The 144,179-nt window shown below is 33.0% G+C and overlaps 1 pseudogene; it reads left to right on the top strand.

Annotated features, from left to right (window-relative positions):
* The first annotated feature begins 70,172 nt into the window (after window positions 1-70,172).
* On the top strand, window positions 70,173-120,785 carry LOC147069605 (uncharacterized; annotated as a pseudogene).
* The last annotated feature ends 23,394 nt before the right edge of the window (window positions 120,786-144,179 follow it).

Raw genomic sequence — 144,179 nt, 5'->3', positions numbered from 1 at the left:
TTTCTAAATTTCGTTATTATTTTGGTAATCGGCTTTTGCATTTCAGTTACTATCCGGTATATCTCCAAATTTTTGTTATAACGTACGCCGACGCTTAAGCCGCGAGGCCATTGTGGGTACACCACGCAATGGTTACATATGAAAATGATAGTACTAATTATTAGTCACCATTTTTTTGTTATAATGTAGAAATAACGCGGGCCTCTGCTGTTAAGGACATGGTTGATGCTACAACCCACGGGCGCCTTAGTGTTTTGTCGGGTTGGCCATTTCTATGGTAAAAGCAAAAACCCTTGTTGTATAGTTAAGTCGGAATATAAGACAATGTCATTGCATAAAGAACAGAGTTTGAATTGTGTAATAAGGTGTTGATTATCAAGTAATAAAATTCACAACAGCAGGTTTTTATCAAAACCGATTATATTTTGACAATTAATAAAAGTTTTGAAATTTTAAAATACGTTTCTATTACTAAATAGATCAAAACAATATAAGTATCGACGCTTTGTGATATACAATAAATTTTATTAGTGTACCGGTTCAGTTAAATAACTAGTTAGTTACTAAATTAGTTAATATTGTATTGGTTTTATTAACCAAGATACAAACTATTCATTTGTGCGGTGTTAGTGACCTAGCAGAAAAAGTGTGTCGCCTTCACCGAATGAAAATACACATATATGTTTTTTTCTTATATTGCATGGCAAAAAGATATTACACCTGACCATAACACCGTTTAATTCTTGACTCATTGTGGTTTTACTAGCAGACTCTACGAGCTTTGTCTTATCATCCATCCAATATGTCAACGTGAGGGAGAAATACAGGAAGCTAACCATATCCTCTGGAAATGCAATAAAATGTGTAGAGAAAGGTCCGTATTAAATCCCTATCGGACCGTTTGAACTGTTTGCCATTAAATCATTTTTGTTGCGATTAGTGAATTTGCTGCATCATACTGCAAACAAAAGAATCTTCACTCAGATTGTTTAGCAGTTTTATATTAACCCTTGTTTCATATTTTATTACTCAATTTTGTTCGCTTTTTGCAAAACTATTCTAACTTACAATTGAAATTTTTGAGGAAAGTGTTTTTTTAAACAACTTACTGAAATTATTTATTATCTTTATGAATAAATGTATGCATCATATTTTAGTAAGATTATTGATGAAAAAAATGGTGCATACACTTGTCTATATAAATAATAAATAATAACCGAAGTAGGCTGTTTCTAAAAACTCTCTGGAAAACATTTCAAATGTGAGTTGTGAGTGACGATGTATACGCCTATTGATTGTATTATTAGTGAGTTTTTTACAAACACTTCAACTATTCATAATTTGTTAACTTATTATGTGGGTGATAGAGTTTTTATCTACTTTATTGTATTAATTTATTATATAAGTTTGAATTTTGAATTGTATTCATTGTCAGTGTGTATTTACCTTTTGGTGAGTATACACAGTGTCGGAAGATGCCGTCGCAAAAACGACTCAAATGGAATAGTACAAAACTTAAATCAATTTGTATCTATTATCTTGTAATATCACACCCGGTAGGGTAAGCCAGTTCTCATTAATTTTGTGTTTCCTGGTATATAAAAGACTTATAATTTTTATTACCACGGATATTAATTATATAAAGTCATTAAGAAGTCCAAAACGTCGAGAAAGCGAGGAGAAGAAATCGCATACGGCCATAACTTAAAAAGCTAAGAGTACAACGAATACCTTTGAAAGTCCCGAGCGATAACTATCACATTCTTAGTATAGCATGCTTTCCCGGTGGAAATATTACTGAAACGTGAAGAAACTTCCCTTAAAGTGAATGTGAGTCGTTTAAATTATTTAACTCTGCAGGGGTGCCATAAATACGTATGTCGCATCTACGGCACCTATGCAAGAGTTCCATAATATATAATCAAGTGCCGTCCGCAGTATGCATGACTTGCATCTAATGAAATTCACGCGTCCTGTTTATGTAATTTATTAATTCAAGTGTTGCAGTATTGCACTGGTATTATGAAATATTGCTACACCTATATGTATATAATAGATAGCTGAGTTATTAATTATTATTCATAGGAATAAAATAGCATAAAGAGAATTAACTACTTATGTAATGTATACAAAATTCTGTAACTGTGCTTTTCAATGTCACAATTACAAAATAAAGAATCTATAATAAAGTAAAATAAGCAAACATGAGCATGAGACATGCAACCGGGTCGTGAAGTTACCTGATCTTTTCCAAGCCAAACTCCGCTGCTCCTTTAGAAATCTCGCAACTGATAACTGGAATTTGATGATAAAGAAAGGGATTTGCACGGCTGAAGACTCGTGGAATCCAGAATTAAGAATAACATAATACATTTCTGGGTGCCACACGATCTTACGACCGTCAAAGATAATAAATATTAAACAGTGTGGAATATGGGAACAAATAAAATAAAAGAGCGATTTATACTTGACAAAAACTATATTATCGCAAAGACAAGAATTTAAAATACATTAAATGGATATTAGGCAGCTCAATACTGAAATTTGAAAAACTTTAAATACAAACGGCTAAGTTTGAAAAGAAATAAAGCAAGAATGGTGGATCAATTAATAGTTTTAAAATACCCAATTGGAACGATTAGAGACTCTTGACATGATGGTTTCATCGTGTTCCGTTAGGTGATGTCCATATTTACTATTGGGTAGACCTCAGGCTTCTTCTGTCACATCACGCGACCTGACGTTGTCGCCGAAAATTCCAACAGCGATAATATCTGTTTATTCGACGAACGCTCTTCCAACTTGACTATCGATAATAATTAGAGTTGCCAGCGGGTTAAAGTTGGTTATGTTTAAAAATGAACATAACATTTATTAGGAACGGAATATTGAGATATTTTAATGTTATTGACTGTCAATTATAATAAATCTGCTCTATAGTATAATAAAATAGGTTAAAATATGAAAATATTGACTTTTAATTAGTAATCATGGCATGGCTTAAAAAACAGACGTTTGCGACGGATACTAGGTGTACGGTGGATAATATTAGGAGTGTAGTTATTCCACTTCGGCGGTGGATAGGTGTTGCTGATGAAAGGCGGTAGTGGTTGTTTGTGATGATGGCAAGAGTTTATTTTCTGTTTCAATAATTACATGGGTACACTGTACAATCGATACAATATAACAAATATAATGACAACTCGGTGCGACGTGTTTTTAACGGGAACTTATAATCGAGTGACATGTTCACTTAATTATGACCCACTATGGAATATTATGTTGAAATGATTATGCAATAAATTACGGATCCGCTAACTATATATACTGCAGGGGTTCTGGTGGTGGGTGAATACCTACACATGAGGTCTATATTCTATATAGTTAATCTTTCCATCTACTACTGTGAAAGTTTTTCATGAGGAAGATTGTTTTATTTAACTGTAAAAAATGTGACGTGTTTTTGTATATTTACTCAATGACAGCTTATCGCACTGATTGACATTTTTCAAAAGGGCTTTCCAAATCTATCATTACATTGGGTCATCATCATTTACCTAAAGTCACCACTGATCATATAGAATTGATAATGTTTGTAATATATATCGACCGTGTTTAAGAAAAAGGGCGTAACCCTCACAGAACAAATTTTACAGGAGGGACAAGGGAGGGTTTTTTTTAATGATTTTGGTTTAATATTTAAAAAAAAAAATAAGCACAGACGTTGGGTGCGTGATGATTGATGATTTGGTGTAATATATTTTCGATCTAATAATAATTAATGAAGTTATTACAGAAAAATCATTAAAATTGAGGGTAAATGCTTTTTTCCTTAAATTAAATTTTAAAGCTCAATTAAAACCGGAATTTAGATATTAATTCGGCATTTGCGGTTTACTTTCTTTTTATAGAACGTGTATTTTGTTGTATACATTGTTAATATCTAATAAAAGCACTTTTCAAAAAATCGAGGGTTACGCCCTTTTTCCTAAACACAGTCGATATTTATTTAATTAATGTGTAAGTCATTTTATTTTTTAAAATAGTACCTAGGTCTCTGAAATGTTTTCTATTATTTTCTTAATATAATAATTATTTAAGTGGCTTAAGCGTCGGCTTATAACCTCGTGTGTTCCAGGTTCGAATCCTGGATCTGGAAAATACGGGTATTATTTTTCAATGTGTGTTTGGAGTCTGGACTTAATAGGTCGAGGAAGTGGCTAATATCTAATTTCTTGTAAAAACAAAAACTTGTTAATACCAACCTCCACACCGAGGCCAATTATGATCTTATTAGAATCGGACATGATACAAGAATAATTGTTAGAAAAGATATAGGTATTTTTATTATTTAATAAAACGTAAAGAAATATTTAATTGACTGTTAAAATAACATGCATGACATTTGATCCAACATGACTTTAATATTTTTTTATTTTATTATTAATATTTCCAAATATTTTAATCATTTAAATTTTATTATTCTCAGTTATAATAATGAGTCGTCACATGCGGGAGACAGTATGTTTAATTCTCAGATATTCCTTTGTTATACTTACATAATTTAAAGTTAACACCGTGCGGTGAGCTTTTCTGAATAAACTACCGGTACATTTAATCGGTAAAGCTCACCACCAGAACTTTAGTGTATGTGGGTTAAAGTTTTAATTGATAGAAAGATTTTATTTTTGTAATTATTTTAAATATGGTATTTTCTTGCGTAAATTTAACGATTAAAAAGTATAGATTTATTTTTCAAAATAGTATGATTAAGAATATGGTTCATAAGTTAAAAAAGTGTACTCACTAGGCTGATATATTATTATCACAGAACAGATAATAAATAGAATACCGATAGGCTATATTCAATACGCCGCATCTTGATGCAGGGCTTTGAATGTGTGAGTGTCCTACGAAAATGAAGCACGCATTATGCACGTGCAATAGTGTGTGTAATACACCAACATTAAATGAGCGGAAATGCATAAACCGAGAGCAGTTTTTAGTATTCGACGTAAAACATATACGTGTGTAAGGTTAACCCGGATTTTTCCTTACTCAAATCGGTTACCTGCTTCGCCTTACCCGTTATGTATTTCAGTTCCCATTATTTCTGAGTTCCCTGATTATTATATTATATATATTACATAGGTTAAAATATATATCTGAAAACAAAGATTTTTAAAAGCCTTTATATTTTTTGAGTACCTAATTGGCTACGTAAATATTTCATATTAATGGAAGGGGTCACCTAGCTCCCACCATTCTTCTTGGGCCCAATGGGGTACGCTGAGTTGATATCAACCAAGGCCAACTTTGAGGCATTTGAAAAAATTGCTGCGTCTTATGGAGGACGGAATAATTCCGACCCCTCCTTAGATTCATTACTTTCAACTCCTGACTCCTCTGTTTCGGTAGAGGTTCAGTACACGAGTACAGATGATACTTCATGTCACCAAAGATAAATGACGGCAGAGCAAGTCAAGATTCTTTTTTATTTTCTAAACTCTTTCTTTAAGTACCAAGGTGCATGGTTACTAAATTAGTCCCGTGCAGCTTCGTTTAGGGACAAGGAAGTGTTGCATTAAAATGTTTTCATTCTGGCACGTTTATAGAGTTATGAAAGGCGATTGTGCACAAATCGTGACTGCATATATACATGACGTGGGACTATTTGCGTCCCTGTGGCGTTTAGTGCTCTTTAAGTACCACTGTATGACGGCATTTGTGCAGTGGTTGTCCACTCGCCGAGCAACATGTATAGCCCATTGCCATTCATCTGCTTAGCAACCTCTATCACATCACGCAATCTTGTCTCCTTCCTTATCCATTGATTTCTTTTGTCATCATTTCCATGCATTACTCGTATTTTTTGTATTTCCCTTACATTTACAATCCATATTTCACACGCGTACGTGAGCGTTTGTACTACACATTGGTTGAACTCTTTAAATATAAGACACAATAAAAGGTATTTTTTGGAGATACTACTCGGATGCCCAAATGCTTTATTTTCTAGTTTCGTTCTAAGAGCAATCTCGTTAGACATACAATGACGAATATTTCATCATATTTTTTAAAAATCTTAACCTACGTAATAATATTTAGTAATACTTTGCCTCACCCAATACACCCACGATAGCCGCGCGGCTTAAGCATCTGCCTATAGCATCGTGGGTTCCAGGTTCGAATCCTGGGTCTAGCAAGTACACGTCATATTGTTTTTCAATTTGTGTACAAGTCAGAGTATAGACCTAATAGGTTGTGCAAATGGCTGACATCTATTTCTCGTAAAAAACAAAATCTGTTAATACAAACCTCCACTCTGTGGAGGCCCATATGATCTTATTAGGATCGGATATGGTAAAAAAAAATACTTTGCCTCTGAGCAGAAATGAGTTAAAGCTTATATTAATGACAAGATCTGGCCAGACTAGGATACTAAAATCGATGTTCTCATGGGAATAAGGGATTAACAACTCTGCAATGGGTTAGATTAACAATTTAAAGATGCTAGTAAGATATCCAGATTTTTAACATGTTAAACTAAAGATGTGATTTCCAGATGTCTTTGAGAACGCCAAGGACCTGACAGATGGCGTTAGAATTGAAAAGGATGGTTGAATTCAGTAAAATCGTAAAGTTCTTAGTATTTGACAAAGGACTTTAATAACAGATACTCACTCACAGAATAGATGAGGCGATATGACAACGGGTAAATTATATTATAAAGAAGATTGATGCAAATGTTGATAATTTGGTATAACAATGCATATAGGAAATTGAGTTTGATTATAAGAACAGTATCGAACCGCCGAGCCTCTGTTTCGTTTGCTTATCGAAGATTTCAAAATGCCTGTCGCGTAAATACTCTATAGGACGATTTGCATAAATTAATAATTATTTGCGAAGTAATCCGGGCTCGGTTTCGCTAGCGCCGTTATCGAGCGTTGATTATTTTAACGGCGCCGTTACAACGGGGGACTTAACGACGCGACGCCACTCTAACGGGAACGCCACCGTTGGCCGACGCCCGATGTTAACTTGGCCCGTGTGCATTGCCCGTCTGAGAACATTCTTATAACGTAGTTGCACCTAAAATATGATGCAATGAAAGTCAAAAATGTTACTCTGTATCAATTTTTATTATGCACTCGCTGTAGAATAGAAACCGTATGCTATGCTTCTGTTTAGTGTGTTAGGTGTTCCAATTAAGCGTTGAATCAAATTGACATATCTTTACTTCAGCACTAGTTTGTGGTATTAGTATTGAGTTAATCTACTTTTTAGATTAAAAAATATCTAAGACTAGAATAATATAATTATATGAAATATTTACAGAGTAGAATTCCGTCTAGAAGACAATTAGTAAACTGACGATATTGTTTTATGACAATTGCTACTGAAAAAGGACAAAACTGTCCAGTATTTTCTTACAACAAATAAGAATTCAGTGTAAGATCACAATAGGTATTTTTTATGCATTATACACGTTATAACGGAAATTCCGGAACGGTTTAGTGTAGTTGAATAGATTATTAAAAAACAAATTATTACTATATGCCTTGGCAGTATTGAATTTGTAAGTGACCAGGAGTAAAGTAAGCCAATAAGTAAAATTCTAATGGATTCAAGCTCTGTACTACTTTATTTAAGTCGTTTTTTGCGACCCGGGTTTCGCCTTTCGGTATCTTCAGGCGCCGTGTACACTCACCAAAGGTAAACACACACTGACAACGAACACTCTTTACTCTAGCTTATATAATAAATCAATACAATAAAGTAGGTAAAAACTCCATTACCTACCTATCATGTCAAAGGTCACAAAAATACAATCAACAAATTAGTATTAATACAATAAGTAAAGAATTATAAGTAGTTTTTAGGATTCATGAGTGTGGATTTGTAAGTAACTACAAGCTATAGTGACTAATAGTGACTGAAGCTATAATATCCACTTTAATGCTGTTTTGTTGTTTTCTTTTATCTCAGTATAGCCTAGAAAAATACAATTCAAAACACATAAGTGTGTATCTTCCTATAACGTAATCTGCAATGTAAAATAACATGTACCTAATTTCTATCTAATGCATAGAAGATCACGGTTTTTGCAGTTCAATACGTATAGTACCTACTGCCTTTTTAAAAGAATGCTCTTAATATTGATTGCCGGTAAATTCAAAATATATATCTATATATAAGTATATAAAGGTACATACGTGATTTTATAAAAGATGTGGGTGTTTATATGATTCTTTCACTATTTTAATTACACCCCTCGTAGCTTGCTGTAGTGTTAATGGTTTTATTAAAAATCTTTAAATTCAACCCTAAAATCTAACGCTTACCACTCTAATACTTTACTAACTAAAAGCGAATTTAGAAAATAATTGAATAGTTATAATATTGAAATAATCTGAGCTGTTAAGGAACGATTTTGTAAGGTTCTCGGCAATTAAAGGGTTGATAATAGCGTGATTTTCTCAATAATATTCCGTTTCGATATTCCTTAAGGGTCTGCCAACCAGCAGTAGATCAACTGCTATCTTAACCCTTGGGAGGGATTGTTTTGTCATCCCCCATCGCTACTACTTCTTCTTGCCTAATCTTCGATTTAAGAAGGTAGGGGTAGTTTCTTGCTAATCTTTGTGGCAGGAGTGACAATCGTATTACGGAGAAACCAATCGGAGGCTCATATTGTTATTATAAAGTTGTTGTGTGAGCATCAACTTACGAATTAGATGACGTATGTCGATGGCATAATAACAATAAATGAGAGAGTGTAGCAATCATTAGTAGCATATAGTAAATGTACTAATACATTTCATGAAGAATAATAGCTAAAACATGGTACGTAAGTCATCGATTGTAATTGTTATGTTTTAGTGGTTGGTGTTTTCGGTTAATTGTTTTTTTAATTTTGGGTTATTGGTGTTTTCAAATTATGCATGTTGAATTCATTAGTATATTATAGCCAAAACATCCGCCACCAAAGCCATGGGATGTAGGTTCAAATCTCGCGTCTAGGGAATTCAAATGTTGGATGTTTATTTAAACAATACAAAATGTCATTTATGGTAACGTAATCCCAGCCAAATTCCTAAACTACCCACGCCAAGTTCAGGCATAGTATAAATAAATCCAGTTATCTCAAAATCGTTAACGCGGTTAGACGTGCATTGAGAAGAGAAGTTAGCCCAGTGCCACGAAACGTATCTACTGTAAGTCCAAAACAAAATTACAACAGACTACGGAGTGACTCAAAATAATTAATAACGCGCGAGAGTGGTAGTGCAAATGAGTGACGACTAAGACCACAGAACCAGCTTCAGCATTACAAAAGGTCAGCGCTTGGCATCCTTGATAACCCTCTCCCCCTAGTACTGAATCACTCCGTGCGGTTTAACAATTGAGCCACATGCATCCTATCTAGGGATTCTAATCCCGGGCTATTTTCGATACCTATGAATTCCGGGATTGATAAATATAATCCCGAAACTTTCGGGATTGATTTTTTATCAATTTTTATGGAAAATGAAATAAAAACGAAAATATAACAGAAAAAATACTTTTAATAACAAATAACTTCAATAGAAATAAACTGAATTTGAATGAAGTTCGATTTATACCCATGTGTAAGTTGCCGATTCATTTTATTTTTTCACATAAATTAATAAAAAATGAAAAAGATTGGAAAAAACAATGCTTCGCACTATTAACAAAGTTATTCCACCAGATCTCATACGTTTTACGGCAGTTTCATATTTGGCTGACTAATAAGATTTATGAAGCGGAAAGCATTTACTATTTTAAATCTCGCTAACCCATTCATTAAGTCTTTACTATCAAAAACAACAATCTCATATTAAATTCACATTATTATTTATATCAAAGTATTATTTACTCCATTAAACTTATGTATTTCCAAGATTGAACGTACACAATATTAACAATTCAAGTCTTAAATAGTGTAAATTAAACTAGATTTATTTTTGACCGATTTTATCAATGTTATTTGTAAATATATTTTTTTTATATTAACAATGGAAAAAAATGCCAATCCCGTGACCAGTCCCGGGGCCTCGGGATTGTCAAATTGTAATCCCGAAATCCCGGGATCAGAATTTTGGCTCGGGACTGGATTACCTAATCCTATCTAATTGAGATGAAATTAACTAGTAGTTTTTATATCTTGAACCGCGCATTAATTTTTGGAAATCAGCTTTAGTGTTTTATATCTTGACATCAATTACCTTCAGTAATTGGTGTCAGAATCTTTCCAAATTTTAGTTATAACATACTTTTACGTTTTAATAATTATTACTACATACTCAATGAAAGAATATTACATTCTCAAATCTTGTAAATTATTTGTAGAATAAAAAAATGGTTATTGAAGACTAATTCAGTTAATAAAGAATTAAAAACGTGTCTCAACCAGTGGTGTATTAGGAATAATAATCTCACCAATAAATAATATTAATAATGCATAGTCTGTTTTAATATTACTTACAAAATTACCCTACAGCTGGTACCTATTTGAATAGATGAATATTCAACCAAAACAGTATTAATTTTGTCTACCTTATCTCTAAAACCAATCAGCCGCGAACTAATTTAAATTTTAACAGATTAATCATCTTTGGTACTCGATTCTAAGACCGTAAATCCTTTGTAAGTGGATTCTAGTCGTTGAGCCACAAGGATCGCATAAGCTTTTAATTATGTGAATTTAAATTTCGTCGCAAATGAAAATCCTTTAGTGAGGTAGACACAGGTGTAGGTAATATAAAGAAATACCTGGACAAGGGTATCGTGTATAAGATTATGTTGAGTTACCTATGTTTTATTATTATACCTGATTTGGAACACCTCATACATATTCCTACATAATATTAGAAAAAAAAAATGTAGCATACCTATATCATTTTATATTAAATTTCCATCAAAATTAGCTATTGAAATTTGAGTGCTTAAAATCAAACAACGTTATCTACAAAAAAGTGTTTTTTTAGATGACGTTGTTTTACATTCTCGGCTACATGATAGTCAAACAACTTTATGTCAATCTTTTCTAGTTTATTCTTAAATCGTCAGTAAAGTTTAACATTAACTACCTACATAAAGTTACCGTTATTTTCATATATTTTTTAAAACCATACACATTGAACTATAAAATATGAACATTAGGTTATAAATAAACATCTCCTTTGTTGAGTTACAAGAAACTAAAAAAAAAGGTTTTTTGGCACTTCTATAAAGTTGCACTTTTGTAGATAGTGTTGTTTGACATTAAGACCTCTATTATCTATTTTGCATATTATTATAATGAACGCATGGCAAATTATAAATTGTTTAATTGTTTAAAAAGTTGATGGCAGTACATCGAGTGAAATAAGTAGACAGTATCTTTAAAAAACTTAACCTTGACTCACCCTGACGTAAACGAAATATATCAAAATCAAAAGTGATTTCACTTTACGTAGTCATTGGTCTCCCAATTGGTATTGCCAATAGCAGTTTAGTTCTGCAGATTTGGAGAACAAACAATTGATGCTCCCGATTTCTAAGATATCAAGGAAACACTCGTCAATAATACAAAGAATGTCAAAGTTCTCATTTACACCGCATAATTATGTGGCTAAATATAGATCTCTTCTAAACTTTAAACTACAGTATGTAAGTATATATAAAGAGAAAGCCAGTTGGATAAAGCAACGGATAATATCCATATAGCCCAAAGTAAAGTAGTCTCAAAAAATTCTTCTGAAAATTCTCCATCATAAGGCCGTACTTCAACTGATGCAGGGGCAGACAATAAACCCACTCTCATGTCTGCTTCTAACTAAGGAATTATAAAATAACTTTTATTATACTAATATTCTAAAAGACGCGGGAAGTACGCAAGACGAAGCCCATTATTATTTGTTGCGCCTTGTTGCAGATAGATGGCTACCAAACGTCAGTTTACTGTCGAACGTAATGCCAAGATCTCTTAGAGATGATAATCGTGAGGCTTTCAAAAATAAAATATTGTATTTATCAATGCAGTCCAGTTTTTATATCAAGTTGGAGTTGACGAAAATTTCCAAAAAGAGTTTCAGGTCATCAGCGAGCGCCAAAAACATAGAATTTTAAATTAAATATTACGAATGTCTAAGCGGATAAAACTGACTTTAATCTAGGTATATTGAAATACTATAATATGGAGTGAGTATTAATAAGTAATATATTGTGTTTTATTTTCTATTTAAAAATAATAATATTAATAGTGTTTCCTCGAAGAATTTATGATTAGCACAGAGCATTGAAAAATAACTTTGCATTATAGCCCAGATGACTTTTTCCTACTTAAAATTTATGAGAAAATGATTATAATGCAGCTTTAATACAAAATTTATCGCTTTCGCAAAATTGCAATACCGCCTGCGTTCTAAATTTAAAAATATTGCCGCCACATTTAATCTATCTCGAGACGACATTGTCACGTATGACCCGAGCGGCCATCTTGAATGGTGTTGCAAGCCCGAGAAAGATTTATCCCTTAATTAAATTTATAAAAGGGATTCAGAATATCCAATATTTCTCTCTTGATATACGACAGTATTAACTCAATTTGTCAAAAAATACTTTAATTAAAACAAAACAAATATATAGCAGTTACTTCACATTGAATTAATTGCTATATTCGTATTTATTTTATTTTATTAACCAAGAAAACATTTATTAAGTCGAATTACATTCTGAAACAGCATATTGCTATTTTTTCAGTTTATACAGTCTAAAATTTGGTGTTTTTGGTAATAGTTATTTCGCTTGTCACATTAGTAAGACACCCGCAATTAATAGACGCGTTGTAAAATGTACGCTTTTATAAAGTCGCGGGTTCTAGTCCTGCATCTAATATCTTTATATTGTGTTGCTATTATACGTATATGTTAGACCCAGTATAAAGATATAATAGATTGAGTTAATGGCTAACATAATAAATTTCTCGTAAACAAAACTGCTAAGAAATCTCTTCGGGAGGCGGTTAATATCCAAATCGGATTGTAAATAATATATTGAATTTTAAAATTGTAATACTACATAAGTAATGTATACGATAGGGATCCACAGTGTCATGTTCGTTTCATAAGTCTTGTATGTTGTATTTTGTGTTTTTAATCCACAGCAAGGCATAGATTAAACGCCTGACTACTAACAATTATTTCTCGTAAAAAAGTCTATCGGTGTGACATCCACATTGTTAAAGCTCATATTATTATCCCCCCTTAAGATAAAACTCTATTAAGTACTTTATTTATTTAAAAAAGACACATTGAGCACATAACAAATTGTTAGTTCAAGATGTTCACAACATGACATTTAGAATAAAAAGTACAGGTAAATCAACTTAGTAAAGAAAAAAAAAACAAAGCAAAAAATAATTTTATAGGAAAGAAATAAAATAAAAAACAACAATAAGTCAAAAAAAAAATACCAATTAAACAATAAACATAATTTTTTTCTGTAGTATTGGTAAAAGTGTGAAAAACGAAATAGTTATCGCCAAACAAGACAAATAATAAAATTTATGAAATTGAATATACTTAATCTAAACACTGCACACTAGTTTGAATTATTATAATTAATTTCCAAGTGTAAAAAATATACCTACTGAATTATTGTCGTCGAGCTTTTAAACCTTCCGGTGTGACAACTTGTCAAGATATTTTTTACGTTTTCAATTCATTTATATTATACCGTTTAGTTTTGAAAAACGTTCAGTGTTCTATCTACCACGAAACTTAAAATAAATCCAATTAAAGGATGTAAATAGTTGATTTAAAACGGTTATTTTTTGCAATAGGAGCAATTACAAAACGATGATGATGATATATTTACTAACTGTTATTTAGATAACTAAAATTATTCACATACTTTCAGTAAAAATATACAGGCTACCTATATAATTTTACCTGTAGAGCAGTTTTTTGTTTCTCGTGTAATTTTTAAAAAAATATGACATCATAATTTTTAGTAGTAGAAATTAGTGTGGACTGTAATTTAAGATTTTCTAAAGTAGTTAATTCCATATGTACATGATTATATGTGTAGATATTTGAAAAATATGAATAAGTACTTTAATTCATAATATGATTGAATAGTGTGTAATTGAAAACCACTTCAATTTAACATTCAACGCATTTCACGTATCGCCATATTACTGTGCGTCTTACGTAGGCGAAGTCGGCGAAGCGTTGAGCGGTGCGCAAAATTCAAACGTATAACGGAGTGGTTGAGCTTTTTAAGTGGACTGTAATTATTTTAAGGGAAGATGAAGAGGTCAGATCTAGGGGTGGGGGCGATGGAACAGAATGCCAGACATTGACCGTTGTGTTGATGTTTGATGGCTCCGTGGTCTCGTTTCAACTGTCACTCGCGCAGTATTGTTGTTTTTAGTCACTCGGTTCGTACACTCACGCACTTTGTGAGACAGTTTTATGGATTATATGTGAGGGTGTATGAATGATGATGATTGATTCTGAATGAGTCTGTATCTATTGATTCAATCACTTAAGCGACGGAAAGCTATTAGAAGCCCGCTCACGCCCGCTATCGAGATGCAACTGGATGTCTCTTTGCAACACGGTCTCTCATGACGCATAATTGCTTATTGATTGTCTGGTGACAATAACACTGAGGATTAAGAGGTGGGTGAGGAGATAAGGAGTAGAATGGGGATATAAATGGCCCATCCACCGAGTATGAAAATGTTCGTAGACAAAGTCTTTTTTTGGTTATACGTTTGAGATGCACGCGCTGCTCAACGCGCCGCCAAACGCGCTTACCTAAGACGAGCCGTTAAAACAGACATTTGAAAATAAAATGTAGCTTAAATACTTGTGTAAAGATTTTTTGATGTCAATTTTACATCAACTTACATAGGCTATGTACACAAAGTAGTAGACATGGGGTTGCCAATCGAAAAAAAATAATGAGGGTAAAGTAATACATGAAATCGCTCGATTCAAAAATAGAACTGCTTTCAGAATTCTTAATATGGAATGCGTTTAAATGTCCTTTTATTTAAAATCAAGCTTCTTTTGAGAATCATAACTACATCAAAAGAGGCTATTAGGCCTCTGATGATGACTGTGATTAATAATATAATACTAAAATTAATATTGCATAAAATAGTTCAATAATTAAACGATTTTTCCAGGTTCCCTGAATATTTTTTGTCAGGCATTGTGGTTATATGAAATTAATATCCATTAACCCTCCTTCTGTGCAAAGTATCAAATTCTCTTATGCAAACACTTCGCTCTAAATTGAGGAGCTCGCAATGAAAGAAGCGGGAGGTGGCGGGTTAAAACCATTTAATTTCTTTCACCCTTTGTGTGTACAGATTGCTCTACTGAGTGGTGTGACCATAGCTCAGTAAGAGCTTGAAGAGTATTAAAAACGTTTCAACGAAAAACTTAGTTTATATAGTTTTGCAAACAACTAATATTATATTTGTAAATTTATTGGTATTTACAAACAATTAAGGCGCTACATCATTATATAATATACAGTTTTTCCCGTATGATTGATTATAAATTTGAGTGGACTGTATGGATTAGGTTGTAACTAGGGTATCCAATCCCGAGCCAAAATTCTGATTCCGAGATTTCGGGATTACAATTTGGCAATCCCGAGATTGGCATTTTTTTCCATTGTTAATATAAAATTTTTATATTTACAAATAACATTGATAAAATCGGTCAAAAATAAATCTAGTATAATTTATACTATTTAAGACATTTATTGTTAATATTGTATATGTTCAATCTTGGAAATACATAAGTTAAATGGAGTAAATAATATTGTAATATAAATAATAATGTGAATTTAATATGAGATTGCTGTTTCTGATAGTAAAGACTAAATGAATGGGTTAGCGAGATTTACAATAGTAAAGCAAATTATGGTGTACTTATGGGATTTCCGCTTCATAAATCTAATTAGTCAGCCAAATATGAAACTGCCGTAAAATGTATGAGATCATGGTGGAATTACTTTGTTAATAGTGGGAAGCATTGTTTTTTCCAATCTTTCTCATTTTTATTAATTTATGTGAAAAAATAAAATGAATCGGCAACTTACACATGGGTATAAATCGAACTTTATTAAAACTCTTTATTTCTAATGTAGTTATTTGTTATTAAATGTATTTTTTCTGTTATATTTCGTTTTTATTTTATTTTCCATAAAAATTGATAAAAAAAATCAATCCCGAAAGTTTCGTGATTACGCTTATCAATCCCGGGATTCATGGGTATCGAAAATAGCTCAGGATCCCGGGATTGGAATCCCTAGTTGTAACGACGGGCTCGTGAAAGTACGGGAACTAACCTGCCGCGTTGTTCTATAAAAATGGTTGTATTCACGATTAATGATATTGTATTCTATCCATGTAAGAATTCATGTACAAGATGTTTATTGAACATATATAATTTTGAAAAGCACTTTCTGAGAGAGTAGATTATAACCAATAGAAAAAATCTTTTTTTTTGAAAAAAGTAAGTTACTTTGACGGGTAATCGAACCCTGTATCTCCCGGGTTTATGCCCTATCCATCGCATTTAACCAATATGCTACGGCGTGACATACTAATTGCGACAAATTTTAACTGTTGGTCAATTTTAATACCTACTCATCAGCGTTCTTCCAAATCAAGCTACTTTGGCAGTCGATTTTGATGTTTATCGCACATATTTTCCATGGCATCTGTAAGACGTGTTACCATTCCATTCGTATACGTCTTACAGTCAAACAGTAAATAGAAATTGTATTAATTACATTTTCAATATGTTTAAATGTTACTTACAATAATTATTAAATACAATTTGTTTCGTGACGGTTTCGCCTAGAATTGAATAGTTTAGGTTAGTTTTCATTCGCTTTGAAAATTTAAATAAATTTGTAATGTCAAATGTCAAAAAGGTTAAAAAAAAAGCTGTGTGCGTGGCTAACATTGAGTAATTCCTTCAAGATGGATTCGTTTATGCGCTTAACTGTTCATTGAATTTGTAGTATCTTTTTCCAGCACCACGTTTAAAAATTGTTCATTCATTTTTTTATGTGCATACAGTCTCTATTTTTTAAATACAGTATAGATATAATACGGCAAAATTATAACATGAGAATCGCTTTTATTTTAAAAAATAGCATTCTAAAATCTACATAAATTTTAATTATTTTACGTTGAGAGAATAATCAAGTGTTGGATGATTGTTTTAATGAGAATATATTGTCAATAATGTTGTAAGTAATATTACATATTATTATTCAGTACAGGTGCGTTTGACGGATTTGAACTTCAAAGAAAACAAGATTACGCGAAATATTATTGAATACTTTGATTATTTACCAACTTTTTATATTTAGTTTTATATTTTTATATTTACCAGCTTATTATATTTTAATATCGGGAATTGATAAAATTATTCTGACTTTTTTAAATTGCTCTTGAGTGATTGTAATCGGAAGTTTCGCAAGGTTATACGTCTTGCTTTAAGGGGGGACATGCTCAGCGAAGGTCAAAATGGAGCTTTTATTCTATTTTCAAAGCATGATTCTGGACATTCCTTAAACGTTGTAGATAATCTATTTAAATAATTTTGAAGCCTTATTTTCTTTTATATTTATTTTAAACATTTCATGACTGCATAAAGTATTTTTATTGCATAAAATAGTATTATTTTAAACCTCTCGCTCTAATATTTTAGAATATAGTCATATTTCAGTACATGCATGTGCAGTGGTGTTAAGATTTTTTAGATTTATTATTTTTTAAACGCATTTATGAAACCATTTTTATAATTTATGTTGACATTATTATAGTGAAATATTTACGATAAAAATTTATATTGATAATCTCTGTGATCCCAAATTTGACAAGAATTAGGCATTTTATTATTCAAAAAATCGCCAAAATTAACACATTTGAAGATAATTCTAAAGATATTAATTATTAGCTATGTTTTTGACCGTTTAAGTGTGATAGATATCCTACGAATAATGATTGCTTTATAATGATTATTGACCTAAGAGTAAGGTAGTGTTTTTTTGAAATACGCCATTTCTTTTGGCATTCCCCAGTGGCTAAGCTACAACATACGGCCGTAGCCATAAACTGACAAACTATAATTGAAGTAGGGAGTAAAATGATGTTAAAGCGCGTGTTTGAACATGTACCTAACCGATTTTTTTTTAAATGGGACTATTTTAAATTGCTCTTGAGTGATTGTAATCGGAAGTTTCGCAAGGTTATACGTCATGCTTTAACGCCGACTAATTATTACATAATGCACAATATATTCTTCATCAGGTCTAATCTATGTAAGAAATTTCTATCTTGGAATTCTCGAGTATCGATTTTAAACTAAATCTAAAATGTTATTTTAATGTGATAAGTCAGAGTGTCCGGCTTTCACGCGTTTAACCGCACTACTGATTGATCTCGGTTATACTGATTCGCTACAAGGTCGACCTTCAAAGTTTCAGACTCAAAAATACTGCTTATAGCAATTTTCCAGTATATTATTATCGTCACCTCAATGGTACTACAACCAGATAACGCTGATTTGGTCATTATTGGGAAAATAAAATTAAAACTTTACTTGCTTAACATAAATTTAATCTAGGCTATAATTATTATTTAAAATAAAAATGGAAAATTGTTCTCATACAATTGAATAATTAAATAATGTTCAATTGTATGAGAAAATATTGTAGATATATTATTTTATTTATTTAATGCATTTATGGTTTTAAAGTTATCTAATATTTTCAAACACAAAATTATTACAGTTCCCATCAACTTCTGAGTTACCTAGTTTTATTATTTAGTAGAGAAAGAATTGTAGAATCATAATATTCAATAGATATCTTAAAAACGGTGATAATCAAGTTATCTAGTTGAAGTATTATTGAGGTGACGAATATACTTTTTAAATATCTGGCTGTTGTACTATTAGAAAGTATTTAAATCACTTTGACTTATCGAAATACAACAAATTTACATTGGTTTATGCTTAGGTATTTGCTCATGCTGTAAAAGTGAAAACATAAGAAACAAAATCATATACAATCATGCCTTACACCTTACAGTATACCAACTGTTTATTCAAGTCACTTATCCTAGCGGAGTATGGCAATCATTGATGAAACGATGATTGAAATACATCACATGAAAAAATCTCAGAAAGATTTCAAGTATTACGAAAAATGTTTAAAAATAACAGTGAACCGAGTGGGATTCAAGTATACATATTTTGTTTGTTATACCTACAAAAGGTCTTATTTCCATCAAAATATGAGTACCGTCATTGTATTAAATGAATGTAATATCCTGTTTATACGTGCATGGATTTACTGCTGATAGTACGTATTATCGCGGCCATAACAAAAATATGCACTTGTGAACACGTATTATCGTGCAAATTGCAAGATTGCATGTATGAATCAAAAAAGTTCAGAAGTTTCTAAAAATTCACGCGACAATTGGATCGTGCAATATCTGCGCCTACGCAGTAAAACGATAGTAGCAAACCTGCCGGTAAAAAAACGATGACACATTTTGAGGTTAACTGATTTTCACACGACCTGTCAAATAATACCAAACAATGATAACATCGCGTCTTGCTTACTCTTGAATTATGCGATTGGCGAGACAGTCATAACCTTTACGTGCAAACAGTTATTATCGCGATATTTTAAAATACATTCTAATTATCGTGTGTATAAACTTGAATAAAATAAAATATATTATATTTATCAATTAGGGATTCCAATCCCAGGATTCCGAGCTATTTGCGTTACCTATGAATCCTGGGATTGATAAACATAATCCCGAAACTTTCGGGATTGACTTTTTTATCAATTTATATGGAAAATAAAATAAAAACAAAAATATAACAGAAAAAAATACTTTTAATAACAAATAAATACATTAGAAATAAACTGAGTTTGAATGAAGTTTGATTTATACCCATGTGTAAGTATTCAGCCGATTCATTTTATTTTTTCACATAAATTAATAAAAATGAGAAAGATTGGAATAAAACAATGCTTCGCACTATTAACAAAGTAATTCCACCATGATCTCATACGTTTTACGGCAGTTTTATATTTGGCTGACATATGATTAGATTAGATTTATGAAGCGGAAAGACCATAAGTACACCATGATTTGCTTTACTATCAGAAATAGCAATCTCATATTAAATTCACGTTATTATTTATATTACAATATAATTTACTCCATTTAACTTATGTAATTCCAAGATTGAATGTATACAATATTAACAATAAATGTCTTAAATAGTATAAATTATACTAGATTTATTTTTGACAAATTTTATCAATGTTATCAATTTGTAAATATAAAAATTTTGTATTAACAATGGAAAAAAATGCCAATCCCGGGATCGTCAAATTGTAATACCAAAATCCCGGGATCAGAATTTTGGCTCGGGATTGGATTCCCTAATATCAATGGTAATGTAAATAATATATGACGTTTCTCGGCTCTACACATTAAACCTGAAGATGCCAAAACTCTAGCTTCAGGACCAGGAAAAAATAAAATTCTGTTAACGGTTATTCGTGTAATACTTGTAGATTCAATTATTGCGTGAAATAAATTTGAAAAAATGTTAACTTTTGAGATTTGGTTAACGCAATTTCTTATTCAATTGAACAACTTTTCCCCCGTTTTTTTCTTATTCTTTTATACAACTCGATTAAAAGTATCTCAAAGTAATAATATAGAAGCCAAGGTCGAGAAGGGTTAAATGGATTATTAAAGACCCCTTCCATGGTCGGCTATACTGTTCAAAAATTGGTGATAAGCTCAGAGGACGCATTTGATAAGATCGGTTTAATCTACAATACTTTTTCATTCGCTCGTATGGTAGTAGGGTATAGATGGCAGTCATAGATGTTCTGGTAGTATACATATATTTAAACAAAACGACAGTCACAAAAATAATACAAATTAGCATTGTGAAGATAATAGTACTAGAAAATTATCAGTAGAGACTCAACTTAAGTCAGCGTATTTTCATTAAATTGGAGAAGACAAGATACAGGTCTCAAAGAACATGCACAGTGCAAAATTTTAATACGTAAAATGTTGGTAGCTATAACAAGCTTCATAATACCATTAAAGTACTATTAGCTACTTGTTATTTCATGTTGTAAAAAAAACATAATTTTCCAAAAGTTAAATTTATAGCAGGTATAACTTCGAAACAATACCCATAGATGGCGTAGCTCATTGACTAGATGTCGCAATCGCTATATAGGATTTAACTCTATATACAGCGGCGTAACTTCAAAAAGGAACCCATAAATACGCGGCCTATTGACTGGACATCGCAAGCACTATGTAGACGAATTAAGATTTAGCTTTAAGTAAACTTCATAATTGGCATTTCTCTTCCAGATCCCTCGCAGCCAGTCAGTTTAGTCTGATTAGCTCTGACCCATTTGATCATACAGGTCCTATTTTTTGAGACTAAGCACTTAACACTATTGAGATTCGTTTATAGTGATAAGTGTGCTATCTAGTTTTCAAATGTGGTACCTACTGTGACCTGAACTGACCTTTATCAAGTTCATCTGGTTATTTGGTCGAGCGAGTCATCTGATCTTGTTAATCTATTTTCGTGACAGATCGTTTGAAGTATTCTCTGTTATTGTTGATTAATCTCTGTGAATTCGAAATAAATACTAAAACCGGAAGTGTTTCTTTTTTATAACTAAAACATACTATAACAGGCGACCAACGTGGGCCCAAAGTGTTTCTATGTATAAATATAAATAAATAAAAAGCATCCTATAATTTATTTTTTACCGGCGCCAAGATGTCCTGGTGTCACAGTCAGTACCCAATTGTCACATTAGTAGTTAAAAAAAATTGTAATTGTATTAGTTTGTTTACGATGAAACAAATAAACAATTTTGACTCAGATGTGTCAACTAAGTTGCTATGCTCGTCGGATCCCGACTGAGAAATTCACCAAAAGCTCAGTAAAGCTCAAAACTTTACACCGCGCATTGTAAACAGTTCGGTTAGATTATAATAATCTATCAATAATGTCTATTACTACTTCTCTTTTTTCGATTTCGCAACATTTTTTTTCGAGAAATGTTGTTACCCACTCATTCAATGTATTACTTTCGTGATCTGGACCTAAAACACACATTAACAACATATTGTGTGAGTATATTAGCCAGACGCGGATTTTCAAACTGTGACCCACGGATTCAAAAGCAGACACTCTACAATCATACATTTGTCATCGTGGGGTAAATATTATTAAATAATAGATAACATACAATGGTCAAAAAACAGAACTGTATAGTTTAAAGGGAGCATACGTATTGTAAGATATAATATCTGCCTAGTGCAAGCAAATGCGGTGTTTTCTATTTGCGGCTTGTATACTTCTACCTTAAGTCGGATTTTTATCAGAAATTTTCATACAAAAGATTTTCTATTGTATGGTCTTTTATTAGCGAAGGCTTGGTTTGAATGAAAACAGGCTTACGTTTATAATGAAGTAAAGACGTTAAAAGCATCTGCCGCTTTAAAAACGAGCTTCTAAAATAGGTATGTAGGTCACTTTCTGAGACTGAAATAATTATTTGGTTATTATAATATTATTTAGTAATTCAATTCTTTAAGTAAAGTAAAATAAGTCCGATTCGAGAAATACTATAAAAAATCTTCTTTCTGTAGTGTTTTCTATTAAATGTTGGCGACCAATTTAGGTAGACCTCTCTATCCTGGGCCAGTCGTATCATATCCTCAAAACCTTGGACATATAGACTTATAGAGGTTACGTAGCCAAGACAATTTCTTTTTACCTACACTTCTGAACCCCGGGTAAGTCCTATATTTACTGTATACCCTAATGATGGAGTGTCATAAGGTGTATTAAGTATGCTTATACTGTATTCTATATTTCATTACATGAGTTAGAGTAAGTCATCTTAGTTGAGCCGGCGGCCGCCTTTTTGTTGGGTCTAGGACGATTTGGCGCCGGGACAACTGGACGCCACGCAATTCGAAAATAAATAGACGTTAGGTACTTATACGTAAGTACTTTTAAAAAATATATTTGATATTATTATTTATATCTAAATTATTGTATTATGATTAGTTGGTGAGAATGTAAATATGCACACGTAAATGATGATTTAAACGTGCATATGTTTAAGTTCCAACGAAAAAAGAGTTTTTTTATTTTTATATAAAGTCAGGCATGGTAATTCTCAATCCGCAATAAAAAAAACATTATTTTAAGAGTAAAATGAATTAAAACTACTAAGTAGTAGATAGAAACTGATTAAAATTGATCGTCTACGTTCTGTTAACGTATTTACGACAGTGCGGCGTCCAATTGTCCTGGCGTCCAGTTGTCCCATTTCCTTTTTGTTTGGCCGCCTGTACGCGCCGCATACATTGAAGGCGGCACCCCTTGCATGTGATGCATTCATTATTGAATTATGTAAGTAAACAATAAATTCATGATACGTGTACCTATTCTACCACAAACCGTCGACGTAAGTTGAACCATTAGAGAAAATTACCGGAGGGGAAATCAATTTTACCATATATTTTTATCGGAAAATTCTCACACTGAATCGTTTATTGGATTGAACGAGTGCACTTCATTCAATTGAAAATCTATTGAAAGGAAAACTGAATGCACTGCGAAGTATATTTTTTTGTGACGTTTGAAAAATTTCCCAGGTTTTGATGGCTACGCTCAGAAGATTATAGACAATTATTTTTATTACTTTTTTTATTGGAAAAGCTGTGGTGGAATTGAAAATATTTTATGGAATTATATTCCATCACTAAATGTGGGTTTTATTATTTGTGGCGTTAAAAGTTATAAGCTCTTTCCATTTTTTTATGAATATAAGTATTTAGGTACTATTGTTTGTACCCAGCTTCCTTGACGTTTGTGTATTTCTAATATTATCAAAAATTATATGATTATAATATTATATATTTTTAAAGATGTTATTTTTACTAAATTTAAATGAAGAATACGTATTGTTTGATCTCTAGAATGTCACAACTAATAATTACAAGATAAAAATAACTTTTTATATACAACGTTTTTAAATTCTGTTGAACCATGAAAACTTGACTTGACTAGCTTAAACGATCAAAAAAATTTGTACTTGACATGTCATATTGATTTCCATAGTAACGCACGTATATATTATAATTTAGTTGCTAGGACCCCAGACCCCTAGCAACAGATAATGGTGTCGAAATAACTTTTCATACAAAACAAAATTAACTGAAAATGAATTCAATTCTACTTAAAGATGGCTAAAAGTATTAAAAAATGGATTGGCATCGTGTTCTGACATATTCTAAAAGTTTCAAATGTCTAGCTAGTCAGGAATTTAGTAAAAAATTGATTGCAAGATTTGTACTGGACAAAGAACCACCAGACAAATAATAATACGAGCTAAGAAAAACGTTGTTATAATGTATGTTGTTTGGTTAGAATATATTTTTTAATAAACTATATCTTGTATTCAACGAATAAAACACAAGATTTCAGAATGTAACATTCTATATACTGAATATACATAATTTGAAAACATCTCATCCATATACACATTAGAAAAAATCATTTTGTAGAAAAAAAATACAACATCCGACGGGACTTGCTTTTCCAATTAAGCTACGGGAATCTTAATGATTCATGACAATTTAAACTAGTATTTGTTACAGTATTTTGCCAAATCTTTCATCACTTGAGCATAGGCAATCTTTTTTTAAATTGTTCTCATCTGGCAATAGGTCTTTGTTCAATGTAACCTGCAATTAATAGGTCGTGTTACATTGAAGGTCTTAACTTTATAAATTCCATTATTTTTAGAATGAAGTAAATTCTTGCATTTCGATCATATCGTCTTCGATCAATAATTATTATTTGTTTGCAGAACTGTAGATATTATAATCGATGAATTCAGAATTTAAATAAATATATTCGTGACGTCGAATAACGTCTATTGAAATTCCATCAAGTGCTCTGTCATGGAATTATTTTTTATTATTACATATTTTTAAAATTTATTTAGGTTAACCAAGAGGATCAATCACATAGGATAAGAATATGAATACAATATAGAAAAAAATATGTGATGGTTTCAATAATAGGCGGACACAAAAAGCATTATAAATCAAATTAAATCAGAGCAAATATTATATACAGCTATAATGAATATAATTGGAGAGTTATTGAAAATCGTTAGAGAGAGAGAAAAAAAGAATATACTTACATAGATAAGACAGGCAATGCAGGAAAAGAAAATACAATAAAAATATAAATAAGCAGTCGTCCAGAAAAAATAATTAGTCGTGGATTTTGGAGCAACTTAATTTGAAAAAAGCAAGAGATCCACTCGATCACTGTGAAGATTCAAGGTTCTGGAGAGTCGAGCCACCAAACAATCATTGTAACTTAAATTGGTTTTATATGTATGAATGTATAAAAGTGAGAAAATGTGAGGGCGAATATTGACTCTTGGTATATTAAATTTAATGTTAGACAGTAGTTGTGGGGAATATGTATGGTTATTAATTATTTTGAAGATAAAAATAAGGTCAGAAATAGTACGCCGCGTTTCTAAAGATTGGATTTTGAAATGTTCCAATTGGGAAGAATAATTGGGTAATTTGATATTGAGGTGACTGATGAAAGATAGATGATATTTTTATGATGTGTGAAAAACAATACAACATTAAATAATTATATCGATTGTTGAAAGGAAAAAGAACGTAACACTCAATTTTTTCAAAATAGGTTTTATTTGATAATAACGTCGTACAAGAAATGTAGTGTATAAAAGATGTAAGCTGCAAATGCCGATTTATTATCTAAATTTAGCTAGCAATTATTAAAAGAAGATGGAAGTGAAATGGGAAAAATGACTTAACCATAATTTGTGTTGGTTTTTCTTTAATTAGCTCAATTATTAATATCAGATTAGGGATATAAAAACCAAATTATTATTAAGTTATGCACTTCACGGTTGTGTCTATTTGGTATTTTATCTTTGACCGAAAACCATAACAAAGATGTTTTTGAGCCTCCTGTAAAATTTGATTTGTGTGGATTACGTCCTTTTTCCTTTCTACAGTCGATATTATATAAGTATATGATAACACAAAGAAAATCAAAGATTCCTGAGTCGAATTTCGGCCAATATACCATATGTATATTTTACTAATTATTAGTTTAGTAATATCAAGTTGATTTTTAATAATATTACATGTGCAACTCTTCATAATAACATGTTTTTATTTGCGGGGTGTTAGTGTACTGTAATAAATTCGGTATTCTGTAATGTATCGGATCAGCCTGTATAGGATTCAAGACCTCGTTAAGACTTCATAAAGCAGCAGAGCACAATAATATTTCAAGTGCTGCTTCCTCCAGCGGACACGCCCTCCCGGCCTTATGCCCTACGCCACACGCCCAACGTCTACCGCTCGCCGTCCTCTTCCGCGTCATAAATATCCTGGTGTAATTCGCGCATTATGCAACCGAGCACTATAAGCCTTGAATTATGGTTTGCTTATGTAAAGTGTCGCGGGGATTGCCCGGTTCGACGTACAGGGTGGCGATTTGCTTGTGATATGATTATGAAGATGTGTCTTAATCAGCAGTACCAATATCCCGTTTACACGTGCATGGATTTCCTGTTCACAGTAAGAAAATGTATCGGTAAACATATATTATCCTGCAGTTGGCAAGATTGCGTGTATGAATCAAACAAGTTTGGAAGCTTCTGAATTTTAACGCGCAAGTAAGATCTGCGCCTGCGCAGTAGAATGATAATGGCAAACCTGCCGGTAAAAAAATGAACTATTCATTGTGAGGTTAACCGATTTTCAATACGTCCTGTCAAATAGTACTATAAAATGACGACATCGCGCCTCGCTTACTCTTGAAGAATGAGATTGGAGAGACAGTCAGTACTTTTACGTGTAAGCAGTTATTGTCACGATAGTTTAAAATAAGCACTATTGCCGACAGTAAATTCATATACGTGTACAGGCGCTATAACTTCCACAGACTAGATGTGATTGAAAGAAACTTTCTTTTGATGGATAAGAACAACACAAATATAAACCCAATCAAACATACTCGGCCCGCACTACACTCGGTGTTAATCGAGCGTACCACGAGTTGCTACAATTAGATGTCAATAATTAACAGTTTTTTATGCATGGAAATAGCTCGGTAGCAGATATCTATGACTGAGGTCATCAAGTGTGCTTTAGCTGAGTTTGCAGAGACTTCATTTAATAAAAGTGCCCATATGAGCGAATAATACTGAGAACTAACGTAAAAATGATTCTAATTAATTCACATGTAATACAAAAAAAGCTTAAATATTATTTTATTGGACATACAACACTATGTTCTGCGGAACATAGCTTGGAAATTATTGTATTTTACAGTGGTGGCGAACTTATGGCAAGTGTACCACGTACCTATGGTACTTTTGAAAATTCTGCTGGCACGTGAAAGAATAATTGTAGAACCTCAACCGGGCCAACGCACAACGTCCCGGAATTTAAAAGGTAAGGTAAGGCTTGGAAAAAATAAGGAGATCGGTACGAATTCTGGACACAGAAGTGTTAATTTTCGGTGGAAATTTTTTTTTTTTTGGTAGAAAGCGGTATTTTTGACATGTCACGTATTATTATATACGTGATATCGTGAGTATATACGTGAGAAAACTGATGTGGCTACTGTATTGATAGATTTAAAAATATTATAAATATATTCATATTAAGGCAATAATTGACAACTTCCAAATTGTGTATTTAAAATTGAAATTAATTGTTGGAATTTCACCACAGAACAGATTAAGAAATATAATTCAGATAGGCTACTACATTTTGAAGTAGGGTTTTGAATATGTTAGTGTCATACGAAAATGAAACACACATTATAGACGTGCAATAGTGTGTATTGCAACCTTCAAATACACTAATATTGAATGAGCGTCAGTGCATAAGCTGTGAGCAGTTGTCAGAACGAAAGAAAAGCTTAGATTGATGTATTCTTGACATGTTTTAAGTTTATCTCATATTATTTTACACTCGAGTTCGGTTGCCTGTCACTATACATCCGTTAGATATTTTAGTTCCCATTAATAATAAAATTCAGTGAACACACGAGGAATTTAGACGTGACATAATTATGCTATCATTTCTTGTCATTGTGGTCGATTATAGAGTGGAGTTAAAGCATTTGTTTTAGTCGCCGATGCCGTGTTAACAATGGTTGAAAATGACGGTCAATTCACCAATAATTTTCGAGCCAAATGCGATTTGTCAATTTAGTAGGCTATTGCATACTTTTAGAGCTTTTAAAGTGTGCATTGATGTATAACTCAATTCGCGTTAAAAAGTGGACTTAAAAGCTTTTGATACTATACGATTTATATTTTTGATGGTTATAATAAAATGTATTATTAATTATTTTTTATTCAACGAATAGTTCACAAGATTTAAGAATGTAACATTCTTTTTATTAAAAATGAAAATTACGTATGTTCAATAAAAATAATGTTCAACATTCTTAAAGCTTGTGAATTATACGTTGAATAAAAAGTAGTTAATTAAATTATTAGCAAGGTTAAGTAAATTACAACAAAAAATCTTGGAGTGATCCGTGACGTCGGTTAGTAAATAATACTTCGATTTAAAATACAAAAGCCAATTGCCAATAGGAACTCAATTTGGAAAGCAATTCAGAGAGTATTGTAGGAGCTATTAGTAAATATTTGTCGCAATCAGATACGACACCTATAGCATTGTTGACGCAGGCTTAAATCCTGCTGGGTGTCAAAAAAGATTTTTCCTATTGGTTATATATTTTCTCAAAAGTGTTTTCAAAATTATGTATGAAATATTTTTCATTCATTCATTCCGATGTCATATGGGCCTCCACGAAGTGAAGGTTTGTATTAACAGAATTTGTTTTCATTATAAATGGATGTCCGCCACTTGCTCGACCTTTTAAGTCCATATTCTGATTCATACACAAATTAAAAAATAATATCTTTACTTCCCAGACCTAGGATTTGACCCTGGGACCCACGGCGCTATAGGCCGTCGCTTAAGCCACGCGGCCATAACATATTATTACTAAATTTTAATTTTATTTATATTACATTTGCGATCATGGCATGGTGTCAGAAGCCGTGGAAATTTTGTGTTTAAATATGCAAATGGCGAGCTCATCGCTTTTGTGGAAGTGTAAAGTATAGCATTGTGGAAGTTGAATTTAATCAACAATCTAACACTTAATATGCACTTACTCTCGACTCATTTAAATGGTCGCCATTAACATTTTGTTTATCTGCTCATCTCGCTAGAACTAGAGTTAGTTGAAAACCGCAGATTATCAACGCAGCCGCGCGAATATTTGAAATTACACACATAGTGTTTTATTAATAGCGTGTAAATAAGTTCATGCTATGTTACAGATTGATAATAATATATGCACAACATTGTCATACATTTTGCCGTAAATTTAGATTAGAAATAGACAAGTGTATTCAAGTGAAAAAGAACGAGGAACTGGAAGAAATAAAAGCCCGTATAACCGCTGCAAATAAATCGTACTTCTCATTGCTGCCCATATTCAAATCCAGAAATGTCCACAGAAAAACTAAGACCCGGCTCTATAAAACCGTCATACGCACAGTCGTTGCATACGAGTGCGAGTCATGGACTCTAAATATGAAAGCAGCTGAAATGGTGGACTGCTTTGAGAGAAAGATCCTGAGGCGGATATACGGACCCATGAATGATGGTGGGTAGTGGAGAATTAGGTACAACACGGAACTATACCACTTATACAAAGATTCAAAACTCTCTACCTTCATAAAACTCCAGAGGCTAAACTGGGCAGGCCATGTCCAGCGCATGCCTGAGTCACGGATACCGAAGAAGATCCTCGAAGGAAACACAGGGGGGAAAAGGCCAGTGGGAAAGCCACGCACACGATGGGGTGATAACATTAAAAAAGATGCCAACCAGCTGCTAAAAATTATGAACTGGAAAAGACGTGTGGAGGACCGTTTCGGCTGGAGAACGGCGGTGGAGGAGGCCAGGGCTCGACTTATCGACTGTAGCGCCATCGAAGAAGAAGAATTAAAGTGAAAAAGTAGAAAATAATAACGAGCATCACGGCATATAATATGAATTTTAAGCCCATCTCTACATTTTTGTGCTGTTTTTTTGTTTGATAAATGAATGCATCACATTGCTTGCATAACGTGCGTATTGCCTGGATAAACCCGATTAAAAAATAGATCCTCCATTGTTGGAATTCTGCTCAATGTCACCATTCTGTGACAGTGTTGCCAACCAAATGATTCCGCGAAAAATGTATTATAGTAAATTATACTATAGTTTTACGTCATATAAGCCAAAACTACTATAATTTTGAAGATTGACAATGAAAAAATTTATGTTTTGTGTACTACAGTTTTTTTTAAAATATTATAATTTTTATATGTTTGTATGTTAAAATTAGCATTATGAAAAGGTGACAACACTGTTTCCCATGAAAAATATTTGACGTACAATTGTAGACAGTTGGCACAGTGCGTTAAATACATTTAAATCTAAATCATGCGCGAAACTTCTCGGTGTTAAAATCAGAATTAAAAAGTTGAGTGAAATGGAAGATGAAGTGATCAAATTTAGACATAGCTTTAGACAACTATAAAAATACCTGGTGGCAGTGCTACCTGTCAACATTGCTATCAATGCTCTCAATAATACTATTTGGCTAACAATAACATTATAAGCAAATCAATATAGGGTAACAATATTCTTAGCTAAAGAACGGTTTGAATACCAAAATAGATAGGAAGGTGCCTATTTAGATAAAGCCGATATATTTTACATGTATGTGACTTTTTTGGTGTAGCGCGTATGAGATGGATGCAATGTGGGTGTTCCGTTTATGTGATCGTGCAACAAAGTCGAAAGCTCATGCAAATTTACGTAGGTAAGAGAGAGACAGCTTATACGTTACAGACAGGGGTGCCGGACGAAATTCCGAAGGCCAAAATCTTGAATGCTGAAATCCCGAATGGCCGAAATCTCGAAAGCCAAAATCCCGAAGGTCGAAATCCCGAATGGCCGGAATCCTGAAGGCCGAAATCCCGAAAAAAAAAATACAAACAGTAACAATTGCGCTATCTTATCAAACACTTATCTTGAATTGCGCAAATTTACAAGAGAGACAAAAAACCATTCATTTGTAGAACAAATAGGTTTTGTCTTTCCTGTAAAAATTTGCGCAATCTTCCACTTATTGACGCAATTCAAGATAAGTGTCAAGATTGCGCAATTATTATTGTTTGTATTTTTTATTTTTCGGGATTTTGGCCTTCGGGATTCCGGCCATTCGGGATTTCGGCCATTCGGGATGTCAGCGTTTGGGATTTCGGCCTTCGGGATTTAGGCTTTCCGGATTTCGGCCATTCGGGATTTCAGCATTCGGGATTTCGGCCTTCGGGATTTCAGCCTTCGGGATTTAGGCTTTCCGGATTTCGGCCCAAACCCTACCGACAGACAAATAGATAAATGAAGACAAATGTATAACGTAGTCATCGCGACAACAGTAGAACTTCGACAAGTACAAATTGCGGTGCTATCATGAAACGGCAAGTTTGATCAATGCCTTGAAAAGGAGTGAGAATAGACCGATGCGTACCTAACCAATGTTTTAAGGCTTAATTTTTTTCAAAAAATAGCCATCTCGTTTATGTATTATATAATATGTGCTTCCCGAACTTTTTAATACCACGACCCCTTAAATCTGAAAAGAAATCCCCTGCCCCCCATCGCCGAAAAATAAATTAATAATTAAGTTATGACACGCTTTATTTGGAAATAATTATTGCTGTAACTATACATTTATCACCAACAAAATTAAATAAGAAAAAAATACTATACTGAAGCCTGCAAAAATAAATTAAGTGGGAGGGATGTGCAAAATTCGGAATTCTGAAATACTTTTTTCATTAAATTCTACTCCAAGTGAATTATCTGATCTGATCTGATTATGATTTTTATTTAATAAATTAACTTAATAAAATTATAATCATATTTGAAAGATTTAGTAAATATCATTCTTATCCAATTGTATTTTTGATCCCCATTCAAGTTTTGGGAAACATTTTAATTAAATTAATAATTATATTTTGTAGTTATATTGAAAGATGTCACGGCCCTCCGCAAAACCCCTACAACCCATGACCCACAAATTTGGGAAGCACTTTATTATATCATAATAATTATTGTTTTAAAAAATGCATTGTTTGTAATATTTAAAAAAATAGAAAACAGAACTGTAATTATAATACTTATTAATTTCTTTAAAAAAAATAGAATAAACTAAAATTAACCCCCTTGACATGTGTGTCAATGTTTTAATTTATTATTGAAAGTTTCTAAAAGAAAATTTGTTTAATTTATTGTTTTTTGTATTTATATATGACGTTTAGAATGTTGCCATTTGTACAATGTGTCAATCGACACAGATTAAAAAGACGACGTTTATCAAACTTTCTTTACCGGAATGTCAAGTAGGTATAACTACCATTTCAGATTATGAGATGACATATTTAAGAACACACAAGAATTATCGGTAATGGTGTCACAGATGCTGTCATGAGCTTTTATGATTTACGAAAACAGTTTATTCCATATAGACAATTATAATAAATACCTTCTTCTGTCGGCGCATCGGCTTTTCGATCCAATAATCGTTAATTGAAAATTTGAAATTTTCATACATTTTGATACACCATTACCACAAACTAAGATTATAATATGAGGTAATATTAGGTTGGGGTAGGTTAGATTAGGTTAGTTTAGGTTATGTTATGTTATGTTGGGTTAAGTTAGGTTAGGTTAGGTTAGGTTTAGGAAAGTTGTAAAATCTCATGTCCACCTCTGCGGCACATTTACCGAATTATTGAAGAATGTAGCTGAATAAATTTGATATTTAACGTTAATATGAAAAGAAAATAGGACTTATTACTTCAACGGCTCAATAATAAAGGAAGTAACAACAATAAACAACAATAAAATATCCAGCGTTGGATGCACAAGAATTTAGCTTTATTATGTTGAATAATGTTGCATGTTATGTTTGATAACTTCTGGTGTATTCAAACAATGTGTATTATATTGCATTAATTATAACTGATTATAAACAATAAATATTTAGGCTACTTGATAATAATAAACAGTATCCCTGATATATTTCCCGGGGGGCAATATTAATAACACCTCTTCCCAATTAAATGTAACATTACCCACGACTAATACAAAATATTCTGGCGTCGGGAATTCATAACGACAGAACAAAATTCTGTCGCTCTACGCCTCTTCCAGTGCTCCGATTGGTTGAGGTTGGCATGTCGTTATGTTGTAGGAAAGCCTTGTAACAGGTAAGAATTTCTGCCGGAGGGCAAATGGTACGTGTTTCTAGCGACAAAGGGCTTGGTCTGCCGTGGGAGGTTATGATATTAAAACATGTATTATGCCGTAACTCGTGAGTGAATAAATGTTTGACCTATTTTAGATAATAATAAATTATTACGTTGCATGAAATGGAGGAATTTGATTGACATATTAAAAGATGACAAGTTTATAATAATATTCTATTGTATAAAAACAGTTTAGATTTTACAATGCTTTAGATGACGTGTCATTTTCTTTGGAATATTGAACTTTTGTTATGTTAATTTAGCATATAAATATTGCATCGCTAAAAATGTCTACATCTATAGGGAGTGGATTTACCAGCCTCACAGCCCTCGCTATTGGTACCTGGTGAGCCTGACACGAGGAAACACCTTTGTAATTGTAATTGACGGGTGCATAAAATTCAAATTTTCCAGAATTTTGGGATTGGAAACTATACCACGTGAGAGCAGAAAAAATGCTCTAAAAGCAGAAGTGATATACAAGCTTCAAGAGAACGGAAGGCGAGCATGTCTTGAATAAAGTTAGTCGAAAAATACTCGTTTGAGAAACTGACAAAAGGAAAATATTTATATACATCAAAATAAAAAGATGTCGAAGAAATTTCTTCTGAACACACTCTAATACAAGCTTATAGGAAACCTATAGGACATGCGTAAGTATTTATTTAATATGTAACCAATGGAAGCCATAATAATTAGCAGGCTTACTATACATGACGTCTACCGATAATTTTGCCAATGCGAAGATTATAATTTGTTCAAACGGTAAAAATATTTTTAAATCACAATCACTTACCATATTTTTTTTTTAATTTTCTGATTACAGATTAAATAATTTCATATTTTAAAATAATAACAGTACACCTTAAGTGAAATATTATTATTTGTTCAATATGATAATAATATAATGTGTATGCTGAAAATTTAGGCCTTTGTGAGAGGGTGAAAAGGCGCATAATAGTTTGAAAGGGATCCAACTATACGTGTGCCTACTGTTTCTTACCCAATATGATGCTATGTTTGTCTGTTGCTGAAGAAATCGTTTCGTCTTAAGCACGCGTAGCTCTGGGTTAAAACTTCCTAATGAAACAATTAACACCACGTCATTATATCACCAACATACTTCCGTTGTCTTAATGATAGGTTCAAACATAGAAGCCATTTTAGGCTTGTAGGATTTTTGATAGGATCGGTTCCTAGCTAAAATTAATTTAATTAATACCCTGGAGGTATTCTATAAAAAAACATTTAAGTAAGTAATTTTCAAAATTAGTTAAAAAAATTTAATTTTTGTTTTTTGTAGAATGTGTACAACTTCCATCTCTTTACTTTATTTTTTACCAAGTCATTTTCATATCCACGATAGCCGAGCAGTGACGTGTCGGCATATATTATCATGAGTCCCAGGTTCGAATCTCGTTTGGAAAATAATAAAAGTTTTTTCCCATTGTGTAGTATTTGGGACGGCTGTAAATGTGGGTGTAGTGTGTAAGGCGCTGGCCTTCCATCCGGGAGCTGTGGGTTTGATTCCCGGTGAGGACACAATATATTTGTGTGATTTTCTCAAAGCCTGGATGTTTGTGATTATTCAAAATAACGGTGTTGAACGTTAAGTACATGTTTTTACTATCGGGGTGATTGGTCTATCCCCAGAGCTACTGGACTGACTATGATTCGTGCGAAATATAATTTGAGGAATAAATCGGGTATTAATATTTTGGGCAGTTGTAAGAATATATATGTAGGGTTACTGCCAAAAGTTGGTAAGTCTCGAAATCATGTTATGAAGTAATTGCAATTAATTTGAAGTTGGGCATAATATGCCCTCTAAAATCAGGAATAATGCTAATTTCTTTGTGCTTTATGTGCACGTTCTATATATCAGATGACCAAGAATTTATACATATTAATATATAGACCCACAATCCATTGTTCACTCTAAATACTTAAATTATCGACTTATCAACTTCTGACAGCAACAAACTCACTATATTATGTTCAGTATATTATTTTTTTTTAAATCTGCAAATTTATTTTAATGGCACTTTTAGATTTTTTTAATCTAGAAAGTTTTACTGATAAATTTACCCTATTTAGTTATCTTCTTTGGCGTGTTTTTATCTACTAAAACTCAGGATATTTATTTAAAAAAAATACACAAACTTGCTGGACTAGATCCGCTATGAATTTCCTCGCTGTGGGCCGGCGTCAGTAATGATTACTTCATCAGCGAGGGTCCCTTATTGTTTACGCTCTCGAAAGTAGAGTTTATCCTTTGTATATTGCATACCCTTTAGCCTTTAAGTATTACGGCGTTACACAATCGCTCCAAAAGATTTAATTTATGTACTCGTAAAATTAATTAAACGGTTCTCAGTTCGCTGGGAATGGCTTAATGTTGCTTATCCCTAAAAATGGAAATCACTAACATAACATGACGTAATAGTGTACATTGTTATTTGCTTTGTTGTAAGACTAAATCAAACGAAACAATTATATGGATGAAGCATACTATTTAACAGTGGCGCAGCAAGGAGTGGGCGAATGAGGCAGCCACCCAGGGTGCAGATGTGAAGTTTCGTTGAATTTTTTCAAATTAGTGATAATTTAATATCGACTGTGGAAAGGAAAAAGGGTGTAATCCACACAAATAAAATTTTATAGGATGCACAAAAACGTGTTTTGGTTTTCGATCAAAGTTAAAATACAAAATAGACATAACCTTGAAGTGTATGATAATTAATAATTTGGTTTTTATATGCCTAATCTGATTTTAATTCATGAGTTAATTAAAAAACCAACAAAAATGATGGTTAAATCGTTTTTCCCATGTCACTTTGTTCTTTATGTAAAATTGTTAACTAAACTTAGATAATAAATTGGCATTTGAAGCTTACATCCTTTGGACACAATGTGTATTTAGTCGTGTACAAAGTTATTATGCAATACAACCTATTTTGAAAAAACTGAGGGTTACGCCCTTTTTCCTTTCTAGACTTGATATATAAACAGAATTACAGATCATAGAAACTTTTTTAGAAGAATATTATTAATTAATAAATGTTGCATATTATAATTATTATAAAGGCGATGGTACTAACACACGTGTTATCGCACGCATAAAGGTTTCTTTCAGTCCTTGGGAAACTATCTAGATTCTAGATACTAATTATATTATAAATTATTGCACAAATATTTTTTGTTATAGTCCACTCAATAAAATAACACAATATAAAATATAAGGCACGTCTTGGTACTTAGTGAGCAGTTTTAATAAATTATTCACCAAGCATTAATACATTGTATTTCATCCCGAAATGGCCAAAGTATAAGAAGAACGATCTTGAAATGAATGTTTTATTGTTTAAAAAATTGCCTACGGCGCAAATATGTTTAATAATTATTATCTATAAATGCATAGTTTTTTATTGTTATTTGATTGGTTAGTAATGTCTGCTTATCATGCTTTACTCATGTTGAAAATTCTTGCTAAATATAGCTACAAAAATATTGGTATATAGAATTCTATATATTTTCATGAACAGAAATTATAAGTTTAGTATGGCACACGGTTCCAAACCGCATACGGTTTCAGTCTATGTATAGCATCTTGGATGGTTATTAGTTATTTAATGCGTGTTATTTAAAACTTTTAATGGTAAAGAAACATAGGCGGATGCAATATTAATTATAGGTTTGTAGTATAGATACAAAAGTGCACAGGTACAAGTTTTGTAATGAGTTAGATGAAGATTTCTTATTGCCGTGGGCGTTAAAAAACCTTGCTACGCCTCTGTTGTTTAGTCTTAAATTACATATTATATTGACGCTAGAATTTTCGTCTAATGTTTGGAATTGTACCCCAAAGCCACATTACCGATATTTTCAAGTGTTTTTGACACTACTTTATGGAAAGAGTTTCGATTTAATGTGGGGATCTACCGACAGACGTATTTATGTGGACAGTATAGTTATAACTACGATACGATTTGACTTGTGTTAGTTATTTGAAGATAGATTTTAGCGAGATTTATCTATGGGCAATACCGCTTAGGGACCTAACCTAACCGAAAAAAAACTTTTTTTTTTAAACGGGTCATGTTCAAACACGCGCGTTAACCTGATTTTACTCCCTACTTCAGTTATATTTGTCAATTTATTGCTACGGCCGTATGTTGTAGCTTAGCCACGGGGAAATGGCAAAAGAAATGGCGTATTTCAAAAAAATACTACTTTATTCTTAGTTTAATAATTATTATACAACAATCATTATTCGTCGGATGTTTATCACACTTGAATGGTCAAAGACATAGCTCATAATCAGTATCTTTAGAATTATCTTCAAATGTGTTAAATTTACCCATTTTTTTAATAATAAAATGCCTAATTCTTATCAAATTTGGGATCACAGAGATTATAAATATATTTTTTATCGTAAATATTTCACTAAAATAATGTCAACATAAGTTTTACTAATGGTTTTATAAATGCGTTTAAAAATTAATAAATGTAAAAAATTTTAACACCACTGCACATGGATGTACTGAAATATGACTATATTCTAAAACATTAGATCGAGAGGTTTAAAAGAATACAATTTTATGTAATAAAAATACTTTATGCAGTCATCTAATGTTTAATATAAATAAAAAGGATAATAAGGCTTCAAAAAATATAATTAGATTATTCACAACATTTAAGGAATGTCCAGGATCATGCTTTGAATATACCATAAAAGCTCCATTTTGACCTACGCGGAGCACGTGGGCCGTTAATACGCTTCATGTATGGCGTTGCTGATGATGGGATAGCGATTTTATGTATCCTTCTTTTTACCTACATTCATTAATATGCGGGTGGTGCAAACTGGTTAAATGGACATATATTATTACCTGTGACGTGAAGAAAACCAACGTTTTGTGCAATTGCACCTGTCCTGATTTCTCTCTGATTAGCGACGTACAAAACATCGAGAGCGGCGACAGCTTCAGATACCTGGGGGTACACATTACAGAAGATGGCATTTGGCAGAAAGAGCTCGCTATTCGAATGGAGATTACTGGAGCAACGTTCAACTTGATGCGGATTATCTGGGACTCATGATTGTACTCGGTCAAAACCAGACGCTTGCATTCTGATGGTCCTCCTTTATGGTAGTGAATAATGGCATCGTACGAAGACTCGAGCAACTGTAGTACTGAGCTTTGTGAACAGATGTTTTCGACGGATACTGGGTTTACGGTGGTATTACTTTAGAAGTAACGAGCAGATAAGAGAAAGCATCAAGCAGCAACTCATTACACTGAGAGTAAAAAGGCGACGTTGGATCTGGTTTGGCTTCGTGCTGTGGATGCCAGAAGAAAAGGTCAACCTGATTTGCATGTTCATCAAGCCAACCGGATTCCAGCGTCCTAGAAGGCCGCTAAATACTATCTGTTGAGTGTATACAGTGGAGATACGGGATGCTGGTATGGCCTGGAGCGATGCAAGAAGACTGGCTAGCGACACAGTTTCTTGGAGGCACCGAGTGGTGTCCATATGCTCCAACTAATGTACGGATATGGCCGAGGATATTATTATCTATAACATTTTGCGTGAGGTATATACGTGTTGGTGTTTGATGTCCCACTCGGGGTCACCACTGTAGCTTACTGACCTTGCCGGTAGAAGATCGCGGCAGAGGTCACCACGGTAGTGTTCGATGTGTGGGTTATCGCGTTGCGAGTAGTCGACGTGTCGTAGGTTATGGTATTGAGGATGATGATGAAGAAGTCGAAAATGTATGCAGGAGCGAGTTTTATTAGGTGTAACGGTTGGTACAATAGTATGTTACAGCAGTTATGTTACAATACTAAACTTATGATAGGTACGGATCCGAGGTCCGCATCTCGGTACAATCAGATGTTGGGTAAAGCGATATAGAGACTGCGATGGTAACAGACTGGAAACGTATCTTCGAGTGATATTTTGATAAATCATTATTCGTTATTAACATTATGTAACATACTATTGTACCAACCGTTACGCCTAATAAAACTCGCTCCTGCATACATCTTCGACTTCTTCATCATCATCCTCAACATCATTCCCGATTCGCCCGCTGCGAACTGACATACCCTCACATGAAACCGATCGGTGCAGGGGGTGGAAGTTTGAAGGTGGAAACTTCGAGCTACTTTACTCATTAATGAGTGAAGTAGATTGGAGTGAGTTGCTCGGGATTTGTGATGTAAATGAGGCGGTACAATTCTTTTATAATACTGTATATAATGTGTTTGATGAATGTTTTTCAAGGAAGTCACCATGTCGTGGTGGAAGGCGATACCCGAGGTGGTTTTCTCGAGAGATTATTGGGGACATTCAGATCAAGCATTGCTATCATAAAGCTTGGAAGGCTGAGCATGGTCAACGCGACTATGAAACGTTTAGCCTTTATCGCTTGAGAGTGAGGCAAGCTGTTCGAATGGCCTATCGAACATATTATATGGAATTGGTAGAAGATTGCATTCGTGAAAATCCCAAATCGTTTTGGGATTATATTAAATCATTAAGAAGGGATGGCGGGTATGCCGATTCGATGAGTTGGAAAGGCGAAAAGGTGACCGGACATGGAGTGGCAGAAGCATTTGTTGGTCACTTCAGGTCTGTCTACGCAAGTAGTATTCCTTATTTGGATGTTGCCTCTGCGTCAAGACAGCCATCATGCGGTGCCCAGTCCATTGATATTTTTCCAGTTGATGAGAGTGATGTGTTAAAATTTATTAAAAAACTAAAAAATACTCACTCATTGGGACCTGATGACGTCCCTATATTTTTTTAAAGGGGTGTGTTGATTTTGTCAAAGACCCACTTGCATATATTTATAATCTTACAATGGAGACAGGTATCTTTCCGGAAACGTGGAAAATGTCGAAGGTTACTCCAATCCATAAGAGTGGTACAGAGTCATCAGTGGAAAATTACAGGCCGGTAGCTGTTCTCTCTGCACCAGCAAAAGTTCTTGAGATGATCATGCACAACATGATTTCTCCAAAAATTGAGTCATTTATAATAAATGAACAGCATGGATTTAGAGCAGGCCAATCAACGGAAACTAACCTGATGGTATTTACCAATTATGTGTCATCGGCCCTGGATAGAGGTCACCAGGTTGACTGTTCTTACAATGACTTCTCGAAAGCATTTGACAAAGTCGATCATGATGTCCTGATGGAAAAACTCCAACTTATTGGATTGTCTGATCGATTTTTGAAGCTATTCGGGAGTTATTTTAGGAACCGTCAACAATACGTATCGTACGGCCTTTATCAGTCACAGACCTTTACCACATTTTCTGGTGTCCCTCAGGGCTCAAACTTAGGGCCGTTGCTGTTCACGATTTTTATAAATGACATAGCATTGGTAATAAAAAATGCTATGTTTTTGTTGTTCGCTGATGACTTGAAACTCTTTTTGGAAGTTGTCACCTTGGACAATTGTCGTCAGCTCCAACTTGATATAGATAATATATTAGATTGAGGCAGGCGTAACAAACTAGAATTCAATATTGATAAATGCAATCTTTTGTCGTTTACCAGAGCCTCAAAAGTGTTGTTTTTCCAATACTCAATGCATGGCAGAGTTCTGTCACGAATATCATCTGTAAGGGATCTTGGCATTACGTTTGAGAGTAAACTGACATTTATTAGCCATATAGTTACCATTTGTAACAAGGCGCTTAAAATGTTGGGCTTCGTCATGCGTACTTCCCGGGTCTTTTCGGATGTTACGGTATTAAAACTTTTATTTAATTCTTTAGTTCGAAGCAGACTTGAGAGTGGGTTTATTGTTTGGGCACCGCATCAGTTGAAGTATGGCCTTATGGTGGAGAGGGTTCAGAAGAAATTCTTGAGACTCCTTTATTTGAGGTTGTACGGATACTATCCGTGGCTTTATCCAACTGACTTTCTCTTAGGCATGCTTACATACTGCAGTTTGCAATTTAGAAGAAATCTTTATTTAGCTATGTATTTTTTTCGACTTACACGAGGTATAAATGAGAACTCTGCCATTCTGGACAGTGTTGACCTGTGTGTCCCTGATAACTATCTTAGAAATAGAGAACATCAGTTGTTTATTCTCCCAAGGTGCAGAACCAACCTGCCACTGGTAATGCCAATTGGGAGGGCGATAACTATGTTCAACGAAATTGCTTCGGGTGTTGATATATTCCACCTACGTGATGATGAGTATAGGTGGACGTTATTTTATAAATTTTTAAAATAGGGTCTGCTTAACTCATGCGGTGTATTTCCATGTACCTATATAATTAATATTTTTGTATGTACATATTTGTTTAATAACATATTATCTATCTCTTTTTTTATGTCATGTTGTGAACGTCTTAAACTTATAATTTGTAATGTCCACAATATGTAAAAATAAATAAATTGAATTGAATTGAATTGAATTGAAAAACCCACACATCGAACACTACAGTGGTGACCCCGACGTGATCAGAAGGACAACACCCACATACGAATTATTTTACGTTCGGTATGTATTATTTTGTATTATAATAATACACGTAGTATGTATGTCAGTATCTACGTATTTGTTCATAGTATTTAACTAAAGATCAGTCGGGTGGAATAGTGGACAAATAACATAATTCAATTCCGACGATTACAAAAATTAATGAAAAAAATGGAGAAACATAGCCCACCCCATATTTCACAATATGAAACTCTAAATCCAGCAGACATTTCAATATTCTAATCTTTGGCAAATAGATAATCAATTCAACTCAAATATGCAATTATCTCTGAAAAACCACCTTGTATGAAAAGGCAAAGGCATGCATGGTTAGTACTAAATTAACTACAAAATTAATTTATTTGAGTCAATAAATGAATCATTGTTATGAAGAAACAAAAACATTTTACGTTATATACCTACTATGAATGCTATGATATATATTATATAAATATTATCCCAAAGTTCTCTCTTTCCATTAAAGAGTGCTATATAGAGATGAGAAAACTGGTCGATTTTGAAGACTAAGTATACTTACTACCAGTATAAAAAAATACTTAGTAAGTATATAAACTTGTTCCAAAATACTTACTAGTATTTGGAATACTATATAGATTGTTTGGCGTGCGTATGCGACAAAAGTTTCATACTCAACTGAAACTAAAACCAACTCCATATTATTAGTATTTTAAAATACGTATCGGCTCAGGGAACTCAGACTATGTATCGGCTTCAATATAATCGCTAAAAATACGCTGAGCTCCGCTTGTCGAAAAGTCCCATTTATTATAAAATTTAAAATTTATGAGTTGTTTTTCTGTTATGTTACAATATTATTGTTAACAAAAATGAATAACAGTGATTTTTTTAAATTTTAAACATGTTTTGAGCGGTATATAACAAGCCTCAGCCTGTGCGTTATCTCACCACTGTACTGCGACACAAAATTTATGACCTATTGTTATTCATACATTTGAACGAAATAGACTAATAAATTTAAATATACCTATATTCAAGTGCTATTTCGTTTGTGCGCATTTAATGTCAATAGTGTTGAAAGTCTACCAACTGGCGAGTGCACAGAACAGCGACTCGCGATGATATCATCAGGCCACAAATACTTAGTATGGGTAGTTTAATCCGAAACTTGAGTACACAAACTGGTGACAGTATTTCCAACTCACCTCTAGTGCTACCAGCTAAAAGCAGCCTTGAGATTTATTAAATTATGTAGAACAAGACGTATTATATTACGTTTTATTTTAAATTATTTAATTGGATTGATTGGTTAACTTTTTGTTTGTTTAATTTATTTTTCGCTTTGTATAACAAGCCATTCGCTTATACATACTTATTTTGAAATTTGAGATAATTATATACCTAGTAAGAGTTGTTTGAAAATATTATCATTCTTTACAATTGACAATAACAAAAATAAACATAGGAAAAGCTATATAATTGTGTAAATAAAAACAAAAATATCGTATTGACAAAGTTTTCTTCTCGAAAAGAAAATGTAACAGCAGTGAAGCGATCAAGGGAAAAGCAACATTCCTTGTTTTTGTGTGTATCTTCTCTGAATGTCCAATTTGAAGTTTGCGCGAATGCTTCCAATTGTTGTTCTTAGAGGTCACATTGGATTGAAAACGCCAGACTAGATACTACCCCTCAGAAGTACAACATAAAGTTTTGGGGACAGTATAGAATACAAGACAACGAATGTTTTGTACGAGAATGAGTTTTGTAAATAAACTTGTTTTTTTTTTTAAACAAAAAAGTCGTTGAAATTTACTTCGTGTAACTTTGCGCGGACCAAGTATAAATAAAATAATTTCACTGAAAATAATTTTGCGATGTCACAAGGTTGTTTTTATTGCTAATATTGAGATAGGATCCTATGATGGAGATCAGTGACGTCCCTTGGGGGTAGGCAGATTGAGCGTCGCTTGAGGGCGGCAGTTACTCGAAGGGCGGCAAATCGAGGAAAATCATTTGGAAAATACCCATAGAAATAGCAACGTAAACTTAGTAATAAGGAAAATATCTTTCCATTAAAATCATCAATAAAATCAGCTCACTGGCTTTGTCGGGTTTGCGATATCTAGTTTACTTCCGTTGCCTTTCGAAGTCCTTGACCAGAAATGACACGTGCTGATTTGCGAATAATTAGTCTGATATTTTGTTAGTAATGTATCCATATAACACATATCTTAGATATTGGACTCATGAAAGCATGATAATAATAATGGATAAAGAAATGAGGCGGCATTTTGGCGGTGCCTAGGGGCGGCATTTTATCAAGGGACGTCACTGATGGGGATGTTAAGAAAAACACAATTTGCCCATATATCTATCTATTTTATATGGTAATCTAATGAAACCTATGCTAAATCGACGTCGTCAGCGTAAGGGATTAAAATTTGGCTCTCGGATAGTCATACCGGTTCAGTATTTTTTCTTCAAGTAACGAGAGGATTAACACTACTCTCTTTGATATCCGAAGAGATCCATGATGACCCATATTATGTAATAGGTCTGCTTTTGGGTATGAAGTTAGACAGATGACTATCATTAGATACAACTATGTTTTGATCATATAGGCCGCTGATCTTGACGAGGATGCCACACAAATGCATACAAAATACCATTTAGGTATGCTCTAATAATAATAACCTTTTGTAAAATTGATTATTTCTTTTTGATTGGGTTTGTTCAAAGTTTTATAAATGTACCTATTATATACCATTATATCTGAATATATTATATAATATAATTTACAATACTATGTGAAAATATTCTTTTAATTAATTTAATCGCATAGAAGAATAATTACAAGATAAAAATAACTTTTTATATACAACGTTTTCAAATTTTCTGTTCAATTATTATGCTCCAACTTGTACTTGATATGAAGTAAATAAAAAACAAACAAACAAACAAATATAGAATACTGAAATGTCATTTTGATTTCCATAGTAACGCACGTATATATTAATAATTAAGTTGCTAGGACCACCCACTTAGCAACCAATATTAGTGGATTGGATTACGGATTTCTTCCGAAATAACTTTTCATACGGAACAGAATTAGCTGAAAATGAATTCAATTCTACTTAAAGATTGCTAAAAGTATTAAAAGAATGCGTTGGCATCGTGTTCTGATATATTATAAAAGTTTCAAATGTCTAGCTAGTCGGGAAGTTAGTTAAAAATCGATTGCAAGATTTGTACTGGATAAACAACCACCGGACAAATAAGAATACGAGCTAATAAAAACGATGTAAAAAACTATAGATTCCGTCGATACATCTTTGAGTGCTAGGTACAATAATCTATTGAGAAGTGAGAACTATTTCTTTCCATAGTGAAAATCTACCATTTGACAGACAATGTTCATTTTTTGTGAAGTCATCAATTTTCGATATGATCTTTATCTTTTTAAAAATGTTGTGTCCATTTTGTGAAAACAGTCTATTTAATTGTGGGAATATATTATATTCGCCTAATATTGATCACTTTTTTTAGCCGTCGATAGCCGCCTTGTGTATAGAATAGACCCATTTGGTTGGTAATTTACTACGTATTAATAAATTTTAGTAGAGGCATTTTGTTGTAAAACAAAACAATGTAAAATAGGAGTTTGAATGCATTGTTAATTAAACATAATTTTTTGTTTTATTTTTCCATTTCGTACAGAGGATAGTAAACAAAATATGGTGAGTTTTTTTAAACCAAAAAAAAAAACACAAAATTTAGTAGTAACTAGAGTTCGTATGACGTTGGGTGTAGCTTAGCGGTAGCGGCGTGCAGTGATGTCCACGATTTTGTTTATTTACTCCGGTCCGTATAAAAACATATAAATAATTGATGGGGGCCTATGCGGGTGGGGAGGGTGACCATTCGTGACAAGCGCCGGCCCGCATACGTGCCAATTGCAGAGTTCGCAATGCGCAGAAAAATATATCGCATCAGCAAGTACTGCCAACTGCACGGAGATAAAATAAACATATTTACTGACCGACGGCAGTAGAAATCAGTCAAAATGGCAGTTGATGGCATTTTGGACGGTCAATATTTTGTTTGGGAGCAGTCCTTCTACCTCTACTAGAAATTATACGACATTCACAGATGTACGTTTACAAACACTACATACATATTATTTTACTATGCACATATTATTATTATGTTTTACTATTAATTTGTCATTATTATACTACGTCGTAAATTACTTTCACGATTTGTAACAGAAAAAAACTATAATATAGGATTTATGCTAATAAAATTTAATATAATAAGTATATAAATAAGGAGTAAGTATATAATGTATGTCACGAATACGTAATAATATGAGTAAGTAATTAAATTACGTACAACATCAGAAAGTAGCGACACCTTTTAATATTATAAAACTATTAGGTCTGTAATCGTAATTATTTTTTGTATGAAGAAATAAGAAAAAGCAAATTTTCATACGAAGATAATAATTATTAAAATAAACTGAATATATATTTAGTTATTTCTGAATACCCTTAGCCTTATCATTGTATCTTGGATATGGACATCATAACAGTGATCTGGGGAACTATTATAGACCCCCGCACTTTCAGGTATAAATCTACGCCCCCGACCCCGGCATTGTTCGTAACCACAAAACAGATTATTAAATATAATTCAGATAGGCTATACATCAATATACTACATTTTAAAGCAGGGTTTTGAATGTGTGAGTGTCCTATGAAAATGAAACACATTATAGAATATGTGCAATAATGTGTGTTGCAACCTTCAAATACACCAATATTGAATGAGCGTCAGTGCATAAACCGAGAACAATTGTCAGAACGAAGCGTAGAATGACGTATTCATGATATTCTTCCACACTCGAAATCGGTTGCCTGTTACTCCACACCCGTTAGGTATTTCAGTTCTCATTAATGGCCATAGCCAAGATAATATGATGGTTTTATTTAATGTAGCACATTGATCTCACGATTGACATCACGCCTTCAAAAATGCATATCGCTCTTCAGTCTTTTAACGTCTTCCTAGGCCATTTCAGCATCCTGTACCTCCACAGTATACACCCTGTGGATGGTATTTAGTCGCGTTCCATGATGCCGGTTGTAACTCTTTTGGTAAACTGTAGCAGTGCCGAGCCATCTTACTATTCAGTTTCGATGTGATAAATGTCTGTTAGGCTTTTTAATTCATCGTTATTCTTACAGTCATAAGCCAGTATTCGCTCCAAGAGCTCTTAAGAATCAGTATACCTACTGTTGGGTCACTAGTGTGGTGTTCGATGTGTAGGTAGAGCATGATGATAATGAAGTCTACGATGTAGCAAGGTGAGATTTATTAGCAGCGTATCGGTACAATAGTATATTCTACACGATAGTTACGAGCTAAGTACTTGGATTCGAGTGACATCTAGATAAATTATTCTTCGTTATTTATACACTAAAAAGTAATACATTAACATTAAATTCTGTTACATAATCATATTGAACTAAATATAGAATTAGCGTTTTAAATTGAGTAGCAAAATGAAATATTATTTATTATTACAGTTGTACGAAAATATGATACTATAAAAAATGATTATTCAGCTAATACACCGTAATGATTTATAATGTGCTGTGATATGTAATAATATACCGTATTTAATGTCGCCAAACAACTTGCTGATTTAGCTAAGATTGTTTGCTGAAAATGGATTCGCTGGGAATATATTACTGCAGAACAATTTGATATAATAGATATTTGATCGCTTATTATTCTGCAGCTACACTACTATTGTTCTGAGGTATGAGCTCTTATAAGTTAGCATACAGTAAAAAAGCACTGTCAACACAACATTGATGATTATGCAGTATTTTGTTTTAACCAAGTAAAGCCGTGAATTTCATATATTTCGCATCGAGTTGAAAGTAGCATTTACCTTTCCCACGCGGATAACGTGGTCTTTTTAAGAGTGCCATGTCTATCACTGTGTTGTATACGCACAGGTTTTTCTCAACGTTTTTGATATTTTCCCGTTGCAAATCAGAGAGAAATCTTGAAAGGGACTGGTTTATCGTATAAAACGTTAGTTTATTGTTTGTTTTGATTTTAAAATCAATTATTTTTACGTTATTATTGAACAAGACGTATTATTTTCCGGCTATAATTGCCAAACAGACATAAGAAAAATAGCATGGTGATTATTTAACTAGAATTAATGGGTTTAGATTACTAACTGTACTATGAAGGTGGATAATATAATATATTATATCGACTGCTTAATCTGCAAACCGGCTAACTCCACTTGGGAAAAATGTTAAGTAAAGAGTTTACTATCGAACGGAATTTTACAATTCCTATTTTTTTTATAAACAAGCTACACTATTAATTAATATAATTACTATTTAACTTCCTTTTTATATATACAGTAGTGAGTTGTTCCATTTATGATATTGGAAATTTGGCACCTGCAATTGACTGTTTTGTGTACAGAACGATAACGCGTTTATTTATAGGTTTAGTAATTTGAAATTTTGTGTGATCATACAAAACATGCTTTAAGTGCAGATAGCTGGTTTATAGATTAAGCAGTCGATATGTTAAATTTATTATCTAACTAGTAGATACATATTTACCTAAATAAGTAATGTATTGTGAATTTTCAGTTTACTTTTCACAATGAAAATAATATTTTATCTCATATAAAAAAGAAATGTGTAGCTGTCGGTATATTATTGATCAAATATCTATTGTTAATGTATTAAATTATTTGACCGCAATAATGAATTCCCAGGACTCATATACCGGTAAACAACTGTTTACCTGTATCAGAAAATTAATTGGCGATATTAAATACGGTATCGCAATGGAAAATTAGTCTAATATCTATTCCCATAGTATCATATTATATTATGACTGTAATAATACATAAAATGTACAGCTACTCGTATTTAAACCGCTGACTCGTTCAATATAATTATGTACTAGAATATAATGGTATTACTTTCAACTGTATAAATTACGAATACTGATTTATCAAAATGTCACTCGAATGTACGTTTCCAGTCTGTTACCATCGCAGTCTCTATATTGCTTCGCCCAACATCTGATTGTACCGAGATGCGGACCACGAATCCGTACCTATCATAAGTTTAGTATTGTAACATAACTGCTGTAACATACTATTGTACCAACCGTTACGCCCAATAAACCTCGCTCCTGCACACATCTTCGACTTCTTCATCATCATCCTCAATACCATAACCTACGACACATCGATGATAACTCACACAAAAAACACTACAAATGAATCTAATTATTTTTCAAGTAACTATAATAATTATTAGTTCTCTTAGTAAAACATTTTCCTATCAAATTACTTTGATAAAAAATATTACTGTAACAGAGCGAAAACTCTAAATACGTTGTGGGAAGATATTTTCTATCAATTTTCATAATTTTCTAAGGACTTAGTGAAAAAATGAAATAGCTCAATTTAAACACAATTATCTTCTAGAAATCTAGAATATATATTTTTTAATGTCTATGATTAGTTCTCTCGGGTCAACGTCTCGTAGCAGATTAGGTTTTCAAATAATAATTGTTTTCTAAAAAAGGCATCCAGTCTAGACATGCTTCGAACATGACTTGAGATTGTCTATTGAAACAATAATTCCATGATTGGATAGGTACATATAACTCCACCGATGATCGTTTTGAAATAATTTAATCAGTCTGATTGATGAAAAAAAAATCCACGCGATTTTAATCGAATTTATTTAACAATAAAGCAGAGAAATTTATGATTACTTTTGGAATGAAAAAAAAAAACTGAACAAATATGACATATTTGTGCGACGACGAAATTAGACGGCAAAAACTGTTATGATTTATGTAGGTAACTTTAATGCCTATCGTATGCTATGGAGAGTAAATACATACAGTAAAGTATAGTAGCTGTACCAATGCTTAATTACATTACATTTGTTTCGTATTTGTTTTTGGAACGCTGTATTTAATTTAAATCTTTTATATCAACGGTTTGTTGCGTAAAGTCCCCAACTTAAAAAAATAGAATAATATAAGATAATGGGCATTAGATTTTAAATAAAACTACCTTTATTTAAATAGATTTTTGGATTGTCACTGAGTCTAATTTTTTCTTTTTTTAAACAATTGTGAAAGTATCAAATATTACTGTAGTACACAAGAGGTACTAAATGCTCACAGGTTCGCCCTAAAACCCCCTGGATAGGCGAGGTTATAAAGTTCGGTGGATGTACGTGGCAGCAAAGAACTAGGGACGTCATTTTGATTTCCATAGTAACGCACGTATATATTAATAATTTAGTTGCTAGGACCACCTCCTTAGCAACCAATAGCAGTATTTTACATTTTAGGGATTTTTCTGAAATAACTTTCCATACAAAACAGAATTAACTTAAAATGAATTCAATTCTGCTTAAAGATGGCTAAACGTATTAAAAGAATGCATTTTCATAGTGATCTGATATATTCTAAAAGTTTCAAATGTCTAGCTAGACGGGAAGTTAGTTAAAAATCGATTGCAAGATTTGTACTGGACAAACAACCACCGGACAAACAAGAATACGAGCTAATAAAAACGTTGTAAAATACGTGCATCACTGTTCTAATTTAAAGAAAAGAGTGTATTAGTCTTGACGTTACCAAAATAATAATTCAGATTAACGATTTTTAAAAAATACTGTAAAAATACTTAGATAAAAATAAGCAGTGAGGTAGGTACGCAAAGCACTTTTTAAAGGCCGGATCAATTAGAATGATTTGAAATACAACATGGCAAGGTCGTCCGGATGAAAAAAATGGCGAGAAAAACTTTTCTCGAAATGGGATGATCCAAGAATAATATCCAACATTTACTTTCATTAATTATTATTACTGCGAAGAGCAATTTCCCTTTTTAATTACGACAATACAAACCCAATGAAGCGATATTACTATGCTGTGGGTGGAAACGACACTCATTTGTTATTTTTGGCGTCAAGATGTAAATGTGTCTACTGGTTTTGCACTGCAAATTTTATAAAATGACAACGAATTATTCTGTTGGAATGAAATATATATATATTAAACTATTTTATACGGAATACAGCGGAAAACGCATTTTGAAAATAGCCGATAAACTGGATTATTTGTTAGGTTAACCTAACCAAACCTAACCTAACCCAACCTAACCTAACTTAAACTAACCCAAACTAACAAATTATCCAGTTTATCGGCTATTTTCAAAATGCGTTTTCCGCTGTATTCCGTATAACCGAAAAGTACCCAATTTTATTTTCCCCACAAGAAGACCAAGTACTTAAGAATATCAACGAATATACCCGCGAAAAAAAATGGTTGGTACCACAGAACAGATAATAATTAGAATACCGATAGGCTATATTCAATACACCGCATCTTGATGCAGGGTTTTGAATGTGTGAGTGTCCAACAAAAATGAATTTTCAGTATTCAACGTAAAACGTATTCTTGACACGTGTGTAAGTTTAACCCGGATTCTTCCTTACTCGAGTCGGTTACCTGCTATCGCCTTACCCGTTATGTATTTCCCTGAGTTCCCTGGTTGGTGCATTAAAATATATCGCTGTTTTTAAATAGGAGCTTGAGAACTAAAATCTACAAAAAGAATGAGATAAACCTTCAATTCGCTAGTAGAATTAAGAGGTCCAAGCTACTACTGTCCAAAAATACGAATTTTTGAGTAAGCAACGTGACTATGAAAGCGATTATTTTGTATGGGTGTGAAATCCGTAAACTATCCAAGTATTTGAAAACAAAATTATTCAAAGAATACTGAAAGGTCTGTGAATAATATTTTAATCCTAATATAGTTAAGATCTTGCCCGGCGAAGACTCATTTGGCGAATAAAACTGATGAGTATTGTTCGAGTGAGTATCTAAAGCAGCAGGTAAAGCCGCGTTGACACGGTCCAAGTACCATCCAAGTACACTTGGATCGAGTGCCATCCAAGTGACAGCTTCATACTATTTATTCCTATCCAAGCTACTTGGACCGCGTTCTACTCATCCAAGTTAACTTGGATAGGAATAAATAGTATAAAGCTGTCACTTGGATGACACATCTTCATATTAATTATTCCTATCCAAGTCTACTTGATCGTACATGGACCGTGTCAACGCGGCTTATGTTAGGAAATTCAAAAAGGTAATGGAACCGCTGTCTTGGGTATTTTATCTACTACAAGGGATTAGAAGAGATATTCTACTTGCTGAGGGATATATTCTATCGTGTTAAAAATAATAACATTGAAAAAAACACAGTTTTTTATTAAAAATATTTTTAGTAATATTTATCGATATAAATCAGAAACCAACTGTTTCAGTCGATAATAAAAGTCACTTGTCATTGAACAGTTGATACAAGCAGACGTTGTCCATGATGTAAAAATTAACAAAATTTATTTCAATATATTATAAAATTGCAGTTTAATATATATCCTAACGTCATATACCACAGCATGTGAAGAATAAAATCAGCATAAACATTTTATAAGTTCCGTGTTTTAGTAGCAATATGTGCCCATCCAATATTTGTAGTAACTAATAAAGTAAATTAAATTACAAACAACTACAAACGGTAACCCCGACGTGATTTGACACTAAACCTTCTGACTAAGCTACAAAAAACAATATATTATTATTATTAATATCACAATTTTTATCATATTTTAACATTTTATAGTTTATATATGTTTTTTATATTTAATTGCAATCATTATCTTCTTTCTAAATAATTAGGGATATTTGATTTTGGTTAAATAATATATCATCAAGAATGGATGTTACCCAATTTAAAACTAACTCTAGATTTTAACCAAGTAGCAAAAGGAGCTTAATTCAGGAATGAAGTTCTTTACGAGCAAAATGTGGATATAGCTAGTTGGCTTTGATTGAAATAATTATGAATAAAAGTAAATACGTTTGAAAATTGCAACCTCGATCACGATCTGAACACAAAAGGCGACCAGGACATTTATTGGAGTCAATAATGTTGGGGTGAGAGAACCACCACCAACCACCCTTCGGTTAAGGAAGGTTCTTTGTTTGATAATTTCATTCAGCGCTGCTGTGAGTCGATTTTGACTTCATATCACTCTATATAATATCTTCGTTATTATAGTCACTGTAATTACCCTTCAACGATTTTTTTTAAAATTATTATTTTTTATAAAAAAAAAATTAAAATTAAAAAATGTTAGTCAAGAAAAAAAAACATCGTCATACGTTAAAAGCATTATTAAGTTCTATTACTATATTATAATATTTTTACTACGTTTAAATTATGTAAATACTGGTTCTCCCTACTGATTAAAAATATTCTTATATGTAGGTACTCAAAACTTTATAATTAATCTTAATTCTTAGAATTTAGGTCATGGCACCTTATGAAAGCTCAGTGTAACCAAATACTAAGCTTTGAAAACAAGCTCAGCCATATTGCGTTACAGAGGCGTCAAGATAATTTTAACCAGGCATGCCTATTTTTCAAGCCAATTGGATTCTGGAAGGCCGCTAAATACTATCCACATAGTACCTTTATACGGCAGATCTACGGGATGCTTGCATGATCTGGGAAGATATATGTGTTGTCCAACTAAAGAGTGGACATGGTTGGCTCACGCCGGGGTCACCATTTATTGACATACATTTTCTATAATGTTGTAATCGACTATAATTTTATCAGACAGGGACGATGATATTAAAACAATGGTTATTGTAGTTTTAACTTGTTTATTGAATGCACTTCCAATATAGTATTGTAATATTATGATTTGTATTTGTAATTTATTAGCTAGTATTAATTTAATTATCTTGTGAATTTAGCATTGATAGTTTTGTATCTTTGCGGACAGACATTGTATGTATCAACGCCCAAAGGACTATAATATTAGCTTGCACGTTTATCAGCTGTAAGAATACTATATTTCTCTTTGTATCGGTAGTGTCGCTCAGCGGTCGAAATGGAAAATTTTATGAACTGGAGCGCTCAATAATTTTCCGAAAATATTAAATCTAATTTAATGTATATTTTATGAAAATACGTGTGTTGATTTTTTGTTATATGACCTATATATAACTCAGATAGTCAAATCATTTTTTCCACGTGATGGGGTAATAATTTTGGGGATTTCATGAACAGGAATGGAACTCCAGTGCGATCCGGTCCATTTTGAGCCCTGCGCATCTATTCTACACACAAGACTGCCTTCGACCGCTGCGGCAGCTATCTAGGGTTCGTTTTTTAGCACTTATTGTAACAATTACAATCAGACCTGTCTATCTCGCTCTAAAATTTACCACAGCTAAAAGTGGTGTTGTTAAAACATAGCACTTATTGTAATAATTACAACTAACTTATGTAGATAATAGATGCGCAGGTGTCGTTATAGAACAAAAATAATGATTATTATTTTACATACACAAGGCACGGTTACAAATAAATCTACGAAATTGTGTGTTCATTCAAAGTCCTTACTTTTACACACATTGTTGAATTCGCCAATTATTAATCAACCCCTACTACTAAGGGATGTTCCACGTCGCCGAATGAAAAAAAATGTAATGTTTGCTGTAAAATTCATGACTAAGTTGTACGTAGTAATTTCGCTTATCCCATCGCAAAGTTTCTTTCGTAATTTGACACCTGACACGCCGAGGCCCCCAAGGGCGCGATGTTTCTTCGAATAACGCCCCTCTTTACGCCCCTGCGTATGCCCTGTAATATATAATATTATCTAAAGATAAGCTTTTTTAGCGATTGTAAAAATATGTCTGCCATTCCATGGCGACGGTAATATATCATGTATAGGGAAGGAAAAAAAGCAGTTTTTAATAGCTTTTTTGAGAGAGACTAAACAAAATAATTTATTTGTTCTTTGGCATTTTATAAATACAATACCTATTACCCCATCAGTGGCAATGACTCGATAGTCTATGATTATTTTATGTTTGAAAAACAAGACGAGCATTTCTTTAGAAGTGACAAGTCTAGTATCTTTACAATATTATTGTTGTGCTGAAAAAATATTTATTGGGATGATTTATTTTCCAAGGGAAATAGTAGAGTTATTAAGTATAGTTAGTTTTAAGTATAGTTAGTTTACAAAATAAAATAAATAAATACATTGTGGAGTAAACGTCATGCCACTTATTGAGGCGTTACACGACTGATAAATCTGACACATGATTGAACATTTCAAATTATTAATTTAATACGTTCACAACATGATATTTAGAAACAAAGTAATACTATTAAAACAGTATTACATAAAAAAGAAATAGGTCAGTATTAGGTTAAAACACTATAAAAGTGTAAATATACAAAAAATATAAATTAAGTAGGTATATGAAAGTACACTGCATGAGTTAAGCAGACCCTATTTTAAAAAATTATAAAACAACGTCCACCTATACTCATCCTAACGTAGGTGAAATATATTAACATTCGAAGCGATTTGGTTGAACAGAGTTATTGCCCTCACAAATTAGCATCATCAATAGCAGGTTAGTTCTGCTGCTTGGGAGAACAAACAACTGATGCTCCCGATTTCTAAGATGGTTATCAGGGACACACAAATCAATACTGAATACTACCAAGAATTTAAAAAAAAGTTTAAGTTTAAGTAAAAGTTCTCATTTACACCACATATAAGTCGAAAAAAATATGTGGCCAAATATTGATATCTTAACGTACAATGGAGTGATAAATAATTACATGATAAAAAGAACTTTTTATATATTGACTTGACTAGCTTATACGATCAAAAAAAATTGTACTTGATAGAAATAATACCGAAATGTCATTTTGATATGTCATATTGATTTCCATAATAATGAACGTATATAATATTAATTTAGTTGCTAGGACCCCAGACCCCTAGAAACCAATAATAGTGTCGAAATAACTTTTCAAACAAAACAGAATTAACTGAAAATGAATTCAATTCTGCTTAAAAATGGCTAAAAGTATTAAAAGTTTCAAACGTCTAGCTAGTCGGGAAGTTAGTTAAAAATCGATTGCAAGATTTGTACCGGACAAAGAACCACCGGACAAATCAGAATACGAACTAAGAAAAATGTTGTAAAAAATAATGTAAAACGATTTATTAGTAATATAATACTTGTATTTTTGATAACAATAACTTCGGAATCTGAAGATGATATTTTAACCAAGTTTCTTCTTTCTTAAGTACGGTTCTTAAGTCTTGATACGGTATAAGAAACCCATAGTTTTTAATAGGTTTTATGAGAAATAAATATTTTTTGTATTTGGTCATTGTTATTTTTAACGAAGATAATAATATTTTCAGGTTTATTTTATTTTGTAAAATTGTAATGTGCCCGCGTTTTTTTTGCGAATTCCCTTGTCGTAAATCTCAGTAGCAGCCCGCAGTACTGTGGAATTTCGCTAAATTCCACTTTTGTTTTGGTTTAATATTCTGTATTTTACCAGAGGACGGCGCTCGCTACTGAAATACATGCCAACTTGTGGAGAATGCTATCACTGAACTGCATTCCACTGCATTTAATATGCATGCAACGTAGAACCAGATACGACTTGATAGTGATGTTAAGAGAACTGCAGTTTATTATAACATAAAAATATTTGAATTGACGATAACAGTCAAAAATTAATTACATCATTAATGCTTATAATCATCATACAAATGTGGAGTTTGGATGCCATGAGAAAAAAATGACCGGACAAACGGAATCTTCTTATTTTCACATGGGATACGATAAAAAATATCAGCTATGAGAATAACCAGCTAAATTTACATATCTACGATTCCGTAGACCAGGGGTCGGCAAACTCTTAGACCAAAGGAGCCAAATATGAGTGGGACAGGCTGGTTTGACTCCAATAATAAGAAGATTTATGCGTGTATTAAACGAACCCTGGTTTTAATATCTCCTTCCAAATAAATATCAATTTAATTATTACAGGTAAGTTAACAGATTATGATTGAGATGAGTGAAACCACGAGTATGCGTTCTGATGGATTACGAGTTGATTGGGCGAAGCAGAACGATAACCTCACGGTTAAATCTTTGATAGCTGAGTGACGATCTTGCTTTCATCTACTGAATGTTTTATATAGATTCGATACAATAGAAAATGCTGTTATCAACTACTTGAATATTTTTGATAATCATGCTTATGAGGTTTATTGTGCAATGCATGATTCGTTCCGTAAATTATAAACAATTGATTTTAATTTGAACAATTATGCAGTTTTAATAATTGAGCAAGATTCATTTTCATACAAACAACTTTTGTGCATATCATGGTAAACTTACATAGCATTATTTCTTAATTTGCGATATTATTGATAAATTGAATTATTATATTATTTTGCTAAATTAGCTTTCTGTTGAAATTTGATTGACTCACATAAATCGCTTGTTTTGCAATTTTAACCATATTATGTTGCAAGATACATTGTAGTTATAAATTAATGGTTTCCTGCCAAGTCATGCTGGATGGTAGGGTATTCACCCTACAAATGAATTAATTACATTTTATAATTGTTTCTTTATTAAGTGAAGAAGATTTCCCGAATAAAACTAAAATAAATATATGTTTTTAATGTTGAAATTATAAATATAATTTTTACAGAATATGAATTACATAGAATTTTCAAGCATTCCTTAAAACTAAAATGTGAACAATGACCTTCCTTGCATTTATTTTGAGAGTTTCTGTATATTAGGTAGGTATGTAACTTGTAGTTTTTAATTTCAGGCGCGACTCCAAAGTCTCATCGGTTATTTGGCTTCTCTTAATGCTATTTATATTATTCGTGTTTGAAAATGATTGTTCACTACATTTATGTAGACTTTGGGGAGAGTTTGGGTAGATATTTCATGTATTAAAAATCGTAGTATCTACCTTATGTAGATCTTTTAGAGCGCTCCACTTTTGTTTTGAAATTAAATTGCATTTTTCTCTCTCCAAATCCTCAATTTTGGTGCATTTACAAATTTGGAGCTCTATAACTCTTTGCTTAATAAATCCACCAATAAAATTGTATTTCAAAAGTGCTTGTGTCAATATCAAATGGAGAAAAATTTAATTTGTCGACTTTTGCAATGGGCGGATTTAAAATAATAACAATCATACCTTTTTGCATCAACCATCACGGACAAAAAATTAGGCTCGCGATAATGTCGTTATATAATATAAGTGACCAATCAATGACAAACATTAAAAATTGTGAATTTTGCAAAAGTTTTTGTTAAAATTGTGTATTGGGAATTTGGCAAAGAACCGCACGCCTATATCTAGATTCTTTTCACTTATTTTACGAATTTAAAAGTATACTTAAGTAATAATGCTATGCTGAGGATTAAACTAGTATAAATCTACCGATGACCAAGTTTATATATCAGCTGTTTGCAACATCTTATATAATACTAAATTCGACATTGAAAATTTTTGAAACCTGTTAAGCGCAGAGGCTTTCTGCGTAATTCCAATTTTAATAAAATGTGTTATGCCATGAATGATTAACAGAACAAATGAATAATAGATAATATAGAGTTGTTGACATTCGTATTACGAACTAATGTTATATTTAGTGGTAATTCAATACTGGGGAATATTTTGCAAATCACGAAAGAGATTTAATGAAAGGTAATTATTAATTGTGGAAATAATAATTTTTGGCAGCGGTAAAAGAAATGAAAGGATTAGGTAGGTACCAATTTTAAAGGGAGCTTTTATCGATTGCATCATAAGCTCATAGAAATTGAGACGTAAAAATGTGAAACATTAGTAAGTGATAGTCGTTTTTAAATTAACCATGATAATCTTTGTCATATCACTTCACAATTCATATATTGCTTCATTAATGGCCTACCAAAGGAGTAAGAGAAAGAAAATCCGCAAAAGAGAGTGAATCCACGTATTTTTAACTGAGCAGTAATATTCCCTTACTGTTCCACAGTAGGTTATTTGTACAGGATAATGGTTTAATGGTGAGTACAATAAATGTCGATTGAAATGAGATTCAATATTTATTCACGAAGGTAAAAGACAGGTGTTGTTGTTTCCGCATCAGTGTCTTCAGCTTAATATAATACGTTTGTTAAAGTTGAAGAATGACAATGAGAGAGTATGGTGAATTACTGCCAGTTTTGATACTGAATAGTTAAAAGTAGATTATTAAACTTATTTGGCATATTGCTCTGTTTTCTGAATAAAAAAAAATACTCAACGCCCCCCAGAAACTTACCTCCTTTGAGCAAATAAATATTAATAATATGAAATGCTAAATTTGCATTGTGTTATGTACTTATGGATTATAGTAAAGAAAGATGTTGTAAATAAGATACCCTGATGTTAAAAAGAAATTAAAAATATAAATAACCTTAATTGTTAAAAATGTATTAATGTTCAGCTATAATTTTGTCAGCAGCATTCTTAAATCACCAGTTTATTTATTCGATTTATTTTTTATTTAACATATTTGTGACCGCGCTGAATCCTCGTTCCGTTAAATAATATTATGATGCAGGAAATGCAGCTAGAACGTTTTAAATTTTTAAAAAAACTTTTTGCTTCCACCATTTTATTTTCAACGATCCCCTGTTGCTACTAACGACCTCCTGAATTGCTCTAATATACTCTAGGGTCTACACTGATAATTATGAAAATACGTAATGTTTAATATAATGACATAAACCCCGAAATCGCTGTTGTATCATATACAAATTTATAGATTTTAATTAAGTGTAAATATTGAAGCAAGTAATTACTCTATTCGGGTCACGTTTTAACATGAAGTAAGCTTCAAACTTGTTTCGATTTGCCATGTGCAACTTTCTGCAACTTCAAGATTGAATCACGCCCTATCACATATTGCAATTACGTCCAATTTCCTTCGACAGGAAAACTCTCATAATTATTCACCACGTCCGCTTGTAGAAGGGGATGTACTTCATCTGGCATTCGTCGGGCACACAATAAAAATGCAAATTAACAAAAAAGAGAATGAATATTCGATCAGTACTACTTCTACTAGAAAACCTAACTTTTTCTCGCTACCTCGTAATCATATTGTCGGTAGATTGTTAAGAAGAAAATTTACGAAGGTTTTAAAATGTTTCACTTGTAGTTATTATTAGATTACTAAGTGGAAAACCCATTCAAGGACGAGAAAAAACAGTCTTAGTGTACTAATAAAACAATTATTACAGAGTATGTTTAGATATGAAACAAAACTTATTTGACCAATATTGATGAAACTTGCACATGTTTTAAAGCACAAATTTTAGTAGACTCTTTCCTTGATTCTAGATTTTTTTTCGAAAATAACAGAATTGTAACGTAACAATATGAGGTGAGGTGTGGTTAAAGAATAAATACTATGGGCGACCTTGGTTTGTTCCAATGAGGTTTCATTTTTTTGCTACGCTCATGGAGACGCTGCTACAACCGAAGATCGTATCCGTCTATAGTTTGGGCAAACTTGTTTCATAATCTCATTGCATGAAAAACCCATTCCATACTAACCATGGTATACCTTAAATTTCAGCATACCGTCTAATATTAATCCCATGAATGGCTCCAAATGCTTTACGAACCGTCAGTAAATATGTACGCTAAAAAATCTATGTGAATTTTGCTAAAATATGGCAAATCAATGGTTGGTTGTAATCATGCAAAATAATTTTCTCTCTGAATTAACTTGAAATAATGACATAATATTGTCAATGAACTAACGCATATTTCATGTGTCTTATATATAAATAAATTCATTTATTTTTGTTAAAGCTCCAATTACGTATTTCATTAAAACTCAGTCAAAGCTCACTTGATAGCGTGGTGACCTCAATCTTAGGTATCTGCTCCTGAAACATTCCCAGGCGTAAACAACTGCTGATGCTTCACACCAAACATCGAGCCTTGTGATACGCTCGATTAAAACCGAGTATGGTGCGGGGCAGGTAGGTTTGGAGGTCCATGTTAGTGGTTTAATGAAACTACTAAGTGTGAGAACCACTGCTTAAGTTTTAGTGAAGAATTCTATTCCTTTTTTTCTTATTACGGTCTATAATTGGAGTGAACCGCAAATTGATAGAATGCAAATAGGACGCATTTCTGCGGTGCATAATTCCCCACTGTCTTCATACAAAAGGGCGATTATTTGTCTAAAGCCAGCCGCGGAAATCTGTTTACCGATCTACATAAATAAATGGGCTTTCTCGGCGTATTTAAATTTTCACGTAGACAATCACGAAAGAGTAGAGAAAAGAATGAAATTTAAATTGAATTATTAGTCCCATTCAGTACGTTTAATTAGTTTTCGAATTGTGTAAGTACCTATCTAAAGGTTGTATTGAATAATTGTACTGTTATAAATTTCCACCTGTATCCTGCATTAGTGGTGTGATGTCGTAGTCAAAAGTCGAAAGGAATAGGTATTTTATCAGTGATTTTGAGCACCCTCATGATAAAATAATTACAAGATAAAAAAAACTTTTTATATACATCGTTTTTAAGTTTTCTGTTGAATTATTATGCTCAATATGCTCAAACTTGTACTTGATATGAAGTAAATAAAAACAAACAAACAAATATAGAATACTGTAATGTCATTTTGAGATTTCATTTTGATTTCCATAGTAACGCACGTATATATTAATAATTTAGTTGCTAGGACCACCCCATTAGCAACTGATAATAGTCTTTTACTTTTTACGAATTTTTCGATTGCACGATTTGTATTGGACTAACAACCACCGGACAAATAAGAATACGAGCTAATAAAAACGTTGTAGAAAAATAATACGTGATGATCCCAATAACAAAAAGCACAATAAATCAAATTAAATTACAAATATTATGTAGGTACAGCCGTAATGAATATAATTTGAGAGTTATTGAAAATTGTTGAAGAAAATAGAGAGGGAAAAAACAGAAAAACATAAAAAAGTATATAGGTACAAAGATAAGACAGGTAATGCAAGAAAAGAAAAATACAATTTAAAAAAATGTGAAGCTAGTTGGGAAGTTAGTTAAAAATCGATTGCAAGATTTTTACTGGACAAACAACCACCGGACAAATAAGAATACGAGCTAATAAAAACGTTGTAAAAATAATGAAAACCATAAATAACATTCTTTTACTAAAAACAATCATTATCCACGATGACCAGTGGCTGCTTGACGACTTTCTAGGTAGTGGGGTTTAACCATTATTTATTAAATAATATACATACCTACCTAATTTATCAAATCATACATTATGCACCAAGCTATTTATAATAATATGATGTTATTCATGAGGAAATGAGTATTTTTTCAGAATAAATAATATGAACTCGAAAGTCGAAATTTGAAACAATCTCGCTGTCGATATTTAGTACCCATTCTCTACGATAAAACAACTTCTAGATGAAAATTCTAAATATAATATATGTAAAAATTATTTCTATAATGGCGAAGAAAATTAATTAGTAAACTACTCCAGAATGGCGCAATGTTATATTAGCAGTCTGTGCAATTATATTATATACTATAATGAAGTTTTCGGTCCGAGTCTGGTCTATTTTGACTCAATGAAATTACTTTACGACAGACTGTCTGAATTTACATGTTTCCAAAGCAAGAAGATTCTTGTAAATGCGATATGTGGATTTATACTTGATTAAATGCTGTTATTAATATTATAACTTGTTGTAAAAGTTATGATAGAAACAGTGGACTGTATTTCTGAGTGAGTTGTAATTGGGACAGTATAGGAAAAGGGTGCAGTGAGTATGACGTAATGGTGACTGACACTAATTAGTGGAATAGTTAATGTTGCCAGGATGTGCAGTAGAATTGATTGTTATTTAAAGACACTTGAGCACCTTGGAGGGGATATTGACATATTACACATACGTGAGGATGAGTATTATAAGTGGTATTGTTTTATAAATTCTAAAAATAGGGTTTATTTAACTCATTCGGTGCACTTCCTTATAACTAAATTTTAATTGTTGTATTTACACTTTCTACTGTTTAATAACTTAATACTGATCTATTCCTTTTTATATACTGTTTTATTAATAAAGCTATGTTTTTAAATGTCATGTTGAGGACGTTTTAAACTAATAATTTGTAATGACTACATGTAAAATAAATAAAATTTGAATTTATTTGGGAAATATGGTTTGAAAAAAAATGCGTTTATTTCATTAAATGGATACATTTATTACATATAAAGTGAACTATACAAATTAAAATATCAATATGTACACAAACAACATGACATGTAAAATTAAAGAAATGTTATTAGTGTGAATCTCATTAAATGGTTAAGAGCAGCGTTTCTTATTAATATAGTAGTATAGATACATGGTACCTATACATAATACTAATAAGTACATAAAATTATACATATTATAATAGGTATATAATATAATATATTACTTTTAATACTACAACAAGCCAAGAGGCCCAATGATAATAGTGACGTGAGCAGTAGTGCAGTGATAGAAGCGAAACAATCAAATAAGCACACATGCTTCGAGAAAATCACATAAATTAATATATTGTGACCTCACCTAGAAAGTCTAAGAGATAGTGTTATAGGCCACTTATTGACGATATGCTTATTTTCTGAAAAAGTACGTAAGAACACAAAGCATATGATAGAGAAGAATGAAATCAGCTTGGACAATAAGTGCTGATGATGCAAGTCAGAAAATAGCACTTTTGATAATACGCAATTTAAGGACTTATGCCTTTTTTGGAATTTCAGGTTTATGTTACGACTAGACAGACCATGTAAATTGGTTCTGAAAAATATGATAAATTAAGTGAAATTTTTATTTAACTGATTTTTGGCATAATATAGGCGTGAAAGTCACTGGCTTAGGTGTCTATACATTTTATACTTAGCTCAAGTGAAGTTAATCTCATGCAGTGTTTTTAATCCTTTTTGAGTTAGCGACACACTTTAATACTAATAAATAGAAAAAAAATCTCATAATTTCAAAAAAAATGCGATACATTGGTTGGATAACTCTGAATAATAAGGTAAATAAAAAGGTACTTATACCCTTTTGTGCAGTGTCTCGTGGATATAATTCCCACTGACACAAAACGGCGAACATTGTCTTCACAGTTATTATTTTCTTTGGCGTCAAAACGGTCGTTATGGTCCACTGCTCTCGAAGCATTTTGATAGTTTTTAAGTAAATACATAATGCAGCTCACGATCTCTATCTCCCTTACTCCTGCGCTCGGGGCGTAGGGTGTACGGGAGGAAGATGGTGGATGTAACTTCGTTGCCGGTCCCGGGTCGAGTATCTGTCCGTCTATTTGGAAAACTATGGAGACTACTGTTCAGGAAACAGGAAACCTCAATATTTTATTCGATCATATTGTTAAGTTATTTTAATATTATCATAAGTATTTTGTCCGATCGTCGTGTAGCACAGGTTATATTTATTTTTTATTTTTGTTTATTTATTTATTTGAGAAAACAAAACATTGTGGCTCACGATAATTGTGGAGTCCATCAAAATAGATCCTGCGATATTTGTACCTAAAGTTAAAATTCCTTTGACGAATGTTTTTACTGTATACCTAATACTTAGCATTTTTTGATAGTACATGGATCAATTTAAATAAATAGTCGAAACATAAATTATATTTTTAGGCTTTATTAATATTAACAAATAATACCCCTTTATACTGCTGAAGGAACCTATCAAAATGCACGTGATTCAAATTCGATTTGATGTCTTATCAATACTAGTATTGCTATTTTTGCGGAAAATTGTAGAACTACGATTGTGATATTAACACACAATATAGAAATCTGTTTTATCTAGCTACTGAAATGAAAAATCGAATAAATTATGAAAATTGGACTTGATCCATAATTATTGTAAACCACCCATATCTAAATTCAAAACGTTCACAACGTGAGATTTACATCATAACAGATATTACCCTCACAAGAGAGAAGAAGGATATATATATTATATAAAAAAACCGAAGTACAATTGTATACAGAAAAATAAAATTTACAAAGAAATACATAGAACGTCACTGAAAATGTCTGTCTTCCGGAGCGCCTTGACTCATTTTGTACACCTCGACCCTGAGTCCGTTTCATGCAAATTGTACGTAGGTACCTATTACATTTCGCGCTGAGCTGTCCGAAAAGAAGTGGCCGTATAGAATTGAGATAAAAAAAATGCGCTGTTCGTGGAGCATTGTGTAGACTGTAGACAGTAATGTTCCAATTTTATTAGATTCAATAAGAATATTATTTTGATATTTTATAGGCACGACTGGATACTTACGAGTACCTATCAGAATTAACTTTGTATAAATTATACGATACGATTGTATTTTTAATTTAACTACCTGCCTATACTCTTTTATTTTTACACTAATTTTATATCAATACTATACAGTCATCTATGTATTTCCAACTTTTATGATTTATATCACATTAAGAGTCCATGTGAAATAATTATACATGAGTACTCGTAGCACACATTGATTGAATACTTTACGCTTAACACATAATAAGGTTATTTTTGAAGATACTACTCAGACGTCCAAATGCGTTTGGTTCTGTGAGAAATCTTGTCATACATACTACCGTCAATTAAATTAAAATAAAACACAATAAGTAACTTTTCAACAATTTAATTATCAGCAAAAGTGGTTTTGTCCATTTCAATAAAACTTACTTGTAAATTGATAATGAATATTAAATATTTTTAAATAATGTGAAATTACTACTAAATATTATAATATATTATTTTAATTAATACAATATCTTTCCACAAAGAAATAACATTACCATAATTATGAAATTACTTCTTTGTGGTATAATATATTAGGCTGTATTAATTTTCATCACACTATTCATATAGGTATCTAGACATTATTTCATTAATTAAAATAAAACACCATATGTAGTAGGTACTAATTCCACTTAGTTTAGTGTTGATTGTCTTCATTCGCTTCAAAAAGACATTGTCAACTGAGAAGATATACAATAATATAATATATTATATTTTATACTAACGAATATTGAAATTCAAAATTATTTATTGAAGAAATGAATAATAATTAAATGAAATTCTCTCTTCAAAAATAAATCAGTGAAATTTACCTAATTTATTAGAAAACATGAAAATAAAATTTATATTAAACTAAGTGTAATTAGTACTACATATTATTATTATTGTGTTATATATGTGTATATATTATAACCAATAGAAAAATCTTTTTTACTCTCTGAAGCGCTTTCCAAATTGAGCTTCCTGCGGGGGTCTTACTTTTCAAAAAAGATTTTTCATATTGGTTATAATAACATATTTTCTCAGAAGTGTTTTCAAAATTATGTTTGTTCAATAATTAGAATGTAACATTCTTAAATCTTGTGAATAAAAAAATAGTTAATGAAAAATTAGTATTTCGTAACTTTAATATTTTTTGTTGTGGATGTCTTCAGCTAATTTGTAATGTCTTGTAAGACGATCACACAGGCTGTTAAGCAAGCAAGCAAATAACTAAAATATTTGTATATAAATAGTATATAATATATATATTTAATATAAAATATAATATAAATAAGATAATTATTAGTGTTGTATGCATGGTGAATTTTTTTATTTTACACTTCACAATCTTCTACAATAATTTTACATTAATTATCTCTATACACAGTATTTAATGGAGAAAAAAGCTTTTTGCAAAAGTTTATTTAAGTTTAAATTGTAGTATTACATTTTATATAGTTGAAAGCCTCTGCGACATGGAGATACTCTAAGGGGGGTGATGATTAATGTCTCTCTCAGGAGTATTGTAAGGAAGGAGTAGATTGCTGACCAGCAATCTGGTTGCATTCTTTCTTCAAGTTATTTTTAATCTGATCTTCGAATTCATACTGTGCGCTGCTTTGGTTTATTAAAATAGAAATGTAAAATGCTTGTATAGAATTCCAAGCCAATGTATTTCTTAAAAGTTTTGTTAACTTAATTATATTTTTACGAAAAATGGCCATACTTTTTATGTACCATTATACTACGTGATACATATAGTGGAGATTATTAAAACAATAATTTTACGAGGAATATTTATTAGTCATTTGATTAATCTATGGGTCGGCAAACTTTTGGCGTAGAAAAGCCAAATATTATGAGTAGCATTTCATAATGATCTAGTCTTTTTTAGATGTCATAGAGGGAGACAGCTTGGAAAACTGTGCATGACTAGCAGGGCATGTGGTAAAAGAAGTATTTTATAATAATATGTAAGTATATCCACTTGTATTGTTAAAGTAAATGGGTAACGTTTTTAGTCATCTTTACACGATTTAAGAATTAATACCCCCGTTGCCATCGCGAAACAAATTGATATGGTATTGAGACCTTGACGTTCACTCTCAGACTGCCAGCGAGTCCAAGATTTCGCCGCGCCTATAGTTGAAAATTATTTGCCGTTTCACTGAAGTATCGCCTTAACTACAGCAATTAGAGTAATTCCATTACCATATTGGTCGTATTAATGGTATTAAAAGAATTTATAACAAAAGCTGGGATTACTTCACATGCATGAATTCCAGAAACTTTCAAAGAAAATATTCCTTCAAGTAAAATAGTTGTATTGAAATAATAAATGTTCATAGGGGCACTGTTTTCTCCGTGCCATTTGGACTGTTTTCGAAAATACGTTAATTGGATAGGTTTATTTTCAGATTCAGTGATTCTTAATAATTGCACGTGCATTCCATAGAGTCACACGTGGCTCACAAGATGAGATTTGCCAACTACCAACATAACACATGGTATATCTGTGCTCTGGATTAAAATATACACTGAAACCGAAACGACATGGATTTTCCATACGCCGGATATAAGCATATTACCTTTATATTAAGAGACAGTCGTTTTGTTATTGAACACGCTAGCACATCATATTAAAAGCATATGAAATTTATGGTAAATATTTTAACCTCGAATGTGCTATAAATAATGTTAATTATACTTAAGATATAATCAATTTCCACAATCGTACGGTGACTTTAAACGGTTTTGCTTGCTTTATACAATATATAATATATTGAGTCAACGCCTCAAACGTAACATTGCTATCGTAGTGTCGTAATATGGTAGGAATTACTTAATTATTGGTAAATCACATTGGCTGGAATCTGATGGATTCAGATTTATATCTCGGTTCTTATTTACTTACTTCACCTTGTAAGGTAAACGGCAAGCACAGGATCGCACCACTTCTCTCGGTCAATCACCACGTCTCGCGCCTACCGCCACGTGAGACGTACAATGCGTAAATCGCTTTTGTAGCACCGCTGCAGGATGAGAAAGGGTCAGCCACGGCAACGGAACCCTTGAAGCCACCCACATTATGAAAGTTTGTCGTACAAATGTACTCTAAGATTCGGCGGAGACATCGATTCTCAAAGCTCAAAAGAGCTTTGAATCTTGGCAAGATGCCATGTATAATAGCTATATGTTTGTTCAACGCGTATGTGGTACCTGTGCTTAGGTACCCTGGTGCGGGACACATTTTTTCATTTTCATATCTTTTTGAGGTGTGTTAAAGTATGTACTTATGTTAAAAATTGTTACAGTTTTCTCCAATACTTGGTTTTAAAAAAAATACATTCTATCTGAAATTGGAATCCTTAGCTTTTTATACTATTTATTTAAAACAGTTTTTATTTAAATTTTACCCATATTCTATTGTGTCATGTAGTTGTTTGTCACGGAAATATTATAGTTTTATAGATGGAAAAATAATATATCTAATATTTTTATCTTTCTTTTTTTCAGGTGATTCACTGGTGTCATAGAGAAAACGCGTCTTTCTATTTGGAAACAATCAAGCTTTCAAACCCTCTTCGCGTGTGCTAAGTTCCGAGATAGAAATAAAATAATAAAACATTATATTGAAACACAGAAGAAAATAGCACATACGATTCGGAATCGTTTCCCATTTTACCGAGAAAAAGTACCTACATCCGAGACGAAACAAGCAACCAATCACGACAGTCGTCGGGTGCATTTTTAAAAATGGAACGCGGCTATGTCGCCCTCTTTTGATAATCTCGCGACACACGCGAAAAAGGCGGGAAAATAAAACACTGAGTGAAAATAATAATATTTCCGCGCGCGCTTTTGCGACAATTCGGGAAACACGTAAGTGCGATATTTCGCATCGCGCGAAGAAATTGAAAAATAAAAACCCGAATGTTGTGTCGAGATTTTTACGAATGATACGCGTTTGAAATTTTTGGCTGACCCACTTTTCGCGGAAAGTTTTGCTTTTTTAATTATTAATAATGTGACATTTAGCCCGGCGAAAATTAATAATACGGCGCGCGTTTGTTTTCATTAAAAATAACAAAGACTAAAGTGTGCGCAATACACTAGAATAACTGTTTTAAATTCATATAATTTAACATTAATAATAAACTTAACTTTATTTTGAAAATGGATTTTTACGTTTGTTTATTTTCAATAAACAATTTTGTTTATTATTTGTAGACAACTCTTAATAACAACACAAACAACATTTGTTTACCATAAGAATGATAACAATTGTATATTGATTTAATCAAAATTCGGAGTCTAAGTTAATATAATATATTGTATTATTATCAATTGTTAAAGTAATGCTTCATTTTTGAATGTCAATTTATATCAGTTCGGATTTTTTAAAGTAAACATTTTATTATTTTTTACGGTAGTGTGTAATAATATAAACAGTAAACGTTATGAACAATAAGTGCGGAAGAAGATACTCCGTAAATGTGTTTGCTTTTACGTGATACCGTGGGGCGAGAGATTCAATGGATAGTTTTTAATAAAACACTTGCAGAAGCTGTTAAGAACATCTGATACGGTGTCGTTCGACGCCACAATACGGCGTCGGTTATTCGTTAGCGACGCCGATCGTGCAGCAGTAACGAAACGGGCGTCGCCGTTACCCTCTAACAATGAACAAAGAGACCGCCATCAAGATGCAATACAATAACAAAAAACCCTCCAAGAGCATCAATTTGAAACAGCATGAAAACGGCGGGTATACTAGAAAAAACAGCTCGGATTCGCCGACCACCTGCTGTTTCTGTTTCAAAACGAACAAAGCAAAACGCAAAGGATTACTGACTGGTCTAGTAACTAACATAGGCATATTTGCACTACTCCTAGCGTACACATTGTTAGGTTCGTTCGTTTTTCTTGCAATCGAAGGAGGTGCAGCAAAAATGCATCAAAAAACATTAGCTACAACATTATATCAACAGCAAATGAAAGAAAAAAATACAAATAGCCTCGCAGGACAAAACAGCTCGAGTAGCGCTGACTTAAGAGCGAGGACTGTTGAAAACATCTGGGAGATTACTGTGTCGCTGAATATTCTTTATAAAGATAACTGGACAAGGTTAGCTGCGCAGGAGATCGGAAAGTTTCAAGAACAGCTGGCTTTGAAGGTGGCCGCGGAGTTGGCTGGACAAGGAGGCGTCAGAGCGCTGGAGGGCGGTACGGGGAATCCGCCGCTCGAAGACTTCGAGTGGAACTTCGCAAAGGCCTTCCTGTATTCGCTGACGGTCCTTACGACTATAGGTAAGGATTTAATTTTATATATTGCCCTGATGAAAGAGTTATATATGTGCCATTTCAATACAAGTTTCACGAGTAAACAAGCGACGTTAATTATTGATTAATTATAATAAATAATTAATCACTATGTAGTTAATTATATAATTAAATATTAAAGTTTCTCTGGTGAACCTTGTAATTATTAATTATGTGCATTACAAAGAATCGGTGTTCCCAATAAAATTATTTATAACAGATTGTGGCTACCGCATTCACAAAGAAAATACTATGTACCTACACATAGCTGGGGAGTTATCTATTTTTTTGTAATTATTTCCCCCCGTACACTACTGATTGCCTCCGTTCAGTAGTGATACAACATTTAACGTCAAAGTCGCAGTTCTGCGCTTGAATCCCATAACATGATTAAATTCATTATTTCTGTTTGATAGATTACGTTACGTAACAGTATTTTTTTGTATATAGAATAGTTAGTTATGATATTCTAAAGCAGCGGTCGGCAACCCAAATGCATTGGCGTGCCACAAAACAGGTAATTCAAAGTACTGGACGTGCCACTGAGATAAAATTAGTAAATCTATTTAGTATATCTAAGACAATTTCTTTTAACTGTAATAATACACGCTACATAACAACATCATAAAAATTACAATAGATAAACATTATGTATTGACTTCCTTGAGGTTAAATTTTCGAAGCTAATACCTCAATATTTGCTTCATAGTTTGAAGTTTTTAATTTTATGCACATTTCCGATTTTTCTTCAGTTAAACGATTTCGTCATGGGTTTATAATAGAGAATATTTGCTCACAGTAGTACGTTGTACCGAAAATTTGTTCTGAATCGGATGTTGAGATAGAGCTCTTTTAACATTTTAGGCTTTCTTGCAAAAAAAAATATCGACGTCAAATGTGTGGTATTTTTTTGTTATTATTACATTTTTGTCAGTTAATTTAGTCATTTTAGATATTTTTTTCAATTTATTGGCTTTTTATATATTAGAAATACCGGTATTATAAATTTTTGAAACCGATATTTAAATACTGGGATACCGGTATTACTATCTCCGGTTTTCCTAGAGAGTGGCCCTGTTTTTCAGAAGCATTTGAATACCAAAATAACATCTGTCGGCGAGATTGATATGGCGGTTTTAACTATGAACGCTGTGGGAAATCCACAATTAAATATTTAATGTCAAAGAATGGGTACCTACTAAAAATATTTAAAAATTCCTAAACTAAAATTGCTCACATAAATCATATTTTAGCTACTTACATGTTATTTTATGGTTGTAAAGAGCCACGCTTCCTTTGCAATATGAATGACTAGACAAAAATGTTAATCCAATAATGCGCTGTTCTTTAAAAATCCAAGTCATGTTCGGCGGTGAGTACTTTGTAAAACTTTTTTTTTTTGCAAAACTTACTTGCGATCATAAAGTCCCGGGTCTTTATCCGATAATAATCTGCAGCTACGGTGACCGATTTTATAAACCGAAAAATCCTGAATAGTGTTTTTTGTAGTTTGGGTACAAGCCAGGAAATTCTGTATAACATGAGAGGGACTGTTACAATTCGTCACCGAAGTTCAAATGAATAAATTAATTAATATTGAGTCTAATTAGTACTATCATGGTGTGCGCGTGTGTATGTGTGACATTCTTCTTCTTCTATTTGTGCCAATGACATTAATATGGACGAAGCATCTGGAAAAAAAAATGACACTTACTTTTGGTACAGTTCGGTTATGAGGAATACATCGGAAAACACATTTTGAAAATACCCGATATACTGGATTATTTGTTAGTTTGGGTTAGTTTGGGTTAGGTTAGGCTGGGTTAGGCTGGGTTAGGTTAGGTTAGGTTTGGTTAAGTTAACCTAACAAAAATTCAGTACCTATATCGGCTATTTTCAAAATGTGTTTCCGCTATATTCCTCATAACCGAACTGTACCTCACTTTTTTATCGGGTCTGCCGAATGGCATAATCTGTTCTAACACCATTACAATAAAGGTGATATTGCTATAAATTCCCGATGTTTTTTGTCGGTCTGCCGAATGGTTCGGTTCGAACGGGTTCGCTCGAATGAACATTGACACTAGAAACACTGTTCTAACGCCTTTACAATAAAGGTCATATTGCTATAAATTCCCGATGCATGATATCGCATAATGGAAATTGCGTGACGTCTACCTATACATGTGCAAATGTCGCTATGCGCGAATTTAGTTGCTAGCTACTGTATTAAGTGCGTTGTCCATTAATAATGTCATTGGTCTGTGCTGTCTTCTCTCAAATGTCATGGGCCTGTCATATCAAATCTCTAATACCTTAGATATTGAGCCACTTATAATGGTTGTGTGGCTAAGATATTTCATACCATCCCCTGCAATATGAGTTGAAGTAAATCATAATTCTCATAGCGGAAAATATGGATGATGTAGATTTTCAGCGCTTGGCAGTAAATGTACGTTCTCTTGTACTATTGGCTTGTCCTAAAACTTCCTTATTGGTGGTATGATCAGCTCAGGATATCTTCATGGTACACCAATATAGCTACACCTTGAAAGCCTTGAGTAAGCAAGTATAATAATATGAATATTCAAATATAAATTGATGTGTTCTACTTAAGAGCATACTTCAGTGAAACGGAAAATAATTATCAACTATAGGTGCGACGAAATTTTGGACTCGCTGGCAATCGGAGAGCGAAAGTCGAGCTGTGAAGAAGTCAATTTGTTTCGTGATGGCGACGGGGGTATTAATTCTTAAATCGTGTAAAGATGACTAAAAAACGTTACCCATTTACTTACAAAAGAAAACATGTCAACGAATATATTATTATTGTTACTAATAGAACAATAAACAGAACATTAAATGGACGCATGTTGAATTTTTATGACAAATTATGTTTTGTTCTGCAGGCGTCGTTTGCACAATCTTCGCGTCGCGTAGTCACGATCGTTTTAGACCGTGCCCCAGCTAAAGTATATCCTTAAGGACCACGGTGGCCGAACTTAGAACATGGTAGTCTTGAATTTGAATTCAGGATCTGGCACAATTATGTACATGTTGTTTTTTTAATGTGTGTTTGGATCCAGAGTATGGACGTAATAAGTTGAATAAGAGTCTAATATCCATTTATCGTAATACAAAACCCTTTCGTCGGGCAACCAAGATTCACATCCGGTTATAAAGCCAATTATATACAGCTATATATTTGAATAACATAATTAAGATAAAAAGAACTTTTTATATACCACGTTTTTAAATTTTCTGTTGAATCATATAAACTTGAAAATTCTATGTATTAATAAATACTTTTTTTTGTACTTGATATAAATAGGTACCTACTGAATAAATATTATAGAATACTGAAATGTCATTTTGATATTTCATATTGATTTCCATAGTAACACACGTATATATTAATAATAGTTGCTAGGACCGTCCCCTTAGCAACCAATAATAGTATTTTACTTTTTACGGATTTCTTCCGAAATAACTTTTCATACAAAACTGAATTAACTGAAAATGAATTCAATTCTGCTTAAAGATAGCTAAAAGTATTAAAAGAATGCATTGGCATAGCTTTCTGATATATTCTAAAAGTTTCAAATGTCTAGCTAGTTGGGAAGTTAGTTAAAAATTGATTGCAAGATTTGTACTGGAAAAACAACCACCGGACAAACAAGAATACGAGCTAAGAAAAACGTGGTAAAAATAATTCAATTTAAACGCTACGGACGCTGTGAGAATCGTATATAATAATCGTATAAGTATTAATTGGTAGTACTATATTTTGAGTGAATATCTTCTTCTTCTTTATCGGGATCCCATGATTGTGGATCGTGGCCCGGCTTCACCTCCATGGTATTCAGTGGTACGTAGGGCCTTTAGTACAGGAAATCTCTTTGCATTATTCATTAATTGGTCCCTGCATCTGACAGGAACGTTTCTTCAACCCCTCCGGCTAAATAGATATTACGAATTTAGTGCATGCAGTAAGTACAGTATTTTTGGAATGTGGATATCATTCACGATTGACTCGTTTGTTCATTTGGATTTTTACACGATGATCAACATCCAGTACGTTTATCTGTTTTTCTCTTGCATTTTAATAATTTGATACATGGCATATTATAATATGCTTGTCTTTCATTTCAAACGGAAGAACAATACGATTTAGTCCGGTGACCACTCGTCCAGGGCCGGGCGGTGATACCGCGGGGCAATTTATCGAAATTCCGAAATATCCGTTCGCCGGCGTCCCCTGATCTGCAACAACGCCCCGAAAATAAATTCCCGCAAAAGGGGGATTTCTCACGCTCGGTTTGGCGACAATTGACGCGCTTTCAATTTATATACAACGGAATAACTTGTCAGTGGATTTTCTTTTCTTTCCCTTTTGTGCCCGGCGCTACCACGGGAGAGCGAGACGGCGTGATGCCATTGTTGCAGGAGGGTGTAATCTTGAACGTTCGTATTTTAAATACGGCATGTTGTATACGTCACGTGAAAATAATCGTTTCATTCATACTGTTATGAAATTAAATAATGCTTAAATTGTTGGTGCTCTAGAACAGTGTTTCTCAACTAGTAGTCCGCAGATTTTTTAGTGGTTTGCGAATTCATAATAAATGCTAAAAATTCAAACGAAATCTTTAAATTCCGTGAAACTGCAAGCGTTTGTTCTTAAAATAGATTAATAGTTTTACGTGATGAAATGAACTGCGATCAGACCTTACCATATAAATAATATTTTTTATTTCTGCATTATTGGTCCGCAAAACGTTTCTCCTATTTTAAATAGTCCGCAGGTGTAAAAAGGTTGGGAAACACTGACTGAGTCTAAAACATATCTGGAATAATTTAAGTGCTGAGGATGGAACTAATATAAGAGAACCAGATTTCTGAAAAAAGGGTTCGAATATAATGCGCAAGTGCTCTGAAGAGCTTTATTGATTGAATTCCTAAAATTGGATTTAACTACGTGTGTAAGTAGTTATGGTAGTTATATTATTATGGTCAACTGTTTGCAGAAAATGTTGAAATAAATGGTAATAATGTGAAGGAAATATGCAATTGAAAATCTTAATTTATTGCGAATAATATTTACATTCGAAGATAATAATTAATACTAAAATCGTAATTAGCAATTCAGTTCCACGATCTGTATAATATTATAGTCGGCTTTGGTTGTTGATAATAATAGTGGTCTTCAAGGGTTTTGCATTCAAACTATTCACAATATTTTTACAACGTTTTTCTTAGCTCGTAGCCATCTTTAAGCAGAATTGAATTCATTTTCAGTTAATTCTGTTTTGTATGGAAAGTTATTTCAGAAAAATCCGTAAAAAGTAAAAGACTATTATTGGTTGCTAAGTGGGTGGTCCTAGCAACTAAATTATTAATACATACGTGCGTTACTATGAAAATCAAAATGAAATGTCAAAATGACATTTCAGTATTCTATATTTTTTTATTTGTTTGTTTTTTATTTACTTCATATCAAGTACAAGTTTGGGCATATTGAGCATACTAATTCGACAGAAAATTTAAAAACGTTTATATAAAAAGTTATTTTTATCTTGTAATTATTTATATATATATATATACATAGAAGTTAATGTAATAGTTTCTATTTATTAATATATACGTGCGGTACTATGAAAATCAAAATGAAATGTCAAAATGACATTTCAGTATTCTATATTTTTTTATTTGTTTGTTTTTTATTTACTTCATATCAAGTACAAGTTTGGGCATATTGAGCATACTAATTCGACAGAAAATTTAAAAACGTTTATATAAAAAGTTATTTTTATCTTGTAATTATTTATATATATATATATACATAGAAGTTAATGTAATAGTTTATATTTATTAATATATACGTGCGGTACTATGAAAATCAAAATGAAATGTCAAAATGACATTTCAGTATTCTATATTTTTTTATTTGTTTGTTTTTTATTTACTTCATATCAAGTACAAGTTTGGGCATATTGAGCATACTAATTCGACAGAAAATTTAAAAACGTTTATATAAAAAGTTATTTTTATCTTGTAATTATTTATATATATATATATACATAGAAGTTAATGTAATAGTTTCTATTTATTAATATATACGTGCGGTACTATGAAAATCAAAATGAAATGTCAAAATGACATTTCAGTATTCTATATTTTTTTATTTGTTTGTTTTTTATTTACTTCATATCAAGTACAAGTTTGGGCATATTGAGCATACTAATTCGACAGAAAATTTAAAAACGTTTATATAAAAAGTTATTTTTATCTTGTAATTATTTATATATATATATATATACATAGAAGTTAATGTAATAGTTTATATTTATTAATATATACGTGCGGTACTATGAAAATCAAAATGAAATGTCAAAATGACATTTCAGTATTCTATATTTTTTTATTTGTTTGTTTTTTATTTACTTCATATCAAGTACAAGTTTGGGCATATTGAGCATACTAATTCGACAGAAAATTTAAAAACGTTTATATAAAAAGTTATTTTTATCTTGTAATTATTTATATATATATATATACATAGAAGTTAATGTAATAGTTTCTATTTATTAATATATACGTGCGGTACTATGAAAATCAAAATGAAATGTCAAAATGACATTTCAGTATTCTATATTTTTTTATTTGTTTGTTTTTTATTTACTTCATATCAAGTACAAGTTTGGGCATATTGAGCATACTAATTCGACAAAAAATTTAAAAACGTTTATATAAAAAGTTATTTTTATCTTGTAATTATTTATATATATATACATAGAAGTTAATGTAATAGTTTCTATTTATTAATATATACGTGCGGTACTATGAAAATCAAAATGAAATGTCAAAATGACATTTCAGTATTCTATAATATTTGTTTGTTTGTTTCTTTTCTATTTACTTCATATCTAGTATAAGTTTGAGCATATTGAACATAATAATTCAACAGAAAATTTAAAAACGTTGTTTGTAAAAAGTTTTTGTTATCTTGTAATTATTTTTGTTAAGATGATAATAAAATTCGATTATACTGGAAATGTTTATACGCCATTAGGCAACATCAGAATGTAATGTGGAAGTTTTCGGAACGTTTCAAATTCTCAGACGCTGCCTCGAGCGACAAATAATAATACATTTTTTCGTTCGGCTAGGAGACGTTGATTTCTTTTGATGTGATATGAGTCAAAATATTATATTGATAGATTGGCTGTCGTCGAGTTATTGCCTACACTTTTTTCTGTGTTTGTGTTCTTTGGGGCTACGGTGCCGCCATTTTGTACTTTTTGTTGCGCGTTCCTTTTTCGAAAAGGATCGTGACGTAGGCGCAGAATATTTCTTTTTGCATCTCGGGAAGCAGGGAAGATTAAATTTTTATTTATATGTTGACATTTGCATTGTTTTTTTCCCCGGCGGCTGGTTTAGTCATGATAATATTAAAATAACCAAATGTATTTACATGTAATCGCCGACACACTGCATACTCACTGTTAATGTGGAGAAATCCGAATATATGGTTGTATCAAGAGGGTCTTACAAACTTTTTGATACATCCAGGATGCTCAACTGTGCCCTTGAGAAGGTCAAAAATTTCGTGTACCTGGAGTCATCTATTAACAGCGAGGGTAAGAAGCCTAGAAATTTAAATTAAAAAAGAACGGTGCTTGGTAAGAAATGTAAAATGCATCTTGTTTTTTTTGGGCCTCCACAGAGTAGAGGTTTGTATTAACAGATTTTTTTTTACGAGAAATGGATGTCAGCCACTTGCTCAACCTATTAGGTCCATACCTTGGCTCACACACATATTGAAAAACAATATGTGTACTTGCCAGACCCAGGATTTGAACCTGGGACCCACAGCATGTTAGTCCAACGCTTATGCCGCGCGGCCACCGTGGACAGAACACTAATAGGACTGGTTGTCTTGTCTGGCTCGGAGATCCGGTGCATGGATAAAAGCATGGAAATAATATTGGGCTCATTTGAGTGGAGCGTGCTGCGTGGTATCTTCGGACCCATCATTGACACTGTTGGGATTGATACATACATACAATTACTAGCTGTAGCGCTGTAGCTAATAATTAAATTGGACCGTCTTAGATGGCTGGACTATATACACAGGATGAATGATTCACGTATGACAAAGAAACTGACACTTGAAAAGCCGGAAGGCACACGAAGACCTAGTCAACCTCGTACATGATGGGAGGATATTATCAAGCTGGATTTAAAAACCTTGCGAATCCTAAACTAGAAGGAAGCAGCTCTAGACAGAGCTAGATGGAGGCATATGTTGAAGGAGGCTAAGACTTGCATAGGGTTGTAGCGCCAGGACGAATAAGAAGGGTTACTCAAGAAGTCAGTAGACGAATTACAGTGAAAAACTAAGGCCAACTATTAGACAAGGGCATTGGTTTGCGACTTACTATGGTAGTGCTAGTTATTAATTATTTTCGAATCATGTAGCCAAATAAGTATGCCTCCTTTTTTAATACCTAATTTTTTTCCCCCTTTTTATCACAGAAATTCGTAACTTTGTTTTTCCAGCTGATACTCACCATGCGTCTGTACACCAACATTTGGAAAGGTTCACGTTTTCTGAGCATGTCGATACCTTCAGTATAAGTAAAAAGTAAATAAAAAATAAATTAGGTACCATGTACGATCTTATATGTGTCTTCTTACGGGACAGGAAGAATTGGGGTTGTATAAACAATTGAAGAAAAAACTAAGTATTTTTGACCAATTTTGAATTTCGCGACCCATGACTTCATATTATTTAGTATTGTAATATAATTTAAAAAAAATACTCTATTAGAGTCGTAAATTTTTTAAAACTATATTATGATAAAAAAAATATATTTAAAATTTATCTAAGTAATATGTTTCTACTGCTATAGAAAATGTAAGAAAATACATTTTCCAGTTTGTTGCAATTTCGACACATCGCGGTGGGCCGCTTCGTGATCATTAATATTCTTTCAATCATACCCAATAAGCCCCTCCCTTCGTAACGCTGAGAAAATAATATTATATAATAATATATACCAGTATTACACCACGTCTTTATGATGATAAATCACCAGTAGAAAAAAAACAATTTTATTTATAATATGCAATATGTATTTTTTCATCAATAACTCGACGCAGTGTTGTTGTCAAAAAAAATGGGAAAAACAGAGAAAGTATCTCTTTTTAGAATATTTAGTATGTATGTTTTTGAGGCTCTTGCAAGTAATGTATTTTCATTGAGGAGTTGTGATTTTTTACATCTTGTTTATTAAATGAAAATAAATTTAATGCAAAATTATTTCTATAAGATGAAAGTTCAGTTATATCGTAGTGCTTAGAGCAGTGAATTTCAACTGGATTCTTCGAAAATATATTTGTAAATACTTGGTAATATACAAAATAAGATTTGACGAGACCTATTAGAGTTATTAGTATAAATATAGGTACTCTTGTGAAGGGATTTTTTGTTAGTAATACAGGAATGTAATTTGCGGAACACCTTTAAAATATTTTTCAATAAGTATTATTTAAATTTTAAATAATATTTACCAACCCTACTGACAGTGACATCCTATGCCGCTAGGTAGGTTGTGCGTTGTTTAGGGTAATATATTATAAAGGGCGGCAAATCAAGGAAGGAATACAATTTATACGACATTTTATTTAACATTATTTGTAAATCATAATAGTCTATGTACATACTTACAAAATTCAGGAAGGCATGCAGTGTCCGATAAAAATTGAGTTGGGAAGCGATGAGTGGCACTATGATTTTTCGCGTGTCTCAGGTACACGCCATGGATATTATGTATTCTAGGCATATCTAACTTCAAGTAGGTTGTGATCTATTCAATATCAAAAATGAGAGTGATTTACCATACACTCCCATTGAAATTCTTTAATCTGAAAAAAAACGTATATTTGTCTGAGAATAATAAAATTTACTGTGGTGTTACAACACAGCAACACTTAATACTAATAGATCATACTTACTTATCCTAGATCTAATGACCTATTAAGTAGCGTTTTTTATAAACACTTCTACTATTCATAATTTGTTTGTTATATTTTTTATTGTACTCATTGACGTAATATGTAGGTATATGATAAAGTTTTCACCAACTTTTTGTATTAATTTATTATATAAGTTAGAATTAATTGTATTGGTTGTAAGTGTATATTAGTGAGTGCCAATAGTGCCTAAAGATGCCGAAAGGCGAACCCCGGGCCGCAAAAAAAGACTCAAATGGAATAGTACCTGCAAAACTTAAATCCATTAGAACAATACGTATCTTTCACCATCACAAAATAGGATTGGTGTTCTTGTTGTAGTCATCGTTAAACTATCCTCCTATTATGCAAAGAGTCTACTGCGTGATGGCAAGGAAAACTATGCCTCAGTTTTAAGCGTATAGATTTACGTCTTTTCTTTCTCTATCTCCTGTGGTAGACCGTGAATGAAGCAATACGAATCACGTCATACAATGATGTCAGGCGGGCTTCCACGTCGATAATTATTAAAAACGACTTCTACATAACGATTGCCTAATTTCAATATCCCGTAAGTGACTTTGACTTACGAATTGTGCAGAAGCTAAAAAAAACTAAATATTAAATATCCGTATCATACAGTCATTAATAGTTCACACATGTTGTAACTACATGGCATGCCAATAACCCGAAACGTAAAAAGTGGTAAACCAAAGCACATAACGCCTAATATAATGATAACATCCAATAAAATCTGACATATATAATATAAAGATAAACATCCTTATTATTAGTTATATTACTTACTGTTTTACCTTTTAAATAATTCGAAAGTAATATTTTGTAGCTGAATTCAACACACATCTTGCAACATGACAGCTTAGAGGAAAGATACGGGCTATTACAGGTTATTTCCTGCAATGTTCAGATACGGGAAATTACTAAAGAGGCTGTATTATTTTTGTAAAAATAACTACAGATATTTTATTTTATTATTATTATTTGTTTCTTTATTAAGCACCACAACAGGCCGTGAAGCCCAATAATAGTGGTGAAACTCCCAGGCTTGAGGAATTTACATGTTAGATTATGTAAATATATTTTGACCTCACTGGGAATCGAACCCAGAACTCCGTGATGGAAGGCCGACGCCTTGCGCACTCCACCAGTAGTTTTAGTGTTTTTAGTACATCTAATAATCATTTTCGTCATTATATGTCACATACGGGGTATTGAGATTAGACCATCGATAAGCTGATTAACGGCCCACGTGCTACCTAACCGATTTTTTTAATTTTTTTTTTTTAAAACGGTACATGTTCAAACACGCGCGTCAATATCATTTTACTCCCTACTTTAATTATAGTTTGTCAATTTATAGCTACGGCCGTATGTTGTAGCTTAACCACTAGGGAATGACAAAAGAAATGGCGTATTTCAAAAAAACACTACCCTATTCTTAGGTCAATAATTATTATAAAGCAATCATTATTCATAAGATGTTTATCACACTTGAATGATCAAAAACATAGCTTATAGTAAATATCTTTAGAATCATCTTGAAATGTGTTAATCTTGCCGATTTTTCGAATAATAAAATGCCTAATTCTTGTCAAATTTGGGATCACAGAGATTATCAATATAATTTTTTATCGTGAATATTTTACAAAAATTATCTCGTAATAAATTATACTAATGATTTTATAAATGCGTTTAAAAATTAATAAATGTAAAAAATCTTAACACCACTGCACAGTTATGTACCGAAATATGACTATATTCTAAAACATTAGAGCGAGAGGTTTAAAAGAATACTATTTTATGTAACAAAAATACTTTATGCAGTCACCAAATGTTTGATATAACTATAAAGGATAATAAGGCTTTAAAATTATATAAATAGATTATCTACAACGTTTAAGGAGTGTCCAGGATCATGGTTTGAAAATACAATAAAAACTCAATTTTGACCTTCGACGAGCATGTCCCCCCTTATAGTTATGGTTAATGCTTCTCCTTCGAAACCTAAATAAAATCGTATGATATTATCAACGAATGTACCGTAAACGCTTTATATATTTTTACAACTCAATTCCTATGGAGTCTATGATGGTGTGATCCATTAAAATCCTTCCTACGATTGAACAGTAAAGTTGATCACCATCAACGCATTGGATATGCGCCATGTAAACGAAGCTTCACTCAATACCTAAAATAATTAATAAAGTGTCACTTACTTCATAAAAGTATGTACAAAAATGTGATATAGTACAAAATTTTCGCTTTAGTCAGACTATTATAAAGTGATATTTTTATATTGCGAATATATTTCATCCAATCTGTGACATTTATTTCTATGGCAACTTATTGTGAGCACATGGGTTTTCGCATTATTCTCTGAAAAGTCAATAAGGCGTCTATTTTTTAGGGTACAGTGGTAAATTTTCCGCTTTTTTTTCTTTAGTGGCGAAACCTTAAGAAGAATTTACCGTCGAGGAGAAATGAGAAGGTGCTCTCCATTTCACGCCAGTGCTGTGCGTGCAATCAAGTTTTTAATAATTGGGAGTGCATTGTAAAGAAAAAAGTATCCAATATTTGAAACATAAAAATATATTTTTGTCATAAAAATTCCGTTTTTCACATTTACATTAAAAATATAATTATTGGTATATTTTATTACATTATGTTGAAAGAGATTTGTTAAAACAATTAATATCCTACTTTAGATTTGGTTAATACACATATTACTAAAAATAATAAAGTGTAGTGACTTAAATCGATGCGTCTGACTAGGAAGAAAAAATATACGTTTCCTTAAAAGGTACGGAAGGAAAGGCACAATATTATATATATATATATATATATATATATATATATAAAAGCGTACGTCGTGAATGATGGGTAAAATATTATGTTTTCTATGTGTGTTTGACCCAGTCCAAGAACCTAACGGATTTGGAAAATGATTACAAAAATATCTCGTAAACAAGTAAATTTAGTAATTTAGGCATACAGAGTCCATTTAAGAGCAAAAATGATAATTTTTATTTAAAATTTAAATACTCAATCCATTGTACAGTATTATAACTAGAATGCTTAATTTATAAATAAATTGAACTGTCGTTTACGTGGTAGGACTGTATTATAAATAATTTAGAAACATATAAATTATTATTGATTATACTTTGATTAAGTAATTTAAGCTGACAATTGTTTACAACAACGACAATAGTTATAATTGAACGGTCAAATATAACTATTATAGTCGTATTATAGTTATAGTCGACCGTTTAGAAAATGAGTTTATAGCACGAAACAGCTTTCAACGTAAATTACCACAGAACAGATAATAAATAGAATACCGATAGGCTATATTCAATATGCCGCATATTAATGCAGGGTTTTGAATGTGTGAGTGTCCTACGAAAATGAAACACGCATTATGCACGTGCAATTAATAGTTCCCTGTAAATGACTCAATTAAAGTAGATTTAGCATAAATAATTTTGTTTCAAAACCAGTATTTAATAGTTATTTCTTTGAGCATTGAATAGGTATCAGCTGAAGGCAATATTAATATAATATATTATAACATACTGGTATTTTAATTTTATTATGAACTTATTATAATTTAGGTACATGTCAGTATCGGTACGCTCACGGAAAACAACTATACTGAACGAATGAAAAATCTTTTGGCCTCAAAGAATAATTTTTAAGGGCGATTTTTTAACAATGCGACCATTTTGTACTTTGTACATTGCATCAATTTACATATTTTAATGTTTTCTTCTAATTTTATGCTAAAAATACGTAGGACTATAGCGGATACTACATTTTGAATAAGTCTACATAAGATATGATTAATTATCATTGCGAAAAAAGCTTAAAGGAAATAAACTATAATATAACACGACTAATGGTTAATATAATTTATGATAGTAGAGAAATATTCATAAACCTGTGATTACATACATTTTTTCAAAACGACATAATCGTAGGAGGTAGTAAACTATTTATCATGGCAAACAAATCCTACTATGTTTTACAAATGAACTTCGGGTCAAGACTTCTCTCAAATAAAGCTTTACTAAAACACTCATCAGGCAATATTGATAGGTAGATCGGAGTCTAAGGGTTTAAAAAAATATAAGAGAAAGCTAAATATCAGGAGAATTATTAAGAGAAAGAAATATGTGTTTAAGTATGCACATTATATCTACAGTGACTTTTTTCATCTTTCATGTCAAAGTTAGATGACTTCGTCGGGCAGTACTTGTTTCTGGAATGAAAGACACCGAAATACCCAAGAGGCTCCCCTTTAATATACCGGAAAGAAATGAAAAAAAAAGTCTTACAACTGAGGTGGTTGGACTGTCTAGGAAGAAAAATATAAATGATCACTAATTTTAAGATAGTAAAGAGTGTTTCCACCAGACAGAGTGGAGTGGAGAAGTTTTCTGTAAATGGCCAGGGACCACATATTTGCTTCTAGTACCCATATTGATAATAATCGTATATCCCAGTTAATCGTGAGATGTTGTATTGAAAGCCAATAGCCTGAGATTAATTAATTCATGTTTAAATAAAATACGTAATATAAACTACCGGAATACAATGCGGAAGATAATAGACAAGTAAGTAAATTAGAAATACAATAATATCATATAATATAATAAAGTATTTCTTTTATTCAGCATTAACGCAATTTGATAAGCATTTCGTGTAAAAGCTACTAGTTAATTTCGTCGTAATTAAGTAAGATGCCCGTAGTTTAATTGATAAAGCACATTCATGGAAATGGAAAAAGGTTCGTATATCTTTCATTTATAGCATCATCACAGCTAAGAAAAATTGTATTGTTACTACCATACACAATATGGTAATGCATTAACTAGTGAGATTGGTACACCAATACATTATAATGGTCAAAGTAATTGTTTGGTCAAGTTAAATTTTATTAATGTCAGAATCCTAGCCCTTTCAGAATAGTCTCGTAATCCATAAAAATAAAACAGATATTGTGTAACCAGGCGCTTATCGTGATGATGCGAACCTGAAGCCAAACCTTTTTGTGACAGTAGGGATTGTACGCCGGATGGCGAAGATAAACAATGTACTGGTATTATTCGTAATGTAAATTCATATTTAAAAAATGTAATCATACCAAGGTATGTAGCCCAATGCCTTTTTCCCTGCTGCCCATTATTTAATATGTCGATGTATTCTTAGTGCTTAGTTTTATTTAGAATAATTACAAGATAAAAATAAATTTTTATATACAACGTTTTTAAATTCTGTTGAACGATATAAACTTGACTTGACTAGCTTAAACAATCAAAAAAATTTGTACTTGATATGTCATATTGATTTCCATAGTAACGCAAGTATATATTAATAATTTTGTTGCTATGACCGCAGACCCCTAGCAACCAATAATGGTGTCGAAATAACTTTTCATACATAAAAGAATTAACTGAAAATGAATTCAATTCTACTTAAAGTATTAAAAATGCATTGGCATCGTGTTCTGATATATTCTAAAAGTTTCAAATTTCCAGCTAGTCGAGAAGTTAGTTAAAAATTGATTGCAAGATTTGTACCGGACAAAGAACCACCGGAAAAAGAACCACCGGACAAATAAGAATACGAGCTAAGAAAAACGTTGTAAAATAGAAACACTTCCGGTTTCAGTATTTACTCAGAGTTCACAGAGGTTAACCAACAACAATATAGAGAATACTTCAAACGGTAGGTACATGAAAACAGAACAAGACTCACTTGACCCAATAACCAGATGAACTTGCCAAAACATTAGTTCATTTCAGGTAGGTATCACATTTGATAACTAGAAACCACACTTATCACTAGAGAGATCAAAATTACGGAGTAAACTTAGTGTTAAATCGTAATCGGTTCAAGTAGGGTGTCTATGGCCTTGTCCAGATAGCGCAATTTGACTCGCGTGTAATAAGTCGCGCGCATTCCAAGTAAAAGTGATCTCATTGAGCCGTCCACATACACTCGTGGCATATCATCTCTCAAGCGTTCACCAGACTCTCGATTACGCGCATATTACTGGTGATAATTGCCGTCAGTTGCATGAATTATTTAGATACTGTTGTATCTTATGTTTAATACTAACTTGTATAGTAAACTCACGCTTATGAAGCGCGTTATATGGACGCAGCACACATTTTACTCGCGCCTAAACCGCGATGAGACACGCGCTATCTGAACAAGGCCTATGTTTAATAAGTTCGTAAGTATCTACTGCTGTATGTTATTTTTTAATTTATACTATTGATTAAAATTGAGCAAATCTAATATTATATTGTGGCGAATATGCAATATTTCTGATTGTTAAGCCACGTGTTTGAATCGAGCTGTTTGCATAAAATCCTCTGTTATATATACCAGTTTTTTTTATGAAAATTAGTAATTTTCAAACTTTTTATTGGTATAGCAAATTTATTTATTGTTTATTCGAAAGCCGTATAAGGTATTGTTCCAAAGCCCACTATATTCGGGCCGTGTCATGAAACTGCAAATTTTTATTGGATACCAAGTTATTGCATACACTTCGAATGCAATATGGTAAACTTTTTGTAGAAAATATGATGAATATTTTATAAATAAAAAAAATGGTAATAGGGTAATTATATGGGAATGGGACAACTGGACGCCAGGACAATTGGACGCCGCACTGTCTTAGACACGTAAACAGAACGTAGACGATAAATTTTATTCAGTTTCTATCTACTACTTAGTAGTTTTAATTAATTTTACTCTTAACATAATGTTTTTTTATTGCGGATTAAGAATTACCATGCCTAAGGCTTTATATAAAAATTAAAAACTCTTTTTTCGTTGAAACTTAAACATAATATGCACGATTAAACCATTATTTAAGTGTGCATATTTAAATTCTCACCAACTATTAAATCATAATATATTAATTTAAATACAAATAATAATATTAAATATTTTTTTTAAAGTACATAACGTCTATTTAATTTCGAATTGTGTGGCGTCCAGTTGTCCCGGCGCCAAATCGTCCTAGACCCAATTATATGAACGAAATATGCAATCGAACATCTTCATTTACTGAAAACATATCACCTTATTGACTTCAAAGTTATTGACTATTATAGACCTTACTGAATATATATGGCCTTGGTCTATCAGGTAAATAAAAGTCATACATCTTATTATTATTATATATGCCAACATTATCAAATATCTACTTCTGTGATTCTGAAACCTATAACACGGTAAATATTAAACAAAAGAACCCATAAATACCTCATAAATATTGTTTATTCAACAGAGAATTTTTTACACTCCTAAATACAAAGAATCTTGATTTTGCACAAGGAGTTTGCTAAGCACTCACTTGTTTTATACTTCTATTTAAAAACAAATTTTTACCGTCTCATAAAAAATATTATGTTTTTTTGCAATTTATAAGATAGAACAATGATATGACACTTTGAAGGTATGTATGTACCTTTTTGTAATATTTGCATCTACGTCATTTTTACACAAAAAGCATAGTAAAACTGTCCCCAGCTTATTTCATAGTGTAAAACTATTCTTAACTTGTCATTTGAATAGTATCCCAATATCCATGTATTGTTATTTATTAGTATATGCGGAGAGTGGCGTAGAAGCCACTACGACGTAGATAGCTCTACGTCGTAGACGTTCTTCTGCCGTAGACCGTTTAAAAGTCTTCGAATAGAACAGTAACGGCCACGCTTTCGGTCGTAATTTGTCGTTAGTTGACCTCAGCCTCTCACGAATGACGTTAACGGGCCATTTTCGAAAGGTGAGAGAACATAGGGTCGGTCCGTTGATATTTAAACTGTAGTAAATTTCGTATTGTTTTTACAACGTTGTGATCTATTAGAGATCTATGAAAGAAAATCTTATGATATAATAGAGAATGATTATTTGCTTCATAGTTCGTATATTAAGGTCTATAAACCTAAGTATCTGGGACTATCATATAAAACATAAGTCAAGGTTTGTTGGTGGCAGTTTCAACAATGTGAATATGATGCCAGAATCCATGCTATGCCGCTGGTTGATCTGGAATCGTGAAATATATGGAGTCAACAATATTTTCTCTCCCTAAATAATATTGTAACGATTGACGCATTTTGTTTTGACAATTATGCAGAATTTCTGTAAGGTATAATCCTCCAGTGATGTAAGGGTGATGAATAAGGTTGAGTTCACAGCGAAGTGAAGCGGTGAACGAAAGCGACTGAGTAACTCAACTCGAATTTCACAATAATTTAAAAGAGACTTATACGATTTATAATGTATGTAATAGTTCATACTAAAATATTTGTCATTTAATAGAGTGTTATGGCTTTCGGTCAAAGCTAAAATACAATATAGACATAACCGTGAAGTGCATTATAATTAATAATTTGGTTTTTATATTCCTAATCTGATACTAAAATTGAATTAATTAAAGAAAAACTAACAAAAATGACGGTTAAGTCGTTTTTCCCATATCACGTCCTTCTTTTTTTTTTTTAAATTGCCATCTAAATTTAGAAAATAAATCGGCATTTACAACTTACACCCATTGGAGACAACGTGTATTTAGCTGTGTACAACATTAATAAGCAATAAAACCTATTTTGAGAAAAGTGACGGTTACGTCCTTTATAGTCGAATTATCCTTCTTATTGTGCCATCCACTAGCGGAGGTCGGCCACCATCAAAGCGATCTTATCTTTGTCGTCTGTTACCCGGAACAGTTCAGTGGAGCTGCACTCGTACCAATCACGGAGGTTCTTAAGCCACGAAATGCGGCGCCGTCACGCTTCCCATTGATCTTTCCTTGAATGACAAGTTGGGAATGCTGTATTTTTGTCCTCTCATAATGTGGCTGAGGTAGTGTAGACTCCTGGTTTTGAGACAACGTAGAACTTCTCGGTTCTTCCCCATTCGATTGAGAACTTCATCATTTGTCACCCGGTCAGACCAAGGAATTTTGAGGATGCGGCTATACAGCCACATCTCGAAAGCTTCAAGTCTCCGTAACATCTCTTGGTTTAGCGTCCATACTTCCATACCATAGAAAAGAATTGAGAGAACATAGCAACGTACCATACACAGTCTCAGACATAGGTTAAGATCTCGATTGCTAAGGAGGCCTCTCATTTTGAGAAAGGCGCTCCTTGCGATCGAAATTCTAGTTTTTATTTCCTGAGACTGGTCCCATTTCTCATTGACCCATGTACCTAAATATTTATAATGGGTCACACGTTCGATTGGTTTGCTGTTAATGACACAATTTGTGATGGTGTCTGGTGTCACTATTTTTGATATATATATAATATATATATAGGTATGTATATCTTTAGACTGTCACACCTAGACTCTGTATGCCCTTTTTTATATTATCCGCCAATATTTTCCGAATACAGCATAGGTACTTATTATAATCTAATGAAATGTTATAAACACATTACATATCATTAAGATAATAATATGACAGATCTACAAGAGTCAATGTATTATTACTATAAATCTCTATATATATAAAAATCTCGTGTCACGATGTTTGTGGCCGCACTCCTCCGAAATGGCTCGACCGATTTTTATGATTTTTTTTATGTATATTTGTTAGGTATGAGAATAGGTCAACAACTATATTTCATACCGCTAAGTGATTAGGGTATCTCTATCCAGAAAAAAATTTCTTTTATTTTTTTGACAATTTTTTTTGTATTTTTTTTATTATTTGGCATCAAAAAATACCTATAACACCAAATTTTCACCCTCCTACCCCCACCCTCCCATTTTTAAATCGCGATTTTATTATTTTTGTATGAACAAATTTAACCGTCGTTCGTATTTCAAACAGAACGAAATTATTTATGTTGTTGAATGAAAGATGGCGCTACGTCCGAGAAGAATTCAAGAGAAGCATCGCGTCATTTTGACATTTCATTCGGCATATCACAACGCAGTGCGTGCAAAATTTTGTACGATTTATTTTAATTTATCTATTTTTGTGTGCGTGTATTACAGTGCACAATGCCAGCAAGATGCAAGGGGGGGCATTTGGGCCGTCGAACGAATAAAGCAACAAACATGCGAAATAGTAGAGCAGAAAGAACAGACGGACAAATCCAACAAGATAACAAAAACGTGCGTGTGAGCATGTCGCAATTGCGTGCATCTCAATCACAAGAGGCACGAGCAGAACGAAATCAACAACGACAATTGGAACGGAGCCAAGCGTGCCGGTTCGTAGTTAACAAACGCAGAGAAAATGACTGACAACGCCAACAAGTACATCGAGCATTTACATCCGCTTCGTTCCTTCGTCTCGCATTCGAGTACGAGCCAGATATTGAATATTCCGCTCATCCGAAAGTGCTTATTGGTGCTATGGACAAAGAATGTCCTCATTGTCATGCGCTCAAATTCAAACATGAGTCAGCCGGGATGTGTTGCGCATCAGGAAAAGTGCAACTACCAGAAATTGAGACACCACCAGAACCATTGAACGGCTTGCTCATCGGCACGGTTCCAGATTCAAACCTGTTCCTGAAGTCCATTCGCACATTCAATTCATGCTTCCAAATGACTTCGTTTAGAGCAACAGAAATAGTTCACAATACTGCGGCAAATGGTCAACAATTCCATTCTTCGTTCAAAATCAAAGGCCAAGTATACCACAAAGTAGTCTCATTGCTGCCAATGCCAAACGAACCACATTTTTTTTTACAAATCTACTTCATGGGCGGTGAGGACAACAATCGTGTGGATGCACGTTGCAGCTACAATAACCTCAATTTGCCTAATGCCAGGCGCATCGTCGGCAAACTGGACGCCATATTGAATGAGCACAATGAATTATTGAATTTCTTCAAAGCACACATGCACGAATTGCAAGTTGACAATCACGCTATTGTTATCAATCCTGATAAAACACCAGCTGGAGAGCACGTGCATCGATTCAATGCGCCTGTTGTTGACGACATTGCTGGAATCATGGTTGGCGACCGCACATCGACACGAGAAATCGTGATTCGAAGAAGAAACAATAATCTGGAGTTCATCGCTGACGCACACCGTTCATACGACGCTCTCCAATATCCGCTAATTTTCTGGAAGGGACAAGACGGATATTGCATAAACATTAAACAACGATATCCTGTCACAGGTAATTCATTGATTATGAACATCATTACTCATTTTGAATTGAGAAAATGAATGGTTGGTGTTTTTTTTTATCGGCGGTCATCGTCTACAGCGCTCCATTCCTCTTTCTGTCATAGATCCCATCCCCACACACTTACGATAAATTCGGTATTTTTTATTTAACAACCAAAATATTCACTAGAAATAATTTATATGGCAGAACAACGTTTGCCGGGTCAGCTAGTATTACTATAAATAAATTGCTCGTAGAACCCAGTACGTAACCTATGACTTTTAGTAGTATCTTTCGGATTTGTTTCTTGATCAGACATCAGATCGCACACCTGTACATTGAAGTTATTGGCCCCACCAAACCACCCTACGTGTATCACGGAACCCTACTTTTAGATGTGAAGCATCATTTTTTATGACTGAGAATGTCTCATAGCAGTTACTCAAGACCGAGGTCGCCATGCACTCAAATCTGCTTTGACTGAATTTACATGAGTTTAAGTTAAGAATGGGTACTCTGATAAGCACGTAGAGGCAATATTAAAAATTTTAGTAAGTAACCAAAGCTAATACAAAACTACCGAATATTCTAAGTGAAGAGACCTTCACGTTGGCAGTTTGATGCCGCAAATTTTATAAATGTAACAAAATTGGCTTTTGTGGCGACCAGCTCGGACGATTCGATAGGCCAAATAGCTGATTGAACCGACTTGAGAAGCTCTTCCCTTTCAGTACACATAATACTACATTCCCAGAGGATGTGGTTTGGATCTTGTATTTCTCCGCCACATGGGCATGTTGAACAGGTAACAAGACTAAGCTCATAGAGCCTGTCCAGTCATGACTGGTGTAAAGAATTGACTGAATTCATTGGTACAGAAATAAAATAAATGGTAACGATATCGAAGACTGCACAGTGCTATAATATGTAGAAATTAAGCAGTGCAAAAATCGCTAAGCATCGCCGCGTCGCTTTGCATTGTGCGGTCCCTGCAGGGTATAATGTTAAATAAATAAATATTAAAATAAGCTGCAAACCCGCATTTGTATTATTAAGCACTCAGTTTGTTGAATCTCTTTGCTCGTAATAATAATATCATAGAATACATTAAAAGGATCAAGTGTGCTTATTAAAATAAGCGTTTGAAAACCGTCGGCGAGAGGAACCCTCGTCGGCCAGCGTTCTTTCGCCCGGAGGCAGTCGGGCTAAATAAACGTCACTCGTGAGCACATTCTCCCTGCCGGTTTACCTTAGTGACGCACATATTATTATATATGTATGTGTTAATATATTATTGCTATATAAACACATACCTGCATATATTAGCAGGGGCGTGTATTCTAAGGGAATACTTTTTGTAATTTAAACGTTTTAAGTTTTTAAGTTTACGTAATTTAAGTTTTATATAATCTATTTGGAGCCGGTCAGACGACCACGTGGTTCGGGTCCGGACCCCCCTGCTCAGGAAGGAAACAATAGAAAATATTTAGGTATCAGTGGAAAACCCATGTCACTTATGAATAATGATGTAATTATCTAAAACATCTAATGTTTGCTTTAAGATTTTGGCGAGGCACATCTAAAAGACAATAGAGCAGATGGCACAAACAGACACTAATGAACCTGATAATTATAACCGTTATACTACGTGCATACGTCTGGTTGCAATAACTCGTACGCGAGAATCCGTAGTTGTAACTAAAAACCAGGTGTTCATCGTTAGACTCAAAGTGCGGAGTGTCTGAGTATGAGGAGTGTGCCCGGAAAAGTGCGAGGAGGAGGAAGACGATTCCGTAGTGCGGCGACAAGCTATATACGTGCTAAATTTTGTTATCCCGCCCCTCGTGCCTTAAAAAAAATAATAATAAATATTGATAAATTTTCGATATGGATCCTCCCATACTAATTTTGTGTCTGCGTGCCTGGTGCCGGTAGTTGAATTAGTAAATCACATTGGCCGGAATCCTGGTTTGAGTCCCACCCGATTCCTATATTTTTTTAAGATTATTTATAATACGTATGTTTTTGAATTACGTTTGAGTACTGTTTATATTTTTACATTGTGTCCTGCGCACATCTGCCATAAGTCTATGCTTCTCGGTCGCAGTATGGAGCTAATCTATACATGTGTTACACCGAATGTGTGCAATTGCGTATTGCCGATCTGCCGAGTGCGTGAATTTGGCAGGGAATGGAATTCTTTAACTGTCAACATGACAGTAGAAAAAGTAAATTTAATACGGATGGTTTTATTAGTTATAATTGGACAAATATAATATTATTATTATTAGGTTAGGTTTGGTTATGTTTTTTAATTCTGAATTCAACTGAATGTCCATTTTGAGAATTGCTAACAAGTGTCAACAAACAAAGGCCTGAGACCCAAGCACGAATCAAATCGCGAAAATACCTTTTAATAAAATTCTTCCGTTATCATATTAGAGTTCTAGATTTTTTTTGGGCATAGTAAATGGATATGAACGTCATTGTAGTTAATGATTGGTATATTTTTATATAATCAATGACGTTTGACACATTTGGTTTAGTTGCAAAAAACACCACCGTAGCGCTACTATCTAATTTGCCCAATGCATGAACTAGGCAGAAAGATTACTGCCGAATTCACTCACTCTATTTCAGATATTTTGCCTGATTCATAAATAAGGCAACGGGCTTGAATTTTTCACGAAATAGGCAAAATTTTGCCGATTTTATGTAATACGGAATTTCATACATTTGACAACATATGTACAACATCATATGGATGTGTCGACCAACACCACAGGCGGTATTAGGACGAGATGACGCTGTCAATTCCCGTTTCTAGCAGGTCTTTGAGTTCTATTTTATCAGCTGTGGTTAGTGTAGTATCATCTACGAATCTCAAATAATTTAGTAAGACATATACATAAAATGAATACAAAAACTTAGAAAAACGCAGAAGGCGAATAAAATGCGGTCAAATAGTCCGCTTGCCAAGGTAAAATTCCGTTTTCGTCACGACTTTTTTATAAACGCCAGTGTGTGTATGAAAAAGAGCAACGCGGCAAAGAAAACCATAACGCAAAAGGAAAATTTAGCAGTCCGCTTATATACGGAAGGACTTCAAAGGGTTTCGTAATACGCTAGACCACAGACATATAAAATGGCTCACAGAAAAAAACATAGAATGAGCGAAGGAATCTCATTAAAATTTACCTCATTTTATGAACACGTGTTGCTTTGTTTTAAACGCTAGCATGAATGTACTTTCTCTTATGTTGTATAAATGCAAGGTTTTTTTGTCAGATTTAGCATTATTTTATATAAATATATATTTGTGTAGCTACATTTAAAAGTCAGCCAAGTCCACATTTAGGTATTTTCGACTTTTTTTTGAATTGCTGAAGAACTACTGCTTTCTAACATTTCAGCATTATTAAAATATGGAATTTATTAATTTTAAATATTTTATACTCGAAATAATATAAACTTTCACCCTTGTGACTGTGTATTTGAGAAAACAAAAAGCTGTTTTTCTCCTATTCATCTATTATGGACTTGGCTGAATTTGAAATCTAGCGACACATTTGTCTTAAATAATCTGTAATGCATGAGAGAAAAAAATATAAGAACATGTATAAGAGAGAACGAGACAGGGAGAATATGTAGATATTAAACATACACGGAAGTATGGACGCTTAACCAAGAGATGTCACGGAGATGTCATCCTCAAGAGATGTCATCCTCCTGAGAGACATCCTCAAAATTCCTTGGACTGACCGGGTGACAAATGTTGAAGTTCTCAATCGAATGAGGAAGTACCGAGAAGTTCTACGCAGTATCAAAACCAGGAACTACAGTACCTCGGCCATATTATGAGAGGACAAAATTACAGTATTCCCCAACTTGTCATTCAAGAAAAGATCAATGGTAAGCGTAGCAGAGGACGGCGCCGCATTTCGTGGCTTAAGAACCTCCGTGATTGGTACGAGTGCAGCTCCACTGAACTGTTTCGGGTAGCAGACGACAAAGATAAGATCGCTTTGATGGTGGCCGACCTCCGCTGGGGGATGGCATAATAAGAAGAAGAAACATACACGTATAAACGCACATTTTAACGTCTATTTTAATCAGGTCGTGAATGAAAATAAAATATGATTATCTTATAATAGTTCGACATATTATTATCTACAGTACTGTAACAGCATATCGAGTGATGTTATCCAAGAGATTTAAGGGTAGTTATGATAAGGATAGGGTGCTGTGCACCCCATGGACAATATACATAATCAATCAAAAAATAGAAAATTATGAATGTGGGGATACCACCTATCAGATAAACCGCTTCGCCGCTTGGCAATTGGACTAGTTCACTAATGGGGTTCTCGTAAAAGTTAGGAAACTCTACAAAGATTTCTCCAGGCTGATGCAGCAAACTGTATCCGGAAATTTGTAGGTAAACAGTTCACAGCAGGACACTTATTCGTGCGCCGCAGTACGTGAAACACGAGTTCGTGTAACATTTAATCAAATGACGAGTTCTTCGTTAAACATTTCATCGTGGAGTATATTTGAACGTATGCTACAACATGTGGCGAATTTTATGAGATATCTTTTCTAGGTTAGATTAAGGTTAATCTAATTGGAACAGTACTATTTGCAAACTATCGCCGCATTTTGTAAGATACGTTCAAATGTATTCCACGGTGAAATTTTCAACGAAGAACTCGTCATTTGATAAATTTTGATAAACGAACTCATGATTCACGTACTGCGGCGCACGAATAAGTGTCCCACGATGAACTGCGTACGTACAACTTACATGTAACCGCAGCAAACAGTAGGAAGTCTAAAACAGCTTCAAAGACATTAAGACAGAACATACATGTAAAGAGAGAGAGAGGGTTACAGGTAAAAGACGTATGAGAATGTTGACAGGGGTACTGTCACCTGGTAACATTTTGCTGTTTTTTTAATAGATATCTAGCTTGCAAAATTTGCATATGGCGTATGTCGTAAAATCTAGCGTTTTTAACAACGCAAAAAGCGTGAAAATTTTCATAATAAAGCAAGAATCTACCCTGAAAATCGACATGCTACCTAGTCTATAAATGTTACGTACAAAATGATGACTAATAATTGTCTAACTTGGATTATTTTTTAATTTTATGACTTTTATTAGCTGTAAAATACCGACTAAATTATTTTTGATCATTGTTCTTGCAAAATCAATCCTAATATTTATGCAATATTTTATTATTACAACGTTTTTATTAGCTTGTATTCTTGTTTTTCCGGTGGTTGTTTGTCCAGTACAAATCTTGCAATCGATTTTTAACTAATTTCCTGACTAGCTAGATATTTGAAACTTTTGCCAATGCATTCTTTTAATACTTTTAGCCATCTTTAAGTAGAATTGAATTCATTTTCAGTTAATTCTGTTTTGTATAAAAAGTTATTTTGATACTTCGATACCATTAATGGTTGCTACGGGGTCCTAGAAACTAAATTATTAATAATATATACGTGCATTACTGAAGAAATCAATATGGAATGACATTTCATTATTCAGTATTTCTATCAAGTACAATTTTTTTTGATCGTTTAAGCTAGTCAAGTCAAGTTTAATAGTCTATAAATGTTACGTTGTAACGTTGTAACGTTGTATATAAAAAGTTCTTTTTATCTTGTAATTATTTAATCATTGTTCTTGTAAAATCAATCCTAATAATTATGCAATATTTTTAAAGCTAGTTTCTTTTGTAAAAGAACACTTTTAAAATTTTGAAAAATCTAGTATTTTTTTTGTTATCTGATGTATTTTTTAGCATATCTGGCATATTTTGAATGACAGTTGGAAAAACTGGGTAGAGCATATACCGTATTATTATGAACACCACATGGCACCAAGAAAAATCTATACCGCGTTCGTCAGTCTTCTTGTATTTTCAAGTCGTGTCGCCTTACTGGACAACCTTGCAAATAGTTGCAAGTCGGCCTATGAAGTTTTACGCTAAGTGTAGCATCATATCACCAACGTCTTTTGTAATAGCACCTGTCCTGATCCAGATTTCTCTCTGATTAGGGACGGACAAAACATCGAGAGCGTCGATAGCTTCAAGTACCTGGGGGTACACATCACGGGAGATGGCATTTTGCAGAAAGAGCTCGCTATCCGAATGGGAATGGCTAGAGCAACATTCAACTCGATGCGGAATGTCTGGGACTCACCATTGTACTCCGTCAAAACCAAATGCCGCCTATTCGACTCTTGCATTCTGACTGTGCTGCTTTACGGTAGCGAATCATGGCACCTTACGAAGGCTCATAGCAACCGTATACTGAACTCGAAAACAGATGTTTGCGACGAATACTGGATGTGTGGTGGTATGACTTTAGGAGCAATGAGGAGATAAGAGAACGCACCAAGCAGCCTCTCATCACGCTGAAAGTGAAGAGGCGACGTTGGACCTGGCTCGGCCACGTGCTGCGGATGCCAGAAGAGAACTTCAACCTGGCTTGCCTGTTCTTCAAGCCGACCGGATTCCGGCGTCCTGTAAGGCCGCTAAATACAATCTACAGAGTGTATACGGCGGAGCTACGGGATGCTGGTTTGACCTGGAACGAAGCAAGAAGACTGGCGAGCGACAGGGATTCTGGGAGGCAACGCGTGGTGTCCATATGCTCCAGTTAAGGGGCGGATATGGCAAAAGAAGAAGAAGAAGTAGCATCACTATTACGTTTATAATATTTTGTATATCTATCTATATGGTTTCTGAATATTCCTTGGTTACACAATGCATCTATAATTTAGGATATGTTGATGGATTCAAATATTTTTAATGCTTTCTGACCCGAATTGCGTAAATTAACAACATCGTCTACCTCGGAGAATACATGTCAATTATTGACACAGGTGTGTATTACAAGATAAGTCGTAGAACTAAATTAGCATTTAGCACGTTTGGGCGCCTAAATTATATATTTAAAATGGCGGAGCATTGAGCTTCAAGCGTAAAGTGTTCAACCAATGTGTATTACCAGTATTTACGTTTATCAGAGAAATCTAAAAACTACGAGTAGCGCAACGTGGAATGGAAAGGTTGGGCATAACGCTGAGGGATCTCAAAATAAAGCAATGAGTAAAGAAACAGACGATAGTATGTGATTTGATATATGTGGTAAAGATGATGGAGTGGAAATGGGCTGGATATATTTCTCGGCCGGTCAATAATACAGTCATTCAGTTGTACCAAAGGGTCACTGAATGGCTACAGGGATGCTATAAAATCTATTTAATTTTGTGAATGTACGGTCGTTGTGACTAAAAAGAATATAACAAGTTGGGTTATGATTTATAAGATTCTATTTTGATTTCTGCTTATTAGAGCATTCTATATTGATTAAAAATAGAATTAAACATACATAACTTTGAAAATACTTCTGAGAAAATATTATATTGTCAAAGAAAGAATCATTTTTTGAAAAAATACACATAAAAAGACACCCAGCAGAAATCGAACCTGCATCTCTCGGGTTTCGCGCACATACTCATAGACCACTATGCTGTAGGTATCATACTTTAGTGCGAAAATTTTCAACTAATGGCTATTGATACTCTCTGAAGCGTATTCCAAATTGAGTTACTATTTGCGATTGGTTGTTGTATTTTTAAATCAAAGTAGGTATTACTTTAATTACTAGCCGACGCCACGGATCATTCCAAGATTTTTTGTTGTAACTTACTTGAACTTTCTAATAATTTAATTAACTATTTTTTTATTCACCGAATAATTCACAAGATTTACAATAATTAAAATGTTATAATCTTAAATCTTGTGAATTATTTGTTAAATAAAATAATAGTTGAAAATAGAATTAATTTCTCTGCGACGTTTTTTTGTCACATAGATAAATATAATATTCTTCTGTTAAAAATAATTCAATTAGTATGATGTCTTAGCGACGAATAATAATTATTATAAATTATTTATCGTGTAGTAGATATTATTATAGTCACAAAACTAATTTAGCCGGAAATATTATACCTTTTTAAATTAAACTTCTGCTAAAGAGATCTACTTTACCTACAAAGACGTTAGTTTCAAAAATATTCGTAATTATAAACGACATTACACCGCTAGATGTCTCTGCCCGTCACTTCGAAATTAAAATAATAATTTTGTTAATGGCAAACAAACTTTTCTCGGCGGGAGGGTAGGCAAGGGGTACTGTTTGAATTAAAAGCATTTTCCGTCACGCAAAATAGAAGTTTAATTCTAGGGAAAGGCGAATTGAAGTGTTCTTTTATGCCGTCCCCCGCTAACGAACGGCGCCATTTTGCCAAAATGAAAAGTTTTCGGACAAATAATTATTATTTTTATTATTGCCATGAGCAGACGGAGTCTCCTCGCGAAGTTGTGTATTTTTGGATTGTTTAACTGGAATAACCAGAAAGGGAAAATGATAAGTACAAAGAAATAATTTTATTATGATTAATGCTCTCTACAGTCTACCTAAATATTGTTTCGTAGACCGCTGTGATTCGGTCAATAAAGGTATTGCCATAAGGCAGTGGCAAAGCTCCTCACTTAGCAATTATTTAAAGCTTTGTTTTTGTATATTTAAGCTTAAACAAATACCAATTGGGGAGACTCGATAGCAAATGATAATTAGCAAAGAAGTAACATTTAATCTATGAAGGTGATAGATTTTTAATATCGTTAGTTGTTATTTTAACTGTATTTTAAGCTTCTTTGTTAAATTTAATATGTATTAAATAATAATATTGTATATATTTTTTGCACTACTACAGCCATGATTCATGAGACTCAGTGACAGTTGCAGTCATACATTACTGTAGTTTAGTAATAGATATGAAATAGTCACAGTCACATCAATTTTGAAAACATCACATGAATATATTGTGACCTCACCATGAATTAAACCTAGAGCCCCCAGAATGAAAACCCGCCATTTTTTTTATCGCGCGTTGTTATACCAATAAGTAAATACAATTTAAAACATATAAAATGATGAAGATTTTCTTCAATCATTTTATTCAAATAATATTATTAAAACTTTGAAAGTCAGCGGATGATGGTGTGATGAGGAGATGAGTGAAGAACTGAAGTATGATTGTTGCGAGCATTTCCTTGTTAATTTGACGGATTGACACAAGTACAAGAATACAATGATTAAAGATAGTATATTTGTGTCGCTACATTTCAAAATCAGCCAAGTCCACCTTTAGGTATGTTTCACTTTTTTGTGAATTGCTGAATAACTACTGCTTTCTAACATTTCTGCATTATCAAAATATGGAACTTATTAATTTTAAATATTCTATACTCAAAACAATATAAACTTTCACCTTTGTGACTGTGTATTTGAGAAAACAAAAAGCTGTTTTTCTCCTATTCATCTATTATGGACTTGGCTGATTTTGATATCTAGCGACACATTTATTGAACCTCTCATATTTGAATAATGTTGACTCTGAATAAGTATCCCATGCCTTCGGTGAGAAATGCATTTTAACATACTTAATAAATGTTAATAAATATTACTTGGTAATTAGATTCGTGTTAAATTTTTATGCTAAAAATATAATATGTACTACAAAATATTATTTTTGCCATTAGCGTTTCTCGCCGAGTAAGCACTAACCGATATGCTTACGGCCTGTGAAAAATGTGAATAAAAATAATTAACGGCCTGTTAATAATGATTTTCCTGACAATGCTTATTCTCACAGAACTCGTTGATCGCCATAAAAATTAAAAAAACCCTAATTAGGCTCATATTGACACATGAATCGGAATGCTAGGCCTAGGCTTAGGCCTAGGCAAAAGATAAAAGGAAACTGGATATATTTGAAAGAAAGATACTGAGAAGGGTGTTCAGTGCACTATGAAAACAATAAACCTTGCGCGTTATAAGCTGATTTCCTGTCGTGGGGTGACTCGTTGGGCATGTCATGTCTTAAAGATGTCAGACAGCAAATTACCAAATAAACTTCTGTTCAATAAATTAGAAGAAAAACTGAGGGATGGTACCTAAGCTGCGGTGTAGAAAGAGGCAGCATCTCTCTGGCAACGGCAGTAAAGGGAGCTAAAGCTAGACGGACTTGAGTGAAGGCATTGAATTGTAGATAATGATCATTTAGTTAGTATTTTGAATATCTGCTCACATAGCTTTCTACAATGACTGTTTTCATTATATTATTATAGCTCCGTCTAAGGTTCCTCTCAAAGAAATTTCATAATATTACATTTACGCAGAGGGGGCGATTTCTTCCACATTACGAAGTAAAAACGCCGAAGCCTTGCAATAATGTATCAAGCACAATAAATCGAAGCAAAGTATGCTAAAGAGTAGGGAAACGGGGTGTGGCTTCCACCGCTGTGCGGGTTTTGGCAAATATTCAGCGGAATTAATGAATAAATAAAATGTGGCAGTGTGCGCTGCCGTAACGTACATTTACGTGTTATGCTGCCGGTTTGCTGTTTTTTCACTTACAAAAAAGTAAGCAGGAAAAAAAACAAGTAAATAATATTATTAGTATATTGTAGTTTCAGGCTGAGATGCATAGTTTGATGTTGATGAAACGTTAAATCGAAATAACGTCGAAAGCCGCGTGTACAATATTTTAAAATTAGAATGACAACGGCAAAAAATTTAATTAAAAAGGCAACGTCGACTTCCATAGTCAAAATCCAGTTATCTGATGATTATTAAATTATTTTAAAACTAGCAAATATTACCGGGTGCACTACCGTCTGTCAATATCCTCATATAATATCGTAATAGATTTTTGGGTTTCCACCGTGTGTACTTCTTTCTTCTTTACTCGACGTTTCGGGTTCGTTGCAGAGGCCATTATCAGGAGATGATGATGATAATAGTCTCTGCAACGAGCCCGAAACGTCGAGGAGTGGCGTACGAAACTCAAGCGTATAACCGTGTATGAAATATTCGTAGACAGTGTCTTTTTTGGAGCATATCACACACGGTTATACGTTTGAGTTATACATGCCGCTGCCGTCCCGCAGCCCGCCCGACCACTGTGGCCAAGCGCTTAGTGTCTTTGATGCTTTAGACTTAGTTGTCTGTGAGCTGCTGCATCAGCCTGGCGAAATATTTATTATAGTCTCCTGACTTTACCGAGAACGCATCGTCTATTTAAAAAACGGCCACGCTTAGTTGATGATAATCCCTCATTCATATTTTTTTCTATATTTTGATTGATTGTGTATATTGCCTCTGGGCACAATATATTACAGTATAGTATCCCTATTATAACTACCCTTCAATCTCTTGGATAACATTGCATATTATATGTCCTTTCCTCTCTCTCATTGGTTTACGTCTTATAATGTCATGTCTTACTGTCATTTTTATGGTGTTTGATACTCAGTTATTTGTCTGTGAGCTGCTACATTATAATGACGAAGTCTTTCTATGGCACGCGATCGCTGGACATTCATTTGAAAAACAGTGACGCTTAACTGATGATTCGTCTTCACCAATAATGTTTATATTTTTTGATTGATTATGTATGGTTAATGCCTATATTTACAGTAGGTTACAACATGTCACCTCACGTCATTACAATTGAATGCTGTATTTCAAAAATGTTTGTTTTAGTCAAAATAGTGAAAACAATCATATTATATATAAAAATGAATAATGAAAAGTATTTATGTAAAATATTATTTTGTAATAAGTGTTGTATGTATTAAAAAAACTACAGAACAAATAATAACCTTACATTTGTGTATTTAAGTAATAATTTTCGAAAAAAAAGATTTTCGTAACTTATGTCACTCTTTTTTAAATGTGACATGTAAAGTTTTCAAAACACAGCATTCAATTAGTCTTAAATCTCTTGGATAACACACTATTTTTTTGATACTTTAATCACTTTGATATTCTATTACTGCACTATAAGTATCTGTCAAACTATTATGAGAGTATCATTTATTTTCTTTTACGACCCGATTAAGATAAGCGATTCTTCCGACTTTTCAGTATCCTCAGCCAAATATAATACGAGTGTTCGTATTATAGAATGAGGATGGATGAGTGTGTAAAGCATTGCCAGTTTTGATACTGGATAGATCACAGTTTCCTTGAAGTTAGACGGAAATCAATACAGTCAAAAATTTTAATCTTAAAAGTATTTGATTGTGACCAAAATACTAACTCTGGCGCTACAAAGAGTGTGTACATTTCAGGAAAACCTATATCGTGTATAGAAAGTAAGCATATATTCAAATAAGCACCTACAAAATAGAAAGAAATAGAGCCCTCTGTATCAGCAGACACAGCCTTTGAAAAGGGGCGGGTGCTCATTCATCAGGGAAAGAAAGAAAGCGATATGGCATTCGGTTTAGCTGGGGCCCTTTCGGATAAGGGAGGTTTATCAAAACGCCCTTAAAATCTTTATGGCTTTATTATTGGAATGAATTCGTTTTTATAACGATCGTTGTGGTGTATAATAAGCGGCCTGACATAGGTACACGCTCGACGCAATATAAACTTATTAGGTGTATTTATGTAATTTAGTTTAAGTAAGCTAGTGGCTAACATCCATTTCTCATAAAAAATCTATTAACACAAACCTCCAGTCTGTGATGTGATCTTCTTAGGATTGGGCATGATAAAAAAGCTAATGCACTGACACACATAACAGAATAATTGACTCACCTGTGTGTAGATTAAAAACATGTTTATGAGATATATTAGTTATACACATAGGCACTGAGCGAGAAATAGCAATTTCTCGCTCAGTTTCGAGCTCTCTCTTTCCAGTTGATCACACTCAGTCTCTCTACCATGGTGGATTCGCTGCCAATCTCTTTGAGCTTGGACATGTCCGACATGTCCATGCGGCAGAGAAAAACAAGATGCGTTCCACATCCTCTGGGAATGTCCGAGAATGTGCTCCGAGAGGGAAGAGATGCTCAAGTCAGTTGTCGGAAGTCAAGACCTTGGTTGTCACACAGGCCAATTATGTTGCTTTTCATAAATTTGCGGCGTCTTACTGTGGGCGTGAAGATCTCTTCACATAATTTCTGTCTTCCGTTTTATTAGCTTTCTTTATTTTTATACGTAAACTAAATTCATTTTCCTTTATGTAATTTACATGTGTCTTTTTCTCCTCGGCACTTTGCTTTAGAGTAACTCCTTAAACTCAGTTAAAGCTCACTTAGAGCGTGGCAACCTCAGTCTTGGGTATCTGCTCCCGGGACATTACCAGGCGAAATAACTGAACAAATGCCTCACATCTCTAACGTAATGTACCTCGTGATACGCTCGACTAAGCCCGAGTGTTGTGCGGGGCGTTGGTTTGGAGGGTCTTTCATTTTTTTTGGTCTCTGCGTCCTCTCTTGACGTTATCCGCCCATCTACTCCGTGGATGGCCCAGGGGCCGTGTGCAGACAAGCGTTCCTACTCACCAACCCATCTGAATTTTTGTGTCCTCAAAACATTGATTATATTGGGCATAGGTACATTAATATTGTTCGCAGAGCTCAACATTTGTACGGATGCGCCACCTTTGGTTTTTTTAATCGGCACAAGTATTCTTCATATTCTTAGAATTTTAGTTTCCAATTAATATCTGGTCGTGGTTTGACTCAATGACAAAAAAAGACATTTTTTTTAAATAATTATAGTTATATATTGTAATGTATTGATTATTCATAACAATATATGAAGTATTTAACACCTACGGTGGCCGCACGCCTTAAGCGTCGGCCTATAGCGTCGGCCTATAGCGTCTAATACAAATATTGTTTTTTTCAATTTGTGTATAAGTCAGAGTATGGACCTAATAGGTTGAGCAAGTGGCTGACATCCATTTTTCGTAAACTCTGTGGTGGCCTGGTCAGTCATATAAAATAGTCGAAGAAAAGAACTGTATACATTTTACACAGATAATTTTATATAATCACATATATAAATTTGTGCTAGATTGAACAAAATACTATTTTATAATATATTGAAAGCTAATGATAGTATGAGAATTGAAAGTGATTGTCTTTTCAATTAATTTTATAGCAGTTGATTACTTTCCACTGATGTTGCACGGCTAGTTAATTAATAATTAACAAAGCCCATAGCAGTGAAAGAGCTGAGAGTTATATTATGGAGTTTTTCTGTTTTTAATTTTTCCATTTCAACAACAGCATTGTTTGAAATTTAATATAGCTGTACTTGGAATGGTAAATAAACCGCAAACACTATGCATTGTTACAGGGCTGTTACCGGGGCTAAAGAATTATATTTATTAAATTAAATATTCTGCTGTAAAAATAGTAAACAAAAAAAAACTAATTTGAAAAGAGTGATGGTGATTTTAAATGAATATTTTTCGCTGGCAAACAGAAGGCAGAAAACAATTATTTGAATCGTAGAAGAGAAGTAAAGTTACATATTATTATTTTACTGTAAATATTCTTCCATTATGGTACTTTTCTAATATTTAATTGAAAGTAAGAAGCTACGTGGGCATTTTAAAAACCAATTGTCATTGATTTATTTTGACCTTAAATTACAAGGAAGATATATTTCTTGTTTACATTCGACTGTAGAAAGGAAAAAGGGCGTAACCCTCAGTATTTCAAAATATATTTTATTGCATAATAATGTTGTATACGACTAAATACACGTTGTGTCCAAAAGATCTAAGCTGCAAATGCCAATTTATTATCCATCAGTTAACAAAAAAAGGAAGTGACATGGGAAAAACGATTTAAGCGTCGTTTTTTTTTTTTTTTTAAATTATTATCTTAATAATTATTATCAGATAAGGAATATAAAAATCAAATTATTAATCATCATGAACTTCAAGTTTATGACAAAAATGTTTTTCTGCCTCCTGTAAAATTAGATTTGTGTGGATAACCCCATTTTTCCTTTTAAAGTCGAATAATATACAGGTATTGCATCAGAATAATGCTAGCTGAAGTTAAATGGACGGTTAAAATGGGTCAAATACCTAATTATCTTTACTTATTCCATACCCAGTCTTTATCGAGTGTATTATAAGAAGCATGTAGGTGACGTGAGGTGTTTTTATAATATGATAATATCCTGAGACCTGAGTGCAATGATTCAAGACAGACATCGCTATCGAATTAATTAGTGTAGTTTAACTAGTAAATTCATTATAATGCTTTTGAAAACGGAAAATGGTTATTCAAATCATGATTTAAGGTTTGTATATTTACACATGCTATTATTCTTTATTAGACTTTATTTGAGACACAGCCCTGCTTTACAACCTAGAATCCAAACCACTGACCTATGCAGTTATCGTGGTCGAATTTCGATAATAGAAATTCACATCCGATGGTAGAATAAATGAGGAACTGTGGGATTCCTTTGAAAAGTCAAGTAGGAGTGCTTGCCTCGGTCGCCGGCGGCTAACGAGCGGCCACTTCAGAATTGCCACGTCGATGGTGAAAGGGGTAATCAAGTGTGTGTGGAGCACTTTGCTTTCGGGTGTGCGTACTTAGTGGATCGAAGCGGTACAATCATAAGTTATCAATGGAGTAGTACGCGCTATGAAAACTAAGCATTGTTATTATTTTCCTTTAATATATCATTTTTTTTATTGATTGTTAGTCATTCCATTAAACCTATTGATACTACCGATCTACTGTGGCATAGTTAGTAGCGCGGTTGTCTGTAATGCCTAGCTCTTGCACTCCTTCCTTCTTTCCTCAATGTTTCGGGCTTGTTGCAGAGGCCATTATCAAGAGATATGTGTTATGGTGAGTGTATGAATGCAAACGTCGTTCTAAGAATGCTAATAGGAATCAGATTAGCTAAGAATAAACGTTGCTTAGAGTAATGTATCAATCGTTACAACCAGAGATACAGTATCTGGGTTTCGCAGTCAAATTTGTGTCCTGTATCCATCAGTCATGAGTCACAGTAAATTTGTTAGTTTGGGAACAGAATGTTGTCTGACCATTTCAAAAATTTTGTGGATGAAATCGTCATATTTACGTAATTCAAAAACTAAAACAAAATACACTCTGAAACCTACTAACGGCATTTAATTAATCGTATTAACATCAAAATCATTAATGTTGTATTTGCTAGCCGATGAATTGTTGACTGAATATCGACTAAATATAGAAAGAACCTCTACAATAATCAATTAAATTTACAAGTTAATCCATTTTATTGAGATGTGGTTCCCACTATCAAAAATTAGTTTCAACTGTAACTCAACAGCAGAACGACAAATAAATAGCACGTGGGAATGCGGTATTTCTGTCGCTAGACAACATTATCACTTCTGTATTGCATGGCAGCTGCTATATCATGCAATGTTTATATCAACCGCTTTGCAGAAAAGCATATATGAGGCGTCTAATTCCAAAAAGCGATAAGTCCATACTTGGTCAAAATTGAGAAAAAAATACGCACGTACTCTTTGTATAATTTTACACAATATGTATTAATCTATAAATTCCAAAACGCGACATAACCCTATGAAAAAAAATATTTTAAGTCTCGATTTATTACAAAAAGCCGTAAAAGTCCGTATTTCATATTATTTAAAGCTTCGTTGATTTCGCGCGTGTTTAAGTCAACCAATAAGAGAACGTTCAATATTGAAAATGGCGTCTCCTATGCTGTAGCATCTGGTAAACTCATGGCCGTGCTACTGAAATATGTGCCTTATGTGGAATTAATTAAAAAGTGAGGTACAAGTAGCGCTACGTTCAATTTTATTTTGCCTATATTTTATTACATTTAAGAGTTTATCGGTTGAAACAAATTGGCATTTGGTTCTAATTTCGACATAACGGAAAAAAATAATCTCACTTTAAAACAAATAATTGAAGCTTGAAACATAAAAACGTTGTTTCCCGAAAATATTGAATTGTGGGCTTGTCGCTTTTTGTAATTAGACGCCTCATATGTTAGTGTGAGTTTTTTTTAAAGCGAGTGCGATACTAGCGATAATATTATTTTTGAAAGCGCATTCAAACATCTATATCGCCTTTGTTCACCGTTCCGTATCGTTTCACTGAGTACGCATTGTAACAGGATTGAAAAATATTCGAAATTAACTTATTTTTAATTTTTATAAAGAGTTGTGCGGAAACATATTGATGTTACAAGTCCTATTTATAAAATGAATGTATTACATTGTATACATTTCTAGAAGTATCTGTTTCTAGAAGCAGCATTCAATGTATGATTTTTATCAAGTGTGAATTATCCATAATATTGATACCTTATCTAATGTTATACTCAAAGTATTATAAAAGAAATCAAGTTACAATAATATTATATTGATCATCAGAACGATATTAAGTTAACTATCAGTTTAAAGTTACCGTAGTATTGTTCTGAAGATGAGTTTGTATACCTACCGAAAAAACTGATAACACAAATATCTCCGATTAACATTTTTTTCCATTATAAAACCAATTTAATGTATCATCGTCAGCATCAGCCAGGGTCGATCCAGTGCTGGATGAAAGCCTCCGATAGCTCCCTCCACTATTCTCGGTCCTTAGTTATTTGCTACCACGTACATCCACCAAAATTATGAGGCGTTTAGTGCCCCTTAAGTACCACTATAAAATGACGGCATCTGTCGAACGGTTCTCCACACGCCGAGTGACATGTCCAGCCCATTACCATATTATCTGCTTAGCAACCTCTATCACATCGCGTACTCTTTTATGCTTCATTATCTTTACGCGTTATGCCCAACATTCACCTTTCCATGGCACGTTGCGCTACTCGTAATTTTTGGATTTATCTTACATTAAGAGTCTATGTTTCATATGCATACGTGAGTGTTGGTAGCACACATTGGTTGAACACTTTACGCTTAAAACACAATGAGAGGTCACTTTTGAAGATACTATTCAACCGCCCAAATGCACTTTACGCCAGTTTGGTTCTGTGAGTTATCTCATCATCCACACTGCCGTCAATTGACATTTTGTTGTCCAATATAGACCTGCTTTTGGTTCGGCAAAGTAATTTATCATTACCTTTGTCTTCGACACATTTAATGTATCCTTTATCAATATTTATTTAAATGATACATGAACTGTGGATACAGTATCCCTAGCATTTGTACAATTATTACTACTCGAATTGCAAGAATTAAAACAATAAGTATGTCAATATACGTGAACGTGTTATAATTATACCAAGATTGAATAATATTATAATAATGTTACATTTTTACCACATTTTCTTAGCTCATATTCTTGTTTGTCCAATGGTTGTTTATCCAGTACAAATCTTGCAATTGATTTTTAACTAACTTCCCGACTAGCTAGACATTTGAACCTTTTAGAATATATTAGAACACGATGCCAATGCATTCTTTTAATACTTTTGGCCATCTTTAAGTAGAATTGAATTAATTTTAAATTAATTCTGTTTTGTATGAAAAATTATTTTGGAAGAAATCCGTAATCCAATCCACTATTATTGGTTGATAAAGGGGTGGTCCTTGCAACTAAATTATTAATATATACGTGCGTTACTATGGACATCAAAATGACATTTCAGTATTCTATATTTTGTTGGTTTGTTGCAAAATAGTAAAAAAATGATAGTTATATATTTATAATACGTATTTATTTAACATTTGTCCATATTCCAAAAATCGGTTACATAACGCATAAGATCACTAACTTTATACGTATGACTAAGCATAGAGCTTTAATTATGTTTAAATACTAATTCAGTTAGTTAAGTATATTTAACCAGACCCTACTAAAGTTTTTTTCTTTGTACCAGAGCTTTGCAGACGTTATATTAATATTTTTGAGTGAATCTGTGATAAGGCTGTTTTTTTAATCTTTCATAATTTATTGTTACAACTAGCACCTTAATAATGTTCTTAATTAAGTTTGACCCAAACTAATCCAGAGGTCATAACTTTAAGTGATTTTCATCGCACAGATGAATTTACTCGTCTGTTAATTTAGCAAGAGAAAATGCTTATTGCTTTAACAGTATTATTAATGCTACACTGGCTGTATACAACCAGACCTATCAATATCGTATGAACATTTTGTCAGAACATCCATGATTACTAACTAATGAAAAATTTATAATTTTTATATTAAATTGATAGAAAAATTGAGAATATTTAGTTTTATTGAGATTTTATATCAATCAATAATTAAATAAGACGGTAATTCAGTGAAACGGCAAATAATTTTCAACTATAGGTGCAACGAAATTTCGGACTGGCTGGCAAACGGAGAGCGAAGTCGAGCTGTGAACACGTCAATTTGTTTTGTGATGGCAACGGGGGAATTAATTCTTAAATTGTGTAAATATGACTAAAAAACGTCACCCATTTACTTGAAAAAGAAAACATATCAATGAATATATTATTATTATTAGTAATAAAACAATAAACATAACATTAAATGGACGCATGTTGACTTTTTATGACAAATTATGTTTTGTTCTGCACGCGTCATTTGTAAAATCTTCGCGTCGCGTAGTCACGATCGTTTTAGACCGTGCCCCAGCTGAAGTATAGTCTTAACTTAAAACATCTATCCGTTAAATTTACCATATAATATTTTTCCACTCTCTGGATAAATTTATAAATTGTGAAACTACGAAACGTTTTTAAATATTTATCCGCACCGTTTTTTGGTAGGTATATTAAATATAAATACATGTAATATAAGAAAATGCTCTAATAGAAGATAAAAGTTCTGCTGAATTATATTCCTTTATAATTATTGTAATATATCATAAAATATGTTGAATATTTTATTATTTAAATGTTTAATTTCACTCACATTTTTTGATATTTTTCTTTTGAATTAAATATACGTACTTTAAAGTAGTTTAAAAGAAAATTCATTACTTATTAGTCATCGGAATTATATATGAAGATATTTTATCTACACAAATCAGATACATCGTTTGTCCAATAAATTACAACGATTAAACTTTTTACCTTAGTACCCACGTTTGTATGGTGGTGGGCCAAGATAATATTAATTGAATAATGCAAGGTTGGATTCCTTTGAAACACTTCTAATTTTTAGCTATTTGTTTCCCGATATCATTTACTATATGCATTTGTTCATATTAAATTACAACCTGAATATTTTCATATACCGCACAGATTCCCAGTATTCTGATTAGGTAAGATTTTTTTTCGGTAAAGTGGATTTTGAAATGTGTGACACCGTCCGCACATCGGTGTATCCCAAAACTGTTTAATCTTAGTACACAGCGTCTTATATTATTATTTGTTGAGCCATTATGAGAAAACTTTCGACCTCCAATATTCTCTAATTTATTAGAATTTAATGCGGCTCTTGATGCATGTGCCTCAAAGTTTTCAAATTAAGGCTGCGAATTTCAGTGACAAGAAATAATAGTGTCTCTATCAAAATAAGCACGCCGTGATTAAATTATTCTGAGACTCTATTTTGGCTAGCAAGATAATTATTTACCTGCCTGAAACAAGTGCGGTGATAGTTATATCTGATCAGGTGAAAATAATAAGACAAGAATTATTATTAACCACAAGTGCGTTTGGTTGAAGCAGTGTATTAGATATTATGTAATACTATCTATATTTAGGGATGAATGACGTCGGGTTCGTTGCGTGTTCAAAAATCACGTCGGTTTTACCACTTTGGCGGTAGATGACTGGTAGAAGAGATAAAGTCGTTGTTGCTTGAAGGTTTTTTGAGGAGAGCGTTTATTGGTTTGTACAAGAATAAATAAATACAGTGATAAAGATGACAGCTTGCGATTATAATCGCGGGTACATATGTATTGGTGAAATCGATGTGATCGAGAGATTAATTATATTAATGAACTGAGAGACTTGACTCGAGTGATCGGAGTCAATGTGAGAGTGGTGCGTCGAGTGACGGACTCGTGAAGATAGTGAAAATTTATGGATTGTTCTTCCTATTTCCTTCCTTCCAATGAAGGGGCGGATGATCTCGCAAAGGAATTTAGCCAATTAGGGATGCCATATCAGTGGATATCAGAAAACTTGGACTGGAATGAGGCCATAAAGAAAATGTGTCAAAGCATGTAGATAGATTTTCACCATAGGGTATCTCTAGAAAAGAGTATATGGAGTAAGTCCATTCTACTATCTCCACGGTTTGTGCCCTAGTTTGTAGAGTCTCCCTTGAAGAGAAATGAGCTTAAGCTGAGACTGAGACTAAGAACAGATCACACAATGGGTAAATGATTTGATTTCCTCATGGGAAGAAGCGATTCGCATCTATGCGATGAATGTGATGTTTTGGAGTATATTGTACATATAGCAGTACAATACCCTAATAATGAACGACACAGAGTACAGCTGCGAATTGCGGATATCTTTGTAGAATGTCGACGAATTGAAAAGTGCCCTGGCGGTGGGTAAGACGAAAGAGCTTGGCAAAATTGTAAAGTTCTTTAACAGAATTGGAGTGAGGACCTGATCGGCGGAACCCTTCTAGAAGAGAAGATGCGATATGACAGCGAGTCGCAGTCAAAGCTTCGGTAAAATCATAAAAAATTAATAAATCATAATTGACCGTACTGATCTAGTTGTGATTGAAATGCTGACATCGTTTTCGATTCATTGTTTTGTTTTGACAACAAAACATACATATTAAAATGTGTCACCCATGTGATGCTTAGTAGTATCATTGATACATATACGAGTATAATGTTTATAGGATGCTGACATGACCTGGAATGATTGGCGAGTAACAAAGATTCTTGGAGGTGTCGTGTGGTGTCCATATACTTCAGTTAAGGAGCGGAGATAGCGAAATAAATATGCGGCTCTTCTGCTTTTACCAAGTTTCAAATGGCCTTTGTAATGTTTTTAGTGATAAAATACAATAGCAATAACACTTAGTCAAAATCAAGGCAATAGTATAGGTGAAGTTAACTGATAATTGTAACAAAATGAGGGATTGAAGCTATCAAGTCAGAAGTAGAAAGTTATGTCAAAATATTATATATTCTAGTGTGTTGTAAATTTCGATGGCATTATTGATGTGTAGAACTGTGGCAAAGTTTAATCAGATTCCGCGACTCGTCTTCATAAAAGATTCATTACATTAATTATAGAATTGCAAGGGGGTATGTTTAAGGCACCCGCTTAAATAAAAGAGGGTGTGTGTGTGGAGGCAGAAGGGTGGTGTACGGGGCGAAGCGGCAGAAAGGGGAATTAAAAGATTTATTCCCGTATAATGGACGGGGAAATAAGGCATCGTCCCGGCGTTGGGTACATAATATTGTAAACCTTATGAAAATGGCAGTTGTGCTACACTTTCAATTCACTTTTATTTTAAACAAATAAAAATGTAATTATTCTTTCCCCAAGAGATGTGACCTACAAGAGAAGAAAAAAGAAATTGGACGACTGTACTAAACAGAGCTTTTATTTTAAAATACTTGATGGCGATTGTAAATGAGGTTTTAATTGATAACTTTAGAAAAGGGTACAATGTGGTTAAGTTTTTCCTTTGAGATTTTAAAAGTTTTGTATTGAGTACTATGTCATTATGTTCCTCCATTTACTTCTCAACTTCCAGCGTATCTATTCTATATACAATACTGCTTTCGGTCGCTACGGCAGCTATCGTGAGTAGGTTTGTATTGAAATATTAGCATTTATTGTAATAATTACAACTAACTTATAAGTTATAATAAGTTAGTTATAATTGTTACACTAAGTGCTAAAACTTCAATACAAGTCTACCCTAGATAGCTGCCGTAGCGGTCGAAAGCAGTATTGTGTATAAAATAGATGCGTTGGATTATAATTATGATGTAGTATTTTTGTGTTATTTTGTTGTTTAGTATTTCGTAAGGTTTTTGGAGGTCAATTTCGTTATTATGTTGTCTGAACAGAGATTCCAAAGCCTATCGCTCGTTTTATAGTAATGGGCAGTTATTGATGATGTGCGATACTGTTAGAAACGTATTGCCATCACATAGATTTCAGTAATCATCCTTCAGTTTGAATATAATATTATTGAGATATACTCTCAGTACTCCGTGGCATGCTAGTATCTATGTGTGTTCGTGAGATGTTAGTATGATGTTAGTATGTTCCTGGCAAGAGTGATAGCATAATTTTGAATACATTTCCGTGTTATTGATACTGTGGCGATTATTGTATTTATCTGCTCTCCCGTAAGTGTATTGTATCTTCACTTGTGAGAATTATATTCTATGCGTTGGCAGCATAGCTTGTTTAGAATTGATAAGCCAATCACTTAAGTTGCAAAAACTTTGCTATTTTACTAGTAATAGCATCACAACCTTGTCATCACATACTACAAAAATATAGTAAAGGCCTTCATCCAGCATTGGATCGAAACCGGCTGATGATGATATATCTCGAAGGCCCATTGCACTCATTGGGCCGTCCAACCTGGTCGCCACAAAGACAATTTTTATTTCTTTTAAAAAAAATTCGGCGTCTTACTGCGGGCGTGAAGATCTCTTCACATAAATTTTGCTCTCCGTATTGATTAGATTCGTTTTTGTTATTCCTTTTCCTTTTATTAATTCTCCATGCCTTTCTCTACCACGGCGCTTTGTATTAGAGAAAAATCATTAGAATCAGTCAAAGCTCACTTGAGACTTGGGTATTTGCTCCTGAGACATTACCAGTGCGGAAAACTGCCGATTCTTTACATCCAAACGTAGGGAGGGCCTCGTGATATGCTCGATTGAGACCGAGTGTGGTGCGAGGCGGATTGTTTGGAGGGGTCAGTGTTTGTGTTGTAGGTATCTGTAGTTGTTTTTATTCAAATTATATTTGAATTGTTTATTACATCCAACTACTAAGATTAGTGCTTTTATATGGATACATAAGTATTTGATTAATAAACATAGAACTGTTTTTATGTTAGATTATTGTTTCATGTCTATTTTAATATTACACGATTGAATAGATTTGTGATTTTAGTAGTTTAATGTCTATTGTAGACAAATATAGTATTAATACTATCAACCGATGGTACTTGTTGGAATTTGACTTTAAATTCTAATGGATTTAAGTGTTGTACTATTCCATTTACTATTCATAATTTATTTGTTATCTTTTATCGTGACCCTTGATTTGATAGGTAGGTAATGGAGTTTTTACCTACTTTATTGTACTGATTGGTTATATAAGTTAGAGTTAATTAACAGTACCTGAAGATGCCGAAAGGCGAAACCCGGGTCGCCAAAAACGACTCAAATGAAATAGTACAAAACTTACATCCATTAGAATTTAAATACAGTATCATTCAATTGAGAGATTATTTGTGAACTGCTTGATTGAAAGGTTTGACATCAACTACTCATTATATCTAATACAATATAATATGATACTTCATTATCATTATCATGTCTATATAATTATGTTATGTCTCATTTGTTTGCGTATAAAAATATCGTATTTTACGATCCTGTATTAAAAGTAGTAAACCTTTTTGAAGTTATACTTCTTTTGGGGCGTTTGGTAGAGAGTGAAATTGAGAGCTGCGCACTCACACCGTTGCGAACGTGCGCGACAGTATGAAGTTAGCTGCGAATCAGTCAGCTATATACAAACGCAAGTTTTATATTATAATTGTTCTGTTGCCTAGGCAACGAATTTATTATTATCGGCCATTTGCAATTCCTAACGTAAACAAACGATTAAACGTCAGTCAGAGTGACAGTTGTTAGTTTAAAAATAAAAACAACGAGAAATAATTATATAATTTAGTAATATAAGTCAAAGTGTATATAAATAAACCAAGGGTGCTCCAATAAGCGGTATTTTTTCTTGAGTGTGTAATTTAACAAGATAATTACGAGCTGGTTGAAGAATCTAGGTTATCACAAGTTTATTTTTTGTTTTGTTACGCCAAAGAAGTATAACTTCTAACGCGCGTATATAACACACAGATTTTTTAAACTAAAATATAATATTTATTATTATAATTATTATTGAATAGTGTTGGCGATCCCTCGACATTTTAAGTTATTTACAACCGTAGCGCAAGCCCTCTCGCGAAGCAGGCGACACATATTTTACAAGACTTACTAACCTATAAATAATTGTTATAGCATACACACTTAATTAAATATATAAAGTAAGCGAAAGCATCTCACACACGCGGACCCTGGCAACGCCCACCACCCCCACATCTAGCTCAAATTAATCACCTGGCGGGGGGCGGCTCTAATTATTCACGCCGCACTTTAATTTGTTTTAATTACCTGAAGATAATCGTCTTCTCTTCGGGATGTGTTTCAGAGTTTGCATTGTAATTGTCAGGTTCACGAGCGGGTGCCTCCTTGTTATCGCGATGTCACCGTGTTCACCTGTCTGCAATGATATTGTGTTTACATTGGAAGGGTTCTGACTCTGAGTGATGGCAGAAGTTCTTATTTTATGGTAATGAATACATAGTAGATGATTTAGGCATAGTTGCCTTGAAAAACTCATAGACAGAGAGGGATTCATACGTACTTACTCGTATCCGGAAATTTGTACGTAAACAGTTCATCGTGGGACACTTATTCGTGCGCCGCAGTACGTGAAACATGAGTGAGTGTAACATTATTTAATCAAATGATGAGTTCTTCGTTGAACATTTCACTGTGGAATACATTTGTACGTATGCTACAACATGCGGAGATGTCTTTACTAGGTTAGGTTGGGTTAGGGTTAATCTAATTGGAACAGTACTATTTGAAAACTATCGCCGCATTTTGTAAAATACGTATAAATGTATTCCACGGTGAAATGTTCAACGAAGAACTCGTCATTTGATAAAATGTTATACGAACTCATGTTTCACGTATTGCGGCGCACACATAAGTGTCCTACGATGAACTGCATACGTACAATTTACATGTAACCGTACTTACTAGGCTAGTAGCTTAAATATTTTAGTAATGCATAAATTGGCTTTTGAGGCTCTTCAAAATTATGTTTATTCTCAATTTCTCAATCTCCATAGCTCACGGGTTTCGTTTGATATGCCTCCGTGGGTCCGTCCGCATGCGAGTCTAATTAGCCACGCCGACTTGATATCAATCAAGGTCATCTTAAATGCATTTGAAAAGTTTGCTGTGTCATAATATTATGGAGGACGAAATAATTCCGATCCATCCATAAATTCGTCACTTTTAAATCCTGACTCCTATGTTTTAGCAGAGTCAACATTCTTTTTTTTATTTTCTAAGCTCTTTCTCTAAGCACCAAGGTGCATGATTATTACTTCAGTCCCGTGTAGCTTTGTTTCGGGACAAAGAAGCGCGGCACTAAATTCTTTTCATTCTGATACGTTTATAGCGTCATCGAAGGCGGCTGGGCACAATTCGCGGGTGCATAAATAGATGGCGGATGGAGATGGTGTAATTTAAATCATTCTGATCCTATTCACTGACATCCCGTGAGCGTAGGGTGGTCATGCGTTGCATAGCGGCGGTGAATGAAGGAACAAATTCAAAAATTGCAATTTTTGAGATCGGTGGAGGTTTTCAATGAAGCAGACGATGCGGACGCTTCTTTAGACAATATTAACATCTTAGTTTAAACTATTGTTATATTGAAATACACATGCATTACATAATATAATTGTAATGGCGGTTTATCGCACAGACAACATTGTCATAAGGGTGCTTCGAAACAATGTCAGCTTTGCAGACCTTCGCATACAATATAAGACCACCACTGTTTGAGAGTAAGTTTCGTGAAAATGCTCTAATTCTCAGTAGATGATGTGTATGTCAATTCAAAAATTGTTTATCGCATTTGTCTGTTTAAGATAGCCGAACATAAATAAGAAAATATATAAGTAGATTACTAACAAATTTCCAGACAATTTCAAACTTAAAATGAAAAGAGGATGCCATTCTAAATCTAATTAAGGGGGGCACTTTACCCGGGGACGTCAAGAGTTTTACCGGAAAATAATTCCCCTAAAGGGGAGACTGCATAATAATACATAATAGTAGTGCCTAGTAATAATAATAATAAAAAAATCAGCACTCATATAATATGCTGTGCTACATCTGCCATCTGGGAAAATGGGGAATTATTTCCATTTTTTAAATAATAATAAAAATAAAATAAAAAACCTTTTTATTTCTTACAAACAAAAGTAAATGACAGTTAATTGACTATATCTAATGAATATATGATATATAACCTATGAATATATATATTATGTATATATATCTATCTATGATTGTATTATCTACTTATATTCTAGTTTATATAAAATTAATTATTATCATTTTTGTATAATACATATATACCTATATTAGGATTTTTTATTTTGTATATAATACTATTAGATAGTGTTTATAAACTAGACAGAGGTATGTAATTTGTTTGTTTGGTTTGTCAGAACCTCTCTTCGGGTGAAGGCCTCCTCCAAAGAGTCCTACTGGACTTTTTGGCTATTTGTAGCCAATTTGGGCCTGCTGTTTTAATGATGATTATATCTTATTAACGGCTGAAAATATCAAAAACTTTTGATAATAAAATGTTAAGAAAATTAGAAGCTACGAATCTTTGATAAAAAAGCACCTATATATTATAAAAAAAACAATTCTTTTTAAAGTTGATTATTTGGGACATTTTTTACTTATGCGCTTGGCAGTTATCTTCTTCATCTCTTGTGTGGATCTGTAATAACAATTTTTTTCTATTTTATTTGCAGGTTATGGAAGCATCGCTCCCAGAACAGCGCTCGGTAAAGCAGTGACGATGGGCTACGCAGTCCTGGGAATCCCCTTGACCCTCCTATACCTGAGCGTGGTGGGGACCTTACTCTCCCGTCTTGCAAGGAGCGTGTTCTCTCGCGCCCTGTGCTGCTGCCTCTGCACAGGATGCGGTTACTGCTGCTACGACGAGCAGCGAATGGAGAGACGCGAGCGCGACAGAAAACTCCACCGCCAAGGTACAGCAGATCAGCTGATGCAAGAGCCATATTATGTCAGATCACCTTCAGGGACTATTATTTCTGCTTCACAGGCGCACAGAAATAATCATCCGTCACCGATCAAAGAGAAACCAGGATTTTTAAAAGACTGCGATTCGATGAGCTGCGGAGATACTGACTCTAGAGCATCATTTCGTGGTCTTTCAATTCTTGCACCAGTTTTGCTATGTCTCGTTATGATTGCGTCGTACATTATACTTGGAGGTTTTGTGCTGTACAAGCTAGAAAATTGGAAGTTACTAGACGGTATTTACTTTTGCTTCATGAGTCTCAGCACGATCGGTTTTGGTGACTTGGTACCAGGCTCTGGACCCCATTACAGAAAGCGAGAATCGAACGGGACAATTTGGTTTTGTTCGATTTACATAATATCAGGTCTCGCATTGACGGCGATGTGTTTTAATGTCTTGCACGATGAGATCGTTCACCGCTTGAAGCACCAAGAGAGAGTTCTTCGGGCCGGAGTCCAGCGTGCTCTCAAGCACCAGGAGATGATCGGGCGCCAGGCTGTATCCTGACAGTTCGGCGTCGACGAGATGATCTCCAAGGATAGGATGTACAGAAGGAATCTGACGGAAGAGACTTTGCTCAGTTCGACTAACTCAAATTCGGTGCTGTTCAATACGCCGGATGGAGATATGGACGGAGGAATGGAGGGCAATACAATCACCAGGGAGCCCAAGTCTACTCCGCTTCCTGAGATGCTGAATCATGTGACAGCTGGACAGAGATCAGCTGTTTATACTGTCAAAGAAGAGCCGGAAGTTGAAGATGTAACAGAAATGTAAATTTATTTCACGACTGCTAAAAACATATACTGACATAATAATAATGTTTTTTTTGTAAATAAATGGCATTACATTTTGATTTGACCCATAAAAATAAGCAGGTAAATTAATTTTCATTTTTTAATTGAATTTAAGAAACACGCGTTAATAGAAATCAGATACATAAATATTTTTTCTACTATGGTTACATAAGATTTTTCAATAGAGGGATGGTATCTTTCAAAAACTTTTACCGTCATTTTCTGACAGTTGTATTCGTTTATTATATATGTCATTTTCTTTTTTAATTTGGTACACAATTCAACAACGTCTTAAAAAAATATATATCCCAATTATACTGCCCTTCCAATGAAGAAGGCAGTAACTACCAAAATTTATGAAATTTAGTTGTAAATGCCATCCGTTACGTAATTTTGAAAGTTATAAAATATTCTGTATGATTACAAAAATACCGTTAAAATCCTTAGTGAAAAAATGGACATCTGCTACAGTAATACACATTTCTTAGCAAAAAGGTAGCAATTGTACCGATTTATTTCAGTTACTGCATGTTTATTATTACTTTATATTTAAACATCCTACTAATTAAAAATATCACCGTACTTAAATTTGAAAAATAAAACACATTATGTCATTATTTATCTCGAAAGTGTTTGAGTCAGTTACTGCCTTCTTTCTTGGAAAGGCATTATACCCTGTTTATGCAAAGAAAATCGTATTTACAACGTGGGTCATTTTTGGCTGAACGGTATCGTCAAAAAGAGAAATCTGAAATCTGTGCATTCTTTAAAAAAACGTTTTGTGCGGTATTTGGTCTGGAAATGATAATCATTGACTCATATTTCTTCCAAGATAGGCTGATGTTGCACTGACTGTTAAAGGTAACCGATGGCATTTCTTTTAACTCAATATGACGGTATGGCTTGTCATACATGTGGTTCCTTGGCGTCATATGCCATACATCTCGAGAGACTATGGATTTACTGATGGAGCATCCAAAGATAGCTGGTTCTTTGAAAAGCCTAACTCCTTCACAGTAATTTCATGAATATCAATTAGGACAATTATGTGGATGTATCAGACGTAGATACGTTAATTTTGATTCAATTATCGTGTTTGTAATATTTATATCTTGAAACAGTATTAATTATGGTATCTATTTTTTATAGAATTTAATAAACAGTAGAATATGGTGAATATGATTGTCTGTCGTTCTATAATATATTAGTTTATTTAACATAAATATTTTGGAAACACCACAGTAAAATAACTGTTAGAAAAAAATAGTGTGAATAATATGGCACCAGGCAGGACTCGAACCTGCATCCATCCATCGGATGTTGACCTTGCTTTACCTAGTTACCTACCTGCATCCTACCTAATTCCAACGAAATTAATTAATAATCATGAAAATGAAGCGCTTTATAAAATACTAGCGACCGGCTATTGGGGTTAGAATAATGTTTTTTCTTTTAAATAACAATGCCCTTGCTTTTTCGTACACGTTGGTTGAGAGAATTAATTACATTGAGTCATTTACATATTCGCATTTATAGTTATATTGAAAAATTGCTCAATTACAATTTTTATGTAAAGTGTGCAATGCATAGTTAATTTTTTAATTTTTTTATTAAGCTACGAAGTCTCAATTATTGCGTCTTATTTAGCAAACACAGTTAATTGTATTTCTTCATTTAGGTACGTCTTTTAACGAATTTTCTTTTCAGAATGGCCAGAATTAAATATTGTGTGTAGTTGTTTTGTTGTTTAGTATTTCGTGAAGTGTTTCGAGGTCAATCTCATGATTATGTTTTGTAAACAAAGTTTCGAGAACTCATTGCTCCTTTTCTAGTATTAAACTGTCGTTGATGACATGCCACCAAGTTTAATATGTGTAGCTTTGCACGTCTTGCTTAATAATTTAATGAATATTTTTTTTATTCAACGTATAATTCACAAGATTTGATAGTGTAATATTCTTCCTTGAATTTGCATAATTTGAGAGTATTTAAATTAAACCACAAAACCCAGTCAACTAATATTAGCGATATTTGTAAAGCGCTTCAGTCGCATGTATATAAGTTAATTTCGACGTAATTAGGTAAGACGCAGGTAACTTTTACATATTGAGAATTGAGATGCAGCAAACATACTTTTAAATACGTCAAACTAGATTGCAAATGCATCTGATTATAATCAAGTACGATGCAGTGCTTTGTGTTACCAATTATGGATTGACTGTAATATGAGTGACATCTGTGCTATTTTGAATCATGAAAAATAACAGAAACTCGTTGTCGTGTTAAGTAGTTAGAATAGCACTGTTGAGGTGTTTCTAAATAATGTATGTTCAATAAAGAATGTTCTATTTTCAAATTTATTTGACTGAACGTGTGCCAAAATGATTTATTTATATATCAATACAAAAATATCACGTGGAAATATGAAAATGATTACTGTGATTGAAAAACTTCGGGCGAAACAAATAAACGAATTCGAAGCAAAGTGAAAGCCCATAACCGGAAAATCGTTCGAAGCATTTTCTCAGTATTGACAGTGATGTTTTCTTATCGAGTATTATAAATTTCGACTCGACTCCGTAGTCGTTTGGCGAATGGAGTTTCAGACACCCAGTTCGGCGGTTTAATCAGAATTTAGATTTACAAAGAAGACGGCAAAAATACATTAATCTTGGGAAAGTGACAGTTTTACGACGTGTATGTGTGTGTGTACATATATATATGTGTGGAGTCTGGAGAACTTAAGAAAACAACGAGAGCATACTCGTATATGAACTCTATGCCAAATATGTTAAGCTCTTGTATAACGATTAAGAATACGACGTGTTTTCTTTATCTTAAACTCTGTGTTTCGAGTTTTATTTTTCGATACAATAATCTGTTTGTATTTTATTGTAATTCGATTGTTGCCAAGTTATTTCTAATACAATTTTAATCTTATAAGTATTTAAGGGGTGTTCACTATATTATTTAATACAACATCAAAATAATAATATAGATCAAAACAAAGGTGTTAAAGAAAACCTCTATAGAAATAATTATTGTATTTTTTTTAAACATTGTTTATGTACCTACCTAAAGTGACGAGGCGATACGATTTCATTCAGATTGTTCACTGATACTCTGGAAGATTAATTCAGGAAACATGACTGAAAGAACAGTGGGATTGCAATGCACAGTAAATACTTCAATCAACTGCGTTTTGCAGAAGCTATCGTTGTCTTTTAGAAAAAAAATCCTTCATAACAGGAAACAGGAGCTTGCAAATAAAAACAGCAAAGTAGATTAAAAGATAAATTTTTCAAAGATAAAATAATGATAAACTGGTCTATTGAAAAACTAACATTTTGAATTTTCTAGACGCGGGATTGAACTCAGGCCCCAGTATATTACCAATAGGCCACTTTGGCTTTTATTATTTTTTACAAAATGCATATTTAACGAATAAAAGAGTAAAAAAAACATCTAGGTATGAGAAATTCACATCTTATGGGAATGTCTGAGTATGTGCTCCGAACGAGAGAAAATGCTCAAGTCGGTCCAACCAGTTATTGGGCCCATCGACCCATCCAACTTGGTTGCTACTAAGGCCAATTATTTTGCTTTTAAAAAAATTGTCGTACTGCGGGCGTGAAGACCTCTTCACATAATTTTTGCTGTCCGTATGACTAGCTTCGTTTTCTTTACTGTATACACAATGTAACTTCATTTTCTTTTTCGTAATTTCCATGTGCTTTTCTCTTCCTGGCACTTTAAACTCATTGAACTCAGTTAGAGTTCATTGTGAGCGTAGCAACCTAAGTCTTGGGCATTTCTCCCAGGACATTCCTAGTCCAATTGTTTCAGGTGCTTCACGATCATCACCAATTGTAGGGTCCCGCGATACCCTCGTTTAAGATAGAGTGTGGTGCGGGGCGGGTTTCGGCGGAGGGCGCTTAACTTCAATGTTGTTTTTAAATTTATATAATATAGCTTGAATCCATCTCATGTACTTAATTCGTTGAGAATGGTTATTAAAAGAAAGGAATTGGTTATTAACTAAATCCTACTAAAAAATCAGACCCTAAGTAGAGCAGCAAAGCCTCATACACATAATGTTTAAAAAAAAAAATACAAAACGTACGGACGGATGTCTTGTGCCAGCTGAAAGATACGATCTAAACTGTGATGGATATTAAAAAAAACTAGCAAAATTAGTAACATCTAGAGATGAATTATTATTAACTACTTTAGGATCTGGATTATAATACTATTCAGAATAGTAGCCGACAAGAAAGTTAATTCTGATGGATACAGCATGCAGCGACAACCATACCTCTGACCGTCCCACCCGAAGAATATAGACTATCTGCATGGAAAGCGAACCCAGCCTCTGAGGGTCTCGAAGATTGGGTTAAGCCAGCAGAGCATCTCCCACCCAGAGCCAGTCTCGGGTACCGTACATGGAAAGCCCTAAACAGACTGAGAACTATGGTAGGGCGCACTCAAGACAACATAGTGAAGTGGGGGTTCTCTAATGACAAAACCTGCGAGTGCGATGAAATGCAAAACATGGAGCACTTCTTTTCATGCAAGGCTTGCCCAGAAAGCTGTAATTTCGACAAGATCCTACAACCCGAGGAAAATAATGTTGCCTTCGCCAATTTCTGGAGCGACACATTGTAGCTATTGAAGACCCGACACGAAAAAGAAGACAAAGAAGAACAGTAAATTGATTGATAAATTTAATGCAAATGGGGTTTAACGATTCGACGAATGGCCTCATTTAATTAGTGCGATATACTGTCAACGCATAGCTTTCGATAAAAATCCCTTCTCTGACAACTACCTACTTGATACATCTCCAATCCGCAACGTGACAGGGTTGTCCAAATCATTCGGAGGCACGCGATCGTTTTGTGTCATTCCCACACACATTTTTGTCGCTAGTAATTTCTGCTCGCGCTCTGAGCGAGTGTCTTGTTGTGTATCGTGCCAGCGGCGCTTACACGTGACAGTGGCGCTCTACTGTGACATGTAAACGCAGTGGCGGAGGTTGATGTGGATTAAAGACAATGTCTTGCCATCCGGGAGCATTGATAATATTAATTAATAAATATATTATATTAAAAAGATATACTTTTACAGATTGGCGAGAAATATCACATAAAATGATAAACTGAAGGTGTATTGCATTCTGATAAGCTACGGTTTACCGACGTCACGCAATTATATTACAGGTGCATTTTTAAAAGTTTTCAAATCGGTAAAAAATCCTTTACATACATACATATATCTTTTTTTGTCTGTCATATTATGTTCGGGATTGTTTTCTACCTACTTTACAGGACGTGAAACACCAACGCGATATTTTAGAGTGGCAGAAAACGACCTTAGTTGAACACAGTTATTGTAAATTATGCAAGGCCATGGCGCAAGTGCTACATATGAACAAGCACTAATTGTCTTTGGTTTTTTAATACCAAAAAGTCATTACAATGAAGCTTACTTGTCAATTACATTCCGAAGAAAATTCATATAAAATCATCTTTATCATTAACTGGGGTTGATCCATTTAAATGAAGGTATCCACTAGTTTCTTCCACTTATCTTTAGTCTCTAATCCATGTATATCCACGAAATTTAAACAGTTCGTCAATTCAACGGGTTTTAGGGCATCCCTGTCGTCGTTTATTGCTCCTTGGGTTCCACTGTATGACCACATTTTTCCAGTGGTTATCCACTCGCTGAGTGACATTTTTAGCCTATTGGCATTTCATCAGCAATTAATAGTACATACAGATATTGACGAAAAAGAGTACACACTAATAAGTAAATACAAACAAATAAGAAGTTGTTGATCGAATGAAATCGGCGTAATCAATAGTTGTCAGTGAAACTCTTAATATTTCATGTAAAGTTGTTGTAGCAATACATTCAAGGGTTGGTTTTATATCAAAGAAATGAAATACGCAATTGTTGAGAAAACAAAAATGTTATGTAAAATTTTTAAGAGACTAGAACCAAACAAATAAACAGACTTAGTAAGTCACAAAGATTGCAATGGACGAGCTATATTGAAATAATGACATATTATTATGACAGTACACCGAATATCGAACCCTTAGGTAGATTGGCTGCATGGAAGATACTTGGAACAGGATAGAACAATCAGTATATACTGTGCATTGATTTTCAAGGGTCAGGAAACAGTAAAGAAAGCCAAATTTTGTCCTCAGATTTAACGATGAGAGAGAAAGAAAATAGGTTGCATCTCTAATTGATTTATTCGAAAAAAAAACTAAAATATTAATTACATTTTTGAAGAGCCCTATAAAAGTTGTACTACTGCACTGCAGTGATAATACAGCCTCTCGAGGCTGTGAGCAAAAAACTCAAGGAGAGAATTTTTCACATTCGTGAAAACGACGCGATGTAGTGAATATAAATTGCTAGGAAAATGACAAATAAAATAAGTGTCAGTGATCTACGCGGGAAAGAGGTTTTATGTAAATCCTTTGTAAAACATATTTCACAGTTAAAAATAATTCTGGCATCTTTATTTTGTATGGAGGCACAATGTGAAAGGCTTTGAGCCTGTTCATATAAGAAACGAGTGCTTTTGGCGTGGGAATGTCTCCGAAACAATATAGTCATGTTTGGTTTATACTAGTGCAACCGTGCTGGGATAAGAAACTTTTATAAAAGAGCTGCTCAAAATTCTCTTATTTAATATAAGATATTGCATCAGCAAAACATTGAAAAACATATTATTATATTGTTGATGTTGAATTTTCCTAGGATCGTCATATTAAAAGAAAAAGTATCGACTCTTGAAATCGGTATCTTTTCGATTCTGGGAATGAGATTAAATTTTTCCACATTATTACATTACATATCTCAATATAGTTTATTAAGGGGGGACATGCTCGTCGAAGGTCAAAATTGAGTTTTTATTGTATTTTCAAACCATGATCCTGGACACTCCTTAAACGTTGTAGATAATCTATTTATATAATTTTGAAGCCTTATTATCCTTTATAGTTATTTTAAACATTTGATGACTGCATGAAGTATTTTTGTTACATAAAATAGTATTCTTTTAAACCTCTCGCTCTAATGTTTTAGAATATAGTCATATTTCGGTACAGAACTGTGCAGTGGTGTTAAGATTTTTTACATTTATTAATTTTTAAACGCATTTATAAAACCATTAGTATAATTTATTACGAGATAATTTTTGTAAAATATTCACGATAAAAAATTATTTTGATAATCTCTGTGATCCCAAATTTGACAAGAATTAGGCATTTTATTATTCAAAAAATCGGCAAGATTAACACATTTGAAGATGAATCTAAAGATACTTATTATAAGCTATGTCTTTGACCATTCAAGTGTGATAAAAATCTTATGAATAATGATTGCTTTATAATAATTATTGACCTAAGAATAAGGTAGTGTTTTTTTGAAATACGCCATTTCTTTTGTCATTCCCTAGTGGTTAAGCTACAACATACGGCCGTAGCCATAAAATGACAAACTATAATTAAAGTAGGGAGTAAAATTATGTTAACGCGCGTGTTTTAACATGTACCTAACCGAATTTTTTTTTATTTTTTTTTTAAACGGTACATGTTCAAACACGCGCGTCAATATCATTTTACTTCCTACTTCAATTATAGTTTGTCTATTTATGGCTACGGCCGTATGTTGTAGCTTAACCACTGGGGAATGACAAAAGAAATGGCGTATTTCAAAAAAACACTACCTTATTCTTAGGTCAATAATTATTATAAAGCAATCATTATTCATAAGATGTTTATCACACTTGAATGGTCAAAGATATAGCTTATAATAAATATCTTTAGAATCATCTTGAAATGTGTTAATCTTGCCGATTTTTTGAATAATAAAATGCCTAATTCTTGTCAAATTTGGGATCACAGAGATTATCAATATAATTTTTTATCGTGAATATTTTACAAAAATTATCTCGTAATAAATTATGCTAATGGTTTTATAAATGCGTTTAAAAATTAATAAATGTAAAAAATCTTAACACCACTGCACAGTTATGTACCGAAATATGACTATATTCTAAAACATTAGAGCGAGAGGTTTAAAAGAATACTATTTTATGTAACAAAAATACTTTATGCAGTCATCGAATGTTTAAAATAACTATAAAGGATAATAAGGCTTCAAAATTATATAAATAGATCATCTACAACGTTTAAGGAGTGTCCAGGATCATGGTTTGAATATACAATAAAAACTCAATTTTGACCTTCGACGAGCATGTCCCCCCTTAACTGACTTTGGATTATGTTTAACTACATAAAATCTAATTTCAAAAAGAATCAGAGATAACATAGCTATATCAAAAGCTAAATATTAATACCAATTAATACGTATAAAACAACAGATGATTATCGCTTTTATTTCTTCGATATGTTGTATTCTTTGGTTTGGCAGACGATAAGTATTGCAGATGAAAGACGGTAGTAGTTGTTCGTGATGATGGAGGAGGCGAGAAATTATTAACTGTTTCAAATAACTACAAGGGTACAATCGATGCTATATAGTAATGTGCAATATAACGGTAATTCGGTGCGATGTGTCTTTAACGGAAACTTGTAATCGAGTGAGATGTCCAATCGATTCTGACCCGCTATTTATTGACCCGTCGCATTATGAAATAATATGTTGAAATTACTATGAAATTATATTAATTCTTAATATTATGAAATTGAAGATCCGCTATCTCATAATAATACAAAATCATATTATATAAATGTACTGACTGATTGTACGTAAAAATGAATATTTAATAAATAATATCATAATTGAGATCCTGGGTACAGGAATCCGATGACAGCCACATATATTTCAATGAAAACTAATAAAATAACCTCATAAGATTGAATAAATTTACAGACTATTGCTCCTTAACAATACTATCTTTTGAATATTTGTTATGACGAATTGTGTCACGAAGTCCTACAAATATTATATTTCATAAGAGAGACTAATAATCATCACTACACACTACATACTGTCAAATAGCTTCATAATTTAAAAAGTTTTTTTAATTGTAATAATTTTTGAGTATAATAATTTTAATATTTTTTGCGCTCTCGAATTCGTATTGAATGAATGGTTAACAACCAAATAAGAGTAAAGATGACGACCATCTTGAATGTCAATTAGTAATATAAAAATATAACATTTTTACATGCCCTACAGTTTCATATTTATTAAATAATACGTTTATATCGAATTACTTATTTTTGTCGTGTATGGTAACGTTTTTTGATTTAATATGTATAAATTTAATTCAACTGGAAAAATAAATATTTAGCATTCTGCAGACGTTTTAAATAATCATAATAATTATAATTTGACTGATTTTACTTTATTCGTGTATTTTTTATAGGTTTACCCAATGAAGATTTTGAGTAATATTTTATTTATATTGTAATATAATTAAGCATGTGTCCATCGTTAGATCGAATGAAAGATATATTTAATGATCCTGTCTTACGATTAGCTTGCAGAAAAATATTAATTAAGGGCCAGACGCATAATTCTTGTATTTAATTCAATTTATTTAATTAAGTCAATATAATTTTCTGTACTATGGCCCGAGAGGTAACACTCCATTAGTATTTTTTTTTTTTTTAATATCTATACTTAATAATCAGAAACTATATTATCTCATTAACGGCCCACGTGCGCCACGTAGGTCAAAATGGAGATTTTGTAGTATTTTCAGAGCATAAGCCTGGACATTTCTTAAACGTTGTAGATATTCTATATTACCGCGATTGAAAAGCTATGCTATTCACATACGACACTTGCATTCTCAACAATTGACATTTGTCGCAGAAAATAACTGATTACACCTAAAATAGTTTATTGTATTATTAAAACAATATTAATATTGACCGTGTGTACCTGTCAAATTTGTCTCTATGATCAAGTGCAATAATAATTATTGTCTATTGCGATAAATTGTCTATATACGGAAAACGGGATCATTAAATATTTTAAATTCGGTTTTGAGAAATGATCAATTAAATACTTAGGGAAAATGAGTGAAAAAGGGCGACAATGTAATGTATATAAATAAATTAGTTTATATAAAATTTATATTAATAAGTATTTAATTTGTAACGTCATGTATTTAAAATGTATTTAGTGGATAATTAATAATTTATATACTTGTAGAAATGTGTGTGAAAAAATAATCGTGATGTATATATATATACAGGAAAAAAATGCCAAAATCAATAATAATCTGTTAGATTTTAATATAAAAATAATTAAAATTTTAGATTTTTAGTACTTATTTATATTAAGGGTTTTATTCGCTAAGGGTGTGTCTTATATTATTTGCGTAAGTAAATATTATATAGAGCAAATAATTTATTATTTATTTATTATCTGCTATACATATTTTGTCAATGTTACCAAAAATTGTCGAGTAGAATCTTAGAAAAATATTTAAAAAAAATAACTGTAAAATATTTGGCTAGTAGATATTTTTTTTTACTTAAAAAATGTTGGTTTTTTAATTATGTACCTAGTTAGTTCATTAAATAATTTATTTGTTTGTGTGCGAAAACGTATGTGTATGCATGTGTTGATTAGAATGCATAATGGATTTGATGTACCTACTTACATTCTGTAATGGATTTAATAAAACAATTGAAATTGGTAAAAAAACGTTTTTTATTTAATTATTTACAAAAAATATTTAACAATGAATACTATTATGTATTGCCATTCTTATTGAAATTCACTTTCACGAGATATACTTCGAGGGAAAATAGCATAAATCAATGTCTCGTAGGTATAAATTTCTTGCATAATATACACAGTCCTAATATTATCAACACGATATGTAATTAGTTTTAAAGATAGTTAAGCATTTTTTTTATTAAACGAATAATTCACAAGATTTAAGAATGTAACATTCTAATTATTGAACCTACAAAATTTTGAAAAAACTTCTGAGAAAATATATAATCAATAGAAAAAACCTTTTTTGAAAAAAAATCTTATTAAATCCATTCTTAAATAATTAGAATGTTACATTCTTAAATCTTGTGAATTATTCGTTGAATGAAAAGAAATAGTTAATTAAACTATTAGAAAGATCAAGTAAGTTACAACAAAAAATCTTGGAGTGATGACGTCGGTTAGTAATAATTATAGTAATACCTACTTTGATTTAAAAATACAAAAGCCGATCGCTAATGGTAACTCGATTTGGAAAGCGCTTCAGAGAGTAACTAAGAGTTATTAGTTAAAATTTGGTACCTAAAGCAAAGTGGTCTATGTGCATGGGCGCGAAACCCAAGAGATGCTGGTTCGATTCCAGCTGAGTGTCGTCTTTTTTTTCTTAAAAAAAAGGTTTTTTCTATTGGTTATATATTATTTTATTAGAAGTGTTTTCAAAATTATGTGTGCTTTAAAGATACCTTTAAAATTCTGAATTGATGAGTAGGTACATGGACCTGTTAAAGAAATTCAAAAGTGGGGGATGGAGGAAAGGTTCAGTTCTTCATGCAATTTAAGCATAATAAGATTGTTAATGTCTTGAGTGCACGAAGAGTTGAATGGGTAAATCACGTTATTAGATGCAATAAATCTAGATACTTCACAAGGAACCTAAGTAGGCAATCGTCCCAGGTTACCCCCGGAGGAGATGGGCGAACAACATCAATACATATGCAGAGCGACTTAATGCGAGACGATTGTGAAATTGTAAGAAATCTGTGAGTAAGTAAAAATATAACATACTACAAATCCTTTAGGCGGACATCTATAACTTGAGGCGTAACCTTAGCGCTAGTATTGCGATGTAAGTATTGCCGGTGTATTGCGAACGATTGATTGATAAAGCGGTTATGTTGACCGCTGCCAGTTTGACAGTTTTCGTTGCGCTATTACAAAAATTAAACTAACTTGGCTTTGATTTGGTAAATTAATCATGATTACAATGATGAATCAGTTCACACGTCTTGCCGGTATATTAATACCATGACAACCATTTATATATACAGCTAATTAAAGGATCTTTTTATATGAGTAATGCAAAATGCTATGGAATTATAACAGAAGTCAAAACAAACAATAATCAAGTAATGCAATGTACATACTTGAAACCATTTTCTTTTTCACTCCATAAATTTAACTGACCAATTATGTGAGAAAACCATTCCGACGTTTTTTTAATCACTTCTCGTCTCATTATACTAGGCAACTGGCTAAGCTGACAACAGAGTGAAGCGACTAAGCGACAAGTAGTAATGATTATGTATGAAACAATGGAAGAATTTTTCTTCTACCTATTCCATATTATGAAGATCATCATTATTACAACGAATGGTGTTTAATAATAATTATTTCATCATCATCATCAGCCTGAATCTATCCACTGCTGGATGAAAGCCTCTTCAAGCTGCTTCCACTTCTCTCGGTCCTGTGCATTGCATTGCCACGTACTTCCACAGAACTTTATCATTTCATCGATCCAACGGCCTCTAGGTCTACCTTGCGGACGTTTTGTACCTCTTGGATACCACTGGATGGCTAAATTCGTCCAACGATTGTCTTTTTTTCTATCAATATGTCCAGCTCATCTTCATTTGAGGCTTTAATGAACTCGATCACATCGCAAACCCTTGTCTGCTTCCTTATTCACTCATTCCTCTTTTTGTCCTTTCGCATTATGTCCAGCATGCACCTCTCCATACCGCGTTGTGGTACTCTAAGTTTCTGAATCTCTCTTTTACTTAGGATCCATGTTTCACACGCATATGTGATTAATTATGTATATGAATATAATAGCTGAAATAATACTATAATTGATGGCATATTATCTGTATACTATAATCTTTTAACGCCCACGATAGCCGAGTGGATAACGTGGCGGCCTATAATATCGTGGGTGTTGGGTTTGAATTCCGGGTCTGGCAACAAAAACATATCACATGTTGTTTTTTAATGTGTGTTTGTACCCAGAGACTGGACCCATTAGGTTGAGCAAGTGGCTAACATCTACACATCTACGTCTTGTAAATTGAAATCTGTTAATACAAACCTCTACACTGTGGAGGCCTGTATGATCTAAAGATCGGACCTAAGATCGGACATGGGTAAAAAAACTTTTATATTGGTAAGAATAAAAGGTCATATTAGTATGTAAACAAATTATTACCGCTGGTATTCAGTGGTATTCAAGGGGCACTTAAAGCCCACAGGGATGCCTTAAATCCGCCAGTTTTTTTCGGCGGATGTACGTGGCAGCGAAGAATTTCTTCTTCTTCTTCGTCCATATCCGATGGACACCAGGCGGCGACTCCAAGAATCCTTGTCGCTCATCAGTCTTCTTGCTTCGTTCCAGGTCAAATCAGCATCCCATAGTATACACTCTATAGATAGTATTTAGCGGCCTTCCAAGACGCCGGAATCCGGTCGGCTTGAATAACAGGCAAGCCAGGTTGAGGTTCTCTTCTGGTATCCGCAGCACGTGGCCGAACCAGGTCCAATGTCCTCTTCACTCTCAGCATGATGAGAGGCTGCTTGGTGCATTCTCTTTACTCTCCTCGTTGCTCCTAAAGTCACCGCACACCCAGTATCCGTCACAAATATCTTTTTTAGAAACTCAGTAGGTAGACAGTTTGTTGCTCTGAGCCTTCGTTAGCTATGGGAGGCTTTCAGTCAGCAGTGGATCGACCACAGCTGTTGGTGATATTATCTAGTTATAGAAAATTTAACCTTTTATATTAAAATTTATAAAAAAGTACTTTTAACAATGATGTTAATATTGTATTCATATTCGTATGAAGTGTAATTTATCGTTACAATCTCAATTATTGTATTGAAATGATTCCTTATTTAAACATTCGTCATAACAATTCGTCGCGTCACTCGACTATCTTGCCAGCTTTAGCAAATAGAACTTTTTTTATGCCCTCCAGGGGGGGCAATATAAAAATCCAAATTAAAGTGAAAACGCGGTGAATAAAATTGACCGGCCATTCCGTTTAAGGACTTCCTTACGAGCAGGTCAGCGGAGGAGATCAAACGCCATTACCCATTTCTTCTGCATCCCTGTTCTTTATGTCTTTCCATCACGGTTTGCTTTTTATGATCGGATAACTGCGGCGCTTAACATTTGAGGCGAGATAATCTGGTAATAATGTCTACAGTAGACATAATAAACAAAACAACGTAACTAGGAAAAAAACTAATTACATTTATTTTTAGGGTAGTTTTTTTGAGAATTACTTTTAATCATAAACTGCTAATTGTAGCCTACTAAAACACATGAATGTATCTTACTAAGGGAATTGGTTATTACTAGGGATTGCAATACCGAATGAAAATGTCAATACCGGTTTTTCGGTATTTCTTATTGAATATCGGTATTAATACTAGTATTTCTTAAACAATAAAAAAAACAAATATAGGTGTTAATCAATAAATATAGATATTAAAAGCATTTAAAAATATGTGTTGATCATAATTGTATAACTAGTGATTTTTTACGAATAATTTGAATATATTGATAATTTTAACTAAAGCCATCAAAAGTTTATCAAGTGCAAATAAGTCTCGGCTGCAGGTAAAGCTTCTTAAATTCAACGCTTGTACAGTCATCAAATAATTATTATAGAATAATTGAACATTTTTATCAGGGATGTTTGCTATTTAGAAATAATATTATTATCATAATAATTCATCGCGACAATTACTTATATAAATATATTTGATGAAATTTGTTTTATTATTTTTTCACCTCTGTTGGATTTGCTTAATATATTTGCATTTTAGCAGCACATCACTTAAAATTCAATTTCAAAAACGTAAACGAGTGTGCTTTCTTAATACCGAAAATACCGGTATTTTAGATTTTCAAAACCGGTATTTCGGTATTGACAAATACTGGAATACCGGTATTGCAATCCCTAGTTATTACCACAGAATAGATTAATAAATATATTTTTATTCCGACACACTACACTTTGACGCAGGGTTTCAAAACGAGTGTCTTACAAAAATGAACCACACGTTATAGACGTATAATAGTGTGTGTTGCAACCTTAAAATACACCAATATTGAATGAGCGTGAGTACATAAAACGAGAGCAGTTGTCAGAACGAAACATAAGCGTATTCTTGACACATGTTTAAGTTTATCCCATATTTTTCCACACTTGATCGGTTGCCTGTTTCTCCACACCCGTTAGGTTTTTCAGTTCTCATTTTATGAGTTCCCTGGTTATTACTATATACCCAAAACCTATAGAACAGCGTATCCAGATATTTGTATATTTGCAATTGACCGTATCGTAGTATACATCATAGTATCATAGTGAGATATTGTATTGGAAGCCGATGGCCGTATAGCATTGAGATCAAATTCATGTCTAAATTAAATACCTACTTAAAAATACGTTACTATTATAGCATTATTATCATAATGATATATGAATTATATTCATACTTTTTAGCACTGATTACAATATAGATTTTGTAATAAACGCATGTGCGCTATATAGTTGGAGTATAATAATTATATAAACCACGCTGCTTTTCCAAGAATGACTGCCATTCGCCAGTCTTCTTGAGACATTCTTTTTTTTTATTTATTTTTTTATTAGGGAAACAAACAGTTACATATTAATTACAAAAAATTAAAATATAATAATGAAAAGTTATCGCAACCAGCAAAGTTTCCATGTATATAATATTATAATATAGTTAAGCCTAACAAGATAGAGAGTAAGAATAACATAAATATAAAGAAATTACATGAGAAAAATAAGGAAGAATAATGAATAATTAAATTATATACAAAAAAAAAATATATATATATATATATATATATCTATCTATTTATACAAAATTTTGGAGATAGCGCGTTTAAATGAAACAGGTGAATTATTAAAAGGATCAACGGTGGAGAAATACATATTATAATTTAAACAAGAGCGCCGAATAAAAGAGTTTTGTGCATAATTAGAACCGCTACGACTGATATGGTTTACGAAATCGCTTTATATATTATATATTATATTCGATGAAGTATAATTGAAAGAACTCAGAATTTAACATATATTTGACATATAAGTAGAAATGAGGCATCAGAATTTCTCACCCCATCTGCTATTTAACTAATTTTCTGTAAAGTTAAAAAGAAATATTCCTTATAATTGCACAATCATGAATTTGTGTACAGGAAAATGTTATCATTTTCATTGTATTCTTAGATTAAGCTAAATAAACATGATTACTATGTAGTGTTTATATGCAAAAAAACTACCAATTAATTTTCTAGAGAATTTTCCTGTAAGTATTATTTTTTTCAAAACGGACAATAATTTCCCATGAATCTGACAGTGAAAATGATATTAATACTAAACATCATCTCATTTTTAATCAAGCTCTGCGCATATGATAGCATTGTATCTGAATTGAATACTTTAACCAATTTTTACGCTTTCAAACAACATTTAGAAAATACCAATAATTAATCTTGAAATAATAGAAATAGATTATTTGGAAAAACTCCTTATTTACAGAATGTTGAAAATAATAGTAAAAGAAAAGTTATAATCGTATATTCAACTTCGAAGTCAATTTAAATAAATATATCAAAGAACTGTGAGACTGTGCTCGAATGGAATGACAGTTGACTATGTCGAGTGAAGGTAGTAGTACGTCACGTGACAGACACGATGAGTGAGTGAGGATTTGTGGATTGTCCTTTTTATTATTATACCATTGCAATCCATACATTACAAGAGACATTATCGCAATTAACAAATCATAAAAGACCCTACTGATCGAGTTATTTATGATTAAGGAAATGCTGATAAACGTTTTAAGTATTTTATTATATTTTGACAATAAAACATATATATTAAAGGGTGTCCCATGTAATGCTAAATAGTGTGATTGCTACACAAATATCCTCAATTTTTTATATAAAAAAATCTACTGACGGTTTGAACGAGATGTGTCAGCTGCCATGTCGTGCAAATTTTCAATCACATGCTTGACATACTGAAATTCGGATTTCCGTTATAAATAAAGTAAAATTGTTTTTTCGAATAGAAAATAAAATATTTGTCTTAAATGCAGATGTATCACAAATATATTGCGAAAGAACTTCCGCGAACAACAGAATATAGTACCTACTAGTAGCATAGACCGAGAAAACGATTTAGTTTATTCAAAATAGTTTATTCGTGAAAGCTTTCTTCAATGATTTCCCAGTAGATAGAATATTAGCAAAGCTAACCTATTAGTTCGTGAACGGAAGTATTGAGCTTTCGAACGTTGTAAGATTTGATTTTGTTTTTTGTTTGTCTAGAGACAACCTTACAAATCGATAGTTTATTGCATTACTTACTATAAAAGACATTTTATTTATTATAGTTTATTCATGCATTTACTAAATTAAATCTGCACTTCAGAATAGGTCCAATTTCGCCGAAAATTAGTAAAGTATAATATATTAAATACAGAATATTATTTATCTTTCATATCTAAATTTACATTTTGAGTCGGTGCGTAACATAAATCTAAATCTACTAAAACTATATATCCGCAAGTCTAATAAAATTTAGTGTCAGAAAAATCTTAAGTTATATTTAAACTTAAGATAGGTACACTGGCTCTCAAATACAAAAATTAAAATATATTGAGTCTTTCAAGTTTTTATACTTGAAGTAGAGTCTCCATACAATTGAAATTACACCGTGTAAAATGCAAATATAATAATATAGAATAGACATATTATATGCACAATGAGTCGCAACTACGGTCTACTTATTAATGGGAATAAGACCAAATTAAAGGGTATCGATCGGGCTTACCTTCTACACATAGCAAGTACATTGAAGGCCCCAGCAAGCCGTGATGTGAAGTATCTGGGAATTTCTCAGGAGCAGTTACCCAAGACTAAGGTCACCATGCACAAAATATGTTCTTTGACTGAATTTACAAGAGTTTAGGTTAAGAGTGTCCATGGTAGAGAGGAGTGTAGGGAGGTCAATACCTTACCATCTACATGACTCGGCAGGAAACCATTAATTTATAATTACAATGTATCTTACAACATAATATTGTTGAAATAGCAAAATAAGCGATTTATTTGAATCAATCAATTTTTAACAGAAAGCTAATTTAGCAAAATAATTCAATAATTATAATAATCAATTATTTATAATTAACAAAACGATTTATCATGATATGCACAAATTTTTTATATGAAAATTAATGTTGCCTAATTATTAAAACTGCTTAATCGTTCAAATTAAAATCAATTATTTATAAACGTGCCATGCATTACACAACAAAGCATGATTATCAAAATATTCAAGTAGTGATAACAGCATTTTCTATTGTATCGAATCACTATAAAAATACTAATTACATGAAAACAATAGGTCAGTCAGTTATCAAAGATTTAACCGTAAAGTTATCTTGTCGCTCTGCCCGATCGCACTTCGCAATTCGTCAGAACGCATAACCGTGATTTCACTGATCTAAATTATAATCTATAAATGTACCTGTAATAATTAAATTAATATTTATTTGGAAGGAGATATTAAAACCAGGGTTCATTTCATTCACGCATCACTCTTCTTATTATTGGAGTCAAACACCCTGCCTGGTCCTTACATCATCTCACTTCAAAAGGAGCACGTAGAGGAAAAATTAAATTGTAAGTATAGTTAGAAACCAAGAAACAATGGACGAGTTTGTATATCGTAGGGTTGCTGTATTTAGAGAACAACACACTACTTTTAAATTTAATAACATGTATGCTAGAAAAAAAAAATTAAGATCATCCGATATATATAAAACATACACAAAAAGCTCAAAGTAATTAGTATTATGCTTGATTTCAGAAGGCATGTCAAACTTCAAATCGCAATTACTCCATAAGATGATTTCGACACTTTTCAACCCAAGGCCAACTTTTGGCAGTGACCCCACGATATATCGAAGATTCGTAGAAAAGATAGATAGATACCCAATCAATACCAGCAAGTTTTCCAGTCGATAGTAGTAATATATACTAACAAACGATGCAGAAGAGTGGTTTGAATCTTTGCTTACTTGACTGCATCAAAAGTTTTTCGAAAAAGTTAATAGATGGCTGAAAATATTAGATTAATTACGGCCCGGAAAAAAAACCGGAAATTTCCGGGTCCGGTATTTAAGGTGATTCATCAGTGAAACGGCAAATAATTTTCAACCATAGGCGTGACGAAATTTTGCACTCGCTCGCAATCTGAGAGAGAATGTAGAGCTGGAAACACGTCATTTTACTTCGTGATGGCGACGGCCGTAATAATTCTTAAATCGTGTAAAGATGACTTAAAATGTTACCCATTTACTTTAAAAAGAAAACATGTCAATGAATATATTATTATTGTTACTGATAAAACAATAAACAGAATATTAAATGGACACATGTTGAATTTATAAGACAAATTATATTTGGTTTGACATGCCTCATTTGCACCCGCGACCCGCAATCCGCGCATCGCCTAGCGACGATCTTTTTAGACCGTGTCTCAACTGATGTATGGCCTTAAGCATAAATAAGAAGGCGCACAAAAATTCAATGACACGGAAGTACCGAGGAATTTCAATGCTTATGCCAAATTGGTTTCCATATTTTTGTACGAAGTCGAGTCATAAGACCATGAGAGCAAGAGAGCGAAAGGCACTAATATGCCTTAAAAATAAAGTATTGGTGACGAATATTTCACATTTATTGGACAGAGCACACGATGAACAAGGCCATACACTCCAGATAAAGTATTGGCTTTCGACAAAATGTCTGAGATGCATTATGCAGTTTTTTGTCTGGTAGACTGGTGGTTTTGGGTAGCCTCCACGTAAGACGAAACAGAGGAAGAGCGTCAGCGCACTGGAGTGACCAAATGAAGGAGTTTAATTGGGTAGCCTTCACTCTAGTCTGAGAGAAACCGAGGACTGTGTGGGATGGAGAGTTAGTATGTAATATACGCTCAACAGATCATTGCATTTTAAGGTGAGTCGATCGAAGAGAAACGATGAAAAAATATATTGATTCGTGTTATTGATTGATTTTTATACGAATGCTTCTCTATCCGGATCTAAACTTATATTGTGACAGATTATTGATATAATGAGTTCGATTTCTAAGCAAACCCTCTCATATTGTTGTAAATATATTGTTTTCGTGAAATTTCTGTTGAGATATATGAAACTTTATTAATTTGGTGCCGTCAATTTAATCACTAGGTATAACGTGTAAGTTTTTGCCTTATAACTATTCCTTCGATAAACATTCAGATTTATTATAAATTGTAAATATTTTTAAAATCATACTAAAATAATAAAAAAGATCGTCTTGACAGAGTGCTGATGGATGTAAGTATTGAACTATTCCATTTGAGTCATAGAGTCGCCTTCGGCATTTTCGGGTACCTTCGGGACTATGGGCACTTACCAATGGCAGATGTATACTTGTGAGTGCGCATAGTGCCTGAAGATGCCAACAGATAATACCCGAGTCGCAAAAAATGACTCAAATGGAATAGTACAAAACTCGGATCTATTAGAATTACCCCCTACTGAGTGTCAAACACACATACATAGAAATGTGTGACAAGATTATTTTACATTGAAAAACATCATGTTATACGTAGATATCTGTTTAAGATTAAGAGGTCATCCATAGACTGAAACCGAATGCGGGTTAGAACTGTGTGCCATATTAAACTTATGATTTATGTTCATGGAAATAGATTTTCAAGAAAAAAAATGATAAGTTTACTATGTCTATAGATGGCATGTAAGAATATATTAGGTACATTCTCTACACCCAGCCACTCCGAGCGTCTGTATCATCCGCACCGCTTTGATATAAAAAATTTCTTCTAACATTAGTGCGATATGTAATACTGAATTCGATACATATATAATATTATATAGGTACTAGTTATGGTTGACCATTCTGGAGATGGGTTTATAGCCCGAAACAGATGCCAACATACATTACTCAATAAAAGTAAAATTAACATAATAAATTTAATTTCAAAACCGTTATACTGGAACCGTACCACGCAAACGCCAGTTTAATTAATATATTATTTGTGATTTTATTTTAATTCCTGGAGGATCCGTACCCAAGAATATCTCCTTTATAGGGGCGCCTGATGATTGGTAATTAATTCTGGAGTTATGGAAGTGCGTCAGATTACATTGAAAATTATTAGACACTGAGTGATAGGAGAGAAGAAGAGAAACTCACACATTGATAACTAAAGCACCCACTACTAAAACTGTAATGCATAATATAATAGATTGATATGGATCCTTATATTGTAATCTAACTTCGAGAAGTTTGAGAGCCTCAGTTATAAAAATATATAGGTACGTCCTAGTTAGTGTCCCAGGCTTCCGCGTGAAGTTATTTCATTTTTATGTCCGTTCATGAATTTAATATGGAATCCTTTGTGTCTGACAGTGGAAACTCATAGTGCGACCATCCTTGGGCGAGATAAAGTAGTAAAAATAACAGATTTATATGAAAATGTGCCCACCACTATGATTTGAATAGACTGAATCGTGTGAGGTAAGTGGTGCTCGTCCCTTGGCTCTCTTTAGTTGCTTACAGCGTTTCCTAAGCTTAAAATTAATGTAGCCATAACTAAGAATCCATCGTCATCATCAGCCAGGGTCGATCTACTGCTGGATGAAAGCATGTCGTAGTTTTCTCTACTCTTCTAGGTCCGTAGTTCTTTGCACCACTGAACTTTATTAGTTCTTCTATCAAGTGGGTTTTAAGGTGTCTCTGTAGTCATTCAGCGCCCACTGTATAACGGTATTTGTCCAGCGGTTGTACACTCGCCAAGCGACATGTCCAGCCAATTGTTATTTCATCCGCATAGCGACCGATATCACATCACATACTCTAGTCAACTTCCGATTGTGGTCTTTCAACGTTATACCCAACATGCACCTTTCCATCCTACGTTTTATTACTTGTCATTTTTTTTTTTTTTTTTTGATTAACACTCTATGTTTCAGTACTAGTAGCATACATTGGTTTGAATACTTTACACTTAAAATACAATGAAGATCACTTTTGAAGATACTATTGAAGTAGCCAAATTTAAGACTACGTATTTCAGTATAATTTTTCGTGGAGCGAAATTACACGTGCTCTAATTACACGAGCATTATTAATTATTTATTATTATTCGTCATTATTAAATATCAGTAATACGCAACGATTCAGGTAATAATTCGATCGTCTTGATGCTTGCTCTAATTTGGTCATAATATAAGTTGTCTAATACATCTACGATGGCTGAGCAGTAAAGTTTCAGATTATGTTGTCGTAGATTTAGGATACGAATTTCAGGTCTGGAAAATTCACATGTTGTGTATTTCGACCCAGAAGATAAACGTAATAATTTGAGCAAGTGGCTAACGTTAATTTTTCGTATAAAGGAAAAAAAATTAATACAATCTTCACTTTGCAGAGGTCTATTTCGAGTGCTTAAAGTCTTATCTACAAAAAAGTGTTTTTTTTTTTTTTTTTTTGAGATAACGTTATTTTGTATTTACGGCTACATAATAGTCAAACAACGTTATGTCAATCTTTTCTAATTTCTTATTAAATCGTCAGTAAAGTTTAACGCTAATTACATAAGTTACCCTTGTTTTCATATTTTTTAAAAACTATCGCTATAAATTTTAACATCATCATAAGCAAGATAAATGTACAATACACAATAAATTATTAAATATTAACATTAGGTTTTAAATAAACATTTCCCTTGTAAAGTTACAAGAATCTAAAATAACGATTTTTGGCTCTCCTGTAAAGTTGCACTTTTGTAGATAGTGTTGTTTGACACTAAGCCCTCGATTTATGGTCTCTTAGAATCGAATATGGTGTTGTAATGTGAAAAAGTAATCTAAACAGGTATTGTATTTACTAACGTACTATTTTTATTTCATATCACTATTTTTGTTAAAACTATGGATATAGTCTGGTTATCATAACAATAAAGGCAAACATAAAACCGATAGCATTGACCGCACACTATAGATCGCCGATCTAAGGCAATTTTTAATCCTAATCGTTGGAATTGGGTCGGTTTAAATTGAAAATAATTATATTTCGACAAAAACTAGAGACATATATTATTTAAAATGACATTTATCGATCGGGCCCACGTTAGGTGAGAGTGGCGTTGAGTCTGCGAGACTGTACGTTAAAACTATACATTATCTGCATTATTATTATAATATTGTGTGATAAATTATATAACATTCTAAAATCATGTGTAAATTCAGT

Source organism: Rhyacophila brunnea, unplaced genomic scaffold (genome assembly GCF_057557595.1).
Source record: "Rhyacophila brunnea isolate RB1 unplaced genomic scaffold, BYU_Rbru_1.0 scaffold_23, whole genome shotgun sequence".
In the NCBI taxonomy this organism is placed as follows: Eukaryota; Metazoa; Arthropoda; class Insecta; order Trichoptera; family Rhyacophilidae; genus Rhyacophila; species Rhyacophila brunnea.
Note: the sequence above shows the minus strand (reverse complement) of the source record. Positions and strands in the feature narration are given on the sequence as shown.